This window comes from Pezoporus occidentalis, unplaced genomic scaffold (assembly GCF_034315485.1).
Source record: "Pezoporus occidentalis ecotype Australia unplaced genomic scaffold, CSIRO_AGI_Poc_V1 ctg63, whole genome shotgun sequence".
NCBI classification, from domain to species: Eukaryota; Metazoa; Chordata; class Aves; order Psittaciformes; family Psittacidae; genus Pezoporus; species Pezoporus occidentalis.
Window position 1 is genome coordinate 4,581,269 of NW_026915977.1, and position 141,833 is coordinate 4,723,101.

The window sequence follows — 141,833 nt, forward strand, 5'->3', positions numbered from 1 at the left end:
TCCCTTTGTCAGGGTGAGATTTGGCCATCTTTGCTTTGCCAGTTTGGGAGGCAGAAGGGAAACTTGACATGTCCATCTCCTGCCTGTTGACCATGAAGGACCCTCTGCCCACTCCTGCTGGGGACAGCGGCTCTATGGAAACACTGCTGGACATCATTATTTATGGTGCTTTAGTCACCCTGGAAACAAAGTAGATGCTACCAGACATGACTTTTAACACAGCTAATTATATCATTAGTGTCAGTACCACTTAACAACTGGCATATACCTTCCCAGGTCCAGTGCTGGCAATGTTGTCATGGGAATGACCTGGCTCCGCTCCTCGGCGGGGATGCTTACGAGATGCACCAGGACCATGGTGAGGTGTCAGAGCTTTCTGCCACTCGTCCTGGGACAGCTTTGCTGCCTAATCTAAGTTCTACATTTACTAAAAACACTGTGTGGGGAGCAAGAAACCATTCATGGTTTTTATAAACGTGCTGCTCCAAATCCTTTCACACTGCCGTCCCTGTGTGCAGTATTTCAGCCTCTCATTTTCTCAACAACGCTAACATCTCAAAATCTGGTGAAGCAAAAGAATTCACCAAATAAAAAGAAACAAAAACCAAAACCAAACCAAGGCAAACCAAACACAACAAAAAACTCCAAACAAACTGAATAGAAGAGCAAAGTGAAAGCTTTCCTCAGTCTTTACCCAGGATTCCCTGAGCAGTCCCAGTGACACTGATCAGCATTTTCACATTTAGAGGAGATTTTTGGTGGCTGTTAAAACCATTCACCATTTGTCACAAGCCCCTGGCTCCGTAGGGAACGCAGTGACCACATCCAAGAGCCACATCCAGCCAGAATATGCTACAAGATCCCACCAGACTCCACACATTCACAGATGAGCCAGAAAACGCTGCTGCTTTTTCCTTCTCATCTGTACATACCTGGGGCCAAATCATCGCAGATGGGCTTTCACAAAGTTTAATGGCATTATAACCACACACACACATAAAGAATGCTGGCTTTAGCTTCCGAGTGAGAAGCAAACATCTCTGTAATGAGCTAATAAATGGTCCTTGGAAGAAAAAAACCACTGTTATTAAATCCCTGTCCTGAAGGCTCTGCAGACTTCTCAAGCCATTTTGCCCCAGGAGCAGCTGTTATGGATGGGTTGGTGGCTCTTGGGCTGCTCATCAAGCTCCAGCTATTTCACAGAGATGCTGCCGCCACAGTCTGGCTGTGGCTGGCAGCCGTTTTGGGGCAATATGTGCATTTTGAGAGGCCGATCCTCCCCACAGAGCAATGGATGGCAATTTCAGACCTAGGGGAAATAAGAAGACAAGTTACAGTTCTAAAGCAGAAACGTGAAAACAGATTTGTGTTTGTGGAATCAGAGAAACCAGTTAAAAAAAGAAAGAAAAAGACTAAAGTGCCACTGAGAACTGCATATGTCTGCTTTCCCTCACCTGGGAGGGGGGAATCGCTTCACTAGCAAATGATAATGGACACATCCAGCATGGCCGGAGGGATAACACAGCTTCAGAGAGGGAATATGTAAATTGGCAGGGAGATAGATGTCATGGAGATGTGCCCAAAGCCCCAAAACTAAACCCAAGTGCCCAGGGGATGTTTTTCAGCAGAAGCTGTGTCACTGTGGATTGTTCTTACTGGGGCTCAGCTCTGTGGTTTAAATACAATAGGCTCCTTTAATCTTTTTGGTGGTGCTTTTGTTTATCCCCTCTGCCTATCGCCTGTTACCCCCACACAGGAACCAACCACACACAGTGCTCAGACACCCCTTAACACCCACTGACGGCCTCGAGGTTCCTCTAACTGCTCTGTTAGAAACTGCAGCTGTTTCTTGGTATAAAGAAGAGGAAAAAAAAAGACAAAATGATCAAGTTTTTGTCTCTGTATATGAAACAACCTCAAAATAACTCAAGCCTGCAAATAAAAGGAAGCAGGTGGCTGCTGACTGGAAACCTCTTAGTGTAAGGTTGGGTTTGAGGGCACTTGTTCCCACACCCTTCCTGTCCCATCCTTCAAGGTAGTTCTCTGAGACACCAGCAGAACCTCTATGTTGTTGTTCTCCATGTACCACTTGGTGCTGTGCCCAAAGAGACCCCGGGTGGCAGTGGCACAGACACAACCTGCCCAGCACCTTTCTTAGGGGCAATGGATATAAAAAAGCTAGAAGATAAATCTGGCTCCAAGGACAATGTAAATCCAAACCCCCTTTGCAGAAGCATCTCTAGTGCCCAGCAATCCCCCAGGTGTCAATTACTTCAAAATTGACTCCAGCTGAAGAGCACCTGCTCATAAATATCCACAAATCCTCCCACATCCTGTTTGCATCATCACCCTTGTTCTTTGCCGGGAGAGAACATGAGCAAATGACTGACTCACAATGTCTTATTTCTTGCATTTCATGCAGTTTTAGAGTTTTCCTTGTGTTTCACATTAAGATGCTTGTTCCTTTTATAACCTTCATTACACATTAGGAAGGGTGCACGCAGACCCAAATAGCTCTTGAATTTATAAATATGGCGCAATCAATGTATTTTATTTTGCAATTATTGCAATAACCAAATGGGATATTTCAGTAATGCTTGAATGTGCTCTGTAAGTAATGCCTCTCATTGTCCTTTAATTGCACGTATTTGGTAAATGAGATTTAAAGGTTCTATTAGTATTCGTTAGGCAGAGGCCAACATACATTTTCTGCAAAATTAATAAAATATAGCTGTTTCCTCTTATCATGACATAGCTGGGTTGCAGCACAGTGCAATGCACGCTTATTACAGGTATGCATTACTGCTTCTTCCCAAAGCCCACTTATGAAGCTTACAAAGTGGCTATTTATAGTTAATGCCTGTGTAATGAACATAGTTCAGTGCCCTTACCAATTTTCTTATGATTCTCAGGCTCGAGTCCACTGCTGAGCTAGGAAAATGACACTTGAAATCCTGCACTCTCTTGGTGCTGGGACGCTAAGATGCGCCCATGGACATTACCAAGCCGACATCTTTGAGGTGCCCTGCACTCCCCTTGGTCAGCCCCAGCAGTGCAGAAGACACAGGGGAAGAGGAGGTGGCACACAGCAGGCAGCTCCATGGAGCCCCAGCCGAGCAAGGAGAGACAGGAACTCAAAGAGCTGAAATCAGTGACACTAGGGAAAAGCAGCGTGCCTTTTACACCATCAGGGTTGTGCCACTGAGCCATCAATGGCCTGTCACTATTTTGCTGCCATTAATTCTCACTTCCCTTCACCACCTACAGATAATTCAGCACAAGCAGGAGCCTGCTCTGGAAGCCATCATTAACTGAATCCCCCTGGATTACAAGCTCCTGCTTGGCAAAACACATTTTTTAGCTCTCTGTCCCAATGTGTGCTGTTCTACGAAGTTTGTTGTCCAAACCCAGCCCCTGTGTCTTTTATTAGGGCACAGAAGCCTTTATTCCTCTAAACCCAAACTATTTCTCCCCACCTGAGGGACACCTCTGTGACTGCTGTCCAGTCTTCTCAAACCTTCATACCCTCCATGAAAGGTCTTTAAATGGGCATGAGGAGCCATATGGAGTCCATCAAGGAGACATCAGCTGGGCACCGCTGGAGAGGTTGGCCTGTCTTGGAAGTCCAGCCAGAGATGCTGTGCAGTTCCTGGTGAGATAAAGGAGAGCTGACCACTTAGCTGGAGCCACAGACAAGAAACTACCTTACGTGCAAGGCAGGGTAAGACACAAGGGTGAGCCTCCTGAAATAAAACTGTCACTGCTTCTGTCTCCTTTTTGCGCCCCTTTATTTTTGAATGCATTTAAATCAGTTTAAAGATGATATGTTGTTTGTTTGATTGGGTTTTGAAACAAAAAAATAAATACTAAAAAAATAAAACTGCAGCAAAAGGCCCGAAGAACAGCTACACAAGTCCAAAAGTTTTTATAAAGCCACACATACAGAGCTGAGAGCATTTTTACTGGCAAAGCCATGAAAACTTGAGCTAATCAGTCACCAAGTGGTGGGTCTCAACACTTGAGCAGGTGGGGAAGGCGAGCTGAGCCTGAAGGGGTGAAAATGCCACCTCCCAGCACACCGTGCTGGCTGCAGCTCACGGCTCCCTGGTGGGGTAAAGGAGGGACGTGGCCTTGGCTGAGCACGCACGTGGATGGGCTCTTCAGGAGGCAGCACACAGCAAGAGCTGGAGGCAAGAGAGCATGGGAGCAAACTGCCTCTGGAGGAGCTGTGCATCGTCACTGGACAAACACACCCACCTCCTGTCAAGGTGTAGGATACAATATATATTATAAACCATATGGTATCTATTATAGACACAACACATGCAATATTATATATTTCTATATTTTTATATATAAAAAAATCCCGAACATGTATGGTGAGCTCTGCTTAGAGAATGTTTGTTATGAGTTTGTTGTGGAGACACCCACAAGTAATTGATAGCTCTGAAGTGAAAAGATCCATCAATCACTTTGAGGAGAAGAATGACTGAGGGCAGAGCAAGGGGAGAGGCTGCAGAAACGGTCGGGTTCCTCCAGACAGAGGTAAGAAAATGACAGAAGGGAAGTGAATTTAAAAAGCACAACCCCAAACCCATCAGGAAAACCATTTAAAAAATACATTGAGATAAAATGAAGGTGAAGAAATTCAGAATTTTACAATTTTCATCTTCCCAAATGGCTAATTAAAGCCAGGCAGTGAAGAGAGGCAAGGAGGATCATGGGCTCTCACTCGCTGGAACACTGATACATCAGGTTGTGAGAAAAGTTCATCCCCAGAAGATTACTTAAGGTAAAACCTAATGCCACCCCTAAATCACAATAAACCATTGGATTTGGTTCTAAATCACAACATAAATGGAAGCATTCATTTAGCAAGGAGGATATATTTAATACAGAAGGAAACTGGTCAAGAAGCTGACGGCGCTATATAAATATTTATATGGCAACAGAGCAGCCCATCATGTACATTGCCTAGGGATTCAGGCTAAATAAATGAAACTGGCTTTTCTTGCCACCTTGTCACCTGCCAGCTGGTAAATATTTGGGTACTCAGTCACCAAGTACAGACACTTCAGGGAAAAAAAGATAACCAAACGTGCACTAAATTTTGAAATCAAATAGCTTCATGCACTGAAACTCACAGGAAAGAGACGATTGTTGGTTTCTGTTTGACAGAATAATAAGGAATTTAGTTAATTTGTTGCTTAAAGGCATCTGAATTTACAAATAAATTATGTAAAGTGAAATTTTATCAACCTTTTCTTGATCCATTACAGGGTCAGGCGAGGACTGGAATGTACATGTCAACGGCACATGATATTAATGCATGGAAAGACAAACTGGAGCCTCCTTTTGCTTGAAGCATGGGAGGAACTCTGCCTGTTTTAATGGGCTTTAAGGCATCCTGAGAATCACATTTAGGACGCAAGAACTGGTGCATGAATGATTCAGGTGTTTTTCTCGGTTGGAAGAGGGCAAAGATAATGTGTTCTGGTACAAGCATCACCTTTCACTTTTCAAGGACAGAGCAATATATTCCTTCCATTCCTCACCCAGTCTTTAAGAGCCTGCACATCTCCCTTCTAGGCTCAACACTAACTGAAAATCACCATTCCTAACCACTAAACCAGAAATCACTGTACAAACAGTTCTTATTAGTGACTGCCTGGGTAGCTGCAAGCCTGCTCCGAGCAGGGCAGAGGATCAGCAGCACCCACCAGAAATAGAAAAGCTCTTCAGCAGAGCTTGAACTCACTGCACTTCACACCAGGCTTTGGGGACAAATCCCAGCTGGAGATTTCTGAAGGAGCTGTCATGATTCAGGCTGGTGGCAGGCACGAAGGGGAACCCGGTCAGAGCAGGAGATGACACCATGAGCTGGAAGCTCCCAAGCAGGTTCCCTATAAAGCAGTTTTAAATGTTATAGTTTTATATGCAATGCAAAACAAAAGGTATTTCATAAATCCTCCCTCTCCCGTAATAGGGCCACAACCCAGTGTGACCTGTGCTGCAACAGCATAGGGACAGAAAACTTATCTGGAAATGTAATCCCAGCAATTTACACAAACCTCTTAACACAGCCTCTCGATAGTCTGAGGCAATGCATATATATTGAGCAAGTAAAATCATGTTATCAAGGAAATAACAGCCCACCACCATGTTTACTGGGATCAACTTTACTGCTGCATAAGGTACCCACAGCTGGGCAATGAAACTGCATTTATATCCACTCTGTAGCTGCATCCCTGTTCCTTAAAGAAACATCTTGTTGAGATACAGAGGGGAATTATATATTATTTAGATCTTGCAGCTTCCCCCTGATCCATCAGAACAGCTCTGCTAGTTCCAGTCATTTATCCATTTTAAGTGTCACCAAGAATTACTTCTAGGGGTGGAAAGAAGAGGGGCTCCTGTCATATTAACAGCTTAAACACGTGCATGGCTGCTGCTGAGGATGGTATCTTCCCCATGGCCCTTCAAAAAGGGGGAACAAAAATTATACCAAGCCTAGAATAATCCTGCGAGCATCCACAGGAACGGCACCAGCTGACAGAAAAGATAACTTCAATACCTCAGGACATCATGTCATGACAGGCCAGGTTGACAGGTGGTTACTGCTGGCTGTGACAGATGTGTCCTCCTTGACTTCTCCTGCTATTTCAGGTGTTCTGTTTAGGCATTCGGATATGATGGGGGAAGCATCTTACAGAGGTAAGGATGCAAAATGGTGCCCAGGAGGCATTCACATCTACCCCTCATCTGTCCCCAGACTTGGTTCATCCTTGGTTATCCTCACAGCTAAACCTAAGTCTGTCACCTGTGCTATGAATACCAGGGTGGTTTTTCCTAGTCCCTCCTTTCCTTCTTGTGTTCCACTTTTCCAATTGCTGCATAAAAGGAACATAAAAGTATATAAATCTTTCATATAAACCTTTTTACAGTTGGGGTAACACACATTTTAAAAGAAAAAGTCCCAGACTCACCATATAAATAGTTGCTTGTGCTGAGGGGGAAATAAAATGGACTTTCATTACAGGGGATTCATAGGTGTGATGCCACATATGCACCAACACCAAGCACCGCTTTTTACTCACGCTGCTCTTTTCTCATAGGTGTTACTCAGGTGCTCAGGAGAAATTCCACTTGCCCGGTGTAATTCACCCAGGAGTAGCTCAGATCTGTCATCCTCTTCCATTACCTAAGCATGAAAATGAAGAAGAGACCACTGCCCATCCATTAGTGGATCACAACCAAGTGTCTGCAGCAGCCAGAGTGCTTCCAAAATTCTGGGTGTTTCTGCCAGAAACAATCATTTTTCCAGTAGATGGGACCTGCTCAGAGCAGCTGCATCCCTGGCACTGGAGACAGGAGCTGCCCAAGGAGGGGTGTGATGATCCCTGGTATCACCTCTGCCAGCCACCAATAGTTCAGGGCTGCTCCATCCTTTGTGGGGAGTATTTGCTGTTTCCTCATGTCCCAGTGCCCCACCACTCCCCTAAAAAGCATTTCCTCACCCAGATTTTGGGGGCTCTGACTACTCAGAGGATTCAGAGCAGGATCAGGTTTTGCATCCTATGGAGAAGACTTACATATGCTCATGTAGAGCACAGTGCAGTTTTTAAGCTCACCTAGGTAGGGCACAGAAGCACTTTTACCACCCCAGATGCAGCACTGGCACAGAGGGTTTCCTCCCACATTCCCACTGCTGCCTCGAGGTACAGAACAGCCCCATCCCATAGGCTGTGTTACACCCGGCAGGTAACCAGGGACAAGTACTGAGCATAGCCAGCTCTTGTAAGGCATCAAAGCTTTATCCTGATTTCTTAGCTTATTTTCAGGAAGACAGAAACATCAGAGAATGTTTAGAGCTGCTGAAATAAGAGAATCCCGGAGGAAAAGCAAAGGGCATCTGCCTGCAGCACCAGCCAGGAAGCAACACTGCACCCAAGCCACAAGGAAAGAAAGACCTAACAAAATATAAACGTCCCTTAAAATTGAAGGCAAACATCTACCCACAGAGCCCATCGCTCAACACTCACCCCCAGCTGCCCACCTACACTCCATCTTCTGCCCCAGCTCTATAAAGGCAAAGCCCAACTGCAGCCCAGCCTCTCTTTTATTTACCAAGAACACCTGGTAGCAATTTCTTGCAGAACATAATCAGCTTTTAATTAACAGTCAGGTCATTTGTCACCTGTTGAACAACATACTGGGTGCTCAGCTGCAGTGCTGTGTATCCTGCCTGTGCTGGTAAGGGACCCTTCCTCCTAGGAGCTGAGATTACATTTGATGTAATGCCTAATGTTAAAGTTGATTTCTTATAATATTTCTGTGTGTTGGTAACGTTGGGATATTTTGCTGCCTGTCAGGGACGAGAAATGCAGAGATCCCTCTCTTGGGGTGTCATGGGTGTGCAAGTGGTTGTCTGGGGCTCTTTTTACTTACCAGCTCCACTGCCCTGCTTCGTTGAGGGCTTAGATGCAGTGCACAGAGGAGTTCAGAGGAAGAATGCTATTTTAAGTAAAGCCATTTGTTAATCAGGGTGGAAATTTACTGAGGAGAGGGGACCTGGGCACAAACAGCAGTGCTCTTTCCTGGAGCTCCTGCTGCTCCTTCGATACCGGCAGTCTATGCAGGAGAAAAGAAACACGCTAAGCTTGGAGGAATACCATGGAGAACTTTGTTGGTAGGTCTGGGCTACAAAATGCTTCCTGACATGTACTGATCCAGCAGAAAGTCTATAATACACAGTGATGCCACTTTGTCATCTTATATCCGATTGTTTCTGCTCCACATCCTTGGGATTCCCCAGCTGAGCATTATGAAGTGGGCAAAGAGCAACCTTTGCTCTTTGGCTTGCTCAAAAAACCCAGAAAATACACAGCTGATCCTGGTGCAGCTGCTGAAATTCTTCGGAGTAGGCTGGGCAAGAAGTCAGCTCCTGTCACCAAAATGTTCTCTGCTCAGACCTGGGGGTCTCCTGAATGGGTCTGCTGTCCAGATTTCTCTGGGCTTTGCTTCTTTCTCCTTGCAGGAAGCTAAGCTGCAATGTATCCCAAATCTCCGAAGCCCAGCGCTGTGATGACTGCAGTGCAGATGCACACGGCAAAGTTTAGGGCTGAGGGCAAGTCCTGGCTGGATAAGGCCAGGAGGTGTCTATCTTGCTGTATATAGCTGCAAGATATACATATATAGATAGAGGGCTGAGCTGCTCTAACCTGGAATAGCTGCAGTGACTGAATATGTTACACAAATAACCTGTGTAATAAGTTTTGTAAATAAATCATTATTGATGCTCAAAACCACTGCAGAAAGACCTTGCACTTGTGACCTCTGCTCCAAATAAAAAGCCTTCTGCTGTTAAATCCAAAACCTGAATTAGAGCCAAAAAAGCCCCGTGTGCCACCTCACTGTGTCTGATGAATCATTCCTCATGCAGTCGGGCAGATGCACTCCACAAATGACAAGGACCGAGAGTAAAGAACATCTGGAGCTGTCAGGGGAAATAGCATGCCCCGTCCAAGGTCTGCTTTGTACCGCCATTCAAAGAAGAGCTGCTTCAAATCCTAACAGCCAAATACCCAGAACGCTGTTACTTGCAAATGACAGGTCACCTGCACCTCCGCGTTTCCCCTGTCATCCCACGTTGAGTCACATCACATACAAAGATAAAAAGCAGAATTCTGCCGTGCAAATGAAGTGAACTTTCACATTAGCTTATCTATTTATTTCCCCTTAAACATTGCAATTATTATTTCTATTGCACAATCACCTCTCAAAGCTTCTGGTGAGTTATTAATATGCAGGAGCACAGGCTCTTTTATGAGCTGTTAACATTCATTAGCACTTCAGGTCCTAATGCGGAGTGAACCTTTCCTCTGCTCATTGTCATTCACTGTGTGACACCATGGCCAGAAGCTGGTACCCGTGCTGCTGACAGCGAATTCCTACGGTGGGATTGCTGAGGCTCTGAGCTGACATCAGAGCATGCGTCACCGTGGTCCTTCACAGATGTCCCTGGAGACAGAAGTCCAGGCTGATAATTATTTAGATTCCTCTTGAGCTCCAGAGGTTTCCAAAGGATTTTTCTTCGGCTGTCCTGTGCAATCATGTTGTCATGGTGACCAGAGCAGGATGCTGGACGCCAGCCTGGCTCCCTTTCTCAGAGGATGGGCTGGCTGAGTGATGAAGCTGATGGTCCCCAGTGGTGTTTTGCCACACCTGAGAGATGTTCATAAAAAGGGAAATCTTTTCCAAAACAGACTTGGACTTTATCTGTTGTTGCTTTTTTTTTTGCTTAGCCATGATGAGCAGAATTTCAAGGTGCTCCCTATTTTCTGAATGCAAATGGTAAGAAGCCTCATCATGGGACTGGATCAAAAACTTCCCATGGCTTGAGCAGTGCTGGAGCAGGCACTGACCAAACCTGAGCTGCAGTTCCCCTGTGTTGTTGCCTTGCACAGACTGACCTCCCTGCACAGGTGATCATTTGCTACTGTGACTAAATGTCGTCTTGGCAGGAAAAAATTGCCATTTTGGTGACCTTCCAATGCCTGGGGCAGACAGCTCATTCAAGCCACTAATAATATTTCTTTCTCCTTTGCTCAGTCTATAAAGATTACCTCTCTCTCCCTCCTTACCTCTTCTTATTTTACTCTGTCTGTAGCAATAAAAATCTTATTCTTCAGTTGTACTTGGTGGTGTCCATCCTACAAGAGACATGCCCAAGGGGGTGAGCTGCCACCAAAGCAACTTACCTAAGCAGGATACACCTCCAGCTGAATTTTAATGGGATTTTGTCAAGACAACGATAAACCTGCGTTTTCTTGCTGCTCAGATGGAAACTTCCAGGCACAAGGAGATCTTTCATGGTGAAATGTGAAAGCAGGAATGCTGCTGCACTGGAAAATGCTCTATGGACACTGGTCGCTTGTGGGCTGTATGAAAGAGGTGGGCTCCCTGGCTCACGCTTGCTACAGGACTGGCATTGTCCACATGACAAAGTGTACAGTGTGGCAATCACTGAAATTACCTCTATATTGGCACCATTTACTTTATTTAGCTGTATAGTGTTGAACACATTGAGAATACTTTTGGAATAGTAGGTCTAATATCACTTTAACTATGTCACCCTGTCATCAGATACCACTATATGAGGGCTTTAGCTTCCGCAGCTTTCAGCCTCTGGTGATCCATAAAACCTCAGGGCTTGATCTTAAAACATCCCAGTCAATACTTGATATCTCCTTGGACCTGTATTGCACAAACGATAGATAAAATATCACAGAACTCTAAAGGATGTTTATCTTAAAGAAATTAATGAAGGCCAAGTAGCAACTTCTGTGTTTTTCTAGGACTAGGTAGATGTTAATCCTTAATGAGTCATGTTTGTGTGAATCCAGTAATGCCATTTATATTATCTGACCTTTGCTGAGTTGACTTATGAATTGTTACAAATAACTACTCTTAATATGCAGTCAGTGTACAAGTGGCTCGTATAATGATTCAGAAACAATCACAAACTAATTTCCTACTGATAATTCCTAGGATATTTGAATAAAAAGAAGGCTGTATTTGCATAGCTCCCCAGAAGGAGGTAATCTCCCTGAAAAACATTCTGATTTGCAAACTGCATTAGTCAATGACTTTAGCACAGTCGCTTTCATGAGAAATTATGCTAATACTTGTGGAAGATTTCATTTTCCTTAAAAAAATAGTAAGCACAGTGAGACACAGAACAGTCCAGACTGCTGCAGATACGCTGCCCTGAGTGATTGCAGGATCCATTCAGATAAACCCTGCTTTGTTAGGGAAAAAATGTTAGTTAAAATAAGATACAGCTATAGCTTAGGCTTCAATCAACAAATAGCAGTCAGGATTCAATTAAAACCTGCATGCACTGTGTTACACGCAACATGCACACATTTAGGACTAACTGCACTTAGCTGCTGTAAAAATAAGCACCTCTGAGATACCCAAGAGGGCTAGAATACAACTCAAAATCCCACATACCATTTCAAACAATGGCATAGGAGATGAGTGGGGCTGCCACATGCAGCTGAGCAGCCCAGGCATGAACTCTGGCTCCAGCCATGGGGCTGGAGAAGGTGCCCACCCCATAGCGATGTGGGGCCAAATGAGCCCATATACCTGCAGATTCAATAGGGTGTGAAAATAAGGCAATAATCTCCAGCTCACCTATCCCAAATCCCTGCTTTTTATATTTTTTCTTTGTTCATGGGTAAGCATTTCTGACCGATCTTCGTGTTCAATGAGGGAGACATGGAAAAATGATGTCCCTTGGGTCCCCAGTACTGATGACCCACAAGCTGTACAGCCCCATCGCAAGCCATCTGGAGTAAGCTTCAAAGCTTATACCCAGTGTTAATCCTTAGCGAGTGAGACAAAGCTTGTGAGCACAAAGTGTTGAATATTTCAGTAGTGGGGATGTGACGCCTTTGCCAAAATCCCAAGTTCTTAATTACCGTCTTTGAAAGTTGTATCTGTTTGAATAACACCATCAAGCTGTGCTTTAAACCAGCTTTTTAGTCAAAGGAAGATGAAAATATTCTCATGTCCACGAAGCACGCCATTAACTGAAAAAAAAATCATGAGAAAGACTCTCTTGAATGAAGCCTATGGTCTGGTTTGTGAATCTTTAATATGCATTTCTGCAGCTCTGTTCAACACTCAGCAAATTCATATTCTCGTTGACAGAGTAGACATTTTCATGAAGTATTTATAGCAGCCAAGCAAAATAACCATATTTCTGGAGGTCTTAATTCACAAACTTCTTTTTTTGAAAGTAATGGCTTTTTAATGGGGGTTTTGGGGAGCCTGTTCCAAAATCCTAATCTTCCTGGTTTACACTATTAACAGTAGAGAGATCAATAATAAAATGGAAGTGCAGTTAAACTGTTTTTTTTCCAGTGGAGAATACCTGTGTCTAAAAGGATATGTGTGTAAACTCTGCCTGTTCTGTATCACTCCATTATTTATGAGCAAGGAGGATAACCAAGTACCAGCAAGGGCTGAGGCTGCCCTGCCCTGCTGAGGCAGGAGGAAAGAGCAAACCTGAACACACTCTTCTGTTGTTGAAACACAGCCAGTCCTCTGGGCATGTCCCCAACGTGGGGAGAATAGCCTATTCATCAGAGCAAATGGCTTTGATCCATCAATTGATAAAAATCACTACATGCCACAACCGACAGCCTTCTGCTACGCGGGTGTTTTAGTACAGCTACATTTCTTTCCATAAAACAGTAATATTTAAGTGAAAGAAGGCGCTACAATAAGACACCATTAATGTATATTCCTTGTTATCACATATAACGATTTGTTATCAAATATAACAATATTCCCTCTGTACAAAACTCTCTTCATGCTTCCAAATAGAGATTTCTGAGTGGAAAAGACAAAATATTCAAACTCCTCTTTGCTGCGATGGTTTCTCTGCCTTTTCTGTATAGACCTTTGCAAGGCTGGCTGATGCTTCACTTCAACCAGCATTGCAGTCATTTCAACCAAGCACAGTTCCAGATGCTGGTTCCAAGTGCTCACCTCCCTCCTCACCTTCCACCAAACCCACTTCATCCTGACACAAAGCCAGGATCAAATATTACCAGTTGTCTCTGCTTAGAGTTCTGCAAATGCCAACGCAGGATGGGTTTGGTGGTTTGGTTTTTGTTTTGCTTTGGTTTATTGTTTGGTTGTTTTGTTTTGTTTTGTTTTCTCTTTCATGTCCCACAGGTCTTTTTCTTTTTAATTTTCTTTTTTTGGCCATCTTTGGTGGCAAACTCATGTGTGTCACTTGAGCGCCATGTTTGATAGTCTTCGAACAAGGATGGAGAGATGCTTTTGAAAGAAGATGCTTTGAAATGAGACATACTCCTTGTATCCACTAAATGGAAAGGACTCCTGTAGAGTTAATGATCGGGCTTCTATTCAAGGAAACATTATTTCAGACTCCAGCTTTCAAAAGTCCTTAGAAGGCTTGTTGCAGCACACTGGAGAACACCCATTCTCTGGCTCTCAGAGCAAAGCCTTTGCCTCACTGATTAAGGTGAAATATTTCCCCTTTCTCCAGTACTCGGTGCCAGCAACATCCAAGGACTCTGCTTCGTGGGTCCCTTTCAGAGCCACGTCACAAGAACAAGTGCGGAGAGCTGCTTCTATGAAAGACTAACTCACATGCTAATGACTTATTAGCGCAGGGGAGCATTTCAGAGCTAGTCCTGTAGCCATGGTGAACCGTTTTCATCAGGTCTATGTTATTTTTCACCATTAAGGAGAGTTTAATTGAATACATGCTGATTTAGGCCAGACTTTATGTTTCAAGCTATCTGCTGGGCAGCATCCACAAACACAACCCTCCTTTTGACATTTAGAAGTCATTAACCCCAGCATAAATCTTTCTGCAGCTCAAAGGCAGTTATCTCCACTCCTCAAAAGGATGTCCCAATATAGACAACATAGGTTTGTTTTTCTTTCAGATGAGAATTTCCACAATGGAGTATTTAAGCCCAGTCCAGACTGCGAAGGCCACAATAGAGAGACCATAATTGGTTTTGTTTAGTTGGGAGAAGAGAAGACTCTGGGGAGAACTTAAAGCAGCTTCCAGTGCCTAAAGGGGTCAACAAGAAACCTGGAGAGGGGGTTTTGACAGGGACATGTAGGGACAGGACAAAGGGGGAATGGCTTTAACCTGCCACGGGGGAGACTGAGACTAGATATAAGAAAGAAGTTCTGTGAGGGTGCTGAGGCGCTGGCACAGGGTGCCCAGAGAAGCTGTGGCTGCCCCATCCCTGGCAGTGTTCAAGGCCAGGTTGGACACAGGGGCTTGGAGCAAGCTGCTCTAATGGAAGGGGTCCCTGCCCGTGGCAGGGGTTGGACCTTGATAAGCTTTAAGGTCCCTTCCAACACAAACCATTCTACAAGTCTATAATTTTGGTGGTGTGAATTTTTGCCATCATCCTCCCAGCTTAAACTCCAGGTGAAGACCAGGGCACAGCTGGTTTGTCTCCAGCATCAACTTCCATCAGCGCTCAAACCCTCCTTTTCTTCCATAGGGTTCTCAAGTTTCAGCTGGTCTCCCAGACCCGAATGTGTTCAGTAATCCTTAAATAATCATCTTTCTTTAGTTGTTTGCTCTTTAACATCTTCTACTGGAGCATTTTAAAGACCTTTAATTAAGCTTCAGAACCCTCCTAAGCTGGTGGCAGGATCATTGTTTTACGTGGGTTTCACTGAATCGCAGGAGATCAAGAGACCCTCCAAATACAGTTTGTGAACCTGTATTGGTTTCTCTAACTACTTATTCTTCCATCAAGGGCATAAATCAGCCTCTAGGGAACAACCACAAGCCAGGACCAGTTTGTTCAGTTTTCAGTGGTATACTTCAAGAAACACTCAGCCCCCTTGGTCTGCTCTCTTCATATTTCAGTATTTGGATTCATTAGCTTTCTCATTACAGACTCAGAAAAGCAGGGGGGAGGTGAGATTCTCCATTTTATGCATGATTTTGTTTCTTTTCATGTAGTGGGAAAAGTCCTGTTGTTGGAGGACACGACCCTTGGAGAGACACATGGAAGACCAGGGCTGCTCTTCGACCCTTCCTTCTCCAGGGGCTTGGTGGTAACTGAGTCCTACTTTTGTCCTTCGTAATACCACAAATATTTCAGGCTTCTGAGCATCAGCTCTGTCTACTATAAATCTATAAGCCTCAGGGATGCAATTTGTTGCCATTAAAGTTGTTGGTTTTAACTGTGATTTCAGTCGCAGGAAGATGAAAATCCAGCAAATGTAAAAGCCCGTGCCCAAGCATCTGCATTTTATAAGTCACTTGATATTTTTCATTTGAAATTACTCCAATAAATGTGGCTTGCTGGTCAATTTAGCAATGTAAGTGCTTCTGATGAGCTCTCAGTGAAAGACAAATAAGCAGGTTTCAGCAATATGAGTCTTAATGTTTCATAGAAATTACTAAAAAATCAGAAGTGAGTGTTGCTTCCAACTAATTGCCAGTTTACAGTCATGTTCCCATTGCTTCCTTAAGGAGTTTCACCATTCAGGCCTTTAAAAAATATACAAGGAACTTAGAGAAGACAGTTGCTGTGATTGATTGAACGCAGACATCTGTAAAAAAAGAGAGAATAGGGGAAAAGGCAAGCAATATCTCTCAGTTTCTCTGGGTTTTATGGGCAGCAGAAAACTCAGCTGCTGATGTTACTGAAATACACCGCCTGTAGGCAAAGGTTTCCGTTACCAGCATATCAGTCACATGGGCAGGGAAGGAGATAAAAAATTGGTCCTTTGTACAATGTTCAGCTGAGGTAATTAATTGGAGATCGATTCAGAAGTAATCTAACTCCTTTTAAGTTTACAGTGATAAAATCATGACAGATGGGATGGAGCAGGAGAAATTCCAGCCTGGCCAGACATGAAATGAGATCTGTGTGCAGGAGCAGCCAGTCGGCCCTAAGACTTTCCCAAGTGTTTCCTCATAGGTATTGCTGGTAATTCTTCATTTTCAGTAGCAGCACTTCTCTCTCCATTTCAGCTGTGGAGCCCATTGCAGTATCGATGCTATAGCAGCATCGCAGTGAGCAGAGGCTGCAGCCTCGTGCCTTGTTCTTTTGAAACAAGACTATTTAAAGCATGTAAATGGCAATTATTTATATACCACCTTTACAATCCACGTGTTATTTTCTGTCTATACAATTTTTTCAGCCTCTGAAAGGTGATCCAATTAATGCTGTTATGTCACTACTCGTAATCCTTATGGAAAAACTGGTGCCATTTACTTCTGTTTTTTCAGCACGGCATCCCTGACTGCTGTCAGGGTAAGACTTACTTCAGAGGATTACCACAGAGTGTCTGCTCTGCAATTTCAGCCTATTCCTTCTCTTCCCTTTTTACCACACTGCTTTGCTGAGTGTGAGATCCTCTAAGTGGGAATTGCCCAATTAACAGTGTTCTCATTGCTTCCCACAAGGCACCCAGGGCCCTGGTTTCACCATCCTGAACTATTCCCTTTTATACCCACTTTTCATCCAATTAGGTATCAAGAAACTTGACAGGCAGAGAAGCATCCCTGCTGATGGTAACACAATGGAGCAGACATCAAGTCAGATGTCGGCAGGTCAGATTTGCACCGCTTGTCTCCAGGACTAGGATGAACGTGTGGATCTGCACGTGCATTTGGAACCCGGGTATTGAAACTAGATCTAGAAATCCTGCTGCAGCATTCAATATTTCCATTGCCAGTTTTGAGGTGTTGCTACAAATTAGTAATTTTTAAGCCTGATACTCAGTAATGAAGAAGAATCAAGACCAACTAGGCACGAGGGGGAGAACCACATCATAATGACCTTCCCTGAGCCCTCTGCATACCTGTGACAATACTAGCAAAAGTAATCCTAACTCTTGCAATTTGTCTAAATGATATTTCTTCATATTCAAATGTTTGTTATGTCTTGGTACATCAGCTCCCAAGGTCTAGCAGCTCAGAGCACATCGCTTAGGTTTTACCAGGACACAGGGCTCTGTTGTATGGATAAAGGAAAATCTTTTAAAGGTTAATTTTTTTGTCAAGTCATGAGAAAAACACATTAAGAGAAGAGTTTGGCTCCTGCAGGACTTACAGTGTTGGTAGCAGCAGAGGCAGCTTCTGTGCTGTGTAAGCAAAACAAAGTCAGTTTTGATGCATATTACTGCATTTTGTATTGTGCATGAAAATACAGAATATCAACCTACCTTTCAAATCATTGCAATACTCCACCATATGCTACCGGACCAAATAAGCCATTTTTTTTGGTGAATATAGAAGTGGTTTGCAGCTATAGGTAATAAAATTGTCTCAGACACAGCTAACTGCCTCTCTCCAGAGGCAACAGAGTCATTACAACCCTCTAACTTTATAGATCCTTATTTTCATTAGATTTTTATTTAATGAAAGAATAAACCTCACACACTTCAGTGGCACAGCACACTCACACATAGTTACACAGAAGCAGAGCCCCAGGGAAGTATATTTTATATAAGTCAATTTAATTTTGCAGCACAAGTCCCCTCCCCGCTCTTCCCAAAAATCTGCTCATAATTATGTATTTCCAGTGGGCCTCAGTGGCTATGAGCAGTGCTGGGCACAAGATGTGACAATATTTTATATACATAGTCCATAATGCATTATAACCCATAACTGGAGAGACGCAGATGGATTCCCCACCTCACGGGTAATCCTGCACTTTCTACCTGGTGAAGTGATTGGAAGCATTGGAAGTTTCTGTGCTTCCTCCATGGAGGGCTGGAATCCTTTTGATGGTGTGGAAGCTGTGCTGATAATTTCCTTGAGTCTCATGTGCCATTTGAGCTCTCCTGAATGCACCACAGCCCATGAGATGCATCACTCGATGCGCAACAGCCCTGCATCCCTCCTGGCAGCCCCTGCTGCTGCCTTGCTCAGTTAACACCTTTTCTCCTTCCCTGATAAACACAATACTTGGGTTTGGTTTTATTTTCTTGGAAAGGTCTCAGGCAGTGCTAAGCAATGGGATTTTCCTGGCACCCTGGCATTTGCCATTGTGATAATGTCAGCAGTCTAAGGGACTTTCCAAGCGTTTGCCCAATGTAGGTGACCCTAGGACCTGGACTGCTTGGTCAGAGATGAACAGTTATTTTCTACTACTATCAAGGCTATCAGTAGCAAAAGGAATTATTTGTGCACTTTGAGCTGGCTTCTAATCTCATTTAATGGGCTGCAATGGGGTCCACTAGTGGGAAGTAAATAGGAAGGCAGGGTCGAACCTCCTCTCCTTCCAGTGCTCACAATGGGAGGAAATCAACATTGGGTATGTTTGCACATCTATTAGTACTCCATCAAACAGGAAATCATTTTAAACATGAGAGGTTGCAGGGAACTCCTTCTTCTCTGATACCACGGAAAAAGATGAAAGGTGGGTTTGAAGAGAAAAATAAGCTTCATTTAACCTAATAGTACAAAGTGAATGAGAAAGCTTTAACCTATTGATTCTGGGCTTGGCATAAAGTGTTGCAATGATCCTTTTCAGTGCTCTGAGGCTGTGTATTGAATTAAAGAAGCATTCAGCATACTGGCACTGAGTCTCTGAACTGCTTTTCTTTCAAATGTGTGTTTTCTTTGGCTATTACACAAAATGTATGTACTGTTTCCTTGCTAGCAAACTGTCTGAGCAAAATGCTTTCCAGCATGGAAATAATTTGCCATGTTATGAATAAAATTATTCTACTATGTTCAGGAATGGCATTTGCTCCTGCTCTCATCGTTCTTTGCAGTTTCAAGGCACTGCACCCAGCATTAACCTAAAGGGAAGGATGGTGCCGGTTGTGAACCTCAGTTCAGCCCCTGCCCTGCAGAAGCAGAAGCCCCACTACTGTGGCTGTCCAGAAACAAACCTACCACAAACCCCACATTTTTTTCCCTATTTGCTCCTGATATAAAGCTGTTTTCCAGAGCGTGTGTGTTTAGCTGGAAGCACCTTGAGCAAGCAAGCAAACAGGAAGGAGAAGCCCGTAGGGTCCACTATTGCCAGCCATCCTGCTCCTGAAGGCTATGAAAAAGCATCTACCATCAGCAAAATCAATCTTTTTATTTTCCCTTTTCCTTCCTGAAATGTAATGGTTCCTAAATCACTTTATTTTCAAGTTTCAAGGGAAAAAAAGTGTCTTCCTAAGTGAAGACTTGGCCCATCACAATTTTGACTAAATTTTTATGGCTGAGCTATAAAGTGCTGGGTAATGGAAATGCTGACAAACCTTTAGCCACAGTGGTCCCAGCTGGCCCCTCTGATAATAAATCACATGAAATGAGGAGTTATCAGGGATTTCTGATTCACCAGGGCTGCGTGCAGCAGAGTGGTGAAAACAAGCTGGATTCTCAGCACTGCTGCATGTGGCTTTTTTCCCCAGCTTCTATTTTGACCCAATGGCTGGAATGTTTTAGATTACTGTTGGGTGTTGGTTAAGACTTCATATTGTGAATATTTCAACACGTATTGAAACTTTAATGCACCACTGCTCAGCTTAGCTCAGGAAACTTGAATATTATCCCGTAGCGATGATACAGCTTTCACAGAAACATTGTTATGTGATGTGCTGCAAAATAACAAGCTGACATTTGTCATAGCACTGGCTGCACACTTCCGATCAATTTAGCTTTGTACAAATGCAAAAATGTTCCCTTGGAAATGTGTGAAACATCGGACTTTTCCAGTGCCTGTGGAACATCATAAAGGGATCAAAAGTGACCAAAGCGACGTGCACGTGGAGTCCATCAAAATGTACCCAAAGTGAAATACTTTTGGCCAAACAAGTAAAAATGCTTTAATGCCGTGAGACAAACTGGGAAAAAAAATGGGGATCATCCAGTTTCACAGCAGAATTTACAGGTTACCAAGGTAGAGTCCAGCACATCCAGGCACTGGAGCTCAGCCGCGAGCATCTCAGCTGCACAGTGTATGCTAATGAGTTTCATTATTTAATAATAAACAGCAACGTTTAATTAGTGCAACCATTGCTATGCATAAAATACTTTAATTACACTGAAGGCTGGTAGAAATAAGATGGTTTGGGGTGAAGCTGAGTGGGAGGCTCAGCTCTCATCTGTGCACTGAAACGTGGCCATCAGCAGAGACAAAGACAGGGTTTTGCCCTCAGTGTCTTCACTCAGAGGTTAATTATACACAGAAATCACTTTGGTTTGGGTTTAAATTGGGGGGGGGGGGGGGTGTTCTCAATTTCATCTTGGTTGTGTGCACAAAAGGGTGTCACTGCTCTTGGGTGATGAAGGTGATGGGTGGTGGGTGATGAAGGTGATTTGGTGACGTCCCCGGGGCCTCAGAAAGCCCCTCTCTCCATGACCATGAGCCCTCTTTTATGGTGCACAGAAAAGACTTTGGAGGAAATGAAGGAAGATTTTTAGTCCAACAATTTCCAGCTATTGGGAAACTTGGGCCTTCCTCTAGATTAAACCCCTCAGACAATTAACAAAGGTGCATGCAGAAAAAGCAGAAGCAGTTGCAGTTGCAGTCACAGCCACTGTTTTAAAACATGCTGGGTGAAGACAGTCCATGGGTCCTGCTGCAGATGCTGACTGAGGCCAGCCCTGGCACCATGTGGTCAGTGTGGTGGGTCTGCACAGTGATGGTGCAGGCTGAATTCACAAGCCAGAGCTTCAACCCCATTCTTGTCTTGCACCCTCCATGCCAGATCATGCAGCCGCCCTGAAACCATTCATGTTGCCCCCGGTTCCTTCATCTTTCCCGGCACTTTTCCTCCTCCAAAACACATCTTCAGACCTGTCCCCATTTTCGGCCAGGTTTTCTTCCCCATCTGCAGGGCAGGACATGAGGCAGGATGAGGCATGGCTCCAGCCTTCATCTCTAGCATCCCATTGCCCAAACAGTCACTTCCTTCAGCTCAGGAGGTGTCTAAGTGAGAGATTTGTACCTTTCTGGAGTGACCCATCTGCCACGGTGTTCCAGGAGGAGCACGGGCAAAGCCACACATAAACAGTACCTTGTGTCACCACCGGTGGAGACATTAGTCCTCGGTACCCACACAGCAGATGGGCTGGAGGAGTCTCATCAGCATCCTTGGTGCTGCCAGGCAGCTAAGTGGTTGCATGTGCTGTCACTACACAGGAGTGTAATTGTGGGACGCTGCATGGTGCCCGCTGAACTGGCATGAAATTACAGCTCACCATTTATTCCTGGCTGGATAAACTGAGGAAGGATGTGAGCCCCAGAACGGAGCCTGCCAGAAACTGTCACTTGGGTTTTCCTTCGCTTCGAAGCCTGTGCTTGTACATTCACCCGCCCCAAAACTGGCTGTCCCCAAACCCAGAAGGATGCACAGGAGTGGAAAGTATCTCCCAGCTTTGCCAATGTTTGATTTTCTCTGGAACTTTTTTATAAAGAAAAAGTATTTTATCAGTTAATAAAATCTTTCATGGCCCATTTTATTCGTTACATTCCTTTTATCAAGGCAGCATTTTGAAACGCTGAAAACTTTTATTTTAGCCTTTTCTAAATGAGAAGTTGCCATTTAAAGAAAAAAAAACACCACCGCCCCCAAGCCCAACCCCAAATACTGTTAGCAATAACATGTAAAAAAATACATTATGATGAAAACACCTGAAAGAAACTGCATTTTTTTAACTTTCTGGTATGTGTCAGGGACTTTTCAAGACCTTAAAAACTAGCACCTGCCTGACTCCCTTATGATGCTGATGTCTAGAAATGGGGGATATGGTGAGAAATGTCTGTGATAGCCATGTGTCCGAGGTATCAACGGCTGTGTGCTGGACATGGAGCTAGCACTGAGGTCCATGCATTGGTATAACACCTCCCATGTACCCAGGAACCCACAGCCCTGCTGGCGGATGCAAAGGTCGCACCAGTTCTTCTGGTTCCTGCCCGGATGGAGACTGGGGAGGGAAGGACACAGATTGCTCATCACTGTTGCATACCCATTAATAGTGGAAAGCTTCTGACATGCAGGCTGCACGTCCTGGCACAAAGATGTGCTGGGCTGGGTGACTTCATGGAAGTCACCACAGGCAGCTATGCCGGGAGTGGAGCAGTGGCAGCATCCACGTCCTGCTCCTCCAGCCCAGCAGGGGAGGAATGGCTGCTAAAACCAGGCCAGCATCCCAGAAATGGGTATCTGCACATCCCAACTGACCACTCTTGCCTCGTCTGCCCTCTGCTCCGCTGCAGGACCAGACCTGCAGAGCAGAAGAGAGCTCAAAATATGAGGCTGTGTCTGTGTCCATTTCACCTCTGGGGAAATAGCACATGTACCTTGAATTTCTTCAAATCCTCCCCAGCTCTCACGGGTGCATTCTGCTGCCCAAGGCCATTGATAAAGAGGCAAAAACGGCACTGGAAGAAAATCTGTCCCTTCCATACTGCCTATGTTGTCAGTTGCCACATAAGTCACAAAAAAAAACCCCATTAAAATAAATTGCAAATGTCTGGTCTTATAACAAATTCCTATTTTGCAAGTTTGAAAACTTCAGTTCCTTGTGGAACGTATTTTCTTCCTGGAACTTTGTGCTTCAGCCTTTATTCATCAGAACTGTTTTAGTCTTAATTTAACATTATTCTGTTGCTGCTTTATGGCTGAGAAACACATTGCTCTCTCCCCTGCTTGCATCTGCCACGAAAACAAAAAGAACATATTCTGCACCTGTCCCTGCTTCACAACCAGCTGAAATGAAATTCAATTCAACGGCCGCTAAACAAAGTGCAAGCAATGACTCAGTATGGAAATAAGACTTATTTCTTTTTAACTCTATTATGCGGCAGCACAAGAGAGCGGGCATGCTTTCTTATACTGCGGTATATATATATATATATATATGGTGTGCCTGTTTCACAATCTTCTTCCAATGCTTTCTCAACAACTCTGAGACAAAAGGAAAAAATACTGTAGTTCTCTCTTGCTCATGATACTGATGCACATCTGCTCTGTTTGTTAGTTACATTTTTTAAGCTTTAACTAGGCATGGTTAAAATACAAGAAAATGGAACAGAAATAGAGGAAATGTCTCAAGTGCCCAGGCTCCAGCCAACTTGCACTTGAATTTTCCTCCTATTCATCAAACTTTTAATAGCAACTTGTTTAATAGGCCCTTTGATTAAATAAACCTTGGTTTAAAAGAGGGAAGGCTTCCACAGAAGCTGTGGATTCTCCATCCCTGAAGGTTGTCAAGACTTGGCTGAGCAAAGCCCTATCTGACCTGGGCTGGTGCTGGCAATAGCTGGGTGCTCAGTAGGATGCTGGACTGGATGAGCCCCACAGGTCCCTTCCAGTCAACACTGCTGTGATTTTGACTTCCTGCTGCTGCTATTATAAATAAGGTTGAATCAAAAACCAGTGTTAAGTGTGCAGGTTATAAATACCATGGTCTTCATACGCTGCTGATGGTTATTATCTACCAAATTCCATCTGCATTGCAGATGTGGCATGCTGAAGTGGCCTAGCCACTTAACTCTAATTGCAGGTTGGAGCTTTAGGCTTTAGAAAGCCAAGGTTAATTTACTTATGACGACTAGATGATGGTGCTGCCTATCATTATCCATGTTGTAAGAATATTCCAGTGGTCCATTGAAAAGTGGGAGCGTGGTGAGATGGGCATCTTCCAGACACACAGAATAAGCTTCTGGTTTTACAGGAAAAACAACCCTGAAACTACTCCTTGCCTTCAAAACTGGACAGATGAAGTGTAGAGGAAGTTTAAAAGCATGTGCACACAGCAAACAGAGCAGAGAGGACTGGTGAAAGGTACTTTGGTGCTTTCGCATCTTCATTTGTCCCTGCTACAGAGTTTTCAATGGAAAACAGCCCTCCTTTAGAAAAAAAAAAAACAATAAGGCAGAGAGAGACATTACTGGAAAAGAAACTGGTTAAGAGCAAAGATAAAGCAGGACACAAGGAGAGAAGGCAGCAAGAAGCAGAGAGGGCAGGTGAGAAGCATCTACATGGGGGGATGTTTGTGGTGTTGGGGTTTATGGTGTGGGTGGGAAGCCAGCAGAACAGAGGGGATCATCGGAGGAAACCCAACTGCCAGGGGTGGGTGAAGGCTGAGTCCAGAGGACCATGCAGCTGCCTAGGGCCTGATGCAAGAGTAGCAGAGATGCTCAGGAGTCCTCCCTGCTCTGACTTTACATGGTTTGAGGAAGAAACTGCTTGGAGGTCACATTGCCTCGTATCTGCCCATCAGGTTTTGACTAGAAGAGCAACTATAGGGCTCTGCTGCTCTGGTCCTCCTCCAGGAAAGACCTTCAGTGATGGGCAGGTGAAGCACCATGCTAAATTTTCACTTTTGATTAACTTCAACCATATCTTAGGCCACATTTACATCTTCATTTTGCTTTAACCATTCATACCTTCCCCTGGACCTCAGTCTTATGATAGAGCTTTCTCAGATTCCATCTGGGGATCCTGACTGCTGTGTTACACCCACAGACTGTGCGTAGTTCTACTAGGAGGCACATCTCTATGTACCACATGCCCACTACCTGTGAAATGAAGGTGGGTGCAACACATTGAAATAGTTCATCTGGAAGCTGGGGCAAGAACTATGGAAACTTCCATAGCAAACCTACTAATATCTGCTGTCCATCTGCACCAACCTAGTTTCCTCCTTCATTCAGTTTTATATATTCACTGCCTTTCAACAGAAGTTTAGTTTTTCGAGACTTTAATCTGTTCCCTCTCTTAAACAAAATCCGTTTTGTTATCGTGAATAAACCAAATACATTCCCAAACACAGTAAACACAGCAATTTATTTATTTTTGACTGCATAATATAGCTGTTTAAAAAGTGCTAATTGCTTCTTTTGGAAAAAGTGCCTGAATGTTCCCGTTCCAGCACAGAACAAGCAGCCTATATACAGTGCCATCAAGGTTGTTTATCTTTCCCTGCTCCTCTATGCTCGATATTCTCCACTTCAGTTATTCTGAAGCATGGCAGGCTCCACATAAAATGAGTAAATGATTTGAAAAGTAGCCCTTTCAGAACTGAGCTGAGTGTAAAACAGGGAGCAAAACGGCCTTTTTACTGCAGTTACATCATCCTCATGTGGAAAGCCGTGGAACGCCTCCCGACTTGCTGGTCTCGCTAACAGGTCGTCTTATTTTCTCTTCCTATTTGCAAAACATCAGAATTAAAAGCAGAAATACCCACCTTCTGAAGAATATAGCTCGGTGGCAAAAAGGCAGTGAAGGTCTGAGGACCTGGCTTTGCTGAGGTCTACCTTGTGCCATCTAAATGCACATGAGAGGAGAAAGAAGGTTGCTTTTGGAAACCACTCTTCCAGTTTGCCAACTTCATGTTTGATTCACATCTCACGAGCTCTTCACTGCCTGTCAAAAATTACTTCCAAGTAAAAAGTGTTCTTTGTGGCCCACGGAACGATGTACTTCAATAACCATGTGTGCTGACATTGACTGCTCCTTTTGTGTTGCTTTCTGCCCACAGTTTCATCCGAAAGTCACCAAGAGAAGCTCACAAGCAGTCAGCCAGTGCCTCCAAAGCTCTCTAAGGGTGTCAGGTTTATTGCTGTGCTAATATTTTGGAGACAGGATCCTCTACTGAGGAATATAAGGGTAACGACAGCACTCACTTGCCCTAATTTTGTGAGGAATAAGAAATCCTGGGACTTCCCTGCAGGACAGAGAGGTCACCTCCTCTTCCCATAAGATGCAAATGGCACAGGGTGCCTCTTGGAGACAGGCTCCTCCAACCCAGACTGCACACCTGAGCTCATAAAATACCCTCTCATTACAGACAGCTGTGTGTCATTACAAATGGGAGGTAAAATTCACTCTAAAGTGTATCTGTTACAATAAAGTTCAGCTTAACCCATTAGCTGCTTTTGAAGGGAAAAAATTACTCATAAGTCAAAATGAGGACATGGAAATGGCCCTGGACCAAGGAAGGGTCTTCAACATTTTCCAGCCCAAATTCATAAGCACGCTGTGTGAAGCAGTCGTTGGAGCAAACCAAGGAGGCACAACAGCAAACTGTCCCAGACGTGCTTGCTTGAGGATGTGACCACCTCAGCATGGCCGGCTCGCTGGTCCTGACCAGACTAGAGGAGGTCAGTAACCAAGGGTGAGTTCCTTCTGCGTGCTGGGGCGAGTGCTAAAGGTCAACTGCAGCATCTACATCCGCTGTCACCATAGCTCTGCTTTCAGGGCAACAGCTTGTGTTTCAGTGGGATGCACACACAGCTTGAGGGGACATCGGCAGACTGAAAACACACACGTTGGACTCCACTCTGCCTGTGCCCTACCCGCACAGTGCAGTCAGGGCAGTGATACACAGGACAGTCTCTTGTGCCCAGAGGAGGAAGCAGGGACTGTACCCACTCGAGGGAGGACACGCTGCCTCCATCACCAGCCACGTTGCTGTTGTGTTCCTCCCTGCAAACAGGCATGCAGGTATGAGTCAGGATGAATCAGCTGCTGGCAGCAGGGGACAGCTTGCTCTGATTGCGACCATGCTGGCATCTGGCTGAAGGGCAGGCGGGCTGAGGAGCAGGTTTCACTGGAGGCACTGCTCCCACGTCACAGCAAGAATACTTGGGCAATGCCACAGGGATAAGCAAAACCCATCCCCACCCCTTACTGCGTGTTCGATCCACACTAGGGGTGTCAGTGTTCCAAAAATTCATGTTAGCACCTGTAAGCTACCCCTTCCCTCTTCAGCAAGGCACCAAACCACCTCGAGCCTGTGGCTGCCTTTAACCTGCAAGCAAATTTGCAGACATTTTCCTTCTGAAGTGATAATTAAAATTACAACTAAGATATAGACAGAGAGAGAAAGAAGCCTGAGGTCTCAAGATCCAGAGAGCTCTCATAACAGATGTGTTTTGACAATGAATGCTAATGTGCACATCTGTAAAAGCAAAAATAAAAGACTCCCATCATAAAAAACCCTGCAGCATCCTGGTCACATTTGAATGTGCAAGGGATGGAAGAAAATCCACAAAAATGTCAATCAAATTGATTCTGTTATTGTGGGTTCTCTGCTTTGAAAAAATGTTCCACAGGTGCTCTTGTCACTTCAGTGTGGTTTTGAGCATCAAGATTCAGTAATTCCTCTGTGCAATGAGATGACCTGAGGCTCAGGCTGAAAACCACGTTGGGATGTCAGACTGATGCTGCTGATACCTCTCTCAATGCCGTGGCAAGTCTGACAGCTCCCACCCGCTGCCTGCATGGGAGACAGCCCCAGACAGAAAGGCAATGTGCCCAAAAAGATTCATACATCAAGGTATAAAGAGAGCTTGCAGTTGCTCCAGGCATACCCTCTTTTATACGCTACAGAGCTGTAAACAGACACTGGTAGCAAGAATGAATCCTTGAAATAGGGTGTAAATTGGAATTAGGGAGCAAGACTCTTCCTTGTGGCCAAGGATGGTGAGCCACATGCCTCAAACACCTTCTGCTGCAGTGCTGCTGCATGCTGGTCCCTGCATCACCCACCACCTCATCATGGCCTGGCATACTGTGGTCCACACACAGGTACAGCAAATGTCGTGTATTTGTACCACAGCTCAGATGGGATTTACAGTCGATGTATTTAGGGGATTATTTTTCATTTTAAATATCATTTGTTACAGTTTTGAAGCCACACACATAGTGAAGAAGCCAATGGAGCTACGTTGTTTCATGTTATGTTAGGATCTGGAAAATATTACTGGAAAACCTATGTGTTCCTGTGTCTATTTCTTAGGAAATGCATGTATTTAAAGCAGCATAGCTAAATAAAGTCACAATGGTAGAAAAAAAGACATCCCTATACCAGGTACTGCTCTCCTGCCCAGTGGATGAGGTGACTCATGGCTTCGCCTGGCTCTATTTTAAGGCACCAGAATATCCAGCCTCTGCCTGAGCTGGGGAATGGTTTGCCATGATGCAGATCATTTGTACCTGTCAGCTCCAGCCACTTTCCTGTTTACTCTCACTAATAAAACTCCGACGTCAGGAGCGAGTTGTTCTGGTACTTGCATTTCAACATAGGCGCTCACTGGGACCTCCTTATTCAGGTTTTTGTCTGTTCCGTGTCTGCTGTACCTTGTCAGCCTCCTCCCTTCAATAAAATCTGCCTTTAAAGCTGCTGGTGATCCTTTGCAGTGAAAAACATCACGGCACTTGATGTTCTCTTTCAGCTTCTGCCATCCTCATTTCCCACACACGTGCTCCTGCGAACCTGTTTTTCCATAAGCTAATAAGAAACAGCTTATTCTGCTTTACAAAATGGTATAGAAGAATACAAGTTAAATGGATGGAGATCTTTAAGGATGAGCTGCAAGCCATTCCTACATACTCAAAACCCAAGCTCAGACAGCAAGCAGCTCTGATCCTTTAACTAAACCCAAAAAGCAGCTGATGTGATGGAGCTGCCCAGCGAACACTTTGAGTTTGAGAGGCAGAAGGAGCTGCACTGGGCACCAAACCCCCTTCTCCTCACACTGCTCCAGCACACAGCAAATTGTGAATAAATAGGAATTCTTTTCAACACTGTTTTGCAATGTGTTACAATAGCAAATCACTGAGGGTTCAGCCAGGAACCGCGGTATTTATCCTGCTTTGTCTGCACATGATTTATACCCATCAAAGACAAGAAGCGGGTTGTGCACAAATAATGATGAGCAAATCCAAGGAAGGTTTCAAGGAGAAATGAGCTGGGAGCGAAGAGCTGAATCTGAATCCTGTGCAGAGCAGGCAAGGAACCCAGGCAGAAATGGGGAGACGTCTTAGGGTAATTTCCAGAAAGCTGAAAGGCAGCAGGTGCCTGGTCCCATAGGAGAGAGAAGAACCACATCCATCAGCTGGGAACATCACGCATGCAGGAAATGCCATGGGCTGAGGACATTTCAGGGATACTGGGGATGCAGCTTCGCTAAAGAGGGTGATGCTTGCTCTTATTTTGCTCCGATAAGCAACATCCACATGCTAGGAGGGGACACAAAGGCTCCGGGTTACCTGCCCAAATGCTTGTGCAGTGAATCATCAAATGCCAGGGAATGGGAACACTATTTTCTAAAGGAAATTCAGAGTCCATTTTTTCCCCTCTCACTGTTAATCCAACTTGAAAAATTCTGTATTTAGAGTGAGTGAAAGGCTTTGTTTAAGACTTCCGTCATTAATGGAAATTCTGTAGTGGTTGGCTACCCAGACTGCATATGGATTGACAGTTCCACTAAAATCAACCCTGGTTTATGAGAACCAGATGCTGATCCAAATTACAAAATCCAGAGGGGCTGCCAAATGAAAACCTACATGTGAAGTTAGGATTGTACCAGAGCTTTAATTTAGGGACCATCTGAAACCTTGTTTAATACTTTTCACCCCATGGGCAGCAAAGGTGACTCTGCACCGTGTTTTGAAGAGAAGCCACAGCATTGCCATGGCATGTACGTCACACCACGGGCACCCTCCTGTCCCCATGCCTGACTCACTCCCGAGCTTCCGGGTACTTCAGTGATGCAGATTGCTGGCAACGACATCAAACTGTCCTCTGGATCTGTCTGAACCTTTACAAATAGCAGTTAAGAACCAAATCATCCCTAGAGAAGCTATTATCTACTCACCTCATCATCTGATGCTGATGTGTGATTCTGGCAGTCCACAATACGCATCCGCTGCTTCCATTCAGAAGTGGTGTGATGGAAAGGTGTGACTGTAATGAATTGTCACAAATCCCTTTTTTTCTCTCTCCCATCATGAGTACTCTGCCCTCCCAACCAAGCAGAGACAGTAAATCAGCCCCACTGAAGAACTCCTCGTGTTTCTGCTTGGAAAAACACAAAGGGATTTGTGCAGGCAAGACTTCAAGCTCTGGTAATCTGGAATTTCCAGTCTGAGCTCCCCATCACGCTGTTTGCATGATGGTTTCATCCAGCCTGGGCAGCTCAGCACCGCGCTGGTGCAAGCAGCTGGTCCTCCTTGGTTTCTGCATGTCCCCACTACTGCATTGCCCCACCAAAATTCCAGGGTTTCCTTATTCCCCTGATTTTAAAAAGAAGCAGAAGTATTCAAGCAGGCTGTGAACATGTATATTTTTGCCTTGCATTATTGCCTGGCTGAGCAATCTTCTTGTTAACACCTTAGACTAAGAACCTCAAAATATGGAATTTTAAACATATACATTCCTATGAGAAGCGTGGATTGGGTCACTTCAACAGAAGTCATTGCCCTCGGTATTAAATAAAAACCTAGTCACAGTCAGCCTGCTTACTGTTAATGCAAGATTTTAGAGTTTCACCTTACCTTAAGCTGAAAATAAGTCTTGCTGTAAATGCAAGGCTTGTTTTTACTGCTTAAAATTAATTGGCAGCACAACCAGTGCAAGGCAGTGTAGGAAATCAGGCAAAAATTGTGTGCTCATTAGTGATCATTGTGAAAGATTTTAGCTCATCATTTACATCAGTTGACTCGTGGAGACACTCTTTCCCTAAGAATCATAAAAAATGGATGTTCTTGACACAGTGACACTTAAGAAAATGGTAAAAAAAATGTGCTTTACATGCCAAGATCAACACACAAAGCAAAAGGAAATATTCAACATGGAAGAAAACAAGAATAAAGAAAAATACCCCTATTCTTATTTTGTAATGGGTAACAAATAGATTTATTGGGGAGCTCAGGAAGCCATCTAGCACCTCCCTTTGGGAGCAAACACATCCGAGCTGCAGGGATTGGTATGTTGGCGAGCCTAGGGTGGGTAGGGACCATGGAAAACCTCCTGGACATGGCTGGAGGCAGGCTCAGCCCTTGGGTCCTCCATCCCCACACGGGGACATTTCCCACAGCCTGGGCTTGCACAGCAAGGCAAAGCTCCCCTGGTTTCAGGGTTTAATCACACAGGAAGGACCCACGAGGATTCTGCTCTCCACGTGTCCATTTGTTCCCAGCCAGGTGCCTGAATTCAGCACTCACAAGATGGTTATTCCATGACTCCTCTCACAGCAGCTCATTGTGCATCTTCCTCATGCAGAGCTGCTCAGGCAGTTTTACTGAATGAATGGGAAGAGGTTCACTGTTAATAAAAGAAAGCTGGGGGAAAAAAAAGCTGAAAAGGCACTGAATACAAAGAAAATCACCAAAAAATACAATTGTTTTGGTCTCACCCGGAAGAGGCAGTGTGCTGCTGTCGATCTACCCCCGTCACTACCATCATTGCTAACTCTGCGTGCCATCCATAAAGACCCACTAGAAGGCAGTGTTGAAGAAAACTTCATAGAAACGTCTCATTCAGAAAACTGCAGGTCCACAAACCTCAGGAGTGGGTTTTCTAAGATAAAGAGAAACGTAAAACCATGAACTGCTTCATCCTAAATTATTTCTAGTAGATTTTGAATGAGTTGACTGCAGGAAGAGGCGTGGAATCAAACATCATCCCTGCAAGGGAACTCCGATAGCAATATCTGAACTTGGAAAACACAATTTATTTCATGCCTGTTAAGAGAAATGCCATTAAAAAAAGATCTGAAATTGAGATGCAGCCTGCTCCATGCTGCCCATGCAGACCAGGCTGCCGGGACAGGAAAGACATCCAGTTGAATTCAGCACTAAATGACACCGAAATGAGCCCAATTTGCCCACAAACCCAAGGATGGAGTTTCCAACCTGCTGCTAGAAAGACAAGAAGTGGCTCCCCACATTTCTTGGCAGTGATGCCTACTCCTGCAGAAAGGCTTACAAGCCAGATCCCCGTGTTTTTCAGAGACAGGCAGCTCTGATGAGCTCTATGAATAGAGTTGTTGATTCACTGGAAAACACAGGAAAAACCGGGGAAAAAACAAATCAAGACAATTTAAACTGCTGGCACATTTTTGTATCGGTGAATGAAATGTAAAATGTGTTTTGAAGCGATGCAATAACTTGGTAGCCCACACAGACGAATGAATTTCTGATTTGACGTTAAGTGCTCTTGAATAAAAATACCAAGTGGGATTTGGTACAAAAAGCCTTTTTGAACCAAAAAAATACGGCTTTTCGGAAAATTTCTGGAAGTGGAAATATTGGCTGGTGGTTTTCAATGGGAAAATGAAAATATGATTCAATGAATCTTTCATCTCATATTAAAACATATAAATATTTTGAATTAAGAGTTTATCTTGCTTTTGTGTGTTATTTGAGAGCAACTGGACTGCAATAAAAGGGAATTACAGTCCTAAACACTCATACAACTATCCCCTCCATTTTTTCCAATAGACATGTATTTCCAGAGGTTTGGCCAAAGAGATGCTGCAAATTGAACAGAACTCAGGGAACAGCTCCCATTGAGGAGACTTTTAAAAAGATGCATTTACAAGAAATTCTGTTTGGGGGTCTATTTGTTGTGACATGAAAAATCATCAGTGTTGAAAGGATAAAAGTTCGATGTTTGGACCAGAATGTGCAAGTCCTCCCTGGGTCTCTGGGCAGGAACAACAGGCTGTTGGGCTGGTGTAACCTACCTCACCTTAAAAGAAAGAGCTCTATAGGGTGATTAAATTGTTCTGGAACTATTTTCTTGTCTAAATGTCAGGAAAAGATGAAAAGATTTTCTATTCTTAAAAAAAAAATAAAAATTATTTTCAGTGACATTTCTTCAACTGAAAGACTTTGCATTTGAAAAGCAGTGTGTGCTGCCAGCACAGTTATAAAGGCTCTAAACCAGCTCCTAACACACTTTACTGAAAAGTTCCTCTTCTCATGAACCTCATTCCTAGCATGTCATTACAGAACAGAGCCAAGGGGTTTGGGGAGCCTGATTTGAGCTTGACATGTTCGGCTTTCTCTTTATTTTCCCCTTAAATGCGAACTTTCTACATTTATGATGTTTATTTGGGAAATAATTAGAACAGCCCTCTCGTGGGTATTCTTTGAATGGTTAAAGCAGGTCCTCCACCTTGGCTTCATCATCTTCAGGAATATTCATACAGCAAACGTGCTCCAAATGAAGGGCCAACCTTTACCGAGAAGAGAAAGGAAATCTCCCCATCCTGTCGAATGGTCATGCCCACATTACAGTATTATTAATTACTTTGCTATTGAGGAATCACTCTCCATATGAGGCCAATATTTAATGAAAGGCAACCAAGCATCAGAAAAAAAAACACAACAAACCCTGATTATTAAACCCAGAAAGTCTTGTAAACTGCTGAAGCCACCAGTGGAAAGAGCCACAAAGTTTCTCATCTTTTTCTCCTTCTCCTTTAACTTCTCACTGGTCCTTGTAACACAAATCAAGGCTACTTCCCTGTAAATTCTAAATGCAAGGAAGAGCATGCTGCCAGCAGAAAAGCTGCAGCCCCACCAGCAAAGGAGCCTGTGCCCGAGGACCATCGCTCCAGTACCAGGCTCTAGAGGACACTGTGCTCCATGAAACCCCCTGGGAATCTGCCTGGGCTGAAAGCACTGATGATCGCACAGGGCTTTTCCCTGTGCTTTATGGATAAACATTTACCGAGTGGCTCAACTGGTTCTGCAGGGCTGCTGGTGCTGGATGCTGCCCGGTGGCCCCAGCCAGGGCTCTCCCGAGGCCGGCACTGTCTCTGCAGAGAGGCTTTAGCACAGAGTGTGGTTAAACACGTTATGCTGCATTCAGATTTGCCACCTCCCCGACCTCGCTGAGGGTTTTTTCCCCCTTCTCTGTACGTCCTGTGACTCTGTAAGTAGCCGTCAGCGCTTCCCAGGAGGCTGCTTTGGAATCGGAACATTAAATGTGGGGTTTAATATACAATATAGAGGATGCTTCCCTGTCTCTGACCACATGAGATGGGGCAGGGCAAGCGGACCCAGCCCCATGCTGGAGAGGCTGGCTGGGAGCAGGAGTCACCATAGCACCTCTGGCAGCGCTGAACGACACTCACCCTTTTGCTTGCTGCCTTTATTTGATGTCCATTTTGGGAAACTTCCTTTAGGGTTGTTGGACAAATAGGAGAGAAACCAAGAAAAGGCCACTTCTCTTTGAAGGTTTGGTGGCAAAATCATTATTCCCATCTTCATCACATCGTACATCATTTGGGATGCAGAGCCCACATTTGCACCCCGGTATGTTTCAGGTCATCTTTAATTACACGATTCATCCAGTTTTTAGCAACAAACACAACCTCTGGCCTCCTCCAGTGCCGTTCCTGGATTTCCATTGTGGTTAATTTGCAATGGAAAAAAAACAAACATTTCTTCTCTCAGATAGAAAGTCGTGTTTCTTTTTCTTAAATGAAAATCAAATAAAAAGGTAACTTCCATTCATCAAGTTGTGAATGAAGAATTAATATTCATTTAACCCTCACAAAGAAAAGTACAAAGGAAGCAGCAGGAGCAGAGACCACTCAGCCCGGCCCCTGGGGCATCACCACTCCACAGGGATCAACATTCCTGATGCTGGAGTCTTCCAGGTCAAGAGAAGATATCCATAAAGGGAAAAAGAGGTGCATTCATCAGCCTGTAAATGAAGTTTTGAAAGATTCATAAGAATTTAACCCAATAGACACAACCAGAAGTCATTCGGTTTCCACTCTTCATTAACTTTGGGCTACCTGCTGCAAGGAAAAACTCACCCATCCACACACCGGAGGTTATTGAGAAATGGTTTTATTAAGGCCCAGCTAGAAGAAGAAAATAAACCTAAAGGTGGCCGAGACAACTGGGACCTGACCCCAGAAACTGCCACGCTGCTCCGTGGGGAGCCATCGGGTCCCCTCGCATGTAACAGCAAACATGCCAAAACTTCAACCCCCCCCCCCCCCCCCCCCCGTTTAAATAGTCATAAAAAGAAGCATTAAACTTCATAAGTTATGTTTCATAGCATTAAAAATGTTTTTCTTTGTTGGGTGCTGCAGCGCTCTGGGTGCCTGCAGTCCAAGTGTGGCGTCCACACCATTAACCAAGGTGTGCCTGGTCCCCGTGCTATAGTGCGCGGTCCCTGCGCCACCGCCGAAGATGCGCCTCGTCCCCATGCTGCCATGCAACGCGTGCACATCCCTCGCACCGTCACACCAGGCTTGCGTGGTCCCCATGGTGCCGTGCAAGGCGTGCACGGCTCCTGCACCACCGTGCGAGAGGCACGAGCGAGCAGCAGGCTCTCATCACACCGCTTCTTGCACGGAGGCAGGGGAAGATCAGCCGGAGCCGCTGTGAAGCCGCCCCGCTGCAGCACGGGCTCACCGGAGGGTCCCGCTGAGGCAGGGCCGGCAGGCGCAGCAGGCGCAGATGCTGAGCGCAGTCGTCAGCAGGGCCGAGAGCCGCGATGGCCGCTGGTACTTGAAGGCTTTCTTCACCTCGCCGCTGCTCTGGGTGATGTAGTCGAGGGTGCGCAGGACGTGGTGCTCCACGCTGTCGGCGGCCCCGTGCTGCTCGGCCAGCAGCCCCTCCAGCCGCAGGAACAGCCCGTGCAGCTCCGCCATCTGCGCTTCCAGGTCGAGGAGCTGCCGCTGGCGCGCCTGGGCCATGGCGAGGTGCTGCTTGGCCTTGAGTGCCTCCAGGTCCCTGCCCACGATGCGGGGCACCTCGGGGCTCTTGGCCAGCTGGTCCAAGTCCTCGGTGCCCAGGTCAATGCCCGCCAGCTCCGCCTGCCTCTCGAGCTGCTCCTTCAGCCTCTGCCGGTAGCGGCTCTCCCGGGCGTAGTGGCGGGCGAGGACGGCGCGGTACCGCCGCAGCAGCAGCCACTGCTGGGTCTGGCGGACGCGGGGCCCCGCTTGCCCCGTCCCATCCCCTGGTGCTGCCGGCAGAGCGCCCAGCTGGGGCTGCAGGGCCATGGCCTCGCGGGTGAAGGCGGCTCTGGCAGTGCCGAGCCCCGTCTTCTCGCGGGCGATGCTCTCCGCGGAGGTGCAGCACAGCACCGTCTGCTGCGTCCTGTTGATGCTCTCCGAGAGCTCCTCCAGCCGGTCCAGGGCCCGCCAGAGCTCGGCTGCCTCCCGCAGCGCCCGGCTGACGGGGCTGGCGTCGTCCCCAGCGAACACCGGGTTGTCGAAGCACAGAGCATCCTCATGCGGGTTGCCCTCGGCCGCGGCTCGCTGCTGCAGCTCCGCCAGCCGGTCCCTCATGGTCCGCACCGGCCACCGGCACCATCAGTGGGACACATCAGCCCCGGGAGAGGAGGTGCGAGGCCGGAGCTCCCTGCGTCAGCCGGAGCTTTGGAACCGTCCCTCCTGGCACCAGAGCAAACACCGATGGAGGAGGGCAGCCCGTACTGCGTCAGCCTCCCGGCCGGACCCACCGCACCGCACCGCAGCAGGGAGGGGAAAGGGGCTCTGCTGAGAGGCAGAGCAGGAGGAAGGCGGCCTGGGGCGGGAGGGCTGCCAGCACCGTCAGCACCTGCGTCACCTCATGTCACGGGACAGGCGCTCCTGGCTCAGTGTCTGACCCAAGACAAAGGGCTTTTATTCACCAGCAAACCAACCCCAACGTCTGGGATCCTGGGGGCAGAGGAGGGGGTCCCCCCTCGGCCTCCCCTCCTGCTGCAGGGCCCTGTGGTGTGCCTGCACCCCGAAACAGGCGTTCAAACAGCTTCGGAGGAGGAAAGGGCACGTCTCAAACACACACTGCAGCACCTGAACACCTCATAACGTGTCTCAAGAAGCAGCTCCTCATGCGGATAGGACAGCTGAAGGGAAATCACACTGTGGCAGTGCCTGTTTAAATTGAGAAGCTGGGATGGAGGCAAAACTCAGCTTCCCCCTCTCGCGAGGGTCAGCAAGGCTCCGAGGGCCAGACAGTGCCCTGCAACCACCACCATTGCAGTGCCCAGAACATGGGGAGCAGCTGATGGAGGGATGGAAGAGGGTGCTTGAGGGTTTTCCAGGCTGGAAATGAGCACTGGGATAGCACAGCTGCCCTGCACATCGGGGCACGGTAGTGGTTTATCCAAACACTGTCGAAACACGTGAGAATCACAATTTCATTCTAAATCATCTGCAAAAGTTACCATTAAAAAGAATACTTCTATAAAATACATTTCCGAAGTGATGTGAAAGAATAATTGTTCTCTAGCAAATCGATATTTTATATCATATACTTTATGACATGCATTAGCATATATAACCCAAACGTGTGCATGATATAACAGCTATGATAATATCGACAGGAGTGACAGCAAAGGCTGGTTAAACGCAAGTAAAGCAGCTCTGAAGGGAGAGTAATTTCTCTCTAATGCCATTGACGGATGTACTTAGTGCAGGTATTCAGCATCGGTGCAATATAAGTTTGATTTTGTTCCCTGTAACCGAGAAGGCAAAGAAAATAAAACAAACCTTCTGTTCCTGGGGGCTGGAGTTTGAGCGTTGTGTGAAGAAGAAGATACCCATTCACGTCCGGGAGGAACTGCCGTTCAGCCCATTTGAATCAGTGCAGTAAAATGCCAAGTAAGTCAGGAGGTTAACATGGGGAAAAGGCAAAGTAGCATGTGCAAGAGCGGGACATGGCAGGATAAGCTTGAGGGCAGCCAGAACACTAACTTTGAAGGCTTTAAACCACAGGCAGGCTGGTCTTCCTTGGGTACCTTTAACAGTCATGTTTGAGTATGAAACCACTTGTGCCTGATGGTGGCTTTAAAGCTTGTGTGCAGTGGGGCACAGAGGGCCCCGAACCCCTCCCTGCTCACACTGGGGCAGCCCTGTCACACATGAGGGTCGTCGCCTGCCCCTGGCTGAGCCAAGGACCCCTGGCAGCCCCCAGCCTGTGCTGGCCGTGCCGCCAAGGCAGCTTTACACCACCCATCCCTGTTGGAAAAGCCCTCTTTGAACAGTATTATTGCTGCTATTCAACAAGAGCACTGATGAAAAAGGAAAACTTTTTTTGGCATTAAGTACTCAAAAATAGGTGCAAGCTCCTCCTGGAACCAGATCTCAACACCTGAACCCATCAGTGTCCTGCAGCGTCAGGAGGGACCTCCCCCAGATACCTCCTCCTCCTCCTCCTCCTCACCTGCTCTGGTGCTGCTCTGCACAAGTCCTATCACCCTTAAGAGCATTTTTCACATAGTTTCCCAAGAAAGCATCAGCTGTTCCTCTCTTTTTGCCCAGGAAAATGGTATTTTGGAGCCAGATCTGACAATGATTTGAGTAACCCACCCTGAGTGAGACCTCGAGCTTGCTTTTGGCAAAGGTGAGGGGCTCTGTCCTGTCCTCCTCGAGATCCGCAGCTTACAGAAGTTCCTATATCCACTTTATAAAAGTTTCCTTTTCAATAAGCATAAAATTATCCAGTTGAATCAAAAAGCATTTTTCTTTTGATGTCAAAACCTTAATTTTAAGTGTTTTTCAGTCTTTTTCACGTCTAAACTACTTATTAAGTAATGCAAAACCAAAGTAAGAGTTTCTCTCTTTTTTTATTAAGACAATCCCCACAGCTGGAAAATGAAACATCCTAGATTACATAAGTGACTTCAAAAAAACTCTAGAAAAAAATCTTTACAAATTTACATTTGTACAATACAAAAACTAACAGCTCATTGCATATAAATATTACATTTGGTCTGCCAACAAGTGGCATCAAAATCCCTGAAGTATTCATTTAAAGGGACCTGAGATAGCGGATGTGAAGATATGGGCATAAATATCACCTGGGAAAAAAAAAAAAATCAATATAGAAAGTAGACATAATTCTAATAGATTTTTGCATGTTTTGGAGTAATATAAATCATCCAGAACGTGACCTGGAGAGTCTAAACCACATGAATTTCATCGCGCCACATCAATGGGTGTTTGGAAATGAAGTCTGCTGTAATGACTCATGAAGGAATGACAAGCCTGTGTTAGTACTTCTACAGAATAGTCATCAGATGTTGATATCTGAAAACAGCCGAGCAGCCACCGCTCTCTGAGGAGGCATTTTGGGGAAGAGAAATGGAGGATTTGGAGTTTATCTGCCAAGGAGCTAGACGGCCGCGATGCAGGCGGGAACCCCAACCCCTCCTGCCAACACTCGGGCAGGACCCTGGCTCTGCAGCCACCAGAGCAGCTCCTTTTGCCATCCCGCCTGCTTCCAACAGAGCCAGGAATCAGGAGAACTGCAGCGTTTGCCAATTAAATAACCCAACACTGAGAAACTGCTCTTAGTTGTCCACTGGTTTAAATATTTCCCAAGTATTACACATCTGTCAGTTCCCAAATGCGACTGCAGTTATCTGCCAGGCAGTACTGCCTCGCAAGGGCAGCACCAAGCTGCTCGGTTTTCCTTGAAATTCTCACAAACTCTTATCAGGTACCCACATCCATGCACATAAATGTATTTAAGCACCATTTTCATAATACTAGAGTTAAGGCTGAGACAGCAATTCCACTGGAAATCTAATTTTTCAGGGATTCATAGCACAGTTGTGTACGTTTGCTGTGGGCTGAACATGACATTAAAAATGTACAAGCTTCCAACAGGTCTTTGCATTTCTAAGACTAAAAAAGACAACTTTCAGACTAAATTTTGCAGGCTGTTACTTACTGTACATAAAGGAGATTTCTTTTTTCAATGTGTAAACCTCTGATATACTAATATTTGAAAATTATCTATCGCACATGCGCAGTAATTTTCTATAATACATACTCGTAAGAACACAATGACAGCTCCCTACAATACTAAGTATAGATTTACCCATGGATTGTTAACTGCTCCTTCGGTCTCTCAGGTAAATCATCTGCACTGTATAAAACTCTGCATGATGGTTTAAGAAAAAATAAACTCACGTCAGGAAATGTAAACACACAAATGGATTTCTAAAACACTGAATTCAGGACGCAGACCAACGACTGCAGGACACGGCACGCCAGGGCCGGCAGACATCCGCAAACCTCCAGCGATTCAGCCTTCCCTGTCATTCACTGCTCAGTCTAAAGAGGAAGTATTAATCAAATTCTTATCCAAAACTAGCCATTTAAACTTATTTCCTCCTGTTACTACCATGTGATTTTGAACAGTTGTCACTAACATTCTGGAGACACCCAGAAGCAGCATTTTCAAGTGCTTGTTGAGGTCCGTCTTGCCTTTTGCAGTCAAGAGAGCCTCCAAACGCTGTCAAAAGCAACACGCTGTCGCTTGCCTTTCCACATTTCTCAGGTTATTTGGAAACTCTCTTTACTATGCACCCAGAGTCAGCTCTTGTCAGTGCTCTGCGTACTGCACAGTCCTTCCGCTTTTGTGCGGGAGAAGCAGCCAATGTGCATGCTGAAGGAAACATGTAGGGGAAGTTAACATATGCGACAGGACACAACATTTTAAGCAGCCAAAAATCCTCCACAAATTATTTCTTCGTGATGCTATTTAGCTTGATTATGTGCAGGGTGGGATTGACTGGGGTAACGGGGTGGCCTCTGCTTGGTTTGTGGGGAAAGGAGTGATAGAAAGACAGAGGTGTGATAAAACTGCCCTGACCCATCGAAGTTCAAGCACCAACATAAAAGTTTTATGGGTTATTTAAAATAGAAATTCCTCATGAGGCTGGAAGCACATGAATTCTACAAAGGTTATGTTAACTATTATTCATATAGCAAGGGAAAAAAGGAGTCACTCAGGAGACCTGGGGCATGCGTGGTAAGGGACACCAGGTGGAACTAAGTGCCGCTGTACACAGCCATGTGCAAGGAAGCACAAATGCAGTTAGTAGTTCCACTGCCATGCTCCCTGCAACTGCCCATGTCTGAGCAAGGGAAGCCACGTGCTGCCTGCTCTGATCCAGCAGTGTTTCCACACAGGGTACAGATGGCCCCAGAGCAGCCAAGAAGCCAGCCCTCAAACTTCCCATCTTCATTAAATCCACCCCCAGCAATTGGGGAGTGTTGCTAGTAAGTAAGGTAAGGCAGATTTAAAATATACATAAAGTCTTGGGGAAACAAGATAGAATTAAATCCTACAGTCTAGCCAAAATAAAAATTCATTAAGATATCCTAAGTTCATGAAAGAGTATCATAAATAGCCTAGAGGAGCAATAGAGGGAAGTGAAAGAAGAGAGGTGGAGTGTGGTAAAGAAGAAAACCAAAAGGCGATAAAGGGAATAAGAAGCAGGCAAAGTTTGGGCTGAACTGAGACAACAGCACATCACTACTGCAAAACACGCTTCGCCATTCATGCCCTGATCTGGAAAGAAACAGGAGCACTCGGGGCCAGAGGATTTGTAGCTAGGAGCAATCTGCAGACAAATGTGCACACAAGATGTTCAGCCCCATTCTCCAGAGGATGGAGCGCATGGGCTCACATGCTGCTGCTAGTAAAGTCCTGTTTTCCAAGGTGTCTCCGAATGGCTCAAGTGCTCCAGCAACTCGGAAGAGGGATCACACAAGACTGCACAGCTCTGAAGCACCAGTGTGCAAGCACTGAGCCTGCAGCAGCAGGGGAACCCCTGGCCTGCCCGCACGCCTTGTCTGCCATTGGGAATCTGATAATCAGACCTTCAAACCCTATGCTTAGGCAGAGTCTTGGGGTTTTTTGTTAAAAGTGCAAGGAGAAAGACTATGGTCCTGACTCTGCAACACGCCGGGAGCTCGGCTGCTTAGCGAGGTGCTGGCTGAGCACCAAGGCTCTGGATCAGGGAGTGAGAGGGTACAAGATTTAAACCACTGTACCGCTCCTGCTGCACCAGTTGGGCTGACACTAAGTTTTCTGCAACTAAAGTGGCTCCTGATAGGATCTGGGGTTTGAGAAAAAGTGTCCAAGTTACTACGAAGCTATAATTCCACGGAACGAGGGTACCAGAAATCAACTGCCTAACTCAGAGAAAGAACCCAGATACAAAACCAAGTAAAAATAACATCTCTAAACCCAAGTTATTTCTCTCATGCTTATAAAAGGTTGTCATGCACAAAAAAAGCCGCTGTTTTTTTTTTTACAATAAGCAATAGTTCTGTTGTTCTAGACACCCTGCTGTCTAGCTCTTAATCATGTAACACATTTGATTAATACTTACGCCACAGCAAAGTGATGCTTCACTGTTATCTTCACAGTACTTCATTACATAGAAAAGATACATTTAAGAACATATTTAATATTATTCTAATTGCTGCTAAAATACACAAACTTATAAAATGATTTCTCTGGAATCCACGTTTTCTCTCTCCCCAACCCCTACACAAAATAAATAAGTGGATCTTCGGCCAGTCAGAAATATAGGAAAAGCATTTCTTCTGCATTTCAAGATTTTCAGGCTTTAGAACAGAAACCATAGTGTCTACATGAGCTCAACGGGACTGATCTAGAAGGGGTGTGAATCTGACTATGAACTGATGCATACATGCTATTCCTGGTTACCATATGTAGAAGGACCAATCAGTGGAACAAATAATACATTTCTTATAAATATATATGTGTGTATATATATACATATATATGAGAGAGATGATAGGACAGGTGTTTATATTTTAAAGCCCAATACAGAACTAGGAGAGTCTCTGCACTTCCTCACCCTCCCATCAAAACACAACTAAATTAAGTCCAGAAACAGATCACGGCCAATTCAAAACATCTGTTACAAAATTAAAAGTGTGATTTTTTTTGTCCTGTACCATAAACTCATACTAATGCTCTGAGTGATTTAGGATATACTCTCCTCCTTCACAAAACTAAACCTCTGCATTTTTTCAAGTCATTTTGCATCTAACTAGAGTTTTTGGAAAGCGAGATAAAATAGCTAGTGCTTAATATAGAAAGTCAAAAATTAAACTCCTTCTGCATCTGAGAATATACATGGGTCACTCTTTGCTGCCTGAGGTTTTCCAGAATTATTGACCAAGCTGTGCACGGAAGAACTTAAGGATACTGGATGAAAGTTTAAGAAAACCAAAAACTTGGAAAAACTCCACCAAAACTTTCTAATCTCTTTTTGGATTTCTTCTCTCTATGTAATCTAACTCACTCTCTTAACCAAGTGAGAACTGTCAGACTCATTTAGACAACGGGAGAAAACTGAAGTCCCATATATATTCCAGCCTACAAAGCAAGAGGCCACTCATCCTCAGCTCAGCCCATGCCAAGCACCTTTCTGTTCATCAAAGAGCAAGACTACAAACATCATCACATACTGTACTATTACTACCAAAACAATTTCTGTTTTCAAGTTAGCATTTTAACAAGAGTACAGTGCAACACGAATTTTCTTCTGGAAGCTTTAGACACAAGAGTTCATCTGGAGGAAGTGACCAGGAGCTTCTCCATACTGCCACCAGAGCACCACAGCTCCCTTCAACTCCCTCATCACCTTTGAGGGGCGAATTAAACCACACACAGATTTGCACCAAGCAAGTGGCAGCAGAAACATGTGGGAGGCAGTCAGCCTGTCTACACAAACAAATCACCATCTGCTGATAACATCATGCTTCTGAAAACTCCGATAACGACTTCGATCTGTTTTCATTGTGTCAATATAATGAAGATACAGTTACTCCACAACTTCGCAAGCCATTCTAGCCCTCTATGCTCCTTCTTGCCTCTTCTTCAACATGTACTGAATAATAGCATCTATTTTCCTTTAAGTTTCCAGTAGTTGTAAATAGAGGTAGCTGAGCTACTATCAAAAATCACGTTATGCTTTGAAGAGGAGGAACCTTTCAAATGTTGAAGTTACCCCTTAGCTGCACAATCTCTATTAATACTATAAAAATATGAGAGGACAAAAAGAAAATAGATGCAAGTAACTTTTGCATTTGGCACCTTTTGTCTAGATATTCATACTTCTCAAGTATTCTCTTTTTAATAAAGTTAATGCACACATAGGACACACCACATCAAAGGTTTGCTACATATTTACAAGGCACCAACCCTTTGTCACTTTTTACATGAATAAAGAACCGATAGAAAGCACATCAGGACCCCCGTAACTGTAGTATAGACATACTTCAGTTCAGCACAATTCATGAACATTTGGCCTGGGAAGATTAAAATAATCCAGATCCTTCTTACAATATAGAAACTGTAAACATTTTATAGCTGCCTTTAGGATTGGTGTATTGTGCAAAAGTCATAATTATTACTGTGTATAAGGATTTATGGCAGAAACCACATAAAAACTCTGTAAGAAGGTGCTATTTCTATAATACAAAAACAAAACAAGGGAGAGAAGTTGTAATTGTGATTCAAAATGTCATGTTCTTATTGAGAAGCTGGAAGCCTCTTTAATGTGATGAACTTGTAGTGTGTGGGGAAGAATTTCTGTAATTTAAGGCCTAATGAATAAGGCTTGTTTTGACCAATGAAGTGTGGCGATCTGAAGTTTTAAAACAAACACAAACTGACAGAATGGAAAAGCACCACTGTGAAAGGTGAGTGGAGTCCCCGCACAACTTGCTTGGTAGATTTTTCTGGTAAAATCCCTGCAGTAGAAGGCCATTGAAGTTCTTTTTTAAAATTGTTCCAAAGTTTTTCATCTGTCAATAGTTCCATCCCATGAGATGGCTGACCCTGGCTTTTTCTGTCATTTTCCGCACCCTGCCTGACCTGGAAGTACCAAGGTTCAACGGATCCTCGGTGTGCACAAAATTGTCATTATCAGAATCGTCGTTGTACAAGACAGTTCTCCTGCCCTCGTTCCTTGTTTTGATTCGAGGCGGTCTGCTGAACCGCCCTCCAAACACGTTCTCACCAAACTGTCCTCCAAACAGGTTTTCAAACTCATCATCTGTAATTCGGGCACGTTTCGCTCTGGTGGCTCCTCGCGAGGCTCCTCGGCCTCCTCGGCCTCTTCTTCCTCCCCTGCCACCACCTCGTCCTCTGCCACAGCCTCTTCCACCTCTACCACCTCTTCCCCCTCTGCTCCATCTCCCCCACCTCCCCCATCTACCTCTCCTCCCTGTCCCTCTGCCCTGCCAATTCCGTTTCCCACCGCTGAGTTTTCTTTTGATTTTTCTTTTGGGTTTTTTGGATTGCACAACTTTGCTGTAGTCATGGTCTCCATCAATGTAATCCTGATCTGTTCTAGATGTTGATTCAGAGTCTGAATCAGAGCCACTTCTGCTTTCAGAACTTGAACTGGATCCCGACTCCCCGCTTTCTGATGAAGATAAACCAGATTTTTCCTTTAATTCTCTCTTTTTCTTTTCCTCTTCCTCCACCTCCTCCAGGTGCTCATCTTCTTCTGATGCACTTACTAACTTCCTCTTGACTCCTGTCCGAAGTTCTCTGCCATCACCATTTGTAAGTGGTCCGTCAGGAGAGTGATCTAAGCAAACACAAAATAACCCTATTGGTTATCATCATCACACCTGAGCCAAAGAGGATATAAAAAGTGGGATTTGCCTCATTTGCCTTCAAGGTGTGCTCTGGGGATGATCCAGGTCTTACCTACTCACCACAGATGACCTTTATATGCTGTGAAGACAACCAGGTGCTCTAAGGGGAAAACATGTCATACAAGCAAACACAGTTCATCTCATCTGGAAGCAAGGACTGAAAACTCTCTTGACTAGGAGTTCAGAAAAGATCCAGTCAATAAAAGGAGCCCAGTGAGTAGGTTAGACACAACTATCTAACATTAAGCCAGATGAATCCTTCCTAGGGTGCCAAGGCAGAAAAACTCTCTGAAATCCATTTCAAACATTAAAATAAGACTGTGCAAGCAGTATTTATTCCCCATCAAATGCATGTTCTTAAAAGGCTTAGTCCAGGGAACACTTCTAGTAAGCAAAATTTCAAGACAGTAAATAACCCAAGCAAGCTCACTTAATTAAAAATGTACAAAATATCTTGCTGGCTTGGGATCCAAAATACTACATGCTTTCAGAGTTACAAATCTAATACTGGAGATTAAATATCACCTTAGATACAGGACACTAAAAGCTCACCTGCAACACACAACACTGCTACAGTACAGTAGTATGGACTTGACAAAGGCTTCAGGGTTTTAGCCAATGCTCATTCAATGCTACCTCACTGGAAAGTCTGATTAATACGTCCCAGAGACAATATACTACAGTTTACAAACAGTTTTCCTTTTCTAATCACAACCATTTAGTCTTGATTATGATAAAAACATTGAAATTCTTTAAAACTTTTTCATCCTTGTTTTCAATTTGATTAATAAAAGGCCAAGGTTTTAGGGTGGGGGTTCCTTCAGTTTGCTTTGCTTTTTGTAATTCCTGAAGGACTGTAATTCTCCAGAAGTTTAAGAGCAATCAAGCTTATCCATCCGGAGAAATTTTAAAGGACCTCACTGAAGGGCATGTGGCATCATGTGCATGCCACTCTCCAAACAAAAGTTCTCTAAGAAATAATGTAAATTCAATTCTTTGGTATGGTTTGGGAATACAGTATAATGCTAAACTCACACGAGAATATCATAAGCATCAGACAGAAGCAACAGCTTATATTTCTAGTGAAATCAGCCATTCAAATAAGAGAATATTTATTATTTCTCACCTTGTTTCACTGGCGTAGATTTACTCCTGACCGGTCTACTTTTCCCTGGGTCAATGGTATTTCCACTTCGGTTCTGTGCATTTGAGCCGGAGGACGATGGCTGACCTTCCATATCTTCACCAATGGCTGATCCCAGAGGTTCTTCTGCTGTATCTGAAACTTTAGACAGGACACCACTAACGTGACAAAGTAATTTTTATCCCTGTTTACAGAATTATAACGCAAGGTATCCTGGGGAGGCTCTGTATCACGTGAGTTAATAGCCCAAGTTTGGAGGTCTATCTCACCAAGCTGCCTCTGCAGTCATGAAGAGACAGATTGCCCTGGGGTGCAACCCAAAGTAAACTTAATGTGTTTGTTATTCTTGCATCAGATAAGCCTGTATACAGAAAGTCCAGGCTCTTTTCACTAAGTTAATTCTTACTCAGGACAGACCCATGTTCCCCATTCTCCTATCAATAACTGACCAACAGCTGGAGGGCCAATTTCAGCTAACACAGTCTACAGACAACATGCTTCCGTGACCTTGCTACTTGCGCTTTCAACAGGTGGGTTTTGAATGTGTCTCATGACACATTTTGATCTGCACATACTACTTGCTGCAAGAGAAAAGTTGCATTTTAGAAAACTTCTTACCATGAGATGAAACTGAAGAGCTAGTCCTAGTCAAAGGCAGTGAGGTATTCTGGCTGGGTTTAGGTTGAATCTTCATTTGTTTCTGTTTCCCTTTTGGGCTGAAGACACAAAATATCCCAAAGAGATAAAACTGTTAGCATCAAAAGACTCAAATACAAAACCGATTTTCCCTGCAAAGTTCCTTGCTTTCTGAAGCAAATGTATAACATAAGTGATCTCTTTCCCAGTACTTGCACAGGTGTAGTAACACTAAAACTAGTTACAATATCATTCTGTTTGCTACAGGCATATGAGTTTGCAAGAACAATATTTTATCTCACCTTCTAAAACAAATACTCTGTTTACTTACATAATGTATTACACACAAGTCAGCAAAGTGTTATACAACACTTTTTTCCAAGAGTTACTAAACAAAGGCAAAAAGAAACTTGGTCTTCCATTTCCTCCAGAGGGAATACTCCTAGAATTATGCACAAACTATAGATTGAGCATGGAATTTGAGCTCATGATTTTATTACCTAATAGAGCAACTGCACCAGGAAAGGAGACCTACTGTTGCTGACTGCTTATGCACAAAGGCAAGTCTACCGCTGGCATTTCAAATGACACTGAAAGCAAGTCCCACGAGCATTATGTTACCTAGATGCTCTGCTAGTTGAAGGTGAACTGCTACTGCTTCTTAGCCGTTTTCGGTACCGTGTCCTTTTCCTCTTCTGACATTGCATTGCTGACTTGTACTCAGAGATGATATTTTTCATATGATTTTCAAATAAGGCAGATAGTCGAAGCGTCATGCTGTAAATCTGCAGTGAGAAAGCATCGTCATACTTATTAGAAGCTGAATAACTAGAACATCAAGGAAGAAAAAAGAAAAACAATCACAGAGATGCCCACACTTTGTAGCACAGAAGAAAAATTCATGGTGACATTCAGCTACAAGGTTCTTTAAAGATAATTCCCTTCTATGGTACACGCGTTTTCTCACAACAGAAAGTGTTTTCATGAAAAGATGTAATTACTTACAGTAAAAATACTTACAGGGTTAAAGGAAAACGGGTATCTAGATTACTGAAACATTAAACTCCAGAACACATGGAACTGTTTCATAAGATAACTTGAAGTACCAAGAAATAAATAAATAATCAAACTTTGCTGCCCCCTCACCTTTGTTTTTTGCTTTAATTCCCTAGTGATGCATCCTCATACCACCCCTACAGAGATGCACACAGAAACCAACTAAAATGTCCTCAAACCTAATTTCTCTAAGCCAGATGTCAAAACCCTTAAACTGTTTTCCTGTCCTCTTTCTAGGCCTTCCCTCTTGTAGCCTCATCCACAAATTCACTCCTGGCTACTTCTCCATGTTTCAGATTGTATTTACCTCTGTTCAAGATTTTACCTTGGGTGTATTTAAGTCTTGACAAACTAATAGTTCAAAGTTAGCATAAGCCAAACAAAGTTCTTGATTGCTTCCTCATACTCATACCCTTCTGCTGCATCCAGTCTTCCAAAAATTGCGTAAACACCATCAAGGACACGTTATCTCACACTCAGATATCCTCCCATTTCCTGCAGCCTGCCTGAACATGACATCTCTTTGACACAGAATTTTCTTTACATTCATGTAACTCAATTTTTGACCAGACCCTTGCATTTGAGCAATGTCTCTTTCTTCAGTTCCGGTATGTAGAACCCTATCTTTCCTGCCTCCATTCACGATGCTGTTGCAAAGATGGCAAAAGGGGTTAGAAAACCTCAGGACGCTGGCTCACATTTGGCAGCACAAGAACCTGCAGTGGCAGAAGGCCCAGCTGTTTGCCCCAGCTCTCAAGCAAGGATCACCTCACTCAGGTGCTTCACAGTATTTAAACAAATGGATACTGATGGGCCACTCTATTGAAGTAATTTGGGACTTGACTCACAAGCTGTTCAGTTATTAACACACAAGGAAGTTCCCAGGGAGCATGCAGCAGTAAATAACTCACCAAGATTACTCTGATGTCAAGCACTCATAAAACACCCTCAAATCACTTTTCCTCTTGCAATCCTCTACTGATTTCCCTTCTATTAAAGCGAGCAAAAGTTATTGGGCTTTACCTGCAGAGCTTACTCACAGCACACCTTTCAGCCTTATTCAACACCAAGAGTTCAATTTACCTTCAGCAATGGCAACTTTGTGCTTTCTCTCACACTCATTTAACACTTGGCTGCAGTTCCCTTCTCCCACAGCACCAGCCTACTTCAGGCTTACTCTCATTGTCTTGCTTACACAAAACACAGTAGTAGTCATTCCACTGATGAGCTAAGACTGTAACTCCTCAAATGATGAGTAAGGTTGCTCAACCTCCTGCTTCCTCCCATCCAATACCTCTGACACTCACACTGAATGCTCTTTGCAGCACACTCTGCTCCTTCTCCTGCATGACAGCGCCTTGTGTCACACCATGTTAGATGCCACATGAAAATTCTATGATAACATCAAATTCTATGTATTATTGTTTTGTATTGTATTATTGCTTTAAATAATAGTGTCTCTGTCTAGTCCCACATTTCTTAGTAGTTTATAAGTGCTCCTGTTTCCACACAAGAAATATTAGGCAACTTTCTGACCAGCCACCTTATCTATCCTATATGATGTGTTTCAGAGAAGTGATTTTGTCACAATGTAAGCATCTTATTGAATACGCAGCTTTTCCTTACAATAATAAGGTCAGTACAATTTAACGTCTGGAAACATAAAAGTAGACAGAATTTTGAGTATATTTTGAATACATCAATTGCTCTAATTCTATTTTGCATCAACAGTTTCTGAGAACCTTTAAGTTCAGATGAAAATAAAATTCCAAAGTGATCTGCATGAGCAGAACAAAGCAAATTTATAACCATAGCTCCCAGAATTGACAGAAAAAACTTATTTTTATTTCACAATGCAGTGCTTTGGTCTTCAGACACAGACCTTATTCCACCACTGTATCCATGTGGAGCCAGAGTTTTTGCAAAGAAGGCATTAATATTTATTACTTACTCGAGACTTTTTATTAGGAGTATAAGCTTTAGAGTTGCAGAATATTAAACGAATATCTTTGTAGAATTCCAAGGGACTAACATAGTTTCCTGCTTCCAACGTTTCTTTCACAGTGCTGAAGTCCATAGGAGTGTCTACAATATCTCGATAATCCTGTAAGAATACACAAGTAAATAATAAAGGCTGCCAAGTCCTACAGCAATAAAACTACCGAAGTGTTCATCCACAACAGTGGCTCAAGTAATTATTTCTACTTGAGAGTTACTGCAGATAATTCTCTGAAAACAGTGCGCAGAACACGGTGTGTTCCAGCTCATAAAGGGAGAGGTGAGAAACATGCCCAACATGCACGCTTTGCCAAAGGATGAGCAATAGACTTTTTTAATTTTGCATATGGAAGGAGTACTTACAGGGTAGGAGAAGAGATCAACTGGCTGTCTAAAAGGCTCAGAGTCCTCTCTTTCATAAATCAGGTTTAACAACTGCTTGCATTGTTCTTTCCAAGCATCAGGACTTGCTTTCATGGGCTGCCTTTTTATTCGTCGTCTTACCTGCAGGGAAACAGAGGTATTTCATAGTTTTTCAGACTATTCATATTTTTCAATTTTAGTTCCCATTAATTTACCAGCTTTCTGACTCAAAGCAGATTTCCACAATTAAAACCAGAATTGCAGTCAGATGAAGCGTAGCTTATGGCACAACAATACGCAGTATGCAAACTGCAGAAATACGCCTTTTCTGGTAACACAGAACCACTCAAACCCATGAGAGGTATGCAGTATTTCAGATCCAGCCTTGTTATTTTTATCAGCTTTCATCCAAATTTGACTGAAAATGGAAACTGTTCTACTGTCTTTCAAATCAAATTAAAAAAGAAAAGATTCTTCAGCAGTAAGTAAATTTTCCTGCACGATAACTTCCTTAATCTGCCAACACTCACATGTACATGCAACTGAATTCACACAGTTAGGCCTACAGAGTGTCAGCTATGACAAATTTAGACCATTCCAGACCTAAATGAGTGTTTCAGTACCTGGTCTACCTCCCTTCACAAGCCAGACCCAGCAGAAACGTTTACTCACTCGTCTTTTTCCAGAGGAAGTTCCTGGAGCATCTGAATCTTCATCTACTTCTGCCACCTAAAGGCAATGATAATGATTACACACACGCATGTTGTACACAGCCCCAGCCATGGGAAAAAAAAAGTTAAAAACCAGATATCAACAACAAACACAATTTCAAACTAGTCAAATGCAAAAAATGCTTCAAGAAAACCAGAAACTAGTTTCAAACTAGAACTTACATAACTTAAAAAAAAAAAAGGACTTGGGTTAAGCTGTTTCATCTCTTTTCCAAGTTCCCTTCCATAAAAATTATATATAAACCATGTAAGAAATACGAATGCTGAGCCCTTAAGGCTCAGCAAAGTCCCAGGCTTGCAGAGCTGTATTCCCCCACCTAAATGACCATGCTCTGAGCAGCTGAGTTTATTCAGGTTTCATGTAGGCACACTTACATCAAGTGTAAGTAATATTCTCTTCAGAATCTGGATTTAGAAATTACAACAAAACCTCCTTTGTACACAGCTTCCTACCAGTAATTAAAAACACATTATTTTGAGAGGGCAGGAAAGTTTCTACAAAAAATCTAAAAGCAATTTGTTTCTTATTTTGAAACACTTTATAAACCAAAGCATATTAGAAAGCAGGTCTTTGAAAAGCTGGAGATAAAGGAATGGCGTATATCAGCAATTTTGGACACTTCCGATCATTTTTTTGACATGGAACAGATAAGATTCACAACTGGCACAAGAAGGTTAAATTGAGAAAGGAGGGTCTGCTATCTAAGTCAAGGAAATCCCTCATTTTCTTCAAAATACTCTTTTAATAATCTGTGAAAATAGATACCATTATATACCTTCAGTTTTATAAAAGCAATTAAATTATTACATTGCAGTATAGATTCAGCAACCTGGTCTAGTGGGAGGGGGGTTGGAACTGGATGATCTTAAAGTCCTTTCCAACCCAAACCATTCTATGATTCTGTAATATAAATCCAAGACGATGGCATCAGCCATAAGCACATTGGTCTTCAAGCAGCATCAGGTTTAACTTAAGTATTTCAAAACTGCAACAAGGAAGTATGTCTTAGGGAAGGGAGGAGACAAGAAACCCCCTAATTAAATCTTATACTGGCTCGTGTCCTAGAAAGCAACACTGAAAAAGTAAAACCAAGTGATGGAGGTTATAATAGATCACTTCTTTGCAACAGGAACTACAGCACGTTTCAAACTGTTTACAAACTGCATTTGAGGGGAGAAGGTAAGGAGAGAGAAAAAGTTAAAGCGAGTGGTACCTAACTTGGTTTCTACCTGTTATTTCACTCCACAGTACAAATGATGGGAAATGGCACAGAATTACGTAAGAAAACCAGCTCTGCTGCCTTGCTAACAATAGCAGAGCTGTTGTCCTTCTGGTTCGGCAGCCTGAGTAACCACTCCAGGTTATATTTCCCCTACTGACTAAAACTTCCTCACACCCCAAAACATCATGTGCTGAGAGAAGGTCAAAGATAGGCAGTTCCAGGAATCATTTTTACTTACATAAGGAGCTTATTCCCCAGGTGAGCAACATGAACAGCTTAAATAGGCTGATCTCAAAAACTCAGTGCAACTACCCATAAAGTAAAAAACTCAACAACAATCTTTGCTCAAATTTCTTACAAGTGCTGAATTTAAAAAGGCAAGAAGTTCTGATGATCAGACTTAATGGTCTTACCTCCTCCTCTTCATCAGTACTGCTTAGATCTTCTGCTTTCACCTTGTTATATATTTCTAATATATCAGTACAGCTCTGATCCCTGCAAGACAACAAGAAAAGCCAAAATGCATAATCAATATCTCAGAAACTCAAGACATCAGGTCTGTAATGCAAAAACCAGACCTACCCGATGAAGTGAAGTAAGACATCTGTTACAATTTTGGCTGCTTTGACTATAGGACTGTCTGGCTCATTGAAGGTTCTGGCGTTATGTTCTATGTATCGTACCTCCCACATCAGGGCAGAGATTCTCCTGAAAAAAACACAAACAAAAGAGATGGAAAGGTGCACATTTTTCATTCTGAATCCAGTAGGATTCCTCATTAAAAAAAGGAATCAGGTAATTAAGGTCCAGGAGAAACAGGTTGCTAGACACCAAGGTAAGTGGTTTCTGTTCACATACTGCTGACAGTCCCAATGTGCCAGGCTGCAATAGCTTTGTGGAAAAAAATGTCCCTCTTCAAATCAGCAATGAATGGAATAAGAAGAGGAAACAAACCTACTGAAGACGACTGCTGACTGCTCCCACTTAGAGGAAGCCTTAGAGGTAAAGTGGTCCTCAGAAGGAAAAAAAAAAGAGCAGAACATTATCTATCTTCAACTTAACTGGAAAAACTGAGATTTCCAGTTTACAGCACTATTTAGCCCACTGCTGGCAAGTGAAATACAAGGCAAAGCATCTACTTCAAAGGCAGTAGAGACAGCAATGAAGTAAATACGCTCTGCCTGCAAGGCATCCAGGGAGTAAGGCTCACAAAAAAAGACACTCCAGGTTCAGATAAACCAGCTTCTGCCTTAGCAATGTGGCCAAAAGAAATTATTATTCAGGAAGACTCACTTTGCCCAAGGTCAAATAGAACCTGATGCTGTTGGCTTACCAAAGAAATATATTGCAGAAATAGCATTACATGGCATTCAACTAAACATATTGTCCTCAATGGGGCTGTAGTAAAAGTAGATTACAAACAAATAAAAATTCAGCTAACCTATAAAACCTGTTTTCAAGTCTCCTCCTGATTGTGGTGAGGTCAGTTGGATAAGCAACAACAGTGCAATACATGGGATAGGCACTAAGGTCCACTGGAACAGCAAAGGGATTAGAAATGTCTGCAAGACAAAAGATCAAAATAATTCAGATGCCTCAGAAGAAAACAGAAGGAAGATTTAAGAACTAGATTCCTTAAAATGGTTTCTCAGTTTTCTCTCAGCAAAAAGCAATACAGATCTACAGCTGGCTATGTCATTACCCAAAGGATAGGATTCTTCCTCTTGTACCATCTGTTAACTACTCTTGAAAAAGCATTTTTTGCTTAAGGATCACATTTGAAATTTGCATCCGTATTGCTAAAAAGCAACCTGGCATATGCTCTTGCTACAGGAATATTGCAAGCAACATAAACTAAGAATATAGACATGTGTATAAATAGAGGAAAGAAGTTAAATCAGTGTGTGCTATTAAACAGCTACAAACCAGTTACAATGTATTTGCTGGTGAGGATGCTTGGTGAGGATTTGTTGGTTGTTTTTTTGAGGGGTTTAATTCAACTTTTTGCTTTTTTATATTCAGATAGGACCCACTAAGAACCCCCATGAACTTGAAAGGAAGCAGCTCCAGCCCCCCCCCCAAAAAGGGAGTATAACTGAAAAAGACACCATAGGAAATTTTAAAGGTTCTTTTCCAATGATTTAGTTGAACACATTTAAAATATTCCACACCAACTCCCAGCACTCCATCCTATCTGCTCTCCAGGCATGTGCCACCACAATGCTACTCTTAATCCTTCCCCCTTTTCTCTCCAAACGTACCAAGGGAAAGAAGTTGCTCAATCCCCTGGATTACTCGTTCACATTCTTCATCTCTGGAATGGGCCCCCCATTCTCCTTCCTGGGGTTTGTAAAGAAGAGCTGTCAGCTCATCTGGAGTCACAGGAACTCCAGCACCAACCTCCTCCGGATACGCAGCTGAAGAGGAATTCAACAACAGTAAGTACCAGCAGTGGCAAAAATGACTTACTTTGCATAAGGACATGAATTCAACACACACTTACTTCCTTCTGGAATCGGTTCCATGTCCCATGGACTCATCCTCTCTCTTTCATTATTGTCCCAGCTATTAAAAAAATACGTTCAAATGCCGAATAGTTAGAGCCGAATATAATGACACACCTTCTCTCTGCCAGACTTAAAACAAAAAGGTCATGCCTATTAGAAACAAGACGCGACACTAGCTATGTTCCAACCCCTTACTTTCCTCTTGTATCTCCTATATGTTCACTGCACAGCTGCTCACATGAAAAGCTTTGTTTTATGAATAAGTCAATTATTAAGTAAATAAAGTGGCTGTTCATGTATTTAAACGGAAAAAAAAAGGATCCTACTTCTAGAGGTAGACATTTAAGTTGCATGTAAATGCCTAGGAGACCTAGAGCATGTAAGTATGTGTGATACATTACAGCTATGCAAGTACTTACTGAACACAGTAGCACTGGAAGGAACTATCTGGATATTCTGCCTGGAAAGGCTGCTGACTCTCCACAGTTCCAAACCACCAAGCATCATCTATTATACTGCGAAATCTATCCCCTAGGAGGAAAAAGATTGCATGCAGCAAAAGAGCAACATAAATAATTGTTAAATACTTCTTTTTAGAGAATCTACTTCATCTTTTGTAAATGCACAACTTCAGTTTTTACATTTTACACTACAGGAATCAAGCCCTTCCCCAAAAGGGAGGACTTTACATCTCTGGTAAATAGTCACAGCTGCCCCTGTGCCTCAAATCACAATATAACAGCAGATTGTTCTGCTTGCAACAGTTTCCCTCATTTCCTTTTTTTATCTGCTACAGAAATTGCAGCAAACATCAAATAAAGTTTCCAATGATTGCTGTAATAGCATGTGCAGTAAATCTCCTGAAGAATGTCACCAGCATTTCAGTTCCTTACTTTATGGAAAATGATTCTCCTGTCATCTTGCCTGTGACTGGATCTAGGAATGCAAGCTTCAAGCAGCAGAGTGTAGGAGGCCCAACTTCATATTTAATTCCTACAGTCTTCACAAATTCTTGTTCCTATTTATCAATAACCCTTTACATTGCATAATAGAGATGCTGTATCCTACTAAACAGCTACAGAAATGTTGTAAAACATATGGAAGCGTTAAAAAATACTCACCTATTTGCCAGTTCCTTTCTTTGGCTTCATTATAAAACTGATGCAGCACAAGGAAGTCAATAACATCTGGCATATCATGGTACCTTCATGAAACAGACAAAAACAATTGCTTCTATAACCCATAAACACAGTTCCACATGTACAATACAGTCTCCAACACAAAATTTCATGCATTCTGTTTTCAGGTTTGGCGGAATAACTAATTAAAGCCATCATCATGCTTTGCAAGAGTAAAAAGAAAGGAGGGTAGGGGGAAGCTTCTAAACAGCAAGAAAATCTCCTGAAGAATGTCATCAGCATTTCAGTTCCTTACTTTATTGAAAATGATTCTCCTGTCATCTTGCCTGTGATTGGATCTAGGAATGCAAGCTTCAAGCAGCAGAGTGTAGGAGGCCCAACTTCATATTTAATTCCTACAGTCTTCACAAATTCTTGTTCCTATTTATCAATAAGCATGGAACAGTATTACTTTAACTTGGTAACAACAAAACCAGCCATGTTAAAGTACCAAACATACTAATAAAAACCAAATATGTTTCCACTTGACAGCCTAGGTAACTTCACCCATAAAAGTCTTTCAAGTAGTAAAAAACAATGACAGGCATCTTAAAAAGATGAATGAAAAAGATATACGGTGCTCAATTCCTTCGTGAATTTGTGAACAGGATACCCACAAACTATATAACTTTTGTAATAAAGTGCTAAGCAACACACCGACTCTGGTTATACCTGACCAGCCCAGGGCCTCTCACCCTCACACAGCAATTTACAGGGGAAGTAAAAGGAAATGCTTCCTCTTGAAGCGGAAATTCAACAATAGCCTTTATGTTCTCATCCTGTCAAACGTCAGCTGGTGGTAAGATCTCTACCCTCAGTGAAATGCTATTTCCTTTTCCTGATGATGCCTTTGAAGATTACAGCTGGAATCACTGAACACCTAGGACTAGTAACTGGATATTTTTTCAGTAAAGCAATTATTTTCATTAATAGAACCACTGCCATATACATATATGAAAATGAGCACATCTATGTGCTCTTCTCTTGGTATGAAATCTGAGTAAAGCAGAAAACATATGTCAACACTGTGGATTAAGTATTAAGGGACTGAGTGGTTCAAAGCAAAAGGATAAGAAAAATCAACATAACTATGTAAACTCAGTATTTACCCAAGTAATCCATAACACTTTTATTTTGTAAAAATATGTTGTAAGACATTGTCTTCCAGGAATTTAAGAAGATATGCAATTTATATGTTTAGCTAGATCCACTGTTTAGTAGAGATTGTGCATACATTTGGGTCTTTACACCGTGATGTCTTCTTAATACAACATTAAAAACAGTAAATAGAACCTAGATGTTCAGGTCATTGTGGAGTCCTGATAAAACTATAAACAATTTCTGAGTGGTGGGCTCTAAATGAATGAACTAAAAAGCCCAACAGAGCCATAAAATAATTTGGGTTGAAAATGACCCCTGAGAGTCATCAAGTCCAAAATCCTGCATGGGGCAGGATCTTACAGCTAGCTTAGATCAAGCCACTTAGAGGTTTTCCCTCTCAAGCTTTGAGAAGCCCTCAAGGATGGAGATTCCATTTCTCTCTGGGCATCCTGTTCCAGTGCTTAACTACTCTCACTCTGACTTTTTATATTTATTTAGTATTCTACTTTTTTTTATCTATCAAGCAAGAATGCCACACCAGATAAACTTCCACATTCTTTAATATCCTGGCTTCCTATTATTAGGAATTGAACAGACGCAAAAGCTTTGTCTAACGAAACAGTCACTTTAAGATTTACAATTTTAAATTTATATTAACATTTTAAACTAATGCAGGTTTTCAGTGTCTACTTTACAGAGACATTCAGCTCTTTGAAGTATTTGCTTAACTTACCCTGAGTTCCATTTTGTTCCATGGTTGTTTTTGCATGTTAATACTGTAAATTTTTGCTTTCCTTACTGCCCTCACGTAAGCTTCATGGCCTTGCCTGAAGTATATGATCTTAAAACAAAAATTAAAAAAAAAACAATATTAGTTTACTGATAGTCCTTTTCCTGTTTATTCTAAAATTTCTATGAAGACATCAGGCACCATCCCTTTCAGAACATACTGCACACTTCATTTCATTCTAAAACATGCTCCTCCTTAAAGATATTGGTATTATCGGTAGCACCCTGCTATGTGTTTTCTAACTTGGGATCACTAAGAAGTGTGCAGGTTTGTCTGAAGACACACAATCAACTCTTCCTGCTAGTCACACGTGCACAAAAAGAGAACAGGACTGCTATCTGTAAACAACTGACTGCTTGAGAATAAAATAAAAGTTATCACATTTCAGCCTATCTTGAGCATGACTCACCGAAATTATTGCTATGTATAATAGTCCTGACCAAAAAGAGCTCATCAGCCTAGCTGGGGTACTTAGAGTTGCTACAATCAGTACCTCATCTCCCATTTGTGGGACAAAAGGTGAGCGGCGGGGTATAGTATCCAGGATCCACTGAGGGGCAAGCCATTCTTCACTGGGTTCACCTTCCATCGAAAGCAGTCCACTTGGTTTCTTAAATATATTGCATTAAATTTAGAACACAAGTTTTATTTAATATGGCAGAACATATGAAAATTGATCATACAGTAGTTATCAAAGAGAACTAGGTATAAGGTAAAGCAAATGCTGGAATTTCAAACTTCCAAAAATCTCAATTAAATAGTAGGGAATAAGTCATGTTTGTTAGAAATATAATAGAAGGTTAAAACACCCCTCCATAAAGAGATTATATTTCTTTAGAAACATTCTAAACATCTTCTTTAAAAGGACGACAATGTAGATGCAATACAGATGCATTGTAATTTTACTACAAAACCACCTTGGAGTAAATCTAACTGTAGTGAAAAGCATAAATTCATAAAGTAAAAAAAAAAAAAGACACTAAAATGTTAAAAATACTGACCTTTTTTCTAGGCTGTTTAAGTTTCCTTCTTTTTGGCTCCAGTTCTTTTGTTCCCTTCATATTTTCATCTTCAGAACTACTACAGATTTTCCGAGCTGCCTGCCTGGTCTGTCTCTTTGGAGGCTGGAGATTAATTCCAGCATCTGCTGTCCAGTCAGAATACTCACTTGATGAATCACTGCAGATAATAAAAAGTTGCAAGAAAGAAAACAGCACTTCTGTTTTCACACAATAGAGTGAAAAGTCCAAACATTCAACCTGCTCTTCTGGTTGTGTGGAACAGATGTCAGGATTGGCACAAAATTTCATCCTCAGGTGAATTTAAAGGAAATGAAAGTGCCCTCTAATTTGTGCATTTCATCAAATTATTTTATCTATTGCTAACACACGGCGAAAATACAGTTATGGCTGATACCTATTTTCATACTAATTATCTCACTGATTCATAGACTGACTTCATGAGAACAGACTGCACAAAATGCATGAAAAATTTAGAAAACTAGAGCATGTCTAAAAATATAATTCTGACTTCTTTAATATCCAAATAACATGTGCAGTATTTATATTAGCTCATAGCCATTCTAGCCATAAAAGCATAGCATTAAGAAAACAAAGAGACTGCAGAAACTGCACAAATACATACTGACAACAGGAAAATTAGGAAATACTGAAGTATGAGTAGAAGATATGTATGCACTTCTGTCAGTATTTCTATTGACAAACTAGCATTGTTTTTTTTTCAAGCAGTTCTTAATTAAAGACAACATTTTCTTACAAATGGTCTTTCAAAACTGGTTATGACTGAAAAAAACCTCACAAAACAAAAAAACACATTATAAAATGTTTCATAAAGAACTCGGAAAAAAAGTCTTCAAATTAGGAAGTTTTCAGACTGGTTTTCTGTTTAAATACTGTTATCAAACCCTCTGCAATTACTTAGTCACTCAGATAAAATCATTTGTCTGTTCGCAGACGCCACAAATTTTGTTGGTTATCATTTTAAACTACCGAAGTGTACTAAACACTATGTTTAGGTCAGTATAACAAACCTGTGCTGAGTTGTAGTTATGGTATCACAGTATCACCTGTCTTATTTAATTTATGTAATAAACTAATGTTACCAATTAAGAAAGCAGTAGATACCTGGAACTGCTTTCACTTTGCCATGCTGCCACAGGATCATCCATAGATGCATCACTTGTGCCAACAGTCTCATCTTCCTGTATGAAAAACAAAAGGATTCATTTTGAGGCCATGTTTAAAATGTATCATTTTTGTTTGCAAGCAAGTTATGTGAGTTGTCTCATTCAAGGAAAGTTTTCTAATTCAGGACTGGTTTAGCTTTAAAAAAGTCTACAATTTCTTTCTGTATATTAATTAGTATTATACTGTATGCTTATATAATTCCTATAGAAAGAGATGTGAATTTTAATGGTACTAGAACCATGAAATTAGTTCTTACTTATGTGTTTGATCAATAATGTTTAGTGTCAAGTGACCAGCTTTATGGCTATTCCGTATGTTCAATGCATTTACAAAGTGACAATGTTCAGTCTCTTTTCACTTTGCTAGCTTCCTTGATGAGAACAAGTTATATGTAATCTGGTATGGTTTAGGTTCTTCCTTTGCCAATATCAATGATTAATACCAATACTCAATCTCTTTCAACAGCAGTCTACAGATGCAGATGAATATGACCTAGAATATATATGCTTTGTGAAATCCCGAAATAGAAAGTGGTTTAACATAACCCAGTTAAATTTACTTGAAAAATGTTTCAAGTTTCCAAGATTACCCAACCTATTTTAAGCTCATTTTGAATACTGTGCTGGCATTTAGGTAAATGGTCCTTAAGTCTCCAAGATCAACATACTACAGTAACACCACAAACCCAAAAGACTCAATGACCCGAGTGTTTCTTCCTACATGGAGAAACTTGGAGCCTTAATGGCTCAGCACATTTGTTGTCAAGCCCCGCTATTTGTGAACAGGGAGCCTATTGAAAGAACTGTGTGACGTGTCAAACCTCTGAGGAGCTGTCTGATTCTCCTCGTGCACAGGCATTTTGACTTGCGCCTTGCTGACTGTGTTCTATGGTGGAGCGTGTTTGGTAGGCATGCTGGCGCTTGCGTTGGTTTCTTCTCAAAGACCTTCCGCTTCCCGGTTGGTAATCGTTCTTTCATGGGACAGAAGGAACAAAAGAAAAAGATCAGAGATTTAATAGTGAATTACACAGCTAAAAGATGTCTCCTTAAGGTGACTGGATGCTGATTGTCCATTTACAAAGGACCACTAGGGAATCTAGACCTAGAACTGAATAGATATGTTTTACACACTTGTGGTTCATTTTAGTGGTCATGCAGGTGTGTTTGGTTCAATATCAATTGTACTTTTTAAAGTAGCAGTCCTTAGAAAGGAAGTTATGCATATTTAACATTGCTATTTGCATATTAGAGTATAAAGGCAGACAAATTAGTTACAGAAGGAAGACAGAGAGTCAGAGATCTTCTAAATAATTAAATAAAATTGGTCTGGGCTTTTTTTGTTTGTCTTTTATTACTCAGTGCTCAGAACTGCTTCACCTCCAGGTTTCCTCTTCTAGTGATTTAAACTCACCCGCTGTAAGGTGTGGGATGGCTTTCTCTTCTTTTCGACAGTGTATAAACTAATTTCAATTTCACCTTTGGCAGCTCGACATTCTTCCTGGACCCTAATTATACATAGGAAACATCCTCTTTATTCAGTGAATCATCACATAACTTGACAATCTCATTAATATACACATTAAAATACTTCTGGTCCCCATGCTATTAGAAGTCTGTGCACAAGTCCTCCTAGTAGTGTCCACACATTCTTCACTCCTTGAATCACATGTTAAAGAAGCAAACTTGTTAGTTGAGCATGCATAATTATTTAAGTAAATTTAAATGTATTATAAATATTTATAAGTTTGAGGGTTTTTTAAATAAGGCTTCAGAAAAATGTGGTATTTGAAGTACTGAAGAAAGATTCACTTGTGAAGAGAAGGAATTGCTATTCTCAACTCTCCAGCAGAGGCTACCACTGCAATCCTAATATATGGATTTGAAAACAAAAAACCCAACCAACCTACCCCCACAAAAGCCAATACATTTCTAAAAACCCATGTTTTAAACCTGATAACAGGTGTACAGAAGAATCACTAAAAATTACACTATTTAATCTTTTTTCTCTGTCTCACTTAGGATCTTACTTGCTTATGCCTGGAGGAAGCTCATTCACCACTACTCTCCTGCTCCATGCCATGAGATCTCTCTCAGTTGCCATTTGACTGCGGGGAGCATTGTGATGCATTTGACGGACCCCTTCAATCTGACCACTTCTCCGGAGACCAACGTTTGGTGGAGATGCAACATCCAAACCTGGACTTCGAAGAGCTAAAGAAGAAAAAGATTTTCTTCACTTCTATAAACCATGAATAAAATCTAGAATTTAATGATTAAGGACTGCACAGAGGTTCTTTTTTTGCAATAAACAGCACTTGTTCTATGTTAAGTGGCTTTGTCTTTTGCTTCAGATTAACATTTTTGTGTATTGGCCTTGGGCTACTGGAGATGTATATACTACTGCAACATCACTGTGGCTTGCTATATCTTAGAGATAGCTGAGGAAAGCAAAGATTATTATCTATGAGAAAAGTTTTAAAGGCTTTTAAGTGACCTTCAAATCAAAGCCTTGTCAGCTGCTTTAAGGTTCTGAAATCATGAATCTCTAAATTCTATGGTACGAGAAGAGATGAGGTTGACATCTGAGGTAAGACTGCTGCAAGGTTTAAGGTTTCTGCTGTATCTCCATTTGTTCTGTATTTGTCAAGCTTATCTACTGAGCCACAGGCACTGCTCCTGCTCCAGGCTTTATCAGGTAGCATAACACAACACAGTTCTACATGCACAGGAGAAAACAGACGCTTCAGGTAGCAAAGCAAGACAAAAAGACTGATAGTACCAGAATCACTGCCACCATTGCCTGTATTTGTCTCATCATTTGGGAATGCATCAATATGACTTCCACATGTTTAAATATGGTTAACCAGATGAATATATTGCATTCACAGGTTTGCAATCCTGTATAAAAATATTTGGCCATTTAAATATCAAGTACTTTATACATACTCTAATCAGGTTACACAAATGGGCAGTTCATGCAGCAAAGTCATTGATCAAGTTCTTGAAACTAGCTACTTTAATTTCTATACCACTCATATCTGGAAATTCCCTTTCACACAACTTCAGGGACATACAAATAAAATTGAGAGCTGGGATTGCACAACGCATCAGCTGATCATAAGAAGCAGAAAAGAATTCTGGTGCATTGAAGCTGGCATCTAGGCCACTTTCTTGATAACACCAATTTAGATCAAAGCAAAAGCATAATTTCGGTACTTTTCACTAATATTTTTCCTATTCTTTCTTGAATTTAAAGACAAGCAACTCCAAATCTAGCAATCCTAATGAGCTTTGCCAGGAAGACTAATTCAAACATGTGTAATCAGCTATTTAAGCTAGAACTAATTTATTAGCGGATGCAAATCTTTTAAAAGCTCAGGATGACTTGCAGCACAAGTCCACAGCATCTGCTCTCTTACATCAACTGCACTCAGTCAGCTGTTCACATCTGATTGAGTTTGTTTTAAATTTTTAATCACTTTGTATATGAAGAATAAAATCACAGTAGCAGAACACTTACCAGGAGAATAATCTCAAGCTTTCTAAGGAAACACTAAGACAGAGCAGACATGTTTATTTTATAAACACTGATGCTCTGCCTTAGCATTTATGCTGCAACAGGAAGCCATTAGTCTGTCACAACATTTTATTCCATTGACATTCTCTAATTATATGCTGTTATCTTGTCATTATGCAGTTACAAAGTATCATCTCTGTAGTAACTACCATCAAGACAATACAGTGAATTTTATATTTATTTTTTAGGAAAGATTTATAACAGGAATAATTACAGTTTAATAGTTCTAGGTAATCAAATACAGCTCAGTTAGACCATCATGTGCCCTCAGCTGCACCTTAAATTCCTCTGCTAGCATCAGAGGAATGTGCAACTGCTCCACACAGGTTAATGATGTGTGTAAGAACAGGAGAGAAAAGCATCCTCAAAGACACAGTCTCAGAGCTTACATTAACATGTTTTGATTAGTGCTTTAGGAAAAGAAATGGCTTTAGGAAAAGAAATGATGGCAGTAACAGAATGACACTTACCTCCATTTACAGAGTGGGATCTATTGAGTGGAGGGCTTGGAAGAGTTTCTCCTTCATTAATTAATCTCAGATCTTGTTCCCTCTGTAGTTCTCTGATCATTCCATCAAGGATACTCTCATCCTGGTCATTAGTTTGCTGCCCGATGACTTGTTCAACTACTTCACCATCACCTTGCCAAGAACAAAGCCACAAACGCTTATAAAATGATTAATTCCTGTTTTACTGAATACCAAAGAACCAAATGTAAAACTGTGCACAATTATTTGACTGCTTTGCAAAACATCTGATCACCAGCTGGCCTTCTGCTCTCATGCACTAAATGGAGGCAAAGTTTAAAAGAGAAGTTACAATAAAAACCTAAATTTACAGACTACACGTAAAATACAAACACAAACCCCTAGAAACAGCTGAAAGAAATTATGTTTCAGTAGGTAATAATGGAAGATCTCTTCTGGAGAGCAGCATTTGAAAAACTTTGTATCTACAATAAAAAATAATAAAAAAGCCCTTTTTTTAAAATAAAAGTATTTTTTCCATGTCTTTCTTAACTTTTTGCTTCTTTACTCACATACACAGTTACACTGAGGTTACTGGGACAATTTTTTTAAGCGTGCTGCCATATGCCTGGTAGAAGTTCACAGATTTTGGAATGCCACAGCCTCCACGCCTTGCTTCCAGGGAGTTTATTCCATATAGTCCCTTCATGCCATACAGCCACCTTAAACCCTCTTCTACCTCTATACTGAATTTAAACCACTAGTTTCAGAAGACAACTGAAACAAACAAATCTTTACAGCACCATCCTAGTGAGCTGGTGCTCACTACTATGCAATCCATGTATTATGCACGAGTTTTATATGGCATACCATTAGCTACATATCCCAGCTGAGGAATAAGCTGCTCATCCTTGCAATTTTCCCTCCCTGGTACGAGCCGCTGGAATCTCGTGGGATGAGGATTTCCATCAACATCCACCAAGAATGGAGGAGGCATAAGATGTGGAGCCTGTTGAGTCTGTTCATCCAACACATAGTTATTTGCATCACGGATCAGTGGTCGGTAATCCGTATGGAAGAACATCTGATCTGGAATCTGCAAGAAAAGCAATTTAGTAAATAAATCAGTGGCCATTTGCAGCTGTCTTGCTGTTTTGGAATGGCTCCCATACCCATAAACCACAACTTCTATGTTTAGTATCAGCAGAAGGAATGTTATGACAGAGAACAGATTCCTACCAGAAATGTGTTTTATTACCAAGGCCTGATGCAAAAATTCAATAGTAAAATATGCCAACAGAGGTGAACAGATAGAAGTTAATGCTTGGTTCCCCTGTCTAGATATTTTGTCTAAATCTTTTTGGTTTAGGTAAACAGCAACTGCTACATGATCTAATTACTGTTTTGTCAGGGGCAGGGTGATGGAATACACTGTAACACGAATACTTCTAAGACAAAATCAGGTCAAGACACAGAAAAGTCTAAAATTCATTCAACCCACCTTTTCATAATATTTATTGCATCCAAAACCAAATAGCAGCAGATGTCCATGAGAGTCTGTGCAGGCAAAATGCTGTCCATCTGGTGAGAACTTGCAATCAAAAACAGCTCCATGGCCTTGTCCCTCAATCTGGATACAAGCACAAAGCATTCCTTTCGCAATCATACAGTCCATATAAGAGCATTTTTGCAAAAATTTCACCTGTGCTCCAACAAATACTCAATCCTAACGCTGTTGTTTCTCACCTCGCTAAAAACTGATTCATAACTTTATTTTCTTCCACTTTAATTATTAAGCTAGACTGAACAATGCAGCAAAACCTTTCATTTTCTCTTCATCCTGAAATTCCAGTACAACTTCTAATGTATGTTCTGAAAAAACTACCTAGAAGTCTACATCTTATGTTAATGGAAGACATAGGGCAAGCCTGCACCAAAGATCTCAGACATGCATTGGCTTCATACAAGGAGGTTTCAAGGCCCACATGCCAGGAGGAAAGCTCAGGTCCTGAAGCAGTCCAACTGCATTTGCCCAGCACTGGAACTAAACCATCAAACCCAGCACGGGGCACATTAAGGTAAATGCAGCACAGAGCAAACCACACCACTTGCAGACGATGGCACTGTGCTACAACACAGGCTTATTGGGTTTCATTGTTCTGCCTAGGGAGTCACTATGGTATAACTATGCCTATACATGTGAATAATATTCAGATGTAACAGATCCCATGAAAGACTTGCTGTTATGCTTACAATATGCAAAAACATACTTTGGTATTGCTTAGTGAAGAGTACAGTTTTCTTTTTAATATGTAGGACTTTCCCCTAATCCTGTTGCAACACCGGTCACAACAGGAATACAGTGAAATCTGCCTCAAGATCAGTTTTACACAAATGTGGGGAAAAAAACCCAACCAAAACAACAACAGAACAAACAACCCTCCTCTGACCATTCTTACCATGTTAAAGTAATTGCGAATTTTTGTTCCTTTGTCTATATCCCAAACAAAAATATTTCCATCATGACCTGCTGACAGTACAATCCTTTGGTCAAACGGATGGGCCTCCAGAACAAAAACTTCATCATCATGACCCTGCAATGAGAGCAGGGTGAAAAAGGAAGTCATATTTCTCCATGTAATATCTCCAAAAACTAGAGTATTTAACGTGAGGACATCTCAGTTCAGGTAGTCATCCATGACAGCTCAATTTACTGAATCTTAGAGTAGACCTGTACTTGACAGCAGCATGCTGTTATCATGGCCCACTTTATAAGCGCTTAGACTACAGCTCAGCACAGCTGGGATGGAGAGGGACAGGGAGGAAGGAGAAATCAGCAGCAAGGACAGCTGCAGCCCACTAATCTGAGCATGGTGGCCTTCAAAGTGCTCCATTGCTAGCCAGCAACCACCAGGGTCTAGCAGCATTTTGGTCATCAGGTCCTTTCCCCATAATAATTCTCCCAATACGCATAAAACAACACAATCTTCATCACCGGGAATGACGATGCAGTTTAGCCTCATATCAATTTCAGAGTTGAACTACAGCCACTTGGGATGACCTGCTTGAATTTTACTCACAGATAAGCTATGAAGAAGCTGCCCCGTGGATGAGTTCCACACTTTGAGAAGGAAATTGTTGACTGCAGTGATGACAGTGGCATCGTATCTATCCCAAGCCACCATAGTAACCTTCAGTTTAGTCACTTTGTCCTCCCCAGATGCTACATTGTTTCTAAGGAAATCAATAATTTAAAGAAGAAATGAATCAGTAACTCCAGAAACATATGATGGTGCTAATTCAGTTTGAAATTCGGGAGGGCATGGCTGCGCCCACTGTAACCACTGACTTATGCAGAGGATGAAGGATGTCTTCTGCAGTGGTAAAAACCGGACACAGAAAATATTCAGAACCACTCAGATCTATAGAGTTCTGTTTTTTTAAAAAGGACAAGTTTCTCTTCTGTTCTTCTTTAAGCAATTACCCTTCCTACCCCAATTCTTTCTTTCAAGCTATTCAGTTCTATTAAGGTTTTTCATACAAGACATTTTTCTTATCAGTCACCAATATGAGTATGCTGTATAATGAGCAAGAACCTGCTAAATAAACCCCAATCATTCTTCAAAAGATGGATTTCTCCATTTCTGCTTTTCATTACTGTGCATATTCAATTACAAGGCTGCTTACAGAAGTCATCTAAGGTTCACAAAAAGAAAAACTCAAAATCCTAATTGAACCTGAGAACCAAATCACCATATCTCACCTCTAACTTGAAAACTTAAGGACAAACACAATGTTCAGAAATATGCTTCATTATATATATATATATATATATATATATATATTACCTAACAACATACGATCCGTGAGGTTCTACTAAAACTTCTTTCTGTAAGACGAACTCTGTTTGACATTCTTAATTCACATGTAAAATACTAAGTGCTCCCCAACCATTAGGGTAGGGAACTACCAATGTATGAATGATTCCTTTTGGATGCTAATTAACTGTGTAATTTTAACAGATAGAGTCATGGCATTTTCAGTACACAAACCTCCAAAATTAACTCAACATAGAAGTAAATAGTTTTCAGGATAATGAAAGACTTTGTTTTGTGTGTAAATGTGGCTATGAAGCATGCTCTGTTTCAGTTTGTTTTACCCTGTCATTTTAGTAGCCATATCCAGGACCACACTCTTCCAATCTTGCTGCTGATAGTGCCATATCCTTGCTGTTCCGTCTCTGCTTCCACTGACAAATCTTAAGCTATTGGGGGAAAAAAAAAAGGAATGAAATTCCGACTAAGGGAAAGTCACTGCTGCTTTTGGTCTATCAGATTAGCCACATGCCCATCTTTGCATCTTATTTTCTCACTACTCAGTATGGAGTTTTCCATCCTCAGCAACAGTGTGGGCATGCTAAATCCTGTGGCAAGAATATTTAGGAGCTTGGCAGAGGACTGCCACTCACCTTAGGAAAGGTCTTACAAGCACTTACTTATACATTTTCTGCAACAAACACGCATACATGCAACAAACACGCATACATACACATATATACATATGTGTATGTATATATATATATACTTGGAACTGTATATTTGTGTATACATACTTGCCTCACTCTCTAATGCCCACATACAGGCGTGTTTAACAACTCATAAAATATCCATGAACTCCTGCTACAGGAAACAGGCAGCTACAAAAGGCTGGCAAGCCAAGAGCACACCCATTCACACCAGCACAGAAGCTAGAACATATTTCATGCTTTTTCAACACTTATTCTTTATATTGTTTGTGCATCTCTGATCTAGAGAATGTAATTAAAAGACAGCGAGGTTACAATTTTCATATCAGATATTGTATGGTACAAAAGAGTTTATATCCCCACAACATTAATTACATTTGGCTACAGCTAGCAGATGGCCTTGGAATGACTTCAATGTCGTAATTCATATGAGCTGACATTCCCTTTTTAATGACATCAGCAAATCCCTTGAGCAGTTCACAGTGGCAGCAAAGAAAAAGAAACAGCATGCCAAGAGTCTAGCATAAATTATAATACATTAACTTAGGGAGAGGGTGAAGACAGAGAAGGGAAATGCCCAAATTGAACACAAGTAGGTATCCCTGTCTGTCAAGATTAATGCAAGTATTTTCATATTTAAACTCCTCCTTGTTTAAAGAATTCAAGCACTCAGCAAATGCATTTAACTACCTCACAATGCTTTGGCCATCGATGTCACAGAAATCACTTTTGTTGAAAAATGTGGAAAAAGCTCCTCAAGTATCACATTTTCACAGAATGACCAACACCTTTAAAGCATCCTCCACTTGTACACAAACTTGCATGTAAAAGGCAAGCCTATTTGATTTTATTTTAATAAGTGATCGTTTCACCTTTCCACTTTCTTTGACCTGAATTTTTTTCATCACTGTGAAAAAGTGTTTAAAGATGCTTGAGACAAGTTTCTGTTCATTTTTTACTTCTGTATGTTAAGGAAGCTACTACTTTTCCATTAAAAAACATCACTCTAGCATGTAATTTTCAGCACCTATGTGACCTCATTCCCTCCTCAAGACCTGTGCTCTCACATTGCTTGGAAGAAACTATTAGCACAATTGTACTGGTACATTCCCACATAATTTTACACACAAAGATCTCCAAGCACAGGTTCAGTTCCACTGGCAAAGTTACAATTTTGCTTGGAAGGCTCCTGCTTGCACCCATCCCTTAAAACTCCTGCCAAGCAAAATAAGGAATGTGAGCAAAAGCTGGCATAAACCCATTTACATTAAGATGTTGATTGCTAATTGAAGCTTGTCACACCACTCTCCAACACAGCTGTGTGGCAGGAGCTCAACACACAAACATGCCTATGAGCACCTTCATACATTTTATCATGAGCATCCTGACATCACAGTTCTGAAAACTGAAAGCTCTGCAGGTTGAAATGGTTCGCTTCATAAACTATAAGGATTACTGTTATCATCTAAACTAATTAGCTGGAAATTCAAATATTTGCCTAGAAATTCACATGTTTGCCAGACCACAGCCCCTTGCAGACTTGTCTCACCATCTGTGTCTGTATAACAGTTCTAACTTCTACTTAGAACTACATTTATTATAATGCTCTTACTCCTGAATTAATCCCGTCTGTACTTAGCAAGGCTACCTGTGAAGTAAGACACTTACACAGAAAGGATACAATATCCAATTTCCAATTTGCTGTTTACAAAGCAGAAGCAGCACTACAGAACATTGCTGTTACAGCAGAGGACAGCAGCCCCAAGCTTGTGGACATGACACACATCTTGTAACATACTTTACATAGTTTGTCTAAGATTAATCAGACCCCATGTGCAGTCTTCCTGTTGCATCAAATTTTCTCTTAAGTGTCATTTGGAAAATTAAATACCATACTTCTCATGCCAAAATCCCAGGACAGCCACTCACCTGTCACCATTGTTACAAAACTGGACTGCAACCACTTTGTCCTAAAGAGGAGGGAGGAAGAAAAACAGTAGTAAGTGCTTTGTAAGCTGAAACGCTCATCCAAATAGATCTTAATGATGAGCTTCTATTTAGCAAATTCAATCTTCCCATGCATCTCCTACAACACACTCTCTTGCAAATTCAGGAATGGAAAAGTCATATTTGCAGTTAAAGCTTCCCCAGATGTATTGTGTTAAACACTGAGAGAACTTCAGAGCGGTGATGGTTTCGTGCTGCTCCAGAAGCATCCCAGAGACAGAAATGATTTCTGACTCAGTCTCCCTGACACTCAGACACTCAGGAGGAAGAAGCTGCAGCAGCTCTACTCTTGGCTGAGCACAGTCTTCCTGCACAGTGCCACAGGACCATACAGACCCTGGGGTAAGATCTGCACCTTTTAGGCTCCACAGAGTCAGCAGGAATAAAGAACTCCAGGAGCTCACAAGGTACCTATTAGATACAGCACTCAACAAAATGGAGAAAGAGTGACTTAACCAAATAAATGATCACAGCCTACATTGTGTTAGACCTAACATTAAAGCACATCAAAATATTTAATCAGAAAAATGCAAACCTTGGCTTTATTTCCATGTTTAAATGGAAATAAAAGGAACAAATGTTATGGCTTAGACATGGTTTTGTCTTCTTTTATTTTGCTCAATACTTGTTTTGGCTAGATGCACTTGCTATCTCTCACTCCCACTGACGTCAGACAGCTGACTGTGGTATTAAGAAGGTAGATTTCAAAAAAATTAAAGGAATTGCAGTTTCTTCCAAATGTGAACTGCTGAATACAGAAAACGTTTTTTCTTTTCTGAGCAAAATACTTGTTAGATTTGTTGGCTTGGAGCTCTGAGACTTAAATGTGAGATCTGTAACTCCCACTGAAGTTCAGTGAATCCATTTAGAGCTCAGCCTTAACCCATAAAATATTGTTGAAGCGGGCAGCTGGGCTATTAATGTTCAAAGATAAATGCTCCAAACTTCTCACAGGTGACAGCCCTACCAATGTTGCTATAAGCTTCCCTTTCTGATATATTGTTTATCATGCACATAATAATGCAATCATCACCTGCTCTCATTAACAACTAAGAAACAAAGTAAGATTTGATGCTGGTTTAGTGATGCTTCTTTATGGAATTTCATTAAAATGGAGACGTTCAATGGTTTTATTAAAACCTCAAGACTCAAACTTGAAAACTAACGCTGAAAGTCATCACACAGGTATTTAAAATAGTTTGCTATTTTACAAGGACCTTTCTCCATTACCTGAGAAAGGGTGCTTTTAAGCTTGCTTTATTTTCTAAATGAAATTACCACCATGATTCAAAGTTTGACAGCACACTCTAAACTAGAAATACGTTGTTTTTCTTGTTATGTGGATTTGTGCTCACAACTAAAGTTAAATACTCAACAGTAAATTTAACAGGAAAAAATGTCATTGTGCATGAAAGTTGCCTTAATTCCTCATTCCAACACAGACTTTCTTCAAGAATATGGGAAAAATCACCTAGTCCCTTGGTTTCCCTGGGGGAATGAAATACATAAAGCATATTCTGCACACACCTCCTGCCTTAGAGGAATTTAAAAACAAACATAGCACAAATTTCCAGGCAATTGAGAGGCAACAAAACTCTCCAGACAAAAAGTAAGTTGAACTTGTAAGGATGTACAAAACCCAAGTTCCTGCAATAAGGTAAAGCAGGGGGTAAAAGAAGGTTTGCTTTCTGATTTGTCTCTTACCGTATGAGATTCTAACTCGGCCATTTTCTCTGGCGATTCTGAGCCCAAATAATAAATTCTTATCACGTGGTCGGTACTGCCTGTTGCAATGAACATGCCACCTAAGAAAGAAAGGGTTTTCTGTGAGAAGAAAAGCTATCCAAGGAACAACTTCCTTTAATTACTGCTTTATCATCAAAGCAGCAGAATACAGTTTAAAGAGAATCAAGACATACGTCCTAAACAAAGAAGTTAACTCTGGTAACTTCTACTTTGATCTGTATTCTCCCAGACTATATCAGCTTCAGAGTAACTACAATCTTTTCCAGCTGTAAACCCTTCTGGCCAAAGGAAGAAAATATTGCAAGCTACAACATTCATCACACAAACTGTTCTGGTTTCCCTCAGAAATTAACACAGCGCTCTCCATTAGCTTATGTGGAAAATTAGATGGGGAATAGTTTCATGTTCTCAATGGTACAATATCAAAGAAAATATTTAAAATATCTACTTGACCCACTTCAGAGAAATTATTGCTGGACTGGGAGTCAGCGATCAAGCTATTTTCTTGTAATGTCTGTTCTATCCACAATAGTCCACAAAAGGGCACTACTGCGTAGTTTACTGCACTGAAATAGTTCCACTTATTTCAGCATTTCTGGTTTTAACAAAGGAACATGGGCAAGGTTCAAGGGGCTCTGAATAGCTCTCAATTCCAGAAAGCAAAAATTAATGAGAAATTACCTAGGTTTGTTTGTAAGAATCACTATTCTTGAGAATTCAAAGCTGCAACAAAGGATGCCTGTTAAGTTGGTATTTTCAAGCACATTGAATTAATTCTCCTAGAACTTATCCAAATTCAGAAGGTTAGCAAAAGTTTAACCTTTAAACAGAGGCTACCTGTCTGCCAGATTTCAAGAACTTTTTACTCAAAAACTCTATGAGATAAAACCTTCAAAGGATGTTACAAGGAGGAATCTCTGATGTGAAAAACAACAGACTGAAAGAAATCTTCCTTGGAAGTGATCAAGATATTTTAGCTTAAATTATAGAAAAAATAAAAGGCAGCTTGAGGCAGGTGCTTAGCATGGAAGATTTCTAACAATCACAATTTGACAGTACTATGTTAACTGAAAAAGGGTTCAATACCATTGGTGTTTAAAAAGAAGTAACAGTCCTGTCACCAAAGGAATTAGAGCTCATACAATACTTTCAGCTACCTTACAATGCATACGTACCGGAACTGAAAGATGAACAAGATATCTGAACCCCAGGCCTGGACCTCTCTGCAAATTTTACAGGACGATCCCTATATGCAACAACACAACATTTTTACTTTTCATTACTTGACTTCACTGCCATACAACAAGAACAGTGCACTACAGCTCTGCAGGTTAAGGTCAACAGGCTCATCCTACATTTCTTTATTTCAGAATCCTTGCCTAAGTTGGCTAGAACTCATCTTTCATTCTAGTAATTTTCTTCATTAGTTGATGAGGAAACCCATCATTTTCTAAATTGAAAAGACAATTTAACTTATTTATTATGATGCTCACCAATTCAACTCTATTTAAAACAGAACCTGGGAAACTATAGCATTTACTCCTTATTAACTATGGGTTTGATGCCATCTACATACACGTCATCTTCTGATTCAAAGCAAATTAATTCTTCTATCTATACATTTTGGACAAGGATTTAGTCATAAGTGCAAACACTGAAGATTCTTCCAAACACTGGCTTGCAAAGCACAAAGCCCAGAAACAACAGCCCTGATCTCTGCCTCCCCCTGGGTTGTAATGCCATAGACTGCCTGACGCACACTCCAAAAACCTTGTTTATTGAGAAAGAACGTGCCCTTATGTAATACCTCAGCATCCCTCTCCATGCTAAAACTCACAATAAATTCATCCTCTATGTAGAGCAATTATCTAAACAGGCTTACTTAAATTTCATGGTGTTAGCATGCCACTGCCAGAAACAGATTGTTCCGTCAGCACCAGTAGAAGTGAGGTATCGTGTTGTTCCTTTCCTTGCTGGAGAGAACTAAAAATAAAGTTGTAACAGTTAAAGCAGCTAACTTCTTTCTCCCCTTACATGTTAGAACCTTGTGAATGGACACTGACAAGAATCTTTTTCACGAACATACTGGCTTTCTCCCCAGGAGTACAGACAGCAGTACCAGGGACAAGCACTGAATCTGAACTTCCACAAAAATAAAGCCGAAACACTGGAAAGCACCCACATTTTGACTAGCAAGCCTTTATTTCTACCACACAAAAGTTAGTAAATTGGAGACATGAAACAAGCCTAGGCCCTTTTAATGAGGCAGCAAGATGAAGAAATAATTCTTTCTAGGATAGAACTGGATCAAACATGGTAACAAAAGACAGAAATGATTCCTGCATCCAAGCTCAGCAGAGAACAACAGCACAATAGGACTCCCGCTCCTTCCTTCTTCCTGAACCTCTTCCTCTGCCTCTCTAAAGAGTGGGAAAGCTTTTCATTCTGAAGCCTCTCTCTTTAATTTCACAACTGCAGTAATACCTTTAATCCTCTGGATACCTGGAATTTGATAAAGGAATCAAGCACTCTTTCCTCAGAAAACCATGACTGATTATTTTATAAATCACCAGAGTTTCACAAAAAGCTTGTGAGGAACGTAAGGGTATGTAAACAAATAATATACAAACCCCAAAACCAGGTTGTAAAAAATGTTTCCAAAACAATCACCTTAAAGTAACTTGCAACACAGTTGAAATCAGACAATACTGGAAGTGTAGCCAACAGGGGTAGAAATGATACTCCCAGGGACTACTGGCAAGATAGAGAAGATTGTGATGAATCAAAAGCAGCAAGGCTCCAAAGAGAGGGATTCTGAGGTACACATCCCCTCTCCGTGCATAACCTGACAGACTGCAGGGATCGTCTTGTTTATCCTGGAATTTTGTTTCGTTGGAGGTTTCTGTTTGGCAGTTATCTTTCATTTGTTTGGGTTTTTTAAAGCAAATAAACTGCAAATTCCTAGCCATTATTGACTGTGCCACCACTGCAGTGCTATCTTTTTTTTCCTACTCCACTGTTATTCACTGGACACTTGCCACACAACTGCAACCCAATGGGCAGAAGCACCAGTACCCTGCAAACCCTGACTGTGGCTGCTGCAGTGTCTCTGTCTGCTTCAACATCCAGAAGAGCTCCATACAGCAGAGGCTAAAACAACGAGCAAATAACAAATGTGGAGCATGGACTTTTAGCTGACAGCATTCTTCAGACAGACAAGTGTTCTCTGTGAACCATTGAGGCAGTTGCTGTGCAAGGACTGCCATCAAAGATGCCAGGCATACCTCTCCAGCTCAGCTGGTTGAGACCATGCATTTGCTACATCTAAGGAAGCAGAAATGGGACCACACAGTTAAAGGCAGATAGAATCGTAAAATGGTTTGGGTTGGAAAGGACCTTAACATCCAGTTCCAACCCCCTGCCATGGGCAGGGACACCTTCCACTAGAGCAGCTTGCTCCAAGCCTCATCCAACCTGGCCTTGAACACTGTCAGGGATGGGGCAGCCACAGCTTCTCTGGGCAGCTGGTACCAGTGTCCCTCCACCCTCACAGGGAGCAGTTTCTTCCTCACATCTTATCTGTCATTTTAAAGCCATTTCCCCTTGTTCTATCACTACATTCCCTTGTAAAATCCTCTCCTCCGGATTCCTTGTTAGGCCCCTTTAGATACTGCAAGGCTGCTATAACGTCTCCCCAGAGCCTTCTCTTCTTCAGTCAGCAGCTGGCCACTGCACATGAGTAAGCTTGCCAGGAAACAACACCCTCAAGCTGAGGCAAATCTACACTGCCAGACAGAGATGAAAAGGTAAGTTTTATATCCAACTGCTAATGCACATCTGTTATTATCGCTTTAATTCAAGGATTTAGGAAAAAAATAATGTCATTCCTTACCTGTATGGAAGTAATGGAAGCTGAATGGCCCAGCAGCACTGCGACTGGGGCACAGGTTCGAAGACACCATACTCGGACTACTTTATCACAACTGCCTGCAGCAAGCAGCGTGTTCTCGTAGTTAACAGCCATGTCAGATATTTCAGCTGAGTGTCCTCGCAATGTTGAGAGCAGGCGCCCATCATCTGTAGCCCAGATTTTGACCAAACAATCATCTGACCCCTAATGCCACACAAACATTTCCAAAGATTATGTCAAATAATATACATGTGTTACGTGTACATCACAATGCACAGGTACACTGCTGTTCTAGTGAAACCAAGACAACTGCAGATGAACAAGGATTTAAGAACACCATTGCACCATGAACCTGTCAGAAGAACACCACCAATGGGATTCCACAGGGGCACAACTATTGGAGTCTGGGGTTCATCTTATTGGGTCAAGGATTTAGATGTTTGTAAGACAGTGGCTTCTACTTTCAATTACCACTGCTAATGCAACTCCTCACAGTACAATTCAGTAATAATTAAGGTAAATATAAGAAGATAAAATGCTTCATTACACACTACTAAACCACGTATTTATCTGTGTGAGCCGGATCAAGCCAGTAGTAAAATTGAAGTGATCAGAAGAGTCAAGCTCTAAGGAAGAAGAGCACTTGAGCATCTGAGGGTTCTCAGAGCCTCTGTCATGCTCCTAGAACTGTAGGGCAGCTGTACCCTGAGGTTCACTCTCTGTTAACAGGAGAAACTTTAACCACTCAAAGACAGAAAGCATGCGGAATCATGTGCAACTGAAATACTACGTCAGTGAGGTTTCAGTTCAGGACAGGACACAATTCAAAAGCACGTCCAACACAATCACTGTAGAATACTGTCACCTACAGTAGCAGCTACATAATTTCATAGTCAATGCCAGTATAGTCAGGAATTTTTAGACAGTTCACAGCCCTTTCCACTGTTCAGATGCTACAAAGAATACCAAAATTAGTTGCTAGCATTGCTACTGTATATTTGGAAATATAGCACAATAAAACTATAAATCATTTGACTTTCAATTACATTTTATTAACTGCAGCTAAATTTGAACACAAATCACTTTCAGTTCTCCATATAACTGCAGATGAGAAACATTTCTTTATGGCGTAAACAAAACCAGAAAGGCCCTCACTATGACCCAGAGTAATTATCATATCATTATCATAACAATATCTCTATTTGACTAATTTATAATGAGTGGACAAGCTAGCAAGAACACAAAGACAAAAATTAGCCTTCCAGGTAATCTGCTTCTGAACACCTATTGATAAGAGACAAGGTCAAAATGAGACAAGACAGGTAATTTTAATTATTAAAAGATGCATTATTAATTTGAAAAACCTGTTATTTTTTTAATGGGCACAAGGGCACTATCACTGAAATGTGTGTTAATATATTCTGCAGAACACCTTAAATTACTATTCATACATTCACTGACATCCTACAAATTCTAGAAAGTAAATTTAGTAGAGAAGTAAACTGTAGATGAAGTAATGAGGTCTTCTATACACCATCAGGTTTTTAGTGAAAGGTAAGGAATTGCCAGCATTGCCAAGGTTATCAAAAGGCAAAATGGAGTTTTAAGAAAAGAGTTAAGATTTAACCCAGAAAGCAGCATGCAAACTAATTCCAAACCCCAGAGTACTCCAGCTGCCATTCAGTCAGAAAGATGATAAAGAAACAAAAATAATTGTATGTGCCAAGCGAGAGTTGCAAGCTCTGGACCGGAACAACCCTGCTGTACAGTTCTACATGGGGAAGCAAATAGCTGAATAAGTCTACTAGAGCCACGACCACTTTTAAAATACCAAGCCAAATGAAAAGTGAAAACCAGCACAGAAAAAGGTGGGCTTTCACACATTTCAGGATTGCTCTTCCCTTGTTTTTCTGGAAGCTCTGTCTGCATCTCAATCAGTAACTAAGAGGCTGTTGATGGACTCAAGAGAGAGAAATCAAATGAAGCAAAGCAATCCTCAAAGAAAAGTATGATTTTTTAACTTACCGTAAAAATCCTTCTCCCACTGCGATCAAAGGCTATACAATAAACAGATGAGAGATGCCCCAAAATCCTCTTGTGCATCTTCATGTGTTGGTAAGTAGATGTTGGGAACAAGTGGCTGAAACGTCCACATCCAGTTAATTGCCTGGCAGAAATTATATTTACTGGGAGAGAAAAGCAAAACAAAAAGAAAACCAAGATGTTAATTTTGTCCAGAACCCAAAGTAACAACTTTATTATACATAATCCATAAATCTGAACCTCTTCCACCTTATCAGAACATTCTGTACTGTCCTAGAGAAAAGAAAGCCCACTCCTGCTAAAGCCTGTCAATACCTACCACACCATACACTGCACTTTCATAACATTTCATAAGGAAACGATATGCTACTAATACCAATTACAAAAAGTTTCTTTTAGAGTATAATATTAGTTGAAGTGGTGTTTTGTGATAAAAAACTTTCTTTGGAAGGGGTTCCAGGTCATATGTGAGAGTGAATGTCCATCCACATGTTTCTCACAAAGCAACATCATCATTGCATTTCTATGGCAACGTAATTGAAGAATAAGAAATATGTGGCTCTGATGGGAAAAGCCCCAGTTAAAAGAAGGGCAGGCACAAGAAAAAACTGCAACAATAAATTATTTCACGTTGCTATAATACAGAGCAGCTGCTGCAAGAACAGCCTGAAATCTAAACACACAGAAACACCATGTAAAAAAAGCACGGTTGGCAGTTTCACTGATGATAACAATAATCTTTCCACTAGGCAAGAAAAGGAGAAAAGAGGCATGCATGTGCCTCTCCTGGGACGTGCCACCACATGAAGATCACTGTACTGTGGCTGTAGAGTCCAAAAAAACCTAGTTCTAATCTTCAATGTCATGCATAATTTGAGACCATTTGGGGTATTTCATTTTACCTGTCCTAATTCATATCACTTGAACTTTTGATTTTAAAGCTTTGAGATTTTTTTTTTAATGGCACTTAAAGACCCATCATTGCTGTACTGATGGGTTCTGTGAGTCCCTGCGATAGCAGCTCCCTGAAGGAACCCCTTATCTTGTTTACTGCACATTGGAGTAGGCAGGGCTTCAGAGTGGCAAGAAGCTCTTCAATGCCTTTCAATACTTTAGTTTAAAAGTATAGCGAAGAACTTGACCCATTTTCTTCATTGTGTGACCATATCATTGCCTATCTGCATAAAAAAACCCCTCATGGAATATGCTAACAAAAGTCTACAAAGCCAAAAAGCATAATTTCAAACGGTTACTACCACATAACACCCGCCTGTAAATTTCTGTGGTTGAAGAATTTATACACAAGCAGAGAGATTAACTGGCAATGAAAAGAAAATGTTTCCAGATTTACAAAAGTCTTCTTATTTGCTAGTTTTATGCTCTGAAACTTGGACTATTTTTAATCACTTGGTGCGACTGGAAAGCTACATACAAAGAGAAGAAGTTGCACAAAAGGTGTAGACGCTTGCAAAAATCATCACACTCCCAATGTGACCTCACCTTCAGTCAGTTTGTTTTTCATGTAAAAACACATATTCAGCAGTACTAAAAAAGCAAAACACACAAAGCCAAATTAATTTACTGTCTGCCTACTGTTCAACTGATACCTGATATTACACAGGAGCTGTTAAGTGAAACTGTCTCCCTTAGCAAAGGAAAAAGGAAATCTCTAACCTTTTTTCCCCACCTCTCACAGAAGAGTGCAGAGATCCCACAGAGATAAACGCTGTCAGGTTTGCTACACATTATTTTATTTACTATTGAATAGTAAATAAAATACCAGCTGAAGTCTTAAAAATATTAAACTTCCCTTTCCTCCACACTGTGGACACTGATACACCAACAGAGAGATGTAGCCATTTAGCCATACAGTAATTCTGCTGTGCCTTTCAATGCTTAAATCATTTAAATATATAACAACAGTGTATCTGCCTTTCAACATTTTCAAATGGTTTTGAAGATTGTTTTCAACCACACAAAGGACTGTGTGAATCAAAAAGGTATACCTGCATTTCAAAATATTGCCAATAATCTCAATACCTTCTATGCGCTACAGCATTTCTGTGCAGTCCTGAAAATACAGCACTGCTGTTTGCTGCAAGTCACTCCAAGGAAATACTGAAAGGTATAACAAACAGTCAGGCACCTAACTCGCTCACACAGCCTTTCATCTGGCACTTTGCACCTAACTTTTGGAGTCAATTCCCAAACTCGCAATCAGTTCAGCTGCTGAGGATGTGAAAGTGAATTTCACTTTTTTCTGTGTCCATTTCCCTGTTTGAACAACGGGGACAAGGCTCCTCAATCTCCCGTGGACAGTTAGAAAATAAAAGCTCTGCTTATGAAATGCTTCAATCACAAGTTTCAGACAAATACAGACTATTGCTGTGCCCTGAGAAGCACCATCTTCACCAAAGCAACAGCATCTTCAAACAAAAGGTAACAAGTACTCAATGTATCTGATCCTCACTATAAAAACGGTTCTGGTCTATCAGAAACGTATGCCACAAACACAAAGCTGGGATTGGGATTTTTGTCTTCAACCTGTCACTGCCTTCAAAGGAAGTGCAAAGTAAAAAACTCCCCAGAAAACAAAACAAACATCCCCAATTCCAGTTCTCGTATTTTTTGGTAGAGGATCAATACACAATGTCTAAATAGGGCATTACTTACATGTGACAAAAATCCCCGTGAATTTTGCCCTCTTCAGTACAATGAAGTTATTGTACTCGTAAGGCCTAAAAGCACTTAAAAAACCTCCTCAAACAAATCCCACACAGAATTAGCAACAGAGTAACCCTAAAAACTTTTAGCAACCTATCAAATTAGCTGCTATACTTCACACCACACGGGGTATAACAGCTGCCAACTCTACCCCCTCACTATGCCCTGCCAGGAAAAACTGTAATAACTGCATAGATGTTATTTTCACATTAAAAGTGGGCATTACAGTCCTTAGTGCAGGTACAGGCACAGTGGCTGGGGCAGAGAGAAGTCACACACTGTAACAGTAATTCTTAAATCACAATTCATTCTACCAAAGATAACAGCAAAGTTTCTTGCGAAACTCTTGCAAGAAAGCTCACTTAGGAAGGATAAAACCAAAACTCTTCACCAATAAGCCATCAGTGAAAACAAAAATTAAAAAGCAATCAACCATCAGACACCACAAATTTCAATCTTAAGTCACAACTTGAGAAGGAATGAAAACGTTTCAGTGTGGACAAAGTCCCCTAACTGCAGCAGTTTCCTTTCTCTCCCTATAAACCCTTGTCTCGCTCCACCTATTGCAGGCAAAAATATTGTTTTAAATGTAGTTTCTCTAGTATTATGAGTGACGGCTTCACATTGTACTATTTTACCCACTGAAACTGTAACTTCACTGTAGCTTCAGAATGAGGACATGACATTTTACGCAGCCCAGGATGTGTGGTGAGCAGGCTCTGACCCCGTCATTGGGCTGGATCAAGCATGAAGATCGGATACCAATAAGATGACTGAGAAATAAACACATTTGGCTCACACATGTAAAATATCTTCTCAGAGAGTGAATGTGGCCACAAAGACAGCTAGACCCAGGAAAAGCACCAAAAGAACAAAGTGTTCCAGCTGCTGACCTCACTGAGCAAATTTACAGCAGAGAAACATCATCAATTTCTGACTTCAACAGAGCGCTGCTATTTGGCAGCCCTAAAGTAGCTGGATCACCTTGACTGCACATTTCCATACAGATGAAATACCTGTTCATTGAGACTATGCTATGAATTTCCAGTTCCAAATTCTGTGTTACTTTCTCTAACAACAGATAGAGATACATAAAGATTTTCTTGCTCAGGTTAGGACACCTCTAGTAACCAACTAAAGAGGGAAAACCAGCTTCTTTCTAACGTGCTTTGTGTTGCCTGCAGGAAAAAAAGTCCTGACAAAACTCAAGTTGTATTAAAAAAAAATAGGTATAGAAAATATTTACATCACATGTGAATAACTCCCATTGCTGAGATGCTGAACAACCAATCTGCCACCTTTCTGGCTGGAAAAGCACAAAGGGAGTACTAAACATACCACTACTGCAAAACCTGCAAAGAAACAGTCTAAAAAGACCATCCTCACTGTATTCACTGTTACCCTGTCAGCAGTAGAGAGCTGACAGCATGTTCCCTTCCTCTCCTCCCCCAGCAGATCACCACAGACCTCCAAGACTCAACAGACGACATGTTCCTGAGAATGACTCCACAACTCAGCACGTCTCAAAGACACCCTCAGCCAGAAGATTCCAGCTCTGCACAAACATGCTGGGAAAAGGGCAACACTGATTTTTTGCTCTGGTTCCACTGTGCATCAGCTTCTCCTTTGCAGTACAGATGACAAAGTCTCACCCCAAGCTCAACCAGATAAAGGCAAATCACTGCAGCTGCCAACTCTTCCAATTGGAAGGGAAATGATACAAGAATACTTTTAGCTGCTCATTCTGTACCTTATTTACCAGTCTACACAGGCAATTACACAATCATTATGTCTCACTCATGAACACACATTATTATGGGTGTCTGCTTCTTCAGCCCAACTACTTCAGCAAGTAATTCCAGAAAACTCAATCTGACTAAGCCAGCACAGTATGGGAATACACAATTACGCCAATAATATTAAAGAGGTTGGGTATACTTCTTCATCTTGTATTTTAAAACAAGACACAGACACACACACACACACTACAACATTTGTGGCTGTCGCTACTCCTCAGAGAAAAACACCTATTTTGCACAAATATACACAGAAGAATTTTGTGACCTCCACTTCAGGATTAAAAATGGGGAATCCTAAAACCAAACTCCTGTCTCCTGTACAGCTTAACTATAGTCAACTCCTTATTTTAATACATGTGCCCATTTTCCTGTCTTACTATTTAACTACACCAAGGAGACTATTCTTCTAGGAACCAATACTTACAAGAATTAATTCCTGGCTATAAAATACCCATTTCCACATGACACCTTTGCATTTCTTAAAACAAACAAACAAACAAACTAAACCAATTCATAGGAAAATACCAAACCAAACCAATCATCCTGTTCTCTAAGTCACTAAATAGTCACCAAGCAAGAAGCACAGACCTTTGCCATGAAAGTAAATGCTGAAGTCCAGTCTGCTAGTATGGGTCATTAATAATACTGCATATTCCAAAATCACACAGTCTGATTCTCCTCTTGTGAAAAACTGATTCAGAAGTCGTTACAGAAATACAGAACTATAGAAGCTGAGTGTGTGCAATAGATCTGTAGTTTAGCCTATTAGCAATCCATCAGCCCAACTGGTAACAGTAACTGCAGAACCACCAGTCAGGAAGTATAAATACGTAGATGTGTACAGAAGTACTAATATATGGAAACAATTTTCTTTTTTTTTTTAAAGTCCACCGTATGACTCATAAGTTATTTGACAAAAGCAGGAAAAGCACTAATGCAACAGCTCCCCGTGCACTAGTTCCAGGCAAATAGCCATTCCTTTTTCATACAGAAGACCTGTAATTAACTCTGCTATTCCATCACACTGCTGCCACACCACCACAGACCTTATGCAAAGCGTGCTATTGATTTCAACCACAAACAGCCTGGGCTTTGGCACTTTAATGTCTGACAAGGATTAATTTTTAGTAATGAGAGAGAAAGTGCAGAAGCACAAACAGAACAGACATGGCAGAAACAGAAGACTGCCATCATCATTCCTACATCACCAAAGGAATGGGAGCAATATATGTGAATGGATTCGCTAACAAACCTGGAAAAGTCTCCACATTTGCACAAACACAGTAAACACAGATAAAATCCCCTAAGAAGAAAAAAACCATGACCAACAGGACTTATATTTATGCCTACAAAAATCAAATTTGTTTGCTATAGAAATAATTAATGCAAGTTCAGACCATACAAAGAAAACTTTTCAGTTTAAGCAGATAGAAACTCTGTGATGATATGTAAGCTGAATGCCTACATATATCTGAGTTTTATACAAGTTCTCATCTAACTGAAACACTGAAGTAACCCAAATGTAGGTTTGGTGATTATTTCCTTTTTGGAGAGGAATGTTGCAAGCAGTCTGTTTTCTGTCATAATCAAACTAAAATGAATGGTTGGGTCCAGAAAGTTCCCTGGGAGCCAGGCGCTTTGTTCTGGCTAAGATTCCTAAATGAAAAGATTGCCTCCATGTTCCTGTGACCATTCCTGTTCAATCTTACAAGCATATGTACAGATTATGTACACATATCATAAAAAAATCCTCAAGCATGTTGACCTCCAAACAGGATGTCAACATGCAAAGCTTTTCAATGTGGCCACAATGTTTTAACATGTGTACACATATTAGGGAAGATCCAAGCCTGAATAATACATAAAGGGCTATTCTATTGTCAGTGAGAAATCTCTTTCAGACTAATTCATGGTGAAATGTCAAAAAAGCCATTAATGCAAGCCCACAGTAGTGTTTCAGTCAGCAAGAGTAACTTTAAGCTGGAACAGTAATAAAAATACAGAGAAGGAAAAAAACACCTTATGGAGGTTTCAAAACTCACCCACGTTTGGTGGTTTCCCATAATTTACAGGTAGTTCGGGAGGCCGGCCTCTGTGAAGAGCTGCAAATGCAGATCCTTTCCATAGCGTATGTCTGAAGTCTGTACCAGCAAGATGAACCGTGGGTTAGTGAAACAATCAGCCAAACTGGGTCCAATCTACCTATTCTTAGAATCAAGAGCATCAAGCACAACTCCCAGCATCCCCAAATAAGATTTGTCTTTTTAAGTAGTTTGTCAGAGATCTAACACTTACAGAAGATTGCTACTCCCATTTCTAGTTCCTAAGCAATGTGACTGGTAATTATTTCAGCTTATTTTGGCTTCCTTTTGGGGAGCAGGGAGTCTAAATTGATGCAAAGAAAATGAAAACACTAGGTGTGCTCAGTACTGAGGCAGGACTGAACTGCAGCATGTTTTTAGTCCTGCTGCAATCCCAACACATACAGGACCTTTCCTTATGAACCGTACATTGGAGAATACACACACACATTTGCTCCCTGAAAGTGGCAGAAGGAAAAGGTTTGGGGTTTTCTGCCCTATAAATGTGTTTTCCTGCAGTTGGTGGCAATATGCCTTCCTTTCAGACTGTCCTTTGCACCCCACCCCCCAAAAAACATTGTTTTTAAAATGAAGACTGTTTTCTCTAAACACTCTCCAGCTTTCTGCTGCCAACTGGCCTCAGCAAGCCTCCTCTCTAGAACAATAGTGATTTTTCTGAGACTGCTCAGAAATTAGAACTGGACTTCTTCCATTTCTGGCCATCTGGAAGGAGGGAAATGAGCTTCTACGGTGAGTAAGGATGGAAACAGAAGGACAGTGCCACAGATCGGTGGATCTGTGAATCACCATTTAGATCTCTGAAGTGCACAAGCTTCCATGACTCAAACAGACACCCAAGAGCACCTTCTGACGAAAATCCAAACTGCATCACAGACCATTACAATGATACACATTAAAAACAGTACTCATGCTTTCTATAATAGATCAAAACAGCCATAAATACTAATGGTAAATGGAAACTTCATACCAATATACAACTAGGGGGAGTGGAAATTCATGTATGTTAACTTTGGAAAAATTAAGTTCTTCTGTATTAGTGTGTTTAAACACCAAATGGCACAATATCACAGCACCTTCTTCTGAAGGGGACAAAATCCCACCCTAAATCTAGCAGAAATCTTTTTGCAATGCATTTATCATGTGCCTTAGGAAGCACTACTTCTTTCAGTGATTTACCTAGCTTCTGTCCCCTAACTCACCTAAAAACCTTCTGTTTCTCTGCATGAAAATGTTTATTTTCTCTCTGTTTTAAGATACAAACTGAATGTGAAATGAACAAATAGTTCTCTGCAGGCCTCCCTGCAAACCTGAAATTCTCCACCCAGTTATGGCACAGCATAAGCAAAACAAGACTCAGGCCCAAACTTTGCGTATGTGTTTGCAAACAGCACATCCCTCCAGGTGACATCCAAGGGATCAGCAGAATGCTAAAAGACCTTGTTAACATCACAGTGTGACTTCAGAGGATGAGGTAAATTAAGTGCTCAGCAGCCACTGAAACAGGAAGGTCCTGCTCTCCCATCCCTCCTCCTCTCCCAGACAAATGCTCCTGCTGCCTGTGTCACCTCCAGCACTCTGATCCTTCCATGAGCTCATTTAATTCACTACAACAGCAATAACAAATTTGGGAATATTTTAGCTCTCTGAATCAACACATCACAAGATCAAGTAACTTCTGGCTCCTACAGGGAAGAAGTGGCAGCAGCATGGAGTGAGGAGGGAAGGGAGGAACCACTCTTTTCAATAGCAGATGGCTCGCAGATCGGTTTAGTTCTAACATAAAACTGTGCTCTCAGGATCATTATCTCAAGCAGAGCAGTTTTTCAAAAGAAACAGGACTGGTGCTCTCTTCATGAAAGGAATGGAGGCTTTGGTTGAAATTAACTTTAAGCAAGGATAAGTAAGAATTATCACTGAGTCAGTCTCACCTTCTCCCACCCTCTAAATACTGCCCCAAATGCCACCCTGCCCTTCAAGCTGACACACCAGTCTGCACAGCCAGGGAACTGAATAATGGAACAAATGGAAGAAATCAGCCTCAAAAATAGCCCAGCAAAAAACACAGACTGCTGGGTTAATTTAGATCAAGGCATGTGGGTATGTATATAAAAAAAAATGGCTGGTTTTCAGATGGATCAAATGGATCCAGTCCAGTTCATCACATCATTTACACAAGCACCAGTTCAATGTGCTGTGGAGGGGAGGCAAAAAGGCAAGTAACTACATCAGGCAGCTATAGGCAAGAGCTGCTCCTAAGATGGCATTTTCAACCAGAGAAACATGTATGTAACAGGACCAGCAATAACTGCACTGTAGCAAGACTACAACAAAAAAGCTGACAAGCATAGGAGACAAACCAGGGTTCATGCAAACACATACAGATACCACAGTATGAATTGAAACAAAAGGGGATTTGATCATTGAAATAAAAATCAATCACACACAGATAGAGAATCTTACCTTTTGCTGCCCTCAGTAGAGACTGGCGCCCAACACCTAGCAAAGTCTGCACACCTAGGACACTCTGTGGGATTTCCTTGTCTAAAAGGGGTCCAAGTCTCTCACAGATCCTAAGAAGATAATCCGGGGGGATGTGCGCATTCACAGCCACCTAAACATATAAACAATACAGATGTTTGGAAATGGTTTTACTCTTGCTTCTACCGTTACTTCTTTGTTTGGTTCATATTCAGTGTTAAAGTTCCTGAAATCAAGTCTAATACCCCTGAAAGCCCCCTGAGAATATATGATACCAAAAATGTCTTTTAAAGAGACATGGAATGTTGCAAAAGTCAGAAAATCCAGGTGGTAGCAGCTACAGTTGTAATTTAGGATATCCCTTAATAACAAAACCCCTGAAATTCAGAGTAGTGCTCTGTGTACTCAGTGCAGTTCTCCGATCAAACAAAGAATAGGACATCTTTCCTGAGGACTTTTTTTAAGCCTTTTTTACCCTCCAGTTCATTCTTTTCACATTTCCTGATTAGCTGAAACACTTTTGCCAGACAACCATAACTGTAAGAAGCACATGTGCTAAAGCCTAAAGCCCTGAACATCATTCTAAAAGCAACAGCCAATCTCCAGTTTTTAGCTGCCGGGAGTAGGTATCTTTAAGACTCACACGTGTAGGCTCCTAATTCATAATGTCAAGAAAACATTCTTTCCCTTTAGACAGAGACTGTTTTCTATGGTGAGACAATAGCTTTTTTCCAACAGTCTGTTCAAATAGCAAATAAACTGTGCCTCATTATCCAGAACGTCCTGCACTTGCCTAACTTTTACTCCATTTACTAGCTGGCAGCAAAAACTGAACATCAGAGCTTATTTATCTCCTTCAACACAGGAAATGCAGCTACATCTATCTCCTTTCTCAACAGTAACAGGTCACTCAGCTTTTAAGTACCTGTGATTCACGATGGAAAAAATAGTTGTATTAGAACTATTCCAGCTTTCTGTTGCAATACTATGATGAAAGAGGTGGTCATAAACCAGGGGTTTCATTTCGTTTACCAAGCCACAAACTAATGCCAAATAACACTAAAGCTGACCTGAAAGGGCCAGAACAGTGCTCTTTGTAAAGAAATAATAGCAGGCATATGCGTGCACACCACCCTCTCTTACATGACCACTTCAAATGTGGCCAGTCACAGGCCAGTATAGGACTGGGAGTACTCACTGCCCATGTGAGTACTCACCCTCCCAATGACATGGGACAAGTTCTTGTGCAGCTGCAGTGATCCAGGATGATTCCACAATCTGGCTAAAACCACGACCAAGCTCCCACCTGGATCAGCTCCAGTGCTCACCTACTCAGAGAGAGCAGTTACAGCTCCCATGGTTAGGAACGCTCACCCAACAGAAGGAAAAGGGTTTTTGCTAGGTTTAGCAAAGCTGACTGTGATTCACAGAAGTGACAGGGCTGGTGGAAAGCAAGGTACAGGACCACTTCTTTCCACAGAGCACCATCAGATAGGCCCAGGTATCCTGCCTACTGAAACCTAAGGATATGCCCAGCTCCTGCCCCAGCACACCGAAGGGAGCAGCATGCATCGGGAAGGAGGAAAAGGTATTTCACTCCAACCTGCTGCCAAAACATTGTTCACTGAACTATGTCATCAAACATATCATTAATACATGTCATTGGGAAATCGCTCACTCCAATTGGGCAACAGCAGTGGTGCTACGGGCTCAGCGCAGTGAGTCACACCTTGTATAATGCAACCACCTTCATCACAAGCAGGATCAACCCCATCCCACAAATCAGATTTCAACCAAAGAAACACAAAAAGGAAGGGCTTTTCTAATCATATATACAAATTACCATTTGACTAAACCCAACTGAAAACTCTGCCAATCTGATGGAAACTGACAGAAGAGAGTCAGGCTTCTCCACACATCCTTTCAGTCACTGAGTGCCAGTGTCTGGCTTTCTTAGGGAAACAAAAGAATTGCAGCTCTGCAGGAACAATAATCTCAAGGAATACATTAATGCAGTCCCATTTCAATGCTTTTCATACTATGAGCATCAAGGAATGACCCCATGAATGCTCTTCTGCACTGACCCACTTCCTCCAGCCATTCTAACTTCATTTCTTTTTCCCAGAAAAATCACAGACTTCCAAACTTGCATTAGTACCTTCCCATTGTAAATTACATGATATTATAGAAGTCAAAATGAGATAAAAGGATTATCTGAACTTTTGTATTTGCCTATCGTTCCTACTCATTTCTGAAATATTACAAATGTGTTAATGAGATGAAATATTTTATTATCCTTCCTAGCCTCCCTTCAGTATGTAAAAGATCTGAAAGGATCTCAAACAAAGGCAATTCTAAAGAGTGAATCTACAATTTAATAAAATCTGAGTATGAAATCCTTTTTTACATCTCTGATAATTAGTTACATGCTTCTCAGCCCACAATTCTAATAATTTATCAAGATTAAAGGATTTAAAAGAAAGAAAGCAAACAATCCAGACGCTATGGAATTTTACACTTCTGGAATAGGGAAAAAAACAACCATACCACTGTCTCTGGAAATAAAAAGTTTCACAGAAAGTCCAAACCATTCTCCTAGTCTCATGCAGCAAAACACTCCTCCTTTCACTCAGGAACATGCTCCTTTTAAAGTATCACTGCTATTCTATGTCTAGAGAAAGGTGCTGAATTCAGCCTGGCAGCAAATAACCTACTATGGAGGCAGAGCAGAAGTTACACAACAAGCAGTCCTGGTTAGCTCAGCGCATCGACTCAGAAATGGAAAAGGACTTTATTGGTTAAAGATCCACAGGTTAAGCCACAGTTTTATACGGAATACCAGAGAGAGAGAACATCAACACATGTGCAGACCGGCCAGCATTCAAAGATGAAAGATGGATGCGCCAGACTGACAGAGTACGTGGCAGTTATCGGCACATGCCTGGTGCTAATTTGCCTGGGACATCCAGACGTTAAGCAGCTCAGGATACCAGACATCTGCTTGATCGCAGCCCAGACCAGAAAAGTTGGCAAATCCACCATGGAGCCAGAGTTAAATCGGCACAAGCATGCTGCTGAGGAATCTAGATTTCAGTGCACAATTTTATTAGACTGTAAATCTTTCTAAGCAACAGTTAATGTGGAGCATATTGCACAGACCAGACACACATTGAAGTGACCATTCACTTTAATAACACGCCCTACTCACCAGATTTGCCACCTGCAATCAGAACCATGCCATGCTACAGAAGAAATGCTGTATCACACTTCTTTCCCTGAACATCTTCATGTTTCTACAAGCCAGAAGAGCCCAAATAAGTGACCCTTAACCTGATTGTTATCACTGTTGTTATTACCAAAGCAGGCAGCAAGAGCAGCAAATTCTCCTGGAGAATATTTTTCCATATTAAGTTCCAGATAAAATGCTTAAACCACAGCCCAATGCAAAACGAGCAATTCTATATACAGGTTCCCAAAAGAACTTGAAACAAAAATCCTTTCTTTCACCTCTGCATGAGATAGCTGTAAATGGACTTTAAGTATCTTTCCAAAACATGAAGCTGCAAACATAGTGCTGAGAGAAACAATGATTTCTGAAAAATCAGATTTTCATTGGAAGAAGGATGGAAAAAGGCAAAGCTTAGCATCAGTTATAGCCACACCTTTTAGTGTGTGCTAGTCCAAACCCCATACAAGGATATTATCACCTCCTCAAATGCATTGGAAAATAGTTTTTTAGAGTATTAGAAAATATTTTTAAAAACTCAAAAGAAAACCAAAAATTGGAGACAAGTAATACAGGCCAAAACCATGCCTGACAAGTTTAAAGTGTGTCATTAAATAATGCAGAAGAGCTGAAAACGTGCTAAGTGAGAGCAAGTTCTGCAACCTGGGATAAACTGTGAAGGGAGAAACCTTTTGTTGCCTTAAGATGTGAAAAACCCTGTAATGGTTAACATGTGAGAGCACAAGAATGCCACAGTAACACAGAAGAGTTCTCAGATGTCGTAACCCTACAGGTCTTCTGGATCTAAAAAACCTTCAAGAATTGCATAAAGTTAACTCATTCTTTTAAACAAACCTACATAAAGAACCCCAGGCGAATATAACACAGCCATGACTGCTTGAACCAATATGGACATAAGTTGCTCCAGTGATAAGCAGCTCCAAGTAAAGTAAACTAGGTAAAGAACTATTAGTGAAGTCACATCAGGACTAGGAGAAAGTCATACCCCTAAAGGTGTTCATGCTTCTATTGTTGGAAGCATTTTGATGTAACCTCGACTACTAGCAAAAGGTTCTCACTGGACAGCTAAGAAGACAGGCAAGAAGCTTGTTGATCCCAGAAACAAACAAACAAAATACCCTGGTATGACTCCTGACAATTTCTCCTCCAAGGAAGGAATTTCCTCCAACAGAGGAAACAAAAAAAATGACTTGTTGCAAGGGATACTTATAAGATGCCTGTCTTCCCAGGGATCAGAACCAGATAGCTCTGAAATATCTCTTTCAGGAAGCCCAGTAAAACATTGCTTCAAAGCACAGACTAAATTTGACACAAGACCTGCATAACGGAAGCAATGCAGGCTGCAATGCAGACCTTCGAAGGCTCCACCGTAGCCAGTCCCCTGTGGGCAGTTGTGCAGCAGCAGCAGATTTCTAACCTCCAGGCAGTCGTATGACACTTCCCTTGTTTGCCAAAATAACAATCAGTTAAGAATCAATTGACAACTGTATCAAAAAGGCAGCAGAGGAGACCACGAAGACCAAGCTGAGCAAGCAGGAAATCACTCAAGACTTCAAATATGGAATCTCAGCAAAAAGGAGCCCAGATACTGGACATGCACAGGATGTCAACAGTATGCAAATAGACATGAATTTGAAAAGCCATGACCAGATTCCCTAGAGAGAACAGGTTGGAACTACCACACTGCCAGATGACATTTTCCGGAGGTGACAAAACCGTAATATCTCTTCTCAGCTAATGTGGGATTGGTGGTACCTATAAATAACAGAACCTCAGACTAAGAGCTAGTTTTAAATCAACGCAGATGGGCAGGGCAGAAACTCAAAGCCAAATCCCATAAGCTGGTCCATACCAGCACAGCCACTCAAGGATGCAAATTCTCCACTTGAATACACTGTCAAACAATAGCTGATTTTTTGTTTTTCCTGAAATTATACCTATCTTCAGCACAAAGACCAAAACAGGCTGAGCCAGAAGAGACAGCCTGTCAAAGTTCTTGAAAACCAGACCAGAGCCAGTCATCTTTATCAGGAATAAAGAGAGATAATTTCAAACAGCAGTCCACTGGAGACAGTTCTGATAAGCTGAGTTGGTTCAGCTTGACTCATCTGTACAACAGCTGACTCCACACTGAACGGCCGTGATTAATTTAAAATAGGTGTACTAACTGTGTGCAAGTTTGACATACTTCAGGCTTTCATAAGGAAAGCGATGACCCTCCCCTTTACAAACATGCTTCATGCCTCAAGACCACCAGCAGTCAATAACAAAATAAAACCCACTTTGGAGTACATCTGGATGATTATCTAGACAGGCAGCCACATGTTGCACATAAAAAGTACTCCAAAGTGGAACAAGGAAACACAACAGTGGGAACACAAACACACAAAAGCGAGTCTTCTCTGCACGGTTTTGCTCATTAGGCGTGTTTCTTCTTAGTGTATCTTAAATTACTCTTCTGCTTGTGGTACCTGACATTTAAAGTCAAAGAACAAGTTCAAATTAAAAAAAAAAAAAGAAAGAAAGAAAAAAAGAAATAGCAGAGAGTTTTCAGACCTTGACTAAAAGCTGGAGTGAAGTGGGAGTAAACATCCCGAGATAAAAGCCACCTAACAGGAGATTTGGTTGTTACATCTTTATGGCTTCCAAAAGAACAGTAACAACATACTCAATGGCAATAGTATCGGTGTGTTTTCTGAAACATACCAACACCAACCTGAATAGTCAAACTGAGAATGGAAAACGAAGTTGAAACATCAGCAATTAAAACAAGAAATACTTGGTCGGATTCACCAAAGCAGAATACTGGGCAAGCAATCAAAGAAATCAGACTTCTCTAAATTCACTGGGTTTGACTATCTCAGGCCTGCCTGGCCAGCGTAGTTGCAACACTGGGCAGAGATTGTAATTGAATATGGTTTTCTGTCTGGAAGTATTCAACAGGGAGAAACGGGTAGAAAAGACTCTACCTCCAATTGCTAGCATCTGCAATTTATTTTGGTTCACTATGTGCCTGAGATAATTCAAACAAAGTTCAGAGTAATCTGTGCTCTTCACAATCCTGGCTTTGTTCTAAACACAACATGCAGACATCTAGCTAGTCCTGAAGTCGAGTACTTCAGGTTAATATACAATCATATGCAACCAAAGGTCCAAATTCCAAATACATCAGACCCTAAGCAATGAGGGGAAAAACCAGCCTTTCTTCAACATCCTCAACAGTGAAAGCTTCAGTCTGAGGATGAATAGAGAGGAGTTCAGTTCACCCTGCCCAGCATCAACCTGCCTCACTGTAATGATTCATTTATAGTCCTGTTCCTTACTGTAAATCATAATAAAAAGTTAAATAATACTCAGTAACAGTCATTACCGCTAAATACTACTAAATAATAATATATAGTACTAAATAAAAAGGCAATCTAAAAGGAATTATTAGTTTCATACAAGAGGAAAAAAAAAAAATCCTATACTTTTGATAATTCTATACAGCAAGAAGCAATTTCCCATTCACACAGTATCACACAGTATGCTAGAGATTGGAAGGGACCTCAAAAGATCATCTAGTCCAATTCCAAGCCTCACTTTACAAGGGTTTGTCTCCTGTTTCTGAAAGTTTAAAGTGCATGGTTTCAACAACACCATCCACCACACACACATCAAAAAACGTTTTAAGGCTTTTCTATTCGCATCCCATAGAACGAAAGGGAAAAACGCACATGCTACTGTAACTGACTAAGCAAAATCAGTGTGCCTGAAATCAGACTTCATACTGTCAGTTTCCTCTGAAACTGACAAGTCACAAGCTAAACCTGAGCAGCCTATAGTTACAGTTCATGTAAATTTCAAGTAAATTCAGCATTAAAAGGTACTGAATGCAGTACTCACTGTGTCAGTTCATACAATACACAGTCCCAGAATTATCCACAAGAGGTCTGATGAAGCATGACTTTCATCTTAAATTCTTAATACACTTTGGAAAAGGAAAGCCAGCAGGTACAAATGCCTCATCCCGACACAAGGAGCTCTTCCATCTGTATCTGAGCTTCTGCAACATTGCTAAAGTGGAAAACTAACTCTTGAACAAGCTATAAAGCAGTTGGAGCAACAGTCATGTCAAAACGCCACATCACCCTTGCACTGAGCAAGATGGGAAAGGCAAGGATGTACTTTCAATTCCTTCCAGGTGAGGAGATAGCAATGATCACAAGCACGCAGTGTATCAATATTATAAAAGCCATTAGTAAGTTTACCGCATTCCAACTACAAAGTGCTAAATCAGCACCAGGCATTATTGCCCAGAGCTCCCAGAAATGGAAACGAGGCCATTTGTACCCTTCAGAAACACATCAGAATGACTTTTGGGTTTCGCTGCTGTCTCAGGGAGGCCAGCACGGACACGCGCATCTCAGGGCTGCAAAGGAAGAACGTCCATCCCCACGGACCGGGCCCTTGGCAGCGCAGAGGGAAACTGACCTTTCTCAATGACAGAGGTACGTATGGTTTGTACCTAGCACAGGCAGCTACTCCATGTATTTCACTGGCATTTGATAGTTTCAATGTATCATTTCCTAAAACCCACTCTTTTTTACATTGAAGCAGGCCCAGCCGCCCCGGCTTTGCTCAGGGTTTCAGTGCCGGCTGCTCCCGCAGGCCGGGAATCCCTGAACACTGAACCCGGCGACGGGCCCGGCGGCACGTCGGCACGGAACGCGCACACACACACACACACATCCCCCGCTGCCCGCGGCCCCCGCCGTCTCCGGGGCCTGGCGATGACAGGAACCAGCTCCCGCGGCCTCCGCCAGCCCGCGGGTGCCCGCCGGGGTTTGGCCGCGTCGCTCTTCGCTGCTGCGGGATGGGGCGGGGAGGGGAGACCCGGGCCCTATCAGCCCCATCGCCGGCAGCCCAGGGCGGAGGGGAGGCCTGTCAAACCGCCTCCCCGTGAGGCGGCGGGGCCACGGCCGGCGCTCCTCCGGGCGAAGCGCCCCGAGCCCCCCTGCTGGCGGCAGCGGAGCCGCCCCGGCCGTGCAGCGAGGGGCGCGCAGGGCAGCCGGGGGGTCTGGAGGGGGAACCGGCGCCCAGCGCCCCATCCCGCCCACCCTGCCGGCTCCTCCGCGGCGCCGCAGCCAATCAGCTGCCGCCTTCCATCGCCTCCCGCCGCTCTCCGGGTTGTAAGACGCGGCGCCATTCGCCGGGCTGGGCCCCGGTACGTGCCCTCAGATAACCCTCCCAGCCCCACAATAGCACGTCGCAGTCAGTCAGTCAGCACTAAGCAGCCCCCATCGCCGCCCCGGTGTGTGCGTCCCCCTGCACCCGGCCCGGCCGCGCCTCCCCTTCACCTCCCGTCCGCACCCCCGCGGCCCGGCCCGGCGGTGGCCGCGGCCTCGGCGGGGCGCAGCCCTGAGGGAGGGCTGGCAGGGGGGTTGGGGGGGACGACACGGGGAGCGGCACACGGTGCGGCGGCAGGGAGCGAGGGGAACTTGCCGGGGAAGTCGGGAGTGAAAGTTGGCTCACCAGGTCCTCGAAGCTCCGGCGGTGCTCCTTGCCCTGCCAGTCCAGGCGCCGGGGGATCAGCTGCGGGAGGGAGACGGGGAAGAAGGGGAGGAGGAACGGGGACGGAGGCGGCCGTCAGACCCCGGCCGGCCCCGCGCCGAGCGCCCCCTCCCCGGGCGGCGAGCGGAGCCCCGCCGGTGCCAGCCCGCCCCGGGGAGGAGCCCCTCCGCCGCTGCCCCCGGCCCGCCGCCCGCAGGGTCTCCCGCAGCCCCGGGCTGGCTTCACCGGGGCAGGACAACCCCCGACACCCCCCCGTCCCGAGGGCTTCCTCGGTCCGTCCCGCCGAGGCAGGCGCTTTACCTGGTGCTCCTCCAGCTCCTCCACCAGCACCTGGGGAGAGACGGACACACGGACACACACACATACACACAAAGGACGTGAATCCGGCGCCCGCAGCGCAGCGGCTCCCCCGCCTGCCGTCCCCTTGCCCCGGCCCGGCTCGGCCAGTCCAGTCCCCGCCCGGCCCGGCCGGAGCTCCCGGCTCCCCGCTCACCTGGGCGGATTTCTTACAGGGTCCGGACTGCAGAAACCGGGCGATCAGGTAGTAGAGCTCTGCGGAGGGGAGGGGAGCGAGGGAGGGAGAAGGGGACACGGTTACAACGGGGGGCAGCCGGTGGGGCGGAAGGCAGCCCCCGCCGCCAGCGATACCCACCGGCTTCGAGCTGGGTCGGGGCGGCCGCCGTCGCCATCCTCCTCAGGAGGCCCGAGGGGGAGGGGGGGTGGCGGATCGCACCCCGGGGAGACGCCGCTCCTACTGCGGCAGAGCCCCCATGGAGGAGCCCCGCTGCCCGTGCGCGGCGCTTGCCCCGGTCCGGCTCCCGCCCGGGCTCATCGCATCGCCGGTCGCCCCATAGAGATCCCGGCCCGAGAGGCAGGCGCCGAGTGCGGTGCAGAGCACGCCGCCCGCCGCACGAGGGCGCTGCACCGGCTTCGCCACAGGGGGAAGCGGCGCCGGGAGGGGACGGGGCGGAAGCGCCTGGCCGGAAGGGGGCGGGTGTGACGCATGGGGTGGTGCTCGTGCGTCATGCGGCACTTCCGGCGGCGGCTCGGTGAGGAGGAGGAGGTGGTGATGGTTGCGCCGTGAGCCGAGCGCTGGGACGCGGAGAGCCGGGAAATAAGTGGTTGTTGATAGGAAGCGCAGGGACCCTTAAGGACACGGTGTCCGCGCGTGGTGAGCTGGAGGCACAGATAACACAGACTGGTTGGGGTTGGAAGGGGCCTTAAGATCATCCAGTCCCAGCCCGCTGCCACGGGCAGGGACAACTTCCACTGGAGCAGCTTGTGCCAGGCCCCTGTGTCCAACCTGGCCTTGAACACTGCCAGGGATGGGGCAGCCACAGCTTCTCTGGGCACCCTGTGCCAGCGCCTCAGCGCCCTCACAGGGAAGAGCTACTTGTATATAACCCTGTTTCAGTGTGAACCCGTTATCCATCCCTTGTCCTACTGCTACAGTCCCTGATGGAGAGTCCTTCTACAGCATCCTTGTAGGATGCCTTCAGACACTGGCTGTGTTCATGACACAGTTTAGTTCACCATAAACAGAGGTGCTTGAGACAAAGTGTGATGTGGATGCCTCGGGTTGGGCACCTTGAGAAGCGTTTCATCGCTCAGTGCATCTCACATGAAGTGGGCAGTGCCAGTGTCTCAGCAGATACAGTCAGTACTACACCCTGAGGGGCATGGCCGTGCCAAGGTTACAGGATGGGAGGCTGCAGGAGCCAAATTAAAATTGTTTGCTCCCAAGATCCAGGAAATGAAAATATGATTGATACAGCACATGTTCCCTTCAAGGAAAAAAGGGCTCAGTATCAGTTATGGTCGATACTCTCAAGGGAAACAAAGACTTTTCGATGGGAAATATCCTGTCAAAGCTCCAGAAATTTATGCCACCTTAGTAATAAGTTGTTCAAACATATTAAGTGAATTAGTAGCATTCTTTAGTATAAAATTGTGGTTTGCCACCATAAATACTTGGCATTGGGTATTAGAACTCCCCAAGCCTTGGCAGTGTAACAATCAGTGTCATAACTGGAAAATGAAAAAAGACAACTCATCTTCATGCTTTGAATGCCAAGAGCTGAATCATCCTCAGTCAATGCCATTGAAACGTTAGGAATAAATTCATTCTGAGCATGACTGGGCTTTCTGCAGAGCACTGTTTTCAGAGTTCTACCTGCTGTTGCTGTCAGGATGTGATCCTTCTGGTTGGAAGCCTCTTGTTGGGGTGTTTCAGGCTGCCCGACCAAGCGCAGGAGCTCTCTGGAGGAGTTGGGCACTTGACATTCCACTGCTCTGCGTAATTCATCTACACTCACCCACCCCTTTACACAGCTGCGGAAGTTGTTTTGTGCCAGGAGTTTACTGGGAGATGTGGAGACCTCATTTCTTCATCCTCTGAAGTTCTCAAGCTGCTCATGAGAGTTTAAATATATATAAAAAAGCCACTCTTGGAATCTTTTTTAAGGTTCATTGATCAGCTCATCACCCACAGAGACACAAGGTGCCGCCTCGCCAAGCTGCAAACCTCCGTTCTAGGATAGTAACAGCTCTCCCACCTCTCCAGTGTTACACCAGAGCCTCTGAGGTTACAGCACGGGTGCTTCCTTTGAGAGAGACAGCCTAAAACTACAGTTTTGAAGTTATAAGCTGGGATAAGAGCGTGGTGATACTCACTGTCGTTAGAGGTAACATGCTTCCCACCTGTCTTCAAAACTGAGAATTGCAAGCTCATCTTTTTATGCATGACAGGAATGCATAAAATGTATGGTTTATAATAATATTTTATAATATACCCTGAAACTACGTATCAGTCTGCAACAAGAGAAATCACAGCACCATAAATACTGTATAGCATCATGTCCTGGTGTGTTCTATTGCTAAGAGTTACCCAATACATTTCTTTATGAATATAGTGCCTTTCCTTGGCACCTTTTGGTCGGTGCCATACTGAATCCTCTGTGATTTGCTTTTATTTGAGCTTTGGGGTGGCAACACGTGAAGTTGTGCCACCACAATAGGCAGGGTTATTCTTTGGGGGCCTGTAGAGCTGATGGGAATTTCTGTGGTAGCTAAAATAAGCTCTGAAATGGAAAACCTGGGATGGAAAATGCCCCCAAAGGAAGCTTCTCTGTCCCTCACTTATGTCCTTCCCGCACCATTCCATACAGAAGCCTCACTTAGGCTCTTTGCCTAAATGCTTATAGATACATGACCTTGCTGCTCCGTGTTGCTCTGTATTGCACCCTCATTGCTGCTCAGATGGATTCATGCATCAACAAGAAAGGAGCATGTCAGTAATCACCCAACTATTTGTTGTGTGTGTGTGGCAGCGTACAGGTGCACAGGCATCCTACAGTCCAGTGAATACAGAGTGTTAGTCATGCCCAAAACAGATGTTGTATAACTCTTCCCTTGGCTGGGCTCCGTCAGTGCGCTGTGGCTGCAGTTTACTGCTCTGCAGTGACTCCTGACCCTCTTCCCATACTGCTGCTTCCCTGCCACCTTGGCTTCCTATCTTGAATGTTTTCCCAGTTGCTTTATTATTCCTTGAGGCTGCTATAAGGACTGTGATTGATACCTCTTCCCACTTTTCCTGGGTTTCCCCCTTAAGGAGTCATCTGCCTGGTGAGTAATGCCCATCCTCAAGTATAGCTTTTGTTCCCCGGGCGCTCTGTCTCCACAGCACACTGCAGCCACACGCGCATCTTGCAGCTCCATGACTCATCTCTCTCTGGATCCTCTGCGTCCAAGCAGCAGCATGCTGGGGGATGATAGTAAATCTTCTAGTGAAAGCCAGATTTTATGGTTGTGCTTATTCATCTTTCTCCAAAGCAGAACTCTTACTATGTAAATGCCAGCAGAAGCAGCAGCACCAAATAGTGAGGAACACATTAACTGGCGTGGTAATCGTTGTTAATGGACAAGGGAGATGTTCAGAAGCAGAGGTGCTTTGAGAAGGAAACTGGATGGTAACAGTTTCTTTCCATACTACTCTTTAAAGAATAAATAAGTAGAAATTAAAGCCTTTCAATAAGTTGAAATTTAAGCCTTTAAAGGATATTAGGAATAGAAACCGGTAGTATTCAAAAGCCCATCCCTTCCACCCCTTTGGTTTTGTAGAAACTTGAAAACAAGCCGTTTTTCAGCTTTTGCCTCTTTCTGATCCACCCAGGCAGCACTAGTGCTTCTCATACCTGTATTCCACTATGAAATGGCCCATCATGCCCTGTTACTGCAGTTGGGAGTAAATGCAAGCCAGCAGTTTATCGCTCTTTGACTATAAATTAAATTAACTTCCCAATAGTCAGCTTGTAACACCAGGTAAATGTCTTTTCTTTAATATTATGCTGTCCCAGTGGGTCAGATTCTGACCTGCTTTTAGTGTGAAAACATAATGGCAGTTGTTCACAAACCAGACAAAAATGTGCTGCTGCAAATCAAAAAAAAAGAAGGTTTAGAGTGGAATCTTGCAGGTGTGCCTGGATTCTTCCTTTCCTTTTCAGTAAATGTAGATGGGAATACAGATGTCTGAATCCATTTGGGTTTAAACACTAGAGCAAGTTAAGCATGTTCAACTTTTCCCTTATTTTCCATACACATTTCTGTGTGCATCCTGCTTATCTTGGGCTTTTCATATGCAGCTAAGTGGCAAACAAGGATTTGTAATTGTTGCAGAAATGAAGTCCCAGATTTTGTTTAACTGGTAGAAAAATAAGTGCTATTTAGAAGGAATTTAAGAACTGGTGCCTTGTACTTTGCAGTTACTACATAAGCAAACATGAATATGGAAAAGTCAAAGTTTATTTAGGATTATCTCTAAATGTGGCAAATTAAAATTTAAATGTAGGTATCACAGCTTATTTATTCTTAAAAAAAAAAAAAAGGTGCAAAAAATAGCAGTAATTATAGTCATGGGCTTTGCTTGAGTGCGGAGATTCTGCATGGAAACTGCTATCCCATCCTGTGGGACGGATCTGCATATTTCCACTCCTTCGTACAGCTTTCTCCCTGGATATGAGCTGTTAAATAATAAGTAGCTGCTGGGTATTATACAAGATCTGCTCTAGGTTGATTGCTATTTTTAAAGAAATAGTATTTAAATTCCTTGCTGTATCATACCAGTCTTTCCTCTAGATGGTGCCCGAAACCCAAGAGTTGGGTGTAATACTATCCCATATGGAAGGCTGTTGGGAAATAGTCAGGACGCCACTCTCCTTTGTTTCTAAATTCTATCGTATAACACTTCATCTCAGTTGATAGATTACTTGTTCTGCATAATGTAAATACAGGGTTTCTTCCTCTTGAGAATCTTAAAATCCGTTTGCTAGAGCCTAAAGTGCCACCTGCCTGGAACACTATCATCTGTTACTCTGTGGACCGATCCATATTTCATATTTCTTATGGCAGCCATTAACTGGTGTTAGCTGTTGATTGGCTAGATGGTATGTCCATCACTGCTGCAGCTGTGGGAGCTTGTTGTTTGCCTAGTTTTCAAATAAATTAATTCTCTCTGAATATTATTATTTATGTCTATATTTGACGTAGAAAGGCAAAATTTCAAATATGGATGAAATGCATATGAAAATGGGCAACAGTAATCTGTGTATCTATAAGCTCATAGCTTTGTAAGCAGAAGGACTGGGTGAATAATGTCAGTATTCCAGTGTATTCAGCATCACTGAATTTCAACATTATGCCTGAAAGTGCTTGTAATCCAGCAAGTTCTATAAGCAGGAAAATTCATAGAATCATGGAATGGTTTGTGTTGGAAGAGACCTTAAAGCTCATCCAGGTCCAACCCCCTGCCAAGGGCAGGGACACCTTCCACTAGAGCAGCTTGCTCCAAGCCCCTGTGTCCAACCTGGCCTTGAACACTGCCAGGGATGGGGCAGCCACAGCTTCTCTGGGCACCCTGTGCCAGCGCCTCAGCACCCTCACAGGGAAGAGCTTCTGCCTAAGAGCTCATCTAAATCTCTGCTCTGTCTTTGAAGCCATTCCCCCTTGTCCTGTCACTACATGCCCTTGTCAAACCCACTTTCCAGATTTGTCATTGGCCCCTCTCCAGGCTGTCAAGGTCCCTCTGGATTACTGTTATTTATAAGCAACAAGGTAGTTTTTGTTAATGTTGGTATTACAGCTGTGGTTGGCAACATCCCTATCTAAGGGCCTGATTCTGGCCCTGTGTCCCCAGGAGCTCCCCAGTTAGGATTGAGCCCATATCTCCACCCTTTCCCAACAGCCTAGCACTTCCCATAAGATGGCCAGGGCTATTGCCAACTGGGGGGTCTTGATGCTCAAAAGGGGCTCTGACCCCAGAAACACCACCTGGTGTTTCCTGGGGCTAATTCAGCAACTTCAAATCTTGCTATTTTTTATTTCCTTTTTTTAGTAATCCTTTGATTTTGTGGCTTTGGGAGCCTAATCCACTCTGGAAGTGCTCAAGAGCTGTAAGCCTGGGTACAGTGTGTGACTGCAACTGTGAATTCCTCACCTCTCTCCTCGCATAGCTGGACATGCAAATTTTACTGGAACTCCAGCAACTAAGTATATAATTAAAATAGAATTATGTCCCTGTGTATCCCATACTCTTTCTCTGCTAAGTTATGGGGACATTTTGTGTCTTTTAATTCTATTGGCCAGTATTAGCTATTTTTGGGAGCAAGCACACACAGGTCACGACAGGTTTTAAAAGTGCTGCTTTTAGTGAAATAGAAGTTTAAAGCCAGTTGGAGGTATTTTATATATTTATTGATATCCATAACATGTAGACATTGTAAATCAGCTCATTAATACTTCCGTGTGTTTATCATGAACTTTCTAAGTCATTACTAAAACTAATGCTTCAGGTTGACAATGAGGAAAATGGAATGGACTCTGTGAGTCCCACAACACCACCAAGATTACAAACCAAAACCAAATCAAGGAGAAGTCATCTCCCTTCCCCCTGCTCTTTCTGTATCCCTGCTGTATTCTCTTTTAGACATCTCTTCCAAATAAGAAAGCCCTACTCTGTTTCACCCCACAAGGTGATTTTTGCAGACCACTACTCCCTCCCCTTGTGTTTTCCACTTATTCTGGGTATCCACCCTGTAAAGAGAGAGCTGAAACATGCGGGCACACCACAGGCTGCTGCAGGGCCGTAGGAACACTTGTTTTGATTTGTTCTTTGTGTCCTCCCTAATAATTCCTTACATCTGTTTGCCTTCAGACTGCCCCTGAGCACTGTGCATAGCTCTATGACAATGCCAGCACAGCAAGCAGTAGTTGGTCAGAGCCTGTCTGGATGCATTTGTAGTGATTTGTATGATTGTGCATCCATCAAAGTTTAATTTCACTTGTGGTTCTAGTCCTTAAATCTCAGGCCTGATTTAGACCAGGGGTTTCAAACTAGGGTTAAGCAGTCTGGCAATTGTATATTTGAGCACTTCTCTGGAGCTCTCAAAATGCTGTCCCACACAGGAATTTTGATCCTTTTATTTGTATTTGTTCAGTTTAAAGCCTCTTCTAGTGATCTTCAGTTTGAGATAACTTTTCCATCTTATCCCTCATAAAGAAAGGCTTTAACGTGGAAACCTCCATAAATTCCTCCATAGTAAACAGTGAGTCACATACTTCACTTGGTTCTTGTACTTCCATCATTTTGTGGACATATACATTCTTATCTCTGGGAAAAGTCTGATATCCTCAGGAGTTCACTTTTCAGAATCTCCCTTTTTTTTGGAGGGGGCCTTAGCTTTTTAGGGTTTGAGATACAGCCTGCTAGAATATGTTTTCCTTGTCACCTCCATTTGGAGACGACTTGCATTCTTGGAAGGTCCCTTAAAGCTTTACTTGATAGAAGGGCTAATTTGATTTAGTCTCTGATGAAGTGTTTTTCAGCACCTGCAAGTACTTCTCCTTTTGGCTCTTCCTTTTCATTCCTTTTGCACCAATAAGAGAGTTTTTCTTTACAGTTTGTGAAGTCCCGGAGTTCTGTGGCTGAGTGCTGGGCTGGTATTGATGGAGAATAACACGCAAGGCCAGTAGATGTGAGGTGAAGCCATGAAGGCAAATAGTGGCCATAAAGACAGAATTCTGTCATTGGTCTTTACGTTCATGAAGTGTTTCATTTGCACAGACTGTAGAGGTGAAAAAAAAACATCTCTTGTTTATTCTCCACATTATCCTAAAGGATCTCTCTCCAAGATGCTTCTGGAACAGCCAAGGAATGTTTCCTTGGGAGACAGAGTGCATCCTGAGCTGGGATATTGAAAACCCCAGGGAGAGCGATGCTTAACCTCTTGGAACAGAGTCTTACTCAGGTTTGAATGTGTCAGGTTTGAGGAGATGTCAGAGAAATGCTGGGAGCACCAGTGTAGGGATTTAAGGAAAACAGAGTCTCGTGGGATGCTTTGATAGCCTTTAAGGAGTCTCATCCTGTCTTTCTTACAAGGATGTGGGAAAACAGCACACGCTGCAGTACTCCCTCCCTCTTGGGAGAAGAAAGCAACAGGACAAAAACTCTTGCTGGAACTTTTCTCCTGCAACACTTTCATCCCATCCTCCCTGAGGGCAAACAGCTTGAGCCGTGATCACGTTCAGGGGGCGAGGAGGACCCATCCTGCTGCATCAGCACTGTCCCCAGGGACACAGACATCCCTGAGCTGGGGACTTTCTTTGTTCCCTGCAGCCCCACCCGCCTCTTTAGCCAAAACTGAGATTTTTCACTAGCCATGGAAGTCTCCTGCTTGTGGTTTAATACTAATTTTGGCAATTTGCACCCAGATCCTGAGCTACCTTATCCAGGAATCAGCATGGCAGCCCTGAGGTCCAGCCCCATCTGAGGTGACAGAGTTGGTTTCGTTGGACAATATGGATTTAATGAACAGGCAGCCCGGCACTGGGAACCATTTCACTCAAATAGCTGCAAAATAAATGATGGGACATTTTCCAATGCAGTGCTGCAACCACCCAAAATACCACTATAAAATTCACAGATGCAAACCAGAATGCATTAAGCAAGACTTAGGGGGATTATTGAATTAAATTGGTTGTCCCTTCCACCCTCCCCCCAGTCAAAGACATTAGAAATCTAAATACAAAAAAGGGTGTTAAAACAACACAATGGGCTTTGCTAAAACCTATAACAGCAAAGAAACTCATTGTTAGGGCTGTTGCTTTATTTTAGGCTGCTATTGTGTTTAGGCACAGCGTTGTTTCTGAGGGTTTCTGTCGGGAGCTGGAGAGCCATGGGTAATCTTATGAAGCACAGAAACTGCCGTGGCTCTAATGCTCCCGGAATGGCTCTGCTTTGGTAATTCCCTCTGCAAAGAGAACTGCAACACAACCGTGTACAGCGCAGGACTGCTGCCTCCACGCCTCCGCCACCAAATCGCTCTGCCTGACTTCAGCATCCGATATCCACTGCCCGCTATTCCCAGCTCTGTCCTTTCCCCAGCATCGCGAGCATCCAGCTCATTCCAGGGGGAGTTTGTGCAATGAAAGCTTTGCTTTAATCTGTGCTGGATTTATCCAGATGCATCAGTCTCTAGAAGGCTTACATGGGTCCCAGGTCTTCTACAGGCACGTAGCCTTGGTTTGTTAATCTGGAATTGGTTTATTTGAAATTTAAAAGGAAAGAAACCTTTAAAACTGCTTTGCTTGAGCTGCTTGTGACTGTGCAGTGGAACGGGCTCTCAGTCATATCTGTGCTCTGGCGCTTGTATCATAGGTTTTAGGCTGCTATGTGGCACACTGTGCCTCTTTTAATTAAATGAATTAGAGCAAGAAAAGCATTTCCAATTTAAATTTAAATATTTAAATACCATGGTTGTTTAAATATTCAGTCTCTCAAATTAAATACTAATTTACAGAACCTGTTTCACCCAGATGACCACAATAATATTTCCTTACCTTTACATCCCTTTTCTTTACATCTTTCTTAATGTCATTCCGGATCCTTGTATATAAAGTCTCTATTTTAATGCGGTTCTCTTAGTGATAAAATAAATTCATTAGGCTTGGGGTAAAGGAATGAGACATCTGTGGAGCAACAAATAGGACTTAAAGGGATTTTAAGCTCTTTGAGTTTGTTCTTGAGTGTGCTGGAGCCTGGAGGAGGATCACTGCACACGATGCACCACGGCTGGATGAGTGTCGTTAATAAGTGCCAATTAGTAAAGCCACCAAAGGTTATCTTTGACCTTCTCACAGTCTCACATTGCAAGGGCTGAGGAGAATGGATAAGAAATGAGTACAGAAATGTGGTTTTGGTCCAAGTCTTACCATGGCCCTGGCCACCCTCACCCCACACCACTCCCCGCTCTGCCCACGGTCCCTTGTCCCCCCCCCCGTGCCATAGCATTGATGCATCATCATGCAGACTGGGGCTGACGTTCCAAGGTATTTTGCACCACCATGGGAAGCCAGTGTCTGGTTTAGGAAGGGGTTTGGGATGTTGACCGCTTGTGACAAGTGTAGCCTGAAAGAAAACCACAGCGGTAGCAGTTCAAAACCTGAATAATATTACTATGGCAACGAAATAACTCACCTCAAAATAAAATGTGCATTCGAAAGCAATCTTACATGCTCAGAGAGCAGATAAAAACAGATCCTATTTTTTTAATATATTTTTTGCTTCCTTGAGCTCTTGACCTATTAGATGCTGGTGCAGATATAAAAGAATCCAATTTCTATCAACAGTGAAATGAAACTGAACACAACCAAATCTCCAGCACTAAAAGAAGCTCCCCAAGGGATGCCACAGGTCTTACAAACCAGGTCATAACCTCCTGGTGACTGAGCCACCCTTTAGCTTTTCACTAAGGGAGTGAATGGGGTTGAGCCTTAGCTCAGCTCCATCTCCAAGCGGCACCGGGCACAAGATCTGGGCATTCCCAAAGGAGCAAGGTTTTGTCTTGATGGGATCTTTTAATAAAGCTGGTACGGGAATGCTTCTGTGAGGTATGGTTAATGGCCTTAGGTCATTACTGCGCAATTAACAGGAATAGCATGTTATTGTGGGCTGAAATAAAGCCAGAATGAAAGCAAAACTACTAATGATCTGTGCAGGCCTTTTTACCTTCCTTTTCCTCCCAAGCTAGGGTAGAAGATCCCCATGCATGCAGATGTGGATGGGTTTTAATTAAGATTAAATGAATGAACTCAGGTGTATTTGAGCACTTTCTTCTGTGTTTTTAAATGAAGTTCTCTTGCATACAGAGGGAAGGACAACACCTACATCCAAGCAGTGATGTAGGACATGGATCTTCCTTTTTGCTCTTTCCCTCACCTGAGGCTGTAGGGAGGTGACAGAGCGGTGACAGTGACACGGTGGGAGGTGAAGGATTCTTCTGCACCGGGCACATCTGTGCTGAGCCGAGCCTGGCTCTGTCTCCATTCACCCATCAGAACAGTGTATCAGATGCTGTCAGAAACCATTCAAAAGGCACAGTATGCTCACTGCTCCTCCCTTCACTACTGGGCCAACTATAAAATAAATTCATTTGATGGTATTTGATCTTGACAGATCCACATCAGCTGCTTTTTTATAAATTTATTAATCTCCACTGTAAGTTGATTAGTATTTTTTTCCTGCTCCCTTCCCAGGTATCTCCATTAGGCTCTGTAATTCCCCACTTCTGGTTTTTGAAGATGGGTAATACATACAGCCATGAAGCCCCAGGAACCTCCCTGTCACCTTTGGGTTGTTGTGGATGATCACCCATTGTGGCATCCATGTGCAGGCTGTGATGCTCTCCACGACCTGCGCTCCTCATCCCACCACCTCAGTCACAGGTGTTGCAGCTGCATCTCATGATTTGACCTCAGCGTTTGTAGTCTCTACTCCAGCCAAGGTCTTAGCCTCCCTTGTGAGAAGTCTCCCAGCCCATTCCCCCTGGAAAGCAGCTGGCAGAGGTTTCCCTGTATCTCTGCAGTCCTTCAGGTCATCCGTGCATTCGCAGTGCTTGCCTGGCATGCTCTGGAGCTCGCTCAGCCGGTCCCCTTGCAGATGGGATTCCCTTGCTGACAGCAGCTGTGTCCCTTCTTGATGTGAGTGCTCACATCCTGAGGGTTTCTTACATTAGGGGAAGAAATGGGGGGCAGGTGCTTCATGGCCAGCATGAGGTCCTAGACCCAAAGTCCAGCATCCCTTGACGAGCACCTCTGCTAAGCCTCTCTTTTCAAGCCCGCACTTTCTTCACAAGCCTTTCTGCTTCTCTTTTCCCAGCTCTGCCTTTCTTCTGCAACTTGCCATGGAGGCAAAGGGGCTTTCCTAGCCATGGCTCAATTTGAGCCAAGTTTGATCTCGATGTGAGCCTGTCCCATAGAGAAATGCAGTCACTATTTTATGCCTTTCCTAAAGGGAAGGTAAATGGCAGAAACACCATGTTCAACAGAAAAAGAATGAAATTGTTAGGAACTTAGTGAGGAACTGCCTCTGATCTCTAAACCCAAAAAGCAGTTGATGAAGCTAATTACTCTCTTGGCTTGTCTAATGCAACCACAAGAAGACAGAAGACCCAGGGACAAGTTGTATTCCCCTGTCTGGCCACATCCCTGTCTGTGCCCATGGGAGGTTCCTTCTCTTTAACGGGCATTTGCTTGGTGGATGCTGCCCATGTCTGTGGTGGAGCGCAGTGTATCCAACCCCGAGGGCAGGGCTGGCAGCTGAGCTCAGCCTCAGCTTTCTGGGTCTTTTCTTATTTGTTTGGATTTAAAAAAATAACCTTGTGCACATTACAGTTGCAGGTAAGCTCTTTCAATGTAAGGAGGGAAAAGAAATCAGCAACTTAGACTTCAAATGCATTTTATACCCATTTCTTAATAGCGTGGTGCTAGCACCATTTTCATGTTTAGCATTTGCCTTAAATTGTGCTTGAAATTTGGAGTTAAATCCCCTTTGTACAGTAAATAGGCTTAGTGCAGCAGTGCCAATCAGCCCACTGCCCCCCTCCTTTTTGGGAAGGGGGGGCAGGTTATTTTTCAGGAAAAGAAAGAGCCCACTCATCTGACACAATTTACTAAGATTCCCTTCTCTAGTAACTGAAATAAATCGGGCTATTAAGGCCGTCATTAGGAGCAGATGTAGCTGCTTTAGGGATAGCAAGGAGCTGCTCCTGCCTCCCCCCATCTGCTGAACGAGCCCTCCGTGCCACTGCCCATCAGCTCGGTCTTTATTCTCTTGTGTTAAAAAATCACAAACCCCATTAAAGACAGAAGTTAATATGCATTTACTGTGGAGCAGGAAAAGCCGAGAGTTGCTGATAAGTAAGTTATTTTGACAGATGTGAGATCCAGAGTGTTAATATGTGATGCTCAAGGCAATGAGTGGGGACTAATTATGGCTAAGTATTTTTCACGGACATAGTGTTAGCCTCTTTCAGACAGGCCCAAATGCTGGCTCCATGTTTGTTCCCTCCAGCCAGGTTTGTTTTGCCGTTGTTTCTGCATTAAATAGGAGCAACGGGTGGAAATTCCATAGTTACATCTGGGAATATCAAACTCTCTCATGAGAGCCTTTTTTCATCCCATGGGCATCCCAGCTGTGTTGAGACCATGGTGGTTCAGCCCCAACACTGCTGGTGAAATGCTCCCAAGTTCTCTTGGTAATCCTGGCCACTTTTGAAACTGGAGCGAATAGCTTTGGCCATCTCTATGCCAGAGAAGCCTTGATGGGAATCGTGCCATGGTATGGACGTGGCTGTGCACTGCACCAAGCTGGAGCAGCATCGGCAGCTCCTTAGCGGGGAGCACCTGGCAGCAAATAAGAGTTGTCCCGTTCGGCTTCTCTCCTCCTTGTCAAAGCAAAGAGCATTTATGGGGTAAAACATACAGGTCACAGGAAGCACAGCACCCCTGTTTCTGCCCTGCAGCAAGCCTTGACTAATCTGGTATAAAAAAAGAAATAGAAATTGCCTGGTGTTTCAGGTAGGATGCAGAGATCTGGTGGCATTTGATTTTGAGTTCATCAGGACGATAGGCTGCCACGTTATGCTGAAAATCATACTTATCCCCAGGGACTTTGATAATGATTCAGATGGAGAGATGTACCCAGTGCTCCAGCGGGTGATGGGAGACCCAGGGCCGGAGCTATTTTAAGCCGAGTAAAAAGGCAGCCGGCATTATGCAAACCCGAGCCATTCCCTGCGCGCGGGGCGCAGAGCGGCTGACTGTGAATGTGTCAGTAAGTGCTGAAGGCTCTGCAGAGCCACGGTTTTTCCCATTTGTTTGGCAAAGTTCAGCCCGTTCATGAAAGCGGAGGAGAGCCCCGCACACGCAGCAGGACGCGCCGGCAGATGTGGCTCTGTAGGCAAGTCGGGACTTCTGGCTTGTGCAGAGATGAGCTGCTGCAAAAATAAGTACATTTACAATAATAAAGCGCTTCCTTGGTGCTCTGATGCTTCACTGTGATCCTCCCAGGGGGAACAGGCAGCCAGAGGAAGCCACAGAGATGCTGAGAGGGCTGGAGCAGCACTGCTCTGGAGCCAGGCTGAGAGAGCTGGGCTGGGGCAGCCTGGAGAAGAGAAGGCTCCTGAAGGGGAGACCTTAGAGCAGCTCCAGTGCCTGAAGGGGCTACAGGAAACCTGGAGAGGGGCTTTGGCCAAGGGCCTGTAGGGACAGGCCAAGGGGAATGGCTTTAACCTGCCAGAGGGGAGATTGAGGTTAGATAGCCAGAGCAGGATGCGTGTGATGGTGTTGCTGCTCATTGGCTTGGGCTTTTTTTGAGGTAAAGTCTAAAAGCACTGACATCCAATGATACACAGCTACCAAGTTGTGGGTTGTTCCCCCAGTACTCTTCTGATTGCAGTGAATGAGGAACTCACATATTTTTGGTAGTACTCTGTGTGCATTTCACTCACAAATCTCGCTTTGTGAGAGCTTTGCCCCATTTCAACTGCAACAAAAATAATTTACTTCCAACTGCTTCTTTTGGAGCAAAGGAAAGAAAGTGGATTAAAAGCAATGAGATTATCTACCAGAACACAATACTCCAGAACAACTGAGTAGGAAAGGAAAAGTACAGGATAGGAAAAGTACTGGGCTAGTTCAAGTAGGTGCATTGAATAGTGAGATGCCACAACACCAGCAAATAATTGAATATGGCACATTTGAATGTCGCTGGCACAGGGTCCAGACGCTGCCTCTCCCCATTCCTTTGGTATTTCCTTGCAATGCCACATTTTCTTTCATCTTTTGCAGCTCATGGTCATTTGGAGGAGTAGCTGGTGCAGGTTCCCTGCTCCCTGGCAGCACAGGAGGGCTGAGCTGGGATAGAGATCATTTCCCAGTGTTGGTGTGGGGCTGGAATCCCATGCCTGCACACCATCCCTGCCAACTCTCCCCTGAAAGTGCCCTGCAAGAGGAAAAGTAATCACTTGCCTTACCTCTGGGTTTAATTACTCTCTGCTCCGCAGCTAATTAGGAGTGTGGTCCATCCGGAGGTCGGGATGGAGCCCTCCCTCCCACTTCGTGCCATCTGCCATTGCCATGACACTGGCTCTGCTTTTCACGCCTGGCTGGGAACGCTGGATGCACAGGGTAATGGGGCTGTTTCCCCCCCCTCCTTGGTCTTTGGAAAGGAATTAATAAGAGAAAAAAATGAATGGTTCAAACTGCTGCGTGCTGCCCTTTTCCTTTCCACTTTTTAAGCCTTTTAGCATACCGTTTTCCAGCAATTGGGAGGAAAATTGCCCTGAAAGAAAGAAAACAAAAATCTGTCTTATTTTTAAAACAACACCCCCCCTGCGCCACACAAGCAGCTGCAGAGAATTTCTCTTCCTAAACGGATGATGTAATGGGCTTTGTCAGGCAATGCTGTAATGAATAAAAACCTAGGCCCTAAAATCATCCAAGCTTTTGATGAAACTCCTGAGGTTCCTGGTGAAGCGGTCACCAAACCGAGCTCGAGCCGGTGGTTTTGTCATGCAGATCTTGACTGAAGCGAGCTGGAGAGTCGAGGGCTGAACGTGGCAAGAACCAAATATGATGGGAGGAGAGACCCAGCTTGGGGAGGGCGCTGGGGCAGCAGTGGCTGGGGGGGCACTTGCCAAGGGGGTGGACAGCCCCTGGGGACGGTAAACAGGGCTTTAGCACCCACCATGGAGCCACTCCTGTTTCAAAAAATGGGACCTACAACCACATTATACATATATATAAGCATGTACATTTCATATATATAACATCATATATATGATATATATTACATATAAACTATAAACAAAATATTGCAGGTAATACCCACTGCTGCTGCACCAGTGGGCACACTGTTGCTCTCTCAAGGACATGCTGGGATGCTGAGGTCAGGACACTTTGCAGCCAACACTGGGGGCATCCCAGCTCAGTTCGTGTCCCAGCGAGGCAGGGGACGGGTGCCAGCCACAGGGAGCGAGCGCGGCACCCAGGAAACCACAGCAGTGAGCAGCTGTTCTCCACTCCATCAAATATAGTTGTCTTTTGAAGAATGCGCTGGTGGGATGTGGGATGCCCTCATAGACCCATTTTAATTTATGGATTAGCACCGTGGCCATCACCAGCAGCCACCGGAGACCTGTGCCCAAGCAAGACGTCTTCCAGCCATTGGCACATGTCCCCCAGCACCATTAAACCGCTTGTTTCTAGTTAATGTTTCTACCCCACGTCCATACCAACGGCAGCAGCGGTGGGTCGGACCCGGCTCACGCAGCCCTGCACCAGCAGGACACCATCTGCCCCAAATTCACCACCGGGCTCGCAGCTGCATGCCAAGAGAGGGCTGGGAAAGAGGGAGGGTGGTTTTGTTGCGGTTGTTCCTAGCGCTCACCGCTCTGGGTTTCATTAGGCTGCCCTTGCAGGACCGTGTTCTCGTGGTATTTCAGCGCAGATCATTTCCAGCCCAGTTTATGTATGTTTTTCTTGGTGCAAGAAAAGCCATTAACTACAGCTTTGAACACTCAGATACCAGATTGCATGTCTCTTACGGAGCTGAGTGCCCACAGACTTGTGTGTGTCCCAGCTCTTCACTGTGGACATGGAAACAAAGGCTCCTTCTCTAGAAAGGTGACTCCCAAGATCAGCTCGGCACTTTGGCGCCTGCAGTTCCTTTAAGACCAAAGTAGGGATCTTTAAAATGAGTCTTGAATTAAAGATGAGCTATAGTCTTTCCTTTGGATGATTGTGACCCTGTTTTCACATCAGATGGACAAATTTCCTGTGACACACAAGGCAGTGGGGCTGGACATGCAGAAGACCTTGATACAACAGCCTACTTGCCCCTGGTTTTCTCCTTCATCTCCTCTATGGTCACTCTGTTTTATGAAAGAGGTTTCTTCTGTGCAAAACCTGGAAGATAAATATGAGATATCCTAAATAAACATAAATCAATGCATGCTCTAATGGCTGGGCATAGCACAGGGCAAGGTGCTACCAGAGCAGAACCAGCCAGGGCAGGACCGAGTTTTCTGCCTTGATATTGTTGGTTGCAGCTGCCCATGGATTGAAAAGCCCAAGGAAGAAATGAGAAGAGAACGCATCTGTTTGAGAGACCTGGACCACATGAGAGGTGCTAGACCTCAGTCAAAAAGGCAGCTGAGCCAAACTGGCACGCTTGAAGCAGAAGTGGTGGATCTAGGATAGTCCTCTCTGATCCCACCTAGATCTCAGCACACAGCAAGTGATGGCTGCTGCTTTCCACCTGCTGCTGTAGGTGGAAAAGTTCTGGAAGAGCAGGCACCAGGAAGGCTTTGCTATGCTTAATTTCCATACCCTCCATGGATGACCCTCTGCATCCCTGGCCAGCTGGCCTGGTTTCGCATAGTTTCATTATGAATAACAAGTATCACTGTTCATCCAGCATGTTACACTTGTACAAAGGTTTGGAGAATGAAATCCTCACCTTGTTAAACCTGGTGGAGACATTTCTGTTGACTGCAACAGGGCAATGACCACATCTCTGTATCCACTTGGATTTCTGCAGACTGCTGTTTCTTTTCCCTCCGAGCTCACATACTGCAGTAAGTAGGATGCGGAAATTATTAAACAAGAGCGCTTTCTCTCTTCTTATCCACCGCAGGACTGGCACAAACCACCATCCCTGTCACCGGGCCATCAGGGAAGTGTGGGCATCCCACTGGGAACCCACAGTGCCTGCAGGGTCTCCTGCATCCCAAGGGAAAGCACGGTGGCTGCCTAAAATTCAACCACTGGTCCCTGATGTGAGGAGCAGAGGATGGGGACACGTGGACCCCAGGTTTCCACACTGAAGAGGCTGCAGGGAGGAGCGCTGTCACCCCAGAGGGTTCAGGCTCTCACAGGGGCATTGTGCTTCCAAATGGTGGGGGAGAACAGTGGATGCATTTGTCCTTGCAGCCCCAGCTCACACCATGGCTGGCCCTGTGGTCTCTGCTGTGCTTGTACAGCCTCACCGGGTGTTTCCACTGTGACAGCTGGGATACAGATGCTCCCAGCACATCACCCAGCGCTGCACAGCAGCATCCCTGGAGACACGGTGTTAAATTCAGTGGTGTTAGGAGCTGCGGAACATGCTCCTGCTCACAGTGCTGCCACCCTCCCACCCAGCTGATTAACCTCCAACCCACAGGAGCCTCCCTGATTATCAAATTAGGTTTGCGCAGCAGTTATACAAGAACATCCAGACATGACCACCACCTAGAGGCTAGAGCACTAAATGAAGCTAGAAAGATTTATAGTCAAGATGGGCCAAAAAGGGGGCTGGAAATACTTCCTGAGCCCAAATCGAGCAGCACTGGGTGATGGATATCTGATACATTCCTCAGCTTCAGCTGCTGAGAAGCCAGGGTCCAGCAGCAGCACAGGGCTTGGCAGGGACACAAGCAGCAGTCTGCGGTACCTCGGTCACCTCCACGCTGTGTGTCTGTCCCCACCAACAGCCAGAGCCATGTGCACTTCAACAGTGCTCCAGCTTTCCTCCTTTCGAGGAGGGCCAAAGGTGTGCACAAACCCGTGTCCCGTTACCTCCAGCTCTAGTCGGAGGTGATGGGGAAGGGCAGAGCCAGGGGTTGACTCCAGGTCCTCTCCCATCCTCCCATGGTTTGCTGCTTGGCCCTGGGGATGTGCACTGGGGACGTGTCTTTGTGTTCAACAGCCCCACTGGGTCATCTTCCAAGAATTTGTGTAATCGCTTTCTAAACCACGGTGATTTTGGGGATCCATTTGGGCAACGAGTTCCGCGGCTTAATTACACATTGTGTGAAATATGTTCGGTTTGCATCTGCCACTTGGTAATTTCATTTGGTGCCTCTTTGTTTGCTTTGTCTTCCAACACAAGAGCCATCGACCCCTATTCACTTTCTCTGTGCCACTGCATGAGTTTATACATCTCCCTCCTCCTTTTTCCCCCCTTCTGCCAATTCTTTTCAAGACAAAAAAGGGTAATTTATTTAATTGTTGGTGATATAATGTGCTAAAACTCTCCTTTTCCCTCCAACAGTTAATTACACTTGTTAATGATTTTAATTACTCCCAGGGTAATGCTCCAGGTATAGTGAAGACCCCACTGGGCTACACAGGCGTAAACACAGAGCAGAAAAGTCAGTGTTTACTCCAAAGAGCCGCATTGATGCACCCGGTCTGTAAGAGCACGGGTGGTGAAACCGGAGCAGGGAAAGCTTGGCCTAGATCTGCACATTTCTGTTTGCAGCACAGGAAGATTTATGGAGGTGGCCTTAGGGGAAGGCCGATCCTGCAGGATCTCCCTTGGACAAGGCCCTCGAGGCTTGGAGAGGCGACTCCAGCCTTTTCCTCCTCAGCAGATGAGAAACAGAACCAGGACTTCGCGATGTAGCCATGGCCAGCACCTCTGCGGAGGTAGTTAGGGTGATACAAAGGAGGAAATCAAACCAACCTTCATCCCAGCTGGAAACGAGGGTCAGCCCTGGGCTCAGCGACAACCCCTCGCTAACTGCAAGATGTGTGCCATGGGGAAGAGCGGCCCCGTCTCAGTAAAAGAGAAGATCATTTGTGATCTCGCAGAGCAGCATCTGCCAGAACCCTTGTAGCCAGGATGAAATCTGAGCGGTGCCGCAATCTAAACCTTCTCTGCAGTTCCTTTTATCTTAGCGGGGGAAAAAACAAACAGAAGAGAACCAGAAAGCTTTGTGGCCGAGATGCCTCACATCTGGTTTTAGCTCCAAGAAATGTTCTTCCACCCCCTCCCCGAATTGTTAACGTTAAACAAACAAAACCCTGGCCATTTTTTCTGGGGTTTGGCTCTCAAATAACTCACAAGCAGCTCTGACTGTGAATTCCAGGCTTGCGTTACCCTTCATCGCTAATGAAAGCAACACACCTCGCTTGCCCGGGAGGCTTTTCCCTATGGTCAACCAAGGAGCCGGGCCCTGAGACGGGCACCCACCGCTGGGGATGCTGTCACAGGGAGGGAGAAGTGATCTTGACCACTCTGTTTTTAAGTTTCAATGCAGCATTTTTGCCTGTGTTATTTATGCTTCTTTCCCCCTCCTTCTTTTAAGACCGTCTGGAAATGTTTAACATGTGTCCAATTGTATTAACATGCCTTTGAGGGCTTTATAGCGTCGGTTTGATTTCCACTCTTTCAGAAAGAGAGCTTTCTAATTAGTGGTTCAATTCCCTTTATATCACACATGCACCTACTCCATTTCACCGCTTTCAGGTGTTATGTCACTCTGAAGTTCATGCTACCACATTTGGACATCACTTACAGAATCATAGAACCGTTTGGGTTGGAAAGGACCTTAAGATCATCCAGTTCCAACGCCCTGCCATGGGCAGGGACACCTCACCCTGGACCATGTCTCCCAAGGCATGTTTCCCTTTGACACGTCTCAAGCAGTCCCCTCGCTGGTGCCACAGGAGGAAGGCAGTGTTGCATTCCCCTGCGACCCTCGCCCCTCGCTGTCCTCCTCCAGCAGCGTCGGGGTGGATGAAGGCTTGAGCAGCCCTCCTTGAGCCCAGTCCTGCCGTCACCCGGCTCCATGCATGCTGGTGACCCGCTCCCATCTCCCTGGGGCACTGGGATGGTCTCTGGCCGGACGCCACGTTGACATTGTTCTCTTCAAAGGAGAGGCTCTTGGAGAGCCAGGCAGCAGCGGGGCCCACGGGGTGTTCTCGGCTCTCTGGAGCCTGTCCAGAGCATCAGGTTTCAGAGCAGGGGCTCCCACACCAGCTGCATGGGGAAGGAACATCACCAATGGGACAGTTAGAAAGAGCCATCCGCTTCTATTCAATTTGCTTTCTGCTTCATCAGATTAACACCAGTGTAACTCCATTAACTACCAGGGAGTTGCTCTCGTTCTGCAAATCAGACCTGTTGGGTTTTCTGGCTCCTCCGTGCAGTCGCTTCAGTCAAAGGAGCAGAGGTGGATGCAGGCTGTACCTAAAACCCTGCCTTGTCTGTGGTATGGGGGACTGGGTTGTTTTTTCCTTTCTCCCGTTTACCCTTTTGTTTTAATCCCAAGGACCTCCCTGTGCTTTTCCTTTTCTGCCATGCTTTTTCTCTCCCATTGCTGCCCCAGCACATTGCTGATGGTGGACACCGGGAAAGAGTCTGGAGACACATCCTTTTCAGACCTCACTTTCCAGGATGGTGATCAGTGGTTTTCGAAGCCTTTCATTGTTCTGACAAAACAATAAGCAAATGCTTGCCCAAGTTCTGTTGAGGATCCAACAAGAACATGCATTATTGCAAGGAATGGGAAGTCTCAGCACTTTCTTGTAAACTTCAAAGGCACCCAAAGTTCCCTCGTCCCCATGCTGAGCTAGGAGCCTGCACCAAAAGTTACATCGTGAGCTGTATTAATGCACCAAGCGTAGCACGGATGACAAGACAAAAATCCTAGTGAAGAGCCTTGCTTGCCCAATGACTGCTACTAAATAAAGTCATTATGAGGAACCCCCTCAGCAGTAAGACAAGTCTGAAACATTAACATGATCCCCTCAGTGTTGCACTACAATGGGGTCATTGTTCACTGTCAGCTCACTGTACTGACGTTGCCACTGTACGCTGTCGGTGTTTCTATGTGACAGGGTAACGTGGCCCCAGGCACTGATTCCCATTGTAACCACTCTGCTCTCCTCTCACAGAATGGCTTTGGGTTGGAAGGGACCTTAAAGCTCATCCAGTTCCAACCCCCTGCTCTCAACACCATGACTTGTCCTGGGCCTGGCACTGGTCACCCGGGTTCCCAGCACTGGGGCACACTGCAGACTGCATTCACCTTGGGTTTTCTCTGCATGTAAGTTGTGAGGATTTGCAGGCTTCCTGCTTAGCAGGTAACAGCATCAGCAGTGCTCACTGTCTGCATGACAAACAGGTCGTAAGGTTTTCAAACTACCTCAAAAAGAGTATCCAAAACATTATAACCAGCATCAATGCCTCCTTGCACCATGTTTCGTTGCAAAATCCAAGCCAACAATTGCACCCATGTCTTGTCCAATAACCCATGAGCTACACGGGCATCTCACTATTGCAAGTTCTTCCCAGCCTCACTGTTTATCTTTCCCCCCAGCTAAAAACATCCTTATAGCCCCTCAGAACCATCACTAGCTTTAGACTCATGAATCTCTTCACCGCATCCCATCTCCTAAGGCCCTAATTGTTACGGTTAATAGCAATAATCAAGCTCCTGCAGTGCTTTTGCCTGCTGAGCAACGATCCCAACCTTTCACAAACAGCACTGGAATGAGCAGACATCTCCCACCCGCACCCAGGGCACTGCTGTGTGGCACCCAAGGATCACGGGGAAGGTGGCTTCCTACATACTGCAACTGAACTCAAAAGTGGGTGCACCCAGCTGACTGGTCAGTGGAAAAGCTTTCCCCCTTCGAAACCTTTGCTTTTGGGACAACCATAAGCTAAGCAAAGCTTGCAAACTGACATGGAGCTTGCCTTTGATTCGGTGTCTAGACATCAGGACCAACAGATGAGGAGGACTTGGCACAAGGCAGGCGATCTATTCAGTTGTGCAACTCGCTCAATACCCCATGGCTCAGAAAAGTTATGAATTTGAGCGAGGTTTGTCTGAAAAGTGAAGCAATTTTCAGTACTTATTTGAAACAGGAGCCTGATTATAACAATAGTTATAGAATTAAGAACAACTCTTGCCTTGGCGCTAGGAGAGGAAGAAATAAACAAAACCAACCACTCAATTGTATGTTTTGGTGGAACAACCTCCGCATGAAAAGGAAGAAACATGCCTTGACATACAGAACGACCTCAATTAGCGCACGAGGGGTTGGTGATACCTTGGCATGTAGATGAGCCCTTTGCTAAGAGTATCATCCATATTCATAGTGTCTGCTGTTGTTTAAATAACAGTGCTTGAAGTGCTCAGTGACTAAAGCTAAATGGTTCAGTGGTACCAAGACTTGGAGGAGCTCACCTTCCTTGCAGACCTGGAGCTGCTATTTCAAGCCCTTTTAGAGAAACCACTGGGGGCAGGGAGATGATACACAAGTATAAAACTTCATTCCAATGTGCATTTTCTCCCCGAGGCAGTAGAGACCCATTAGTATTTCTCATCAGCTTCAAGCAGCATCCAGTCAGACCCTAAAAATGATTGTAGCACATATGCAGAGCATGCTGCTGTGCTTGTGATTGTTCACTACTCAAAAGCGGGCTAAATCCAGTCAATCATTTTTAGATGTGAAAGTGTCAGGATAACATCTGAACTATTGTTGGATCATCTTCTAATGGGGACATTCCGAATCTCCCTGGTTTTATCCATGCATCTCACCACGCTTCCACCAGGGAAGGGGTTCCAGCTACTTCTCTCCATCAGCTTTCACTGCAGGAGACACCAGAGTATGCCTGAAAGTCACTGCAGATAGGGAATATGCTGCAAAGGAAAAGGCCCCTAAATACTCTCTCACCTTTGCTGCTGAGGGAGCTCTGGCCCAGTTAACCCTGATGTGTTTAGAGCAGTTCTGCCAAATGAAGGTGGTGCAGCAGGAATAAAAATCCCTGGTGCTTTAGGCCTTGAAAATTAAATCCACATTAAAGATCATCCAGCAGCTGATGCCCTGGGGTACTGATCCTGAAACACACATTTAATACAGGATGCTATGTGTTGAAATGCCTCGGTTTTGGGTATCAGATAAAAATATGCAAGCTCCTGGAATTTCCTATTTCTGGGCTGTGAAACAATTTAATGCGGAAGATAAGGTTTCTGCATTGCAGACATTTTTCTTCTTATGAAATATATAATGTATTTGGTCATCAGTGTGAAGAGACTCTATATAAAATGAGGCTTTAAGAGGAAAACTTGAAGTGTCTTTAAATAAAGGCGCATAGAATAGCCGTAGCAACAAAAATGAGGCAAGTTAAAAACCAATACTAAAGCCCCACTTAACTACCTGCCAGCCTAGCTATCATTTCCCACAATAATAAAGCTTGCACTGGTGGAAAGCACTTCTGTACACACACATTATCATGCTAGGAGAAGCTATGTGAGTCTAAGAAAGCATTTTGTGAGTAATACGTGGTTAAAGAAAACTACAGTTACGAGGGCGTGGATGTTGACCAGGACTACGAACATTCCTACACCAACAGAAAACTGTTCGGTACCAATAAGGGTGTGATGTAAACGTGGTGGTCTCTAAGCTTCTGCAGTGTTTCTAAGGAAAGAAGCCCCCTCAGATCACACCAGTTAACAGACACATAAAAGGAAAGCAGACGGTGCCCTTCAGAGTTTACAGTAACATCTGTACTGCTCAAGGCGCGCTGGACCACACCAAGCATCCCACCTTGGCTTGAGCAAGCACTGAAGTTCACAAGCTCAGCCTCCACCTGGAAGCTGTTCCCAGCTCTGCGGTTCCTCTGCCATTGCCTGTTCCTACTCCAGCTCCCAAGAGGCTGGCCCATAGAGCCACTTGCACAGCTGAGGAGCAGAGGGGCTCCAGCCCCAGTCGTGCTGTGGCCCAAAGCATTCTGGCTGCACAGGTCCCCTCGGCCCCAGGCCCTGTACTACTGCAGGAATTCCATAGCATTCCAGCAGTACGTTTGCAGCACAAGCAACAAACCACAATCAGCTTTTGAGGAGTCTTTTTTATTAAGATAAATCCAGCAAAATTCCTAACAGTGGGTACATACAACCAACCTGCCCTTTTAAAAGAAATGTTTGTATTTCGTTTAAAAACATGATTACACTTTATTTTATTTTCTTTTTTTTTTTTTTTTCAAAACTGACAAAATAAAATTACATTTGGGAAACAACAGATTTCCAGCTCTTAGGTTTTTTTTTTTTTTCATGAAAATAGCTCACCTTCTTTATAAAAGCAACCCACAGAACCACTGGAATGTTTAACACGGTTATTTGTTTTGAGACCTCCCCACTTTAAGAAACCATACAACACATACAAGGGGAAAATTAAAACCTGGAGTCTGTAAGCATGACTTACACAAAAAGGGACACACTGACAGAAGTCAAAAGCTACCACCACTTATTCTTTCCATGTACCATACAAACTATTACAATCACAAAATTTAAAAACAATGATTTTTTTTTGTTTTTGTTTTCTTTGTTAGGGATTTAATTCCCAAGTAACCGAGATGAAGATGTTCCATAATTAAATTCATGCTAAAAAAACCTGCATTTATAAAATAGTTGATAAAAATATTCCTCTCTGTTAACAATACAGCATGGAGGTACGGATACCAAATGATGGAGATATAGGGCAGGGTTAACATTACTCGGACTTGGCTTCCTTATCATCAGATGCTTCAGCAGCTGGTGCCTATAAAAGTGTTTGGGAAGAACAGAAATATTATTGGTAATGCTAATCGGATTCCATTCTAACAAGCATCAAAGAGACTAGTTTGTTAGCACAGACATGGACAACATCTTGTGTAGCCAGACAAGAACACACAGCCACTACAGAAAACATCAACACAACACCGTGTCAGCTGAGACATATAAAAATTAAAACACAGATGAGTATTCATTAAATTCAAGTTAATTTGGGAATGTTAAGTGCCTCCAAAGAGGCAGAAGTTTATAACATATTTTAGCTTAGGCTCAGTCATACACTAGGGCAAATTCAAGTCCTCATCTCTGTAAGTCACAGGGAAGTATAGGAATTACACATAAACCCATGATACTGTCCAAACTTCAGGGAAACTGGTTCTCATCTGTTCTCTATAAAAACAGCTGTTACTTTTTAAGTCAACACATCCAAACTGCAAAGATCCTATCATAGATTCTTTGTAATACATTAGTCCCATAGTAATTTGTAGCAAAGAAGCTAAAAAGAAGTTTAGTTTTAAAACTGAAAGAAGAAACAACCTGTTGACTGGGTAACAATACTCAACACATGGAGACAACTGTCAGTCAAAAGCAACAGAGAACACAACAGGCTGGTCTGTGCCTACAGGGGCAAAGGGAGCCCACAGCAAATGCTGCGCTCCTACTATCAGCAAGAAACCTGCTAGGAAAAGGCCACCAGGAGCTGACTGAAGCTTGCAGCCAGTCCTAGCCAATGGCAGCTCTTAGGTAAGCAGCTGATACAATAAGAACCTGTAAGAAAGAGGCTTGCAGATCAAGAGACAAGACCGAGTTTGTTTTGCAGACCTCTCGTTGAATTGTTCCGAGGCAAAGAATTGTTTTAAAGAATTGTGTAAAACTTAAAACCAGATTTCTGGCACAGTACCAACCTGTGCTGAGCAGAACAGGCAATCCAGCGGCCCAGAGAGGCTATGCATAGTCAGCTCAGGGTTAGACAGCAATCTGACTGAGCTCCATTGTTCCCCAAATATTCTGCATTGCTCTTGTGCCAACCCCAAGAGGGGCACTACAACAGCACAGACCACCTGTGGAAGGGCTCTAGCATAGAGCAGGACTGAGTCCGAAGGAGAATGCTACTGTTTCAGGCTCTCCCTGGCAGTTGCCCTGTGCAGATACTGCAGCTTATCTGTCTGTACAGGACTGCAGTGAAACACCTCCTTCTGACAAGAAGGCCCAGCCATTAGCTCCTGCAGCTCTATGACCAATACATCTGTGTTTAGTCCCACGTTTACTGTAGCTAAGTACCTCATTAGTTTTGGTATCTCCGTTTTCAGAGTGGTTTTCTTCTTTCGCATCCTCTTGTTTAGTTTCATCTTTGCCTTTGGCTCCTTTTTTCCCTTTTGTTGCTGCTTTTTTGTCCTCCTTTTTATCATTTGCTGCCTTTTCTTTCTGTTAAGAAAACAGACCGTGATACAGTTATGCTACACTCCACCGTGTACATCTGCATGAGCACCTTCGAAGCTCCAAAACAGTCCGTACAACCTCCTTCTACTCACTGAACTTCCTATTGACAAAGATGAGATCAAAGTTCCTAAGGAGAAGTGCTTTCCTTCTGTTCTGTCCTGAATGTGCTACTTGGAAGGACATAATATAAAAGCAGCCATGGCTGGGGTTAAAAGAATTCCCATTTTAAATAGGCATTCAATTAAATTAGCTAAAAAATGTTGAACTGGCCTGTATTTCTGCTGCGCTGCTGAAAGACATACCACAGAACAAAAAGAACATGTACAACTAGTGCAAATACCAGAATACTTCAGATGTGCGATTAATGCCTATTTAGAAAACTGTAACAAAGCTGTAGTCAAAGGACTTTCCCCCTTCCCTGCCAGAAATATTCCTTACTATAATAAGCCACTTGTGTGATCGACAAGTTGGGGGCTCAACAGCATCACTTCAGTAACAAGAACTTTGCATTTATTATCTAAGTGCAGATTCTCATACGTGGATCAGGCTAAATCAAAGCAAAACTTGACGCTACAACTTTGGTAGCAACAGTTTTCTACATGGCAAGGTCAGATCCCAACCCCAGTGCGTTAATGAGCACAACTCTCATTAGTTTCACTTCCAAGGATCTGCCTCTTGCTGCCGCTAAGTAACTGCGCTAAGCAAACCAGCTTAGTTCCTCTCTTGATTAACCTAGTTCCAACAAAGGAACCATAAGTATCTGCAAAATTACTGCTCACAGGGAAGTGAACAGATTACCGAATATATATAGATCTACTCAGAAGACAGAGTGCCTCTGTGACTAGAAGTTACAAAAAGTATACTTTCTTATTCCAACACCTTGCTTATTAGTATACATAAATGAATTCATATTAAAAATTAGCTGCTTGCTAACGGGTGGACTTGGATATGGAATATAATAAGGGGCAGTCACCTAATTCTCCCATGATACTGATGATTAAAAATTCACCACAATAAATATCACATCCTACAATACTGCAGAAAATTTAAGATGGGAGGTTAGCAGCACCCAAAGGGGTGAGGGGCTCTTTCCAGTCTAACCTCCTGCTCCCCAGTCTGACCTTGCTGAGGGGTTTCAGCCCATCTAGGAAACTACTGCAGTACAGTGTTAGAAGTCCCCTTCTCCCAGGCCTTGCCCACTCCCAACAGGCCTCTCCTCATCCCTGGGGACTGATTTATCAGCGATACGGAGTGGATCTATCCAAGAGAAGGAAGAGTCACCAGAGTAGGAAAGAAAAAACCATGCCTCCACTCACTCCTTTTCCCCTCCATTGGCTGAACAGTCCTCCAATACTAAAGAGAGGCAGGAAAAAAGGGAACTATCACAGTAATATCAGGCCCCAAGTACTGGTACTGTTTGGCAGTAAGATTTAAAACTGCAATACTACTGTGGTACTGGTATGCTCTCTGTCACCTGAACAGATCTCCTCAGACCTTTGAAGCTCAAGTAAGGAGTCCAGCGGCACCAGTGTGTTCCATACTCGAGAGCACAGCTGTGTTAGTTACTTGCTCTTCCAATGTAAGCCGTAAGGGTTTTTTAAGGGCCTGGGGGCATTTGAAGAAGGGTGTCTCTTCCTTACCCCATCAATAAAAGACAACAAAGTATTAACAGAGCTAAAACTGTATTTCTCTGTAGCCTGCTCTTTGCCAGTAAAGCCCGTTTTAAGAAAGCATTTGAGGAGAATACACAGAAACTGGCTTCCACAGCTGGACTGACTGGAGAGAAAGTGTCTGGCAGCACACAGCTGTGAGTGAGGATTCCAGGATCTCTGCTCTGTTCTGCAAGATGAGATTCCTGGGGACATGGTAACAGTTATTCTGTAAGGGATCAAGTCCCCTTCCACAACTGAGGGAGACCAGGAAAAAAATACCCAAGGAAACAATGTTATTTTTCAAATTCCGAGCTCCTTCCATCCTCGCAGCTAGTTCTCAGCTAATACTATTGTATTATTTTTTCTACGCAGATGGCAACATCAGCTCAGCAATAAGGTCATGTGTTTTACACGGTGATAAAACTTTCTTTCCCAGCTCTATGTTTTTCAATATGTTTGAGTTTAAAAGGTAGAATCTTTTCTGACAAAAATAGAACATTTAAAGAACCTGGAGGTTGCAAAGTAAAGCACTTGGGGGAAACAAGAATTAAAGATGCCTGCATAATTCTTACTACATAACCTTTTACACAGATATTGATCTGGTATTAGGAGCTCTAGAGAGCCAAAAATACAGCTCAACTATCCTGACCTCAAACCAGCACGAGAGCCAGTGCTTTCCAAGTCCAACGGGTGTACACTGTGCAGGGAAATGACCAAGGCAGCACTCCCAACAGAACTAGACTGCCTACGAATGCAGAGTGAAGCCACACCATACCGCTTGTGCAGTAAGGGACAAAACTAAGTTTTTACAGTCCTTAACTTCATAGAAGCACAGACTGGTTTGGGTTGGAAGGGACCTCAAAGCTCATCCAGTTCCAAACCCTGCCACAGGCAGGGACACCTTCCACTAGAGCAGCTTGCTCCAAGCCCCATTCAACCTGGCCTTGAACACTGCCAGGGATGGGGCAGCCACAGCTTCTCTGGGCTCCCTGTGCCAGGGCCTCAGCACTCTCACAGGGAAGAACTTCTTCCTAATATCTAATCTAAACCTACCCTCTTTCAGTCTAAAGCCATTAACCCTTGTTTTTACCACTACTTCCTCTTACAAAATGAGTTCTGAATGCTTACTTCTGCAACTTTTAAGATTCAATTAATGCAGCTTCTCTGTATAAACCCTGAGATGCTGCCATAAAAACTGAATGTAAAAAAACTGTAAAATAGAAAATACCAACAATGCGCGTTATGTGCAACTGCACTGACCTCTGCACCTCTGCACAGCTCACCAGCAGAAGCTGAGGTCTTTCAGATCCCCAAGCCAGCTCTCTGTCACTTGGGCTGGAAGAGCAACCACCCATGGTTGGCTCTCTTGCTCCCGGGGGAACAGCCACTAGAGGGAGATGCAACCCAGAGCTTGGCAGCCACAGGAATGCAGGGCAGCAGGGTTCCTGGATTCTCCTGCCCTATGGAATGGCATCTAGGCATACGGCTGCACCGCAGAGACGCCAATGGGAAAAACTTGCTTTACACAGCACTGCGGTTACAGAGCTGAGGCGTGCGGTCCCCAGAACTACAAGCCGGGTTCTCCGCCTTGTGTCTCATGACATCTCTGCTGCTCAGTACAGAAGGCCTTGGAGGTGGAACAGTTTTCATCACCTGGAAGCCTTACGTGCCATATGCTATTGCAAGGGCTTTTAAACATACAGAGCACAGCTCCTGGTCCACAGCCCATCAACCCCTTCTGTAACTACAGCATCTCCTGCACCTGTGACTCACCTGTACGACCCGCTGAAACCACAATGGAAAATACACGATGGGAACAGGCTAAAAAGAACACTGAATGGGGACTGGGGGATTTTGTTTGGGGTTGGGTTGTTTGGGTTTTATGTGTTTGGCTTTTTCCCAGCTACAAAATCCTCATACAATCTGCATATTGACAGACAGACCTAAAAAAAGCCCTCCAAGCTGTGACCACTGGGGGAGTTTGGCAGGAAAGGGGTATAAGGAACACCTCATGGATTGCACAACTGTCCCCTTTTAAATTTCAAACTGTTCTTCCAAAGCAAAAATGAGCTTTAAATAGTTTCTTTCTTAACTATACTGTCAGATATGCCAATATTTTTGACATTTCCAAATATATCCAGCTTAACAAAACGGGCACGTAGAACTTTATCTCCAGATTAAAATCCAATAAACTGATAACTAACTGAAAAACGTGCCTTTCAAAGAAAACATGGTAAGAAACCGTAATTAAAAACATGATTTTGAATGCTTTCTCTAACTGACTCTTCGATCTCTATTCAAAGCATCGTTTTCCCTGCAATACATTACATGAAACTTCGGAATGGCCTTGCCAGGCATGCAGTAAAGCCTCATCACAACCGATTTAAAACCTCTTCAGTTTACCACATTCCTTCACTAGGAACTGGATAAAATTATCCTTACATCTTTCACGTTCTTTTAGCTCACATAATTAAATCTTAAATCTTTAAAGAAAATGATGAAGAAACAAAATGGCTAGTTGTGGATGGGGTTTTTACCTCTATAAACACCTTGAGAAAGAGAAGTACAACTTCAGTTCGAGAGATCTTGAACACTTACCTTAGGTGCTGCCTTTTTGGGCTTTGGCTCCGGTTTAGGCGGAGCAGGTTTCTGCACAAAACATACACAAGAGACAGTCAGACAAATGCTATACATGTTTTAATAATATATTGTTAACTTCTGAAATCTATAAAACAAAAAGTAGTTTAGAGCTGACTGCTTCCTTCTGTATTACAAAGGAGAAAACATCAGAGACAGATCAGCATGTTTTGTTATCCAAACCCATGTCTCCACATCTATGTCATGGTAGTCACGGTACAGATGCTGACAGTAGTAGTAAGTGGATCATTACTGTGTCTGGGTGTTACTGTCTGCTTTGAAGGCAAGTGTGTGTCAAAAATAAAGGTATTAACATTTGGACATAACTCTACGTGTGAATACGCAGCTTAGATTTCACTGAAATTAAGTACTTCCTCTCTTAAATAGCAAACTTGGCATTTCCAAGATGGCTTAAAAAAGGGCTGGGTGCACTGAGTGTCTGTAGAAAAGGCTGCCAAGAGCCTGTTTAAGGCTGTGACTTTGGGCTGAACCCACATGACAGATTTACACCCTCTAGGTCTCAGTTTACCCATTAGCTGGGCCCATAAATTCATTGCGCAGATTACAAGTATAAGAAGAGAGCAGGTAATTTATGGAGCTGTGAGCAGGTACGTGCATGGAGAAGACCTACAGAGAACAAACACATCTTTAAATCAGTATCCCTTGACTCTGGATACTCATGCATCCAGACTGAATGTTAGCCAACACATGTCTATAGTGTCAGTGTCTTTACAGTATCCACACTGTAAAGTGTTGATACTCAAGGACTAGAGACAGAGAATGAGAATTTTTACTTTTAAATACTGCAATACTTTAAGCATGCCTTTCACAATATTGGTGGGGAAAAGATGAAATAGTTTCTCTGTAACTGTCCCCTAGAGCTTAGCATCCTATGTGCCTGTAATATGAAAAGAGTCAATAAAGATACTTACAGCGGATAGTCTAGCTGACCTTCTCTTTGGCTGTGTAAAGAAAGACACGTCACTAAAATTCAGGAAGCATATACAGCAGTGCTTTCTCAGAACTACAACCCAGAATAAACTGGCCCTTTGAAGCCCCGTACAAACTCTAGAACTTATTAAATTACGGCCGTTATGGCGATGACTTCCCCAAAGCGCAGCTTTGTTCAATAGTTTTCGCTCCATGCTACCTCCCTTTTAGCCCACTGTAAGGAATAAAGTTTCTTTACTTGCAGGAGTGGTGCCGTGAAGACTCCTGTCACTGAGCCACTGGCTAAAGGGGACATGTTCCTGCTGGGCCCAGTGGCCTCAGCCCAGTGCTGTCCCTTCAGCAGGGACACCCAGAACCCACCTGAGGTGACAGGTGAAGGGATGGGCACAGGCACCCCAAACCCACCCCTGGGGGCTGCAGGCCACCCCTGGGGGCCTCGTAACTGGGGAATGAATGGGGACTAGCATGGAAGAAGCAGCTCCTACCTCCTCCTTTGCCTCGCCTTCAGCTGGAGCCTGCAAGCAAAGCAAGACACTGAGGTGAGAAGGTGTCGCCATCCCCTGCGCTCAGCTCCCTCACAGCCCTGAAGGCAGCCCGGGAGCGAGCAAAGGACACCCATTGCCACCCTGCAGCCATGAACGCACCGCCTGCCTCCCTTCCCTCCTCCTACGGGGTGAAGAGACCGGTACCCAGCCAAGAAGAACTATGGCGGACACACTCCCCCCCCCTTCCAGGACTACAACTCCCACAATGCCTCGGGGCCGCCGAGCTTACGCCACCACGCAAAGACGTCGCCGCGTTTAAAAAGTTCCCGCCAAATTACCTGCCACAACAAGGTCGTCGCCGGCGCCGCGCAAGGACAATGCCGGGCGCTCGGTACCGACACGATCGCGGCCGCTCGCGGGGCTTCGGGCCGGTCCCGCCGCCCCCGGCCCGGGCCGGAGGCGGCGGGACCGGCCCGAAGCCCCGCAGGCAGCCGAAGAGCCCGGCGGGCGGGGGAGGGGGGGGGTTAGGCCTCGCCGCCGCCTTCTCCTCCTCCTCCTCCTCCCTCAGCCGCGGGGCGTCGAGAGCAAACCCTAAGGGCCGAGAGTGGGGCGGCGGGGAGCGTCCCAGCCCCGGTAGTGGCGGATGGCGGCCTCGGTGCCCGCGGTTGAGGGGAGGAGGGTGGCGATGGAGGGGTTGCGGAAAGAGGAAAGGGAATAGTCAGTGTTGGCCTTGAAGCCAAAGTTCCTAATGATGGTGGTGAATCCCTTCCCCGCTTTCCTTCAAGGACAGTTTCAAATTCTGCGCCGCCTAATGGCTCCAAATTACCATTGCACAACCATCTGGTATGACAAGAAGTGGGAGGAAAAAAAAAAAAAAAAAAAAGGAGAACAAAGGCAAACGCAGGAGAAAGAAGCACCGTTTAGACCCAAATCCTCCTCGGGGAAGGACCCGATCTGCCCTAAAATACCCCCGGAGGTGCCCGGGAGGGTTGGGACCAAGGTTTAGGCGGTGGGTGAGCTGCGGAGCCTCCCGCGCCGGGCTGTGCTCTCTCCACAGGGGCAGCGGCAGCACCATGGCTGTTTGTAATCCAGCATGGAGACACTGCTCAGCCTCCTCCTCGCCAGCGAAAACGGCCCGAAGTGAACTCGCGGCCTCCCTTTGCCCGCCCAGGGTAGCCCCACACCCGCCGCAGACCTTCTCCTTCCCGTCCCCGGCTCCGCTTTAGGACATGCACGGGAAATTAAAAATGCAAAAAAAAAAAAAAAAAAAAAAAAGGGAAAAAACTCCAAATCCACGCACACGCGCGCGCGCAAAACCCCGCGGATAATTCTGCGAACGCCGCTTTAATCGCTCCCCTTCTCTCTCCCCCTATTTTGTCCTTGTTTCCGTACTTACCTTTCTTTTGGGCATAGTTGCACCTTAATAGTTGATTGCAAAATATATAGATCTAGATAAGATATTAAAAAAAAAAATAAATGTAACCACCGGGAAAAAAAAAAAAAAAACAACAAACTGTTTAAACCGTTCTGCAAAATTTAACAAAAAAAAAAAGGAAAAAAAAAGATGTATAAAAGGGACCAAGAGTTAATTGCAGCAGAAACTGAACAAAAAAAAATCCCCCCCTCTTTATTGCAAACAGTAAAATACACCAACACGCAACCAAACTGCATGAATGGGGAGCGCGAGATGGGCCCAGCCGCCGACTGACGGCCGCGCCGCCCAATGGGCGGCCGAGAAGCGGCCCGGGGAGGCGGGGCGAAGGCGAGGAGGGGCGGGGCGGCGGCCGCGGCGCGAGCGACGCTGGCGGGCGGAGGGACGGCGGCGGTACGCTGTCTGCGCAGCGCCGCGGCCTAAAGCGCGCGGTGAATACGGCGCCGCCGCCGGACCCAGCGCGGCCCGCGGCGGGAGCGCGGGGAGGCAGCGGGGTCGGACACCCCCTTAGGTCCCCAGCCCGCCGCCTCTCCGAGCGGTCCCGCCGCGTCCTGTCCCGGCGGTCGCGGATTTTCACCTTCCCCCCCCCCGCCTCTCCTCGCCCCCGCCTCCTTCTCCGCGTTCCCCCAGAGGCCGGGAAAGAAACTTCCCCGAAAGTTACCACAGACCGCAGGACGACAACATGGCCGCCTTGGCGGCGGCCCTGTCCCTCCCGCCGCGCCGGGGGGCCGCCATGCCGCGGGGCGCTCGGCCTCGTCGCCGAGAGCGGGCGGCGGGAGGAGCTGTCCGGCCCGCGGCGGCCAGCGCTGCCTCCTGCGCGGTACCTGTTGGAAGGGGCCGCAGCTCCGCCGGGTGCCTCAGCCCGCCAAGGGGCTGTGGCCTTTGTCCGCCCCGGCCCTGCCGGCTAGAAGCGGGGTGACCGCAGAGTGTAGCAGCCTCCGGGGCCGAGCTGTGGCTGAGCAGGGGTTTTCGGGACCAGGTTGGGCTTTGAGGTGCCCTTTGGTCTTGTCAGAGCTGAGGCGAGTGAGACCTTCCCTGGAGCTGGGCCTAGAGTCTGAGGTAGGCCATAAGGTGAAGCCTCTGACTTGTGCAGGGATTAAGGAACGTTCGCTCTTATTTACGTTGTAGCTAACGGTGATTTCTGTCAGGGTTTCCACCATATTTTGTGTAAGGAGCGCAAAAGTGTATTAATACCACCTTTAGGAGCAAAACACTTGGTAACTAAGACTTACAGCAGGAGCTGCTGCTCTGAAATTGGACTGTTCCTCCCAAAAGCCAGTCTAATCCCTTTCTAAAACCTACCATAAAGGAGATTCTGCAGCCTTCCTAGGTGGCATGTTGCAGCACTCATCTCTCCTTAAACCACAAGGTTTTCCACAGCATCTAAACTGTACTTTGATTGTGAACTTGAGTTTCTTTGTCCAGTGTCCAGCAGATACAAAGACCGATTAATAAGCATCAATTTACACTATCTTTTTAGATCCTGTGTCATTGCACATAATACCACCATATCCATTGCGCATCATATTACCATATCCCCTGTTAAACTTCATTTTTCTGGCTGAACAAATTCTCTTAGGTGTCATGACCTCATAGGCTGTAATTCCTAAACCTTTTCTCATTCTCTGTCTGCTCTGGACTGTTCAACTTTGCATTCTTCCTTACACCTGTATCCCATAAGCAGGTTAATCAGGTAACCTACCTCAGCGTGGCGCTTGCCAACTTTGCAATAGCCTCACTGTGTTGGTTCAGACTCTTCCTGATCCCCTGTAATCCCCAGATCTCTTCCAGTGCTGCTTCTGAACATCTGTTCCCCCTATTCTTGACAAATTCATGGTGACTTTCTGGTTTGTCACTTTTTACATTACCTCATTCTCAAAGGGTTTATATGCTAATAGTTCATTATGTTCCTGGACTTCGGAGTTGGGCTGAGCAGTTTTCCATGCACAGGTCCACTTTTCTTTCCCTTTAGTCAGTGTAGAGCCATCAAATGCCATGATTTTTGACTGGCCTAAACACTGGGAAGTGCATTGTCCAGGCACCTCAGTGCAACTGCATAACCAAATACAACCTAGTCTGTTCTTTCCTGCTGCTACCTGTTGCTATCATCTTCCTAAAAAGGCTGTGTGGCAATTGACCTTATTTGAAGGCTGAAGTGAAGAAGGTACAGCTTTTCTCTGTGTCTTTCCTTTATTTGTTCCTCTTTTCTGTCAGTAATAAGATTTTCTTTTGTTTTGCTTTTCCTTCCCGTGTGTATAAATAGAGCATGTTCCTGTATCAGTGGATTTCTTTCTCTCTCATTACCTGTTAATAATGTCCTCTTCAAGTTCTCCTGTACTAATCAAGATTTTAAATAGCATTTTCAGTAGTTTTCTCCATCTTCTAAACTAAAAATTGTCTGAAACACATTTCAAGAGCTCTTGGTCTTCTTTCAAGAGCAAGTTCAATAGCAATACTTCCAATAGCAGAAGTTCTTCATTACCAACAGGGTTTGTGCTGCCCTTGCTTTTGTCAGTGACCTTGAGAGGTTTCGCCTGTCTCCTTGCAGTTACTGTTTCATTCTTTCTATGTAGTCTGCTAAGTCTTTGTGGAACTTTCCTGGAAAAGGAACAGGAGTTTGTTGAAGAGTCTGTCAAGATCTTCTGAACAACTTGTTTGACAGGTGGTTTGGTTGAATGCTTGGATCAAAATGCACACTGCAGATGAAGCACAGATTTAAAATTCACTGCCAATATTTGCATTCTATTTGCAGGAATGTTCTGCAGAGGTGGAAAGCCTGTTCCTGATGTTGGAGAAGATCTGTAGTACTTGAGGAATGTTTTCCTTGATCACCAGCCTGGCCTGAAGCAGATGAAGGTATTCCTTAATAATGGCAAAATACACCGAAGTCACTCTTAGGTGACTGACTTCTAGCCTTCCCCAAATAGGCGGTTAGATACGTTGCTTTCTTTTTCCTTTGTGCTAAAATTCGCTAAAGTTTTGAACATTAGGAGATTCCACCACAGGAAGTCAGTGCCCTCACAGATCTCACAGTCATGCTCTTCAGGCCCAAGGCATTTTACTCCCCGATTCATTCATCTCTAATGGATGAAAACTTGGTCTTACTGAAGGGGCAGTGATTGTGCTGCTCTTCAGCACTGCTGTCTCTGGAATCAGCAGGGTGGCAGCATGGACGCATCCAGCCCTCAGCCTGGTTCATCTGACTGTGCAGCAGCCCCACAATCATGAGTTCATAGGCAAGGGAACTGTGTGTGCTCATAGTCATGGCACATCCTACAAGTAATATTAATACACCATTGTTTTGGTGCAAAATATTACAAAACACATTTTCCTGTTATGCATTTGAAGTGTCCTTTGGCCTTATTTTATATAACTTTTGGGATGAGTGGATTTTCGATCTGTAGAAGATGTTTGTGCTTGATTAATCTTACAGTTTGTCCTGGGTAAAAATTGATTTATGTCTCAAATTCAGTATTGATTGCAATGAAACGTATAGTGCTTATTAATTTGGGAACATGAGGGTGTAACTCGGTTGGTTGGTTCAGGATTCTCATTGACTCTGTTCATCTTTACTTCAATAAAATCTTTGGCTTAGCTACAGCTGCCTAGCTGGTCCCTGACAGTCAAGGGATGACTGCAGGCAGCAAAGTAAATGGAGACTTTTATTATACAGATAAAATACACATTAGAAGTTTCAATCCATTGCAGTCAGACAAGCTGACTGTTAGCAAGTTTTTCTTTTAGTTATGTCTTTCTTCTAGTTTTGGTTCTTTAAAAGAAGTTGTAATTTGGAAAAGCAGTCAAAGCTAAGACTACTACTAAAATGAAGCCAGAAAAAGCACAAAAGAAAAATGAGTAGTTTCGTCTGCTGTTCAGTTGCCAACATGTCTTTTATTTGCCTTTTCCTCCACAGTTCTCGCATGGTGTGTGCTGCTGTACAGGTCTCAAACGCGTGATGGATGCCCGTAAGGTAACAATTCTCTCTCTTCAAAAATAGAGGATGTGAGAAGAGAAAGGCAAGTCAGAAGAGTGTCAGAAGTCACGTGTGTGGGTGAAGTGTTGCTAGTTCCTGGCCTTGCATGAAGCACTGCATAGAGTCCTGTCCCCAAAACTGCCTAGAGCTGTGCCTGGCTGCAGGGTCAGAGGGATGCACCTTTAGTGCAAGGTCACACAGTGACAAAACCTGCAAATGCCATACTGGGATGTGTAAATAATACAGTGCTTAAACCAAGAATAACTTGCAGGGAGCTACAGGCAGGATTTGTCTATGCAAAAGCAGATGCTTACATTTGAGTAAGTTGTCTGGACTCCCTCTCTTGTCCACAGAGAAAAGCAGGCACCTTTGGGGTCTGGTGCACTCCATTCTAGGACAGATGTTCAATCTGGCATTATAAACCAGAAAATATATTTCCTCACCTATCACAAGGGAGACTAACAGGTTCGGTGACTTCTCAACACAGAAATAATGGGAAGTCTACTGCCTTATAACACAGGTTTCACTCCATCAGCTCTAACTGAAGAGAGATGAAGACAAGGGAGGCTCAGTGGCAGGAACCACAACTGCAGTGGGAAATGCCCAGTGTCTGGATGTAGACCACAGAGCTGTTATGTCTGAGGCTGAAGGGTCAGGCATTGTTAGCAACTTTTTATGGAGCAGCTGGTCAGGGAAGCCATGAAAGGAGAAGCAATTCTTGACTGAAGGCAGAGAACAGGACCTCACTACTCAGTCTCTGAATCAGTGACCATTACATACTTAAGAGTCACCACGCTGATCAACAAAAGCTAAAGAAATCTTCTGTTCTTAATTTTGGAAAGGGGAACTCCGTAACAGCAAGAAGGCCTCTTGAAAAAAGCTGAAAGGGGTAGCTAAAAGGGTAAAAGGGGTTTATGCAGTATGGAGCTAACTGAAAGACATCACATTGCACATCCTCTGTCAAAGTATGTAAGAAGATGAAGTGTGGCTAAAAAAAAAAAAGCTAAAAAAACCAAACAGGGCTAAAAGACAGGACAAGGGAGGCTGTCAGAAGCAAGATGTTATTCTGCAAAAAGCTGGACTTGGGTTCTGATGAGGAAAGCAGGAAGATCATAAGCAAAATGTAAAGTGACTTGTGTAAAAACAGTTTAACACACAACTTGAAAACAGGTTTAAAAGCGTAAGAAGTCATTTTTCAGTCTTGTCAGCAGGAAGCCTGAAGGATGTCTTCTAGAACCGGTCTCCTATCAAGGTGTAAACGGAATATGCAGAAAAGACAGTACTGGAGCAGAAAACCCAAATGACTTCTTTGTGTCTGCATTGATTGTGGAGGAGGCTGGGTAAGTTCCCTGGATAGGAACTCACAAGCTCGCCTGAGGATTGTCTTGCGCTGAAGCATCAGTAAGGGTCGCAATAAATCGACAAAGCAACTGAGGAACTCCCAAGACCTCTGTGACGGTGAATGCACAGGCTATCTCCAGGTATGTAAAAACTTCTCTTCAAACAGTGGCATGGCGGTTACCATATACCGATTTGCAGCTCCATTTCCCATTCTTTCACCTTGCTCTGAGCTCACAGCAAGCAGGGACTGCAGGTTTCTCGCTGGTCAGTGTGATGAAGGCAGGATTTAGTGTTCAGAGCACAGAACATTAAACACTGGGCTGGAGCCCAGTCCTGAGTCCTGAGGTCTCCATCCCAGGTCCTGAGTCAGTGGGAGCCAAGGAGATAGGCAAACACGTGGGCAGACTTCTGGATTGTGCCTTCTGCCTTTCAGGGCAGCAACCCTCTGTGAATGCCTAGTTCAATAAACTGGTCTAAATCGGCATGAAAAGTGGCTATTCCTGTTATTCTGGCTGAAGTCATGGTATCTGTAGTATTCCTTCCATGAACTTGCCTCAGGTACTTCAGGGTTATTAAGTGCACTCCAGGAGCACACACAGGGCTTATCAGAGCTGGGCTGGGTGGTGGCTCAGAGCGGTAGGATGGATGGAGCACAGGGACAGGGAGAGATTGAATGCTAAGCAGGGAGTTGTGCTCCTTTCTGGATGGAAGTCAGCAGGGGGACATGAAGATGTCGGGGCAGGGAATAGTGACAATCCCCATGGAGTCTGCTGTAGCTAAGCCCTGTAACCCTGCTGTCAATAATCATGTTGCAGCCTAGCTGGCTGTGCAGGCAGCAGCAGGGAGCCACAGCAGGATCTGAGGTCTGGCTGCTGATAGCCAGCGCTGACGGAGCAGGCAATCCTGGCAGGAGCACAACCTCTGCTGCTGTCCTACTGCCAGTGCAAAGGGACTGCTGGAGCCACCAAAGAAACACAGCCACCAGCCCTTGGACTAGTTGGCACCTTGGGCTTCAGTTTAGTTGAGATTTTATACATAACTTGTAGTCTGCCAAAAGTATTTGAAATTGGTCCAGCCTTTGTCTTTTATAAGGCTTGGCATGCCTGCCCAGATCAATGCTGGCAGGTACTGGATGCAAAAGGAACAAACCTGTAACATGAAGCAGCCTGTGTGCAAAGGCCCCACATGAGAACACAGCTGCTGCAGTGCACTGGTGCATACCTGGAATCATCTTTCAGCTTGGTTTCATCTAAATACCATCAAATGAGGCCACTGTAAGGCTGGTCCAGGACTCTAGCATGTCACTGCACAGGCCATATTGCTGGGAGGTTCCCTCAGAGCGTGCTGCCAATCCCCACCAGAGCACTCGTACCCTGAGTCCCTGAAGTGGGTGGTGGTCAGCCCCTAGAAAGCCCCAGGCAACTTTGATTCTGTAAATGCTGAATTGTTAGAACAGTACACATTATTATGAGGATTAAAATCACAGAATGGTTTGGGTTGGAAGGGAGCTTAAAGCTCATCCAGTTCCAACCCCCTGCCAGGGGCAGGGACACCTTCCACTGGAGCAGCTTGCTCCAAGCCCCATCCAACCTGGCTTTTTGCCTTTATTTACAAGCTGAGAACCAAGCTGCGGGCTCTAGCCTGCAGCCGCGGCACTCGGGCCGCTCCTCCGGCACCAGCCCTGCTCTCTGTCGCCCCAGGCTAGTGGCAGGGCTCGGCAAACGCGGGGGAAGGTGCTGTGGAAGCTGCTGTCACCTGCCCCTCACCGCAGGCTCCCCGCTCACCGGCGCTGCCGCCTCCTCCTCCTCCTGAGGCCGAGGCGGGCCAGCAGGGGGCGCGCCGCGGCAGGCACCGCGCGGCAGGGTGGGCAGCGTCGGGGGGGTCCCACGAGGGGACCCTGCGCCCCTTCTCACCCTTCACGTTCCTGGTGCTGGTGCCGAGGGACGCAGTCGGGATGGTGACCGCCCGGCACAGCCGAACAGACTGGGTTGGGCTGTACGGGACCGCAAAGCTCCTCCAGCTCCAACCCCCTGCCATGGGCAGGGACACCTTCCACTAGAGCAGCTTGCTCCAAGCCCCTGTGTCCAACCTGGCCTTGAACACTGCCAGGGATGGGGCAGCCACAGCTTCTCTGGGCACCCTGTGCCAGCGCCTCAGCACCCTCACAGGGAAGAGCTTCTGCCTAAGAGCTCATCTCAGTCTCCCCTCTGTCAGGTTAAAGCCATTCCCCCTTGTCCTGTCCCTACATCCCTCGTCCAAGTCCCTCTCCAAATTTCTTGGCAGCCCCTTTAGGCACTGGAGCTGCTCTAAGGTCTCCCCTGAACCTTCTCCAGACTGAAAAAGCCCAGCTCTCTCTGCCTGTCTCCATAGCAGAGCTGCTCAAGCCCTCCCATCATCTTTGTGGCCTCCTCTGGACTCACTCAGGCAGGTCCATGGCCCTCCTGTGCTGCTGCCCCAGAGCTGGATCAGAACTGCAGAGGTGGTCCCACCAGAGTGCAGTAGAGGGGCAGAATCCCCTCTCTCAACCTGCTGCTCATGCTACTAGTCATGCAGCCCAGGTCACATTTGGCTTTCTGGGTTGCAGTCCAAGAGCAGTGTTGATTTATGTTGTGATTTATGTCATACAGGCACAAATCTCTACCTTAGAGGGACTGCAGCATAACTCTTATTAGTTCCATTGTAACCAACAGATGGAAAGCAGCAACAGAGAGTGCTGTATTGTGTGCAGTGTGGTTACTTCCTCATGCAAACCGACCGCCATGTATCATGAACAATTACATATAAACCCGAGGAAATCTGGCCTTGCTTTTTCTCCACATGAGAAGGAGAAGAAGCAGGTCTCCTAGACTGTCCCAGCCCTTTCACAAACATGTTGGAGCAGGGGAGTGGAGTTTCTACCCACCATAAATCATCAGTGCTCTGGCACAGGCTGCAGCAGGACATGGCTCTGGCAGAGCGTGGGTGAAGTCGGAAGACCTGCTCTGGCCCCCGGTTTGCTTCCTGGCTCCAATTATTGCAAGCTTGATAGGCTGGGATCGGACATGAAGAATGGACTTCTTCAGCACTTGAGAGTGCTGAGCTGACATCTCTTACCCATCACACGTTCCTCCGTTTCAGGAGTTCAGGCAGGTCCAGCTTGGCTTCTCTAGCAACAGTACAAGGCACAGTCAGAGAACAAAACCTGGTGCAGGCTCATGTTACTACACAAACACTTGCAGCTGAATTCTAGATGTGTTTCTCTTCATGGTCACAAAGAAGCCGTGCAGCATTTGAAGCACATGTGCTTCCTGACCTTTTGTGCAGGAGGGGTTTTGCAGTTGATTACTGTCATACCTTTCACCGTGAGATTCTACTATGTTTGTTTTTAAAATGTGGCTTAGTTTGCCAGTACTCAGAAGCCTCCATCCTTGTCTGCGGGTGAACAAAATAACTAGATCTTTGCCATTACTGGCAACATCTTTATCTGAAATCCCTGGATGGCTCCAGGGTGACCATCCATTGGGAAGGATCCCTTACATTCTACCTTCCACTGAAGTTGGTGCCAGTGCTGACACTTAATAGTGCTGCTTCATAATATGTAAAATAATATAAACCAAAATCCAGCTGTTTAGTTTTCATTCTAGTGGCAGTAATAAAGGATGCAGCCTGACAAGATGGCCTTGTACAAACACACGCTAAGCAGCAAGTGCACAGAGGAGTGGAGGACAGTAATCATCACGGAATATTATATACAGACTGTTGTGTTGTCTGAACAAGAAAAGGAGATTTTCCTCTTTGAGGCATAATATCAATTTATTAATTGTGTTTGAGGTTGTGATCTACCTTGAGAAGGCTAATTAAACACTTCACAAGTGGTTAACAGTGAAAGCAAAAATAATACCAAGGATTTTACATGATTAGCCTGAGAATAAAAAGCATAGCGCTCTGCTGCCAACAGAGTAGAAAATTTACTATTATGACTCAAGAAAGCCATGTAGTTTCAATAATACCCAATTCATGTATTGCTCTTAACTTAATAAATCTTCCTTCATGAAGATAAAATGCTTTCTAAAGTGCACTTTTGAGACTAATGATTATATCAGGGTTTTCAGTTGGCAGAGAGACTCCAGAAGAATTTTAACTCCAAGGAGCTGAGGTGTGTTTCGAGGAGGGGAGGAGAGCTGGCCAGAGAGCAGGCAGGCAGGCAGCACCATGACGAGTGAGCCCATAGTTCAAATAAACCTCACCATCCTGTTCTCCACCTGCATATTTTCATCCTCTCTGATAAGCAGTGGTTTCCACCTCTGGTGTTGCTTGTCTTGAATGTGATTACAGACTGGCACATAGTGTTATGCTTTGGAGGAAAAGGGAATTACCAGAGCATTTCTCAAGCAGCTGTGAAGGCGGCTGTACAAACACATCTGAAGAAACATTCCTTGAAGAATTTTAATCTCTTGGACTTAACTTGGCTTGTTCTAAAAAGATTCAAAAGTACACAAGTTATTATTATTAAATTTTGAGATTCCCTGGAGGATTTGGTTTGTTTTGGGTTTTTTGTATGTGTGTACCATCATCCAAAGTAAATTTTGGTTTATTACTTTCTCAAAACATACATCCACCTCATGACAGTCTCAAAGATTCACGTAAGTAGAAAGTTGGAGAGGGGCATTTAGAAGTGTGTGTAGTGATAGGACAAGGGGTAATGGCAATAAGCTAGACAAGGGGAGATTTAGATGAGATATTAGGAAGAAATTCCTTACTGTGAGGGTACTGAGGCACTGGCACAAGGTGCCCAGAGAAGCTGTGGCTGCCCCATCCCTGGCAGTGTTCAAGGCCAGGTTGGACACAGGGGCTTGGAGCAAGCTGCTCTAGTGGAAGGTGTCCCTGCCCATGGCAGGGGTTGGAACTGGATGGGCTTTAAGGTCCCTTCCAACCCAAACCAGTCTGGGATTCTGTAATTCTGTAAGTATTATAAGCAATATCAAGATTCGGCATGTCATCCTCAAAATAATTCTTTTTCCTATTAGATATTAATAAACCAAATGTAGGTCACTTAATAGCCTTTTTAACTTTTTTAATTGTTTCTTATCATTTCTGTGCTTACAAGAACCACCTGATGATCTGAAACCAGACGGCTTATTTTGGGTGAAAAAAATAACTTCAGAAATACGTCCTCCTTTTTGCCACGAGCAGAACAAACGTGTGTCCTTCATCTTAACCTGTAGGTGGGAAAATTTCAGCTTGCTATGTTTATCACCGTATTTCCCATTTTCTGCGAAGCTGCGCTGTCAGAATGCATAGTAAAATATGCATAGGGTAATATTTGGAGTACCAGAGGCAAGTGGAAGGCAGGTGCTAAATA

At 43.8% G+C, this 141,833-nt stretch overlaps 3 protein-coding genes across 7 annotated transcripts; all 3 read right to left on the reverse strand.

Annotated features, from left to right (window-relative positions):
* Positions 1–35,661: 35,661 nt before the first annotated feature.
* On the reverse strand, positions 35,662–36,961 carry LOC134174744 (syntaxin-1B-like). Its single transcript, XM_062639970.1, has one exon. The coding sequence runs from the start codon at positions 36,591–36,593 to the stop codon at positions 35,712–35,714; it is 882 nt and encodes a 293-aa protein (XP_062495954.1). The 5' UTR covers positions 36,594–36,961; the 3' UTR covers positions 35,662–35,711.
* A 1,895-nt stretch (positions 36,962–38,856) lies between these two features.
* Positions 38,857–97,788, reverse strand: BRWD3 (bromodomain and WD repeat domain containing 3). Of its 3 annotated transcripts, XM_062639999.1 has the most exons (40): positions 97,516–97,780; positions 97,357–97,415; positions 97,164–97,193; positions 96,825–96,884; positions 88,046–88,196; positions 85,526–85,624; positions 78,943–79,103; positions 76,900–77,121; positions 74,890–74,990; positions 74,183–74,253; positions 72,966–73,066; positions 71,184–71,224; positions 68,889–68,993; positions 67,810–67,963; positions 67,189–67,323; positions 66,231–66,359; positions 65,600–65,825; positions 64,733–64,903; positions 62,713–62,896; positions 62,097–62,190; positions 61,507–61,656; positions 60,624–60,700; positions 59,481–59,658; positions 58,973–59,089; positions 58,423–58,530; positions 56,845–56,969; positions 56,532–56,614; positions 55,830–55,941; positions 55,407–55,468; positions 55,165–55,320; positions 54,345–54,465; positions 53,486–53,611; positions 53,317–53,398; positions 51,622–51,678; positions 50,950–51,090; positions 50,540–50,692; positions 48,154–48,317; positions 47,515–47,612; positions 46,879–47,037; positions 38,857–45,682 (listed from the first exon to the last, which is right to left on the reverse strand). In XM_062639999.1, exons 1-40 carry the CDS (start codon positions 97,550–97,552, stop codon positions 44,895–44,897), a joined length of 5,388 nt encoding a protein of 1,795 aa, XP_062495983.1. In that variant the 5' UTR covers positions 97,553–97,780; the 3' UTR covers positions 38,857–44,894. The 3 variants fall into 3 exon arrangements, with proteins under 3 accessions (XP_062495983.1, XP_062495984.1, XP_062495985.1); XM_062640000.1 differs by lacking the exons at positions 96,825–96,884; positions 97,164–97,193; positions 97,357–97,415; positions 97,516–97,780 and adding an exon at positions 95,784–95,908; XM_062640001.1 differs by lacking the exons at positions 38,857–45,682; positions 46,879–47,037; positions 47,515–47,612; ... (25 more) ...; positions 71,184–71,224; positions 72,966–73,066 and adding an exon at positions 73,073–73,730 and having other exon boundaries at positions 97,516–97,788.
* Positions 97,789–121,861: 24,073 nt separating this feature from the next.
* Positions 121,862–132,124, reverse strand: HMGN5 (high mobility group nucleosome binding domain 5). 3 transcript variants are annotated; one of them, XM_062640157.1, is made up of 7 exons: positions 132,003–132,124; positions 131,143–131,194; positions 129,747–129,776; positions 129,243–129,272; positions 128,272–128,322; positions 123,863–124,006; positions 121,862–122,570 (listed from the first exon to the last, which is right to left on the reverse strand). In XM_062640157.1, the coding sequence occupies exons 2-7, from the start codon at positions 131,155–131,157 to the stop codon at positions 122,523–122,525; spliced, it is 318 nt and encodes a 105-aa protein (XP_062496141.1). In that variant the 5' UTR covers positions 131,158–131,194; positions 132,003–132,124; the 3' UTR covers positions 121,862–122,522. The 3 variants fall into 3 exon arrangements, with proteins under 3 accessions (XP_062496141.1, XP_062496140.1, XP_062496139.1); XM_062640156.1 differs by lacking the exon at positions 132,003–132,124 and adding an exon at positions 131,403–131,420; XM_062640155.1 differs by lacking the exon at positions 132,003–132,124 and having other exon boundaries at positions 131,143–131,376.
* Between the last annotated feature and the right edge of the window lie 9,709 nt (positions 132,125–141,833).

What these genes read in the sequence shown, in the direction of transcription:
- HMGN5 (XM_062640157.1), bottom strand. An exon ending in GGTCAGCTAGACTATCCGCT is followed by an intron (nt 128,323 to 129,242) that starts GTAAGTATCTTT and finishes TGTTTTGTGCAG; the next exon opens with AAACCTGCTCCGCCTAAACC. An exon ending in GAGATACCAAAACTAATGAG is followed by an intron (nt 122,571 to 123,862) that starts GTACTTAGCTAC and finishes ACACTTTTATAG; the next exon opens with GCACCAGCTGCTGAAGCATC.
- LOC134174744 (XM_062639970.1), bottom strand. Translation starts at nt 36,593, where the DNA reads ATGAGGGACCGGCTGGCGGAGCTGCAGCAGCGAGCCGCGGCCGAGGGC.
- BRWD3 (XM_062639999.1), bottom strand. Translation starts at nt 97,552, where the DNA reads ATGGCGACGGCGGCCGCCCCGACCCAGCTCGAAGCCG. An exon ending in TTAAACAGCCTAGAAAAAAG is followed by an intron (nt 59,090 to 59,480) that starts GTCAGTATTTTT and finishes AATATATTTAAG; the next exon opens with AAACCAAGTGGACTGCTTTC. An exon ending in CTTGAAAACAGGTTTTATAG is followed by an intron (nt 53,612 to 54,344) that starts GTTAGCTGAATT and finishes TGTTTTTTTCAG; the next exon opens with GAGAATCTCTGCCCTGATGT.